We start from the raw sequence: 144179 nt of genomic DNA on the forward strand, positions 1-144179 counted from the left end.
TAGGTAGCTAGGTAGCTAGGTAGCAGTAAGTATGCAAGTAGGTATGTATGTTGGCTGTATGTATGTAAGTAGGTATGTAGGTATGTATGTATGTATGTACGTATGTATAATTAAACTTTACATTTTTTTATTCAAAATTGCAGAAGACGTTTGATTAATATAAACGAAAGATAGAGAAAATCAAATTGCAATTATTATTATTTTTAAAGTGAAAAGTGAAATAGCGCGCGCGCCTGTAATGTTCTAGTATTTTGAAAAAAAGGAATCTTAAACTTTTAATTCTTATTTCTTATTAATTATCATTCTTAATAATTATTATTTTTTATTAATTATTATTTTCATTAAGTATTATTTGCGTTTTAATTATTTTGACATTTTGTGTATTTTAATAGAAGAAAAGGAATGAGATTAGAGAAAAAGAATTGAGATCCAGAGAGTTTAAAAGGAAATCCAGAAAGTGAAAGTGTTGAAATTTGATTGAAAATTATCAGGTAACAATACATGTAATATTATAAATTTTAATTTATTAAAAAATTTAATTTTAATGATGTATTATTAAGACATAAGATTAAAAAAATTTAATTTTAAAGTTGTTGAATGCTTATTATTAGAAGTTGTTGAAATGGTCAGAGAGAGACAGTGAGTTTTGTCGAAAGAGATTAGAAAAGGAAAGAGATTAGATAAAAGGAAATTGTTATTGAGAGAAATTAAACAAGAAAGCCAGAAAGTGAAAGTTTTGAAAATTGATTGAAAATTAACAGGTAACATTACATATAATATATTATAATTTTTAATTTATTTAAAGGGGATTAAGTATGGAGATAAAGTATGTAAGAGTGATATTAAGAAACATGAAAATATAATATGATTACTAATTTGTGTTTAAAGAGAGAGAGAGGGGGGGAGGGGGGAGAGTGGGAGAGCGTAAGAGATAAAAGAGGATTAAATAAGAAAGTAAAGTATAAGAGTAATATTGAACAATATGAAAATAATATAATTAATATCATTAATAATATAATTAATAATTTAGAGAGGGGGAGAAGGAGCGTGAGATAGAAAAGGGCATTAAATATGATAAAGTGTGTGAGAGTAATATTACAGAAGAAAAAAAAGTGCAATATGTTCAATATAAAAATGCTAAGTGGCGCGCGCGAAGCGCGCGCAATGTTGTGTTCTAGTTTATTAAAAATACTGATATGTATGTATAAACAAGTTAATTTTGCGCTTGTATTAAACGATGAATTAATTTACATTTAAAATGTGTGTGTGTATGTGTGTAAAAACATTGTTTATTAATTTCATACATACGTTTTATGCTAGAGAAGTAGCACTTTCTCAGATTACATCAGTTTTTTCCTTGATTTGACGACTACGTAATGTTCAGAAGCGAAAGGTGTTACACGACATACACCTGATCCGTTCGATCTCGATTACACACCGTCCTACACGATCCGGGTGTGATTTATCGTTTTGTCATGGCGCAGTTTGATACCGCGCGATCGAAATCTGGACTGGGGATATCCTCGCTCCTTGCCTATATCCACCTTTAGGCATTCACGAACGAGGTATAAATCTTGGCTGTGAGTTATAGCACGTCGCGTAAGTACGTGTGCGCGCATAAACGTACTCGATGCACGCGTGCACCGAGTGTTTATGTTGCGCGCGGTTATTATTTCATGGTCCCCGCGTGTACATTCATTATGCTCCTTTTAACATCGAGCCGCGTCATGTTTAGTGCCCAATTTAGCGTCGCCTGTGTGTATCCTTAACCGTCTATTTCTTCTTACATAGACGGTTCTATCCGCGTTGCGACATTTTAATCCGCGGAACGAGCTCATTTGGGATAAACGTTTAAATGAAACTCCAACCCACGAATGAGCGTCTCGAGTCTTTATCTAATGTACTATACTAAAACATACGAAACATTGTTTTAAGAAGAAATCAATGAAAAATGACTTTTTATCATTACACTTCGGTATAATTTATTTTATGAAACGTGCTAAGTAAAAGTAAAATAAAAAGTTAACTTTATAAACTTGAGAGGCTTTGTTTTCAAATTACGACATTAAAGTGCAAAACAACTTTGTTAACAATTTACATATTGCATATATTTAAATGTTATATTGTATAACATAAATCTCAAATATGAAATATTTGTAAATGCAACTAACAAATTAAAGAAGAATCTGAACGGTTATAGATGGATCTTAGTGCTAATATTTCTTATGTGATTGTATTATATATATTTAAATTAAAATTTGTTTACATAATTATTTATTTTAAACATATCTTATCCTAAGAATTATCCTACGAAATAGAATAATAAAAATTATCAGTAAATGTATAGTACATATCTAATAAGTTTGCGATTATTTTCTGACTTGAGATTGTCGCGCGTCCGTTTCGAGAACCTTTTCAGGTTGTCACTGTCTCAAATCGTCGAGCTCTCCTTACAACATTCCTACAGCATGGTCGACATCAATCTCATCATTAGTCTTCCCATTCCTCCAATCCACCCTGCTATGGACTGTCTTGCTAGACTCACGGTAAAGTTATTGATAATTTGTCATACAGTCTCCGACCGCTAGCGAGTCATCCTTCATCCATTTTGTCCACGAGCAAACCGTTATACGCAATCGGTGTCATCGCATACAGTCTGGCGTATTTTTTAGTTGCTCGTTGAGCAGATCAATCGATTATTCATTTTATGTTCGTTTTTTTACTAATTTGTATCATTAAGATATGTAAAATCATTTATGTAAAAAGGGAGTGAATTGTTATATGCATTGTATATGATGCCATAAAATATTTATAGTAAACTCAAAAGTATATATACATCGATGTTTTTTTAATAATATTAACTATATACTTTTCTAAAATACTAATTTCTCCAATAATACAGAGAAAGAAAGATTTCTTTAAATTTAATAAACACAGTTTTTGTTCAACTATTTCAAAGTATATCTTTCTTTGTTTTTAATAAATTTTATACACATTTCTTTAGATTTAATAAAATTTATTGAAATAAAAAATCTATTAAAAGCGAAGAAATATATGCTTTGGAATAGTCGAACAAAACTGTTTATTGAATTAAAAAAAAATCTTTCTCTCTATGTATGCTGCACATCTTATTGAATCCTCCTATTGTAATTTTATAAACAATGCCTTTCATTTGCCGCCTGTCAATTAGCGATATTCTTTAAACATTTTTCGGAGAAAAGCTGGATCGAAGATATGAGAGAAAACAGAGAAGAGGAACAGCAGGCGAACGAATGAACGCGAGAAGATCTCGGAAACGCCCTCTCCGCCCTGAGACGCCTCCTGTCCGTCAAGTCGTCATCTTCTTTCTTCTCATTCTATTTCCCGCCACAATCCCCAACGACTTTTGTTTCGCTTCCCTTTTTGCTTCACAATGCAACCACCTACCTGCACATAATTATAATCGACGAAATACCTTGATGCGATTTTTTGATCGACGCTGTTCTCTGTATCGTGTATCTAAATACAATTGAATTGTACATAATTACGGGGATCAAAAAAGCAGACCAAGTCTCTGGAATAATTATATAAACTATTGAGATGAGATTTGTGAATTTGGCTTTAAAAGGTGGTTTTTTAACAAAGTGCAAAGTGCAATATCTTGAATAACTATCTACTTAGGTCGCGGTCCGATTCACACTAAAAACACTATTGGCATCATTCCATCTTTATCGTTCTAGCTTAGTAAACAAAAATAGAATAATCCCGATAGCGCTTTGAACGTGAATCGGATCTTCGGGCTAGAGAATAATTATGTTGTAATTAGTTACATTTATTTTTTAATAAATAACAAAAGGACTTAAAAATTATCTACTAAAGAATTATATGTATGTGTGAATAATAAATAGAATTGCATGGAAGTATTAAAATCAATTATTAAACAACGCGTAACAAAACCTGAAAAATTCTCTATTAATAATTGTTACCGATTCTCACCTTCTTCTAGAACTATCACGGTCTTTGCCAGCGGAAAATTTGTTCTGTCACGTGAACTTCCATTATCGCGATTAAACTCTCAAAAAACGTTTGTGGCTGATAGTAAGCTGCAATTTTGTGGCGCACAGCTGGGATCTGTTCACCAACCGAGTGCTCGTGCCAGTATCAGCTTTCTCTTTCTACCGTTTTGCTTTTTCTCTCGTTCTAACTCTTAATACCTAGGTGTGGAAATGACTTGTGGGATCGAGAGTGGTAGCGAGGAATGGTAGAAAAGTGGTACTTTCAAACCGATACCCTAAATCACGAAATCGAAGGAGGGTTTGCGGGTTGCATTCGACCTGTCAGTTCAGTTTTCTTTCTTTCTTTTTTTCGAGCATTCGTCCATCTGTTCCGGGTTAAGAACTATAAAGAAAGATTCACAATCAAATATAATTTTTTAGATACATATACATTTATTGTAATTATTAAAATACAGAATTTATACTTCTGCGAAGGAAATATTTGAAAACCAATATTAATTGTGAGAAAACAATCACATGTATTTTAGTAATGGCTAATTTTATCAAGAATATAAAATATCACAAATCGAGACTCAAAAACGATGTAAAACATTCATTGACACATCCTGAAACAATTTCTTTATTACAGTATTATCTTTATTGTATGTATAGCGTTATCAAAAACCAAAGCATTCTTTTTTTCTAGATCTTTGAGCAACATATAAAAAAGCGGTGTTGATGTTATGAATTCGAATAAAACTAAAAATGATTTTTGATAAACGTGTAACGTAATTATAGGATTAAATTATATGTGCGCATATAAACATTGCATGTGTTATCAATGACGTTATAGTTAAATTGTCTATAAATAGATGTATCGAGAAGACAGTCCGAATATTAATGTAATAATACCCGCACATTCAGCACATCGAAACGTCGGAATTTGGATGATCCAAATAAAATTATTGCGCTGCAAAATTATACTTTGATACACCAAGCAGATGGGATGTGATTGATTATAAACAGATGGATACGGTTCGCGTGACATGACATTTCCGTCGTCGATTGTCGATACGCTTACAAGCATTTGCTTGTAGGTATAAGATAGTTTTATTTAAAGATGTGACGAGACTGAATATTTGCGTAATACTCTGTTTATATACATAAATTTAATATTTTAAGCAAAATTTGCAAAAAGCAATAGTAAATATTAAATGCATTACAAATAAAATTGCACCATTTCGTCGTTCTTCCTATCTTTGAAATCTATATTATAATCAATTACAAATTATCACATTTCAAATCTAATTCAAATCTAATTTAAAAATTTTTTCAAAAAAAATTAAATTTTAATAAGTACTTGTAAATAAATTTAAAGTAAAACTTGTTTGTGAATAATACCTACTATACGTATAATATTTATTATATTAATTGAATAATTATCTTATGTTTAAAATGGTATTTTATACATGTATATATAAAGTCATAATTTTTCTAAAATATTAAATTAAATCAATACTTCAATAACAATTGATGTACACAAACGTGACTAAACAACACAACTTCAGAAAATCTATGATTGTGATGCGGCAATTAACGATCTTGTGCGTATAATCGCATTGCCTCCGCGAAGAACGAAAAAAATAAAGAAACGCGGAGAAGGATCAGTTTCTTTTCGATGCAAGGTAGCATATGATCAGGTCGCTCGATTGTCGGCGGAGTGATCAAAGATCTTGTGCTGGGTCCTTATAAACTAGAAAAAAAGCAAAACTGCAAGGAAAAAAGAAAAAATATAAATAAGGTTCTTACTTATACACACTGATACACACGCGCTCTCTCTCTCTCTCTCTCTCTCTCTCTCTCTCTCTCTCTCTCTCTCTCTCTCTCTCTCTCTCTCTCTCTCTCTCTCTCTCTCTCTCTCTCTCTCTCTCTCTCTCTCTCTCTCCCCCCCCCCTAGTTTAATAAGAGAGTAACAAAGAAAAGATCAAGAGAGAACGAGAGAAAAGAAAAAAAAAAGAAGGTGATCGAGTCGGAGGATGAGGCGACAACCCGTGACCAATCTAACATTAAATCAACCGACATGTGCTTGACTGCACGGACGCACACGTATGCATACGAGCGCTCGCGCGCACTCTCGATTTAAGTTACTCATCTGTAATAGGTAAAACATTATATACTGCTTTTTCCTCTCGGATATTTTTGCTGGCGAAATCTACATACATGGACCTGCTATAAATTAGGTCTCATTCAACAGATAAGATTCGTCTATCGTCAAAAAGACAGATAGATAGGGGAGAGAGAGAGAGAGAAAGAGAATAAAAGAGAATGAAAGAAAAAACAGAATCTTCTATGAAAAATTGCGACCGAGAAATTTCTTGATTAATTACTCTAGTGTAATTGCGTAACAATAAAATTAAAAAATGACTAAAATTGTAAAACGTGTAATTCATATAAAATCCGCTTCATAGTTTTTAGCCTTAAGTTGCATATGTCTGCTTAATAATTTTTTTTATGTTTTAAATATGCTAGATAAAATCGTGATTCGAGTATGCTACTAATAAAGCAGTATGATATACACAAATATTGCGAGTCTCTAACAATATAAGCAGCAAAACGTGCCTGTTTTATTATTTATCTCGCGATTACATGCTCGTGATGTGCGTGGAATATAGTATTATATGAAACTTATGCTTCAATGAGCATTTGCTAAGATTTTTTCAATTAACAATCTGTTACATTTATTATTGATAATCTATTTTAAAAAGACTGACAATTTCGGATAAAAATCGACACATATTTCAAAATAATATGTTTAATATTTAAGATTACAAGAGTTGTTGAGCTTACATGTCTAACAATAAGTTATGTGACTAGTAGCATAATATTTACTATTGTTATTCGTATATATAAATTTAAATTAAATTTTACATGTTAAATTATTCATTTTGTTTTACAAAAGTTTTACATAAAAACGCACTATATTTCTTAACACGCGCACGATTTTTTAACAAATAAATACTCAATCTCTCTTTAATCTCTCGGCAGGTTTCGTCTGCATCTTTGCAGTGGCAACTTTATTTATAAATTTTGTAACATGATAAACAACGTTGGAAATGACAGTGCATCCTGTCTATTTTTTCTCTTTGGAACTTGAGTTTCGGAAGCGTTGCGTCTCATAAAGATTCCTCTTTATTATCTTCTTTCTCGTTTTCAGTTTCACGCTTTTATAATTTCTTTTTTGAAAAATCTAGCGTGTATGTTTTGTGAGTATGTGTATTAGTTATACTACACCGTGCCTTCTTTGCTCTTCTTCTCCTTTCTGAACTCCTCTTTTCCATTTTTCACTTTCTTCATTTCTCGCTCCCTCGATCCGCATCGCCATTCGCTGCTCCGGCGTGCAAAGGATGAGAGGTAAAAAGAAATAGTTATTATGCCTCCTCATTCGGATTCGGTATTCCATTGAGAAATCCCTCGAATGAGAAGGCAACAATGTTGCATGTATATTAAGGAATCGCGATTCCTGAGCGTTATATATAGATGTTGTTGGGACTCTGATCCAAATTTACCGCGAGTAATATACAGTGCTGCGTATCGGTCCACGCAGACTACGTTAAAAGCGAAGAAAATAACAAAATAATAATAATCCGCGTGTGACTATTTGCAGTTTTGTCGTTAATCCAGATCTACCGTGACTTATAATCATACGCGCCGATTTTGCTGATTTTGCCGATTTCAAATACTTGTCTTCTTGTGCTCGCAAGATCAAGTTAACGAGCAAGGATTAACAATTTTGAGATAAATCTTGCTCGACCTTTAATTCGAACGCTTCCGCTTGGGTTTTCCCTTGAGAAACCTTATCGAGTATGAGTCTCCGGACGCCTCTTCTGTCACGTCTTACCTCCACGCTATACTGGCTGGATCGTTGATCCAATTCGCAATTGCGATACTACATGCCGCGTGTCTAAATCTGCATAGTCATCGGCGATGTGAATTCACTCACATTATACATTAACTATGCAAATGCCAATCAACCGTAACAAGCAAGGAACCGCGCGGTGTATCCTGACACACTTTCCGCCACTAGGTACCTTATCTGCAATATTCGCTCGCTCCATCTATAGATGCTCGGAAATAAACCAGCTTTTGCAATTTTCTCGACAATCATACATCACGACAATTCCGATGAGACTACTAGAGGACGAAGAATTTTTAATTTTGAGAAACTTATCGTGCGGATAACGGCAGCGATGAAAGAATTCATTGGTGTGGGATATTGCCAGGTGTCTCCTTCCAGAGAGATGAGAGCGAAGCCTTTTGACCAGTTGGTCTCAATTCCTAGCCCACAATCTTCTTTCATGAAATTGTCGAAAGAAGAATTTTTTAATTGGCAGCCGGAATTGAATGCTGAAGAAGGCAAAATGCCACAGGCAGAGAATTCAAAGAGAGGGATGGAGACACCGAAACTGATCATCTTCGCCGTGGTACCGATGAAATCGACGATCCGTGAATCCGGACTTCGATATTTCATATTTACGACGACGCGGCAAACATAACTTCTCTTCGGGACTAGCGGCGCGGGACGCGATACCGGCAGACGAGAGGACGAGTTTCTCAAGAGCTTTAATAACCTCGCTTCATCGTTCTCGGACTCGTATCCAGGGGATTATATTCTGTGGATTAACATATATTGACGCGGTCTTTGTGAGACCCGGGCTAGGCCAGTCGAGAGAAAAAAGGAAACAAGTTAAGAGAACCGAGTTACTAAATCACTTGCCGCCCAACGTAGCCGTTCCCGAAAACAAAATTATTATTACTGATAATCCTCTTCCTCCTCTGTTCAAAATAATTGACAGCCTTCTATCGCGGTATCTTGTAAACTGCCTCGTGGAATTTTCGGAAGCATCGATCTCGTTAAACCCAAAGTCATCTCTACAACTTGACACAGAATGATTACGAAACTTACGGTACTCATTGCCGTTGGACATTTTCATATATCACATGAATGTTTTAATTTGCAACCATTTTATATTTGGCCGAAGACTACTTTTAGTAAGACTTTATTAAGTCTTCAGAAAAGTTTGTTTTTAAAGAATTAAAAATAAATTCTTATTGCTGCAAATTGTTTGGAAGAAAATAACAACATAATAGTATAATGATTGAGAAACTCTTACGATTCACATGTTGTACATATATACTGTATAATAAAATTTGTCGATAAACTGAAACTACACTTGGAACTTGTTTCATATCGATGAAGCAACGGCGTGTGTACGGTCGTGAGCAAGACGAGAAATGTGCGTGAAGCATCGTGATAAATGATGATAGGACGTACCAGATCGGCCCTAGATCCGAAGATTCAGAGACCTACTCGCTACACCATCGCAAAAGAACGGATAAAGGACCACGTTGCCTTGTCTCGGCGCATATTAATGGACAAACATAATCGCCGCATCTCAGCAGGAGCCGCCAGCTGAAATATCCGCTCGTCGTTGCCCGTTGCTGCCTCTTCTACCGTGGCTTCGGCTCGCCGCCGCAGTTCTCCGCACGATGCCAGGAAGTGACGTTCCTCGACGCGGACGTACGTTGAAGAGAGCATTCTTCTTGCTAAAATCTTGGAAAACGGAAGGACCAACATATTTTCACGTGCACGGGAGTGTGCAAATAAGTGTGCAAATTTCTTCAAAGTAGTGGAAGGTGTTGTGGAAGAAACAACTTTACATATTAATTTTATTGATTTAGTTGCAAACAAATAGTGTGTGTCGTCGCAAGTAAAAGTTTAGGAAGATGTTGTATAAAACCTAAAGAAATATAATAATTGCACTCTGTAAGTGACAGTAAATACATCTCTCATCATACTATTAAAAACAATGATAAAATAATGTAGCAATTTTTATGAAAAACTTTATGTGCATAAAAAATATTAAAATTTAATGTTATAGGAGAAAATATGCAAATAATAACAGAAACACATAACATTTATATTAGCTTGAGAATATAAGAAAGACTAATAGGAAAATTATCAGCATTTAAAAATATCTACAACATTTTATATCCTTCCAAAAATGCAGTTTTTTTTTTGTCATTTACAATACAAAGCAAGTACTCGACTTCTGGAAATTGCCTACTAATTAAAAGTATTTTATAAAATATTCCACTTAAATACAAATGTTTATTACGTAACATATTTGAAACAACTATTAAGCGTCATCGTCCGTCTTAGATGTATTTTATTTTTTTATCCTGCAAACCATTCGATACGATTATTACTTTCTTGTACAAGTAATATAATTTTGAGTAAAGTTTAATATAAAGTCTGTTTATCATTAATTGTAAGAATACAGAAGGCTGTCTTAAGCTTAGGGAAAATTGCAGGTATTTTTGCCTCTGATTGAGATCAGATCTGCCCGGAGAAAACTTGGCTAAATAATTCCTTTGCTTAGCTGTCGGAATTGCACGCTGATTTCCCGGTCTCTTCCGTGATCTCTGCGCGCTTGTGCGTCACGATAACGCACGACATGACGGCAAGTGCCGTTTGATTACGCCGTCCGCTATCAGCCGCTATAAAGTCGATGGAAGGCGGGCGTTAAAGCCGCCTCTCGGGCCCGCCTCTACCTCCCGTGCAGGCTCCCCACCGTCTGGTTTCACCGTCTCTCACCGGGAAACGCTACCAGACCTGCCGCAGGCCATGAGGCTGGTGGCCGAGCCGAACCGTCTAGCGAACGTACGCAAACCACGGCACCGAAGTAGGCAGAACGATGCGCCATACTAGCATCGTGTCTAGCAGACACGAGCCTGCATATTTCTTTTTCCGTCTTTCTTCACTTTCTCTTAGATTATCCGCTATTTCTCTTTTCGCTTTCACATCTCACAGTGCATCGAATCAGCTCGTCTTTATCCTTCTACTACGAAATAGCTTTTAAATGCGCGCACGCGTATCACATGATTATTACGCACACGCGTGCAGGGTTGCGCGAACGAGTGCATGCGTGCGTGAGTACGTGTACGTGTACGTTTGGGGGTTTAATGGGCCCAGCTAATGACTATTGGCCAGCAGATCTGGGCGGGACCAAGAGAGCTCGCACGATGCACAATCTTATATGTGTCGTGTATATGAAAGCCATAATCCCTTTGCATTAGTTGTTCCTTCGCGTTCCCTTCGAACCGATGGTCAAGATATTTTGAGCTTTGTTTTCGGTATTAATAAAAGAAATTGAAGACGAATCAAGAAGAGAAAAATATCACACATAAAGATAATTTTATTTTGCCAAAGAGCATACACTGAGGAGAAAAAATAGTTGTGATAACCATAATATCATTATAATTTATAGTCATTTTTGGATTCAATCCTATATTATTCAACAATATAAATTATTGTTTGTTTAAACTATATTAATGTTCTCATAATCATAATATTGGTCTGTGCAACTTATAATATGGATTGCCATAAAACTGCCAAAATGGAGATTTTAATATGTAGTAAGTTGTACCATAAAACAATTATTATCAGCATTTGCTATAGACGTATAATTATTATTACCAATATTATAGTAATAATTACTGTAAAAGTGATATTGCTTACTATAATTATTTTACTATGCAATTATAATTACAAATACATTTTTCTGTTAATGTATGTTTCATCTACTCGATATCATTTAACTAGAAATGTTGAGAATAAAATTTCTTTTAAGTTTGAAACCGTGAACTTTCCAATTTCAAGTTAAAATAGTCATTTTTAAACGCTTCCAAAGAAGATAAGAGGTGGTATTATCTAAAATTAGTCATGTCACACAGATTCAATTACAAACTTTTACAAGTATCGCTTTATACAGCAAGATGATTAAATCCGGATATATAACTCTAATTATAATTTGATAATTATGTTCAATGCATAATGAATTAAAATCTAATTCAGACACGAGTATATATAAAACATATATATAAAATCCGTACGATATATTGGAACACAAGACGCCTGTCTAGAATGTTTAACTCTCGACTGTCAGGATAGTCGTACGAATAGCCGTCTTAACGTCATTGACGAACATGGTCCTGTTGCGGTGAGGATGGCAGGGTTCTTAAGGAAGCGCCGTGCACCGTCTTTCGCGGTGTGTCGGATCCTTTACTACGCGATTTACATAGAATGGTTGTCCCGTCGGCGCATATGTATATCGGCAGCGCTTAGCGAGACAGCCTGAAGAAGGAAGAGAGAGACGACGTGTCTATACTCGCGAGCTCGTAAGTCAGTAATGCGGAGCAGACGCGGAGCAGACGCTGAAAACATCCATCACGCTCGCGGGGCCTTATCGCATCCCGTAGATCTCCGCTTCATAATTACATTCTCGCCAGCTCCAAGAGACCGGAGACCAGAATACTACCGCACGGTATCTTGAGATGCGTTCAGCTATCCTTCCGAGTTCCCAATGGTATGTACGCGCCAGGCAATTAAACGGAAAAATGCGATGTACGTGCGAGCGTATTTCTCTGATGATGTACGCCGAACTCGAGAATGTCAAGCGTCGCGTTGTGTTTTCTTGCAAAGACCTACTTATAAATCATTATTAATAATATTATAAACACATGTGTATCTGAGAATATATATGAATATATATATATATATATATATATAATTTTGTACAAAAATATAAAACACGCAAAAGTATAAAATGAAGTAATTAGTTAAAAGAATGGAGTAGACGTGCAGTCGCTTATTTTCTTCGTAAAATGCATCTACGACGGAGGCTAAAAATTTCCAAGTACATAGAAAAGGAAAAGTGTGTACGCTCAATATGTGTGTGTGTGTGTGTGTGTGAAGGGAGGGGGTGTTGAGAAATGCAATATGCTGTACCTGTTAATTAAATTGTTTATATTAGACTTTAATTAGTTTCTGCAAGAGACGAAATACTCTATACTCATTTTATCATAAAGAAACTAATAAAATGTAAAATTTTGCCTGTTACACAAGTTTCGATTTACATTGTTTAGGTTTACAGCGTATTTTATTAAGATTTTAATAACTGGAAAAAGCTGAAAAAACTTGTTCGAAATTATATGTATATCTCGTCTATTTTACATCAAAAGAGAAAATATAATAAAAGAAAAGAAATAATATCTTTAGAATTATTAATTTTAACAATGTTCTGCTACATTTACAAACATGCAATACAAATTAACTAGTTTCATAAACGATATCTTAGTTTTAATCATAATTTATCTTTTCTTTTAAGATTAAAAGAAGAAAAGAATAAACGAACAGTTAAATTATGGTCAAAGATACTTAACGTCAAAGTGACTGCCTATAAACGCGGTATGAAACTCGCCTGAACTAACACAAAGAAGCACGTTCACAACTAGTGACAAGTTGTATTAAGCGGCACGGTGTCTCCCTAATTTCTGCTCGTATAAAATAATCAGCGGCACTGTCGCACTTTTTTTCTGATAACACCAGAGCGCAGCAGCAGCTGCTTCCAAGACAAAAAGGTCAATGCGAGGTGGTCGGGCGAAGAAGTCAATTAAACTTTCAGGGGTATGTGACAATGGCTAGAGAACGAGGGCGGCAGGTGCCTCACTCATCTAATATTAACATCACCGATCGATAGTACCCGAGAGAGAATGAGAAAATCGAGCTCTGTGGGTGGAGACAATAATCGGCCGGATAACTCGTTTGTCTTCTCGCGCTCAGTTGTTCGTTAGGGACTGTCTATCGCAAATATCGTGCGAGCACGAACGTATTTACTGACGTCTCCCAGCGAAATGGAATCGTGAGTTTGAATCCGCCGCAACTAAATGGGAAAGCAGGTAATGACGACCGCGGACGGGTGGCGGCAAAACGATGAAGGAATTCTTTATTTATCCTGTTCTCACGTCGAAAGAAGTCGATTGACGTTGCGATCTGCAAATCGTGACGTCTGGATTCTGGCAATGGTCGATTTATATTTTTGACAAAAAGGATTAAACATTTTATTTATTATATTAAACGAGATTAACAACCCCCTTTCCCATTATTATTAATTACCCCTAGTTTACCAAACGAGGATATATTACAGTACATCACATCGATAAAAGTGCAAACAAATTTTTTTCATGAGATAAAACTAGGTAAAATACAAAAGAAAAAGTTTTATAACATAGGAGTTTATAGCGTAGAAGAAGAGAACGTTTGAAAGATTCCAGGGAGATAAAGAAATCCAGACGAACCGTATAATCATATGTCAATAAGCAATTCTATTAAGTGGCTTAAATTTGCTATAAAACGTACAATAAAATTCCTCATCGCATATTTTCTAGGTTGTCATCTCGATTTAAGTATTGATACTTCATTTATGTAATTCTCAAAAGGATATTGTATAAAAGATTTGTCTAAATGTAATTATTACATCTATTACATTATATGAGCAGCAAACTAATCCGATATTAAAGATCCGAAATTTTCATTAGTTGTGTTTAGTTTCTGGCGAATATTTCAATATTTCGAGCGGATATTTTTGCGTCATGTGCAATTCGTAACGAATGTCGTAACTGTGTATTTCTTCTCTCATTTTCTTTCAACATTCGCGAGTGATTTCCTATAGCGTGAGCAGTGGCCATCGTCCGCACCATGGTACCTGGCCGAGAGTTGCAATTTTTGTATTTGCAGGAATATTTATAGCGGCAACGGGAATTACCATAAACAACGCGGCGAAGAAACTCAGGGATTACTGTATTTAAAGTGCTAGGGGGAATAATTACCGTGAACTGCGGCTACTAGCAAAGCTATCGAGGTCGACAGCAAAAGAGGGGCGTGTTGAACGTCATAGAGCAATACTGGCAGCTCGTTCGTCAGACAAAGAAAAAAAAAGGTAGAAAAGAAAATAGGATATGAGACCACATTTTTCTTTTCGTTGCACATTCGTTACAATATAGCATAATGTTCGACGCGAACAAGATATTTCGATTCGACAAGTTGTAATAATTTTTGCTCTCCTTATAAACGCAATAAAGTAGCAAGAACATAAGCAAACGCAACGAGAAGCGAGGGAAGCACTTACATGTAAATCTTAAGAAAATAATTATTATTTATTTTCACATTTATTCTAATTTGGAGAAACTTGGCGTGCACACATGAACATGATAATGTTAACAATAAAAATAAATATAAATAAATAAAAATCTATAATGAATAACTTTTTCAGCTAACAAATATACTAATAACGTTCTATATATAGTTGTTCTTAGGAATCATGGAGTGAACATAAGAGACTTTTAGACGTAAAGGTCATTGAATCGTGCGGCTAACGAGCGGTAGCTGTAAAGGGTATAAATTCTCTTTACGTTCGGGTCGAATCACGCAGCACTCTTTGCGTCTTGATGATGATGAACTTCTCGGCTACCACTTTGCGTTGCAAGCTCGCTCGTAAAGTCGAATTTAATCAAAAAGAAGCAAAAACGACAATGATACGGAGTTATATTGCAAAGATATATCCGCGCCAAAAACTCACATAACAGAAATATCGTACTCGCGCTTAAACAATCGTGATAAAATTTATTTTATACTTAGATTTATATGTGCCACTATTTATCATAATTGTTACGTTAGAATTTATTTACAAATTTTGATTTTATCTTCACCAATTAACTTTTTGAGTAATGTTTTACATTTTTCAAATACGTGAAAACTCTATATACTAAAACGAACTTACCGTCTTATTTGTGATCAAACGTATAAATTGTTGCAATCCAAATTTGGATACTATGAAGTTTTAAGAACTTATTTCGAGGACAATACAATAGAATTATTTAGCGCAATACGTGGTATGATGACGTACGTACGATGTAATCCTTGGAGGGAACAGCGTTAAATTTATCTATACTTTTGTATTTCGTTGCGATTACGTTTATTACTCGCGTTGAATTTGTGTAATTTTTTTTCCATTTTGCAAGTCTCTCGGAATACCTTGACTTATTGATAAGACACAGTGCGTCTATCTGCCTGTCGCAGTATTTGTTAATACGTTACAACGGAGCTGCCACTTAGTTACCACATTCCAAGTTCTTTAGATTACTCTCACCGTATCAAGAAAATGAACGGCGGCAGGAACTTTACAGTTATTTTTATCGTTGTAACTTAACGTCGCTCTTATCGCGCTGGGTGCTATTATAGTACAATACATACGCATATACGCGCGCACACACACACACACACACACACACACACACACACACACATCACTGCCCCCTCCATTCATCACTCATCTTCGCCTTTGCTTCGGTCATTAGCGTGATCGACAGTGCTATTATTTCCCTTTGTGTTTTCTCCTACCACACGCACATAATTAGTATTGCGTAAATCGTACGGGCACAAACGAGATTTTTTTCTTATATTTTATTTTATCGCTGTTTGATGTTGTGTTGTTCGGGCTTATATTAGAAATAAAAGAAACATGGCTAAAAAGCTGACGTGATGAAAGCACTGGAGAATTCTTTGGATAGTAGCAGTATGATCGTGACTGAGAATCGACAAATAAAACAGAAATAAAAATTCGCGTTGTCAAACTGTGTATGTTTTCAGGAAACAGAGTTGCGCGCCAACATATAACAATCGCATTGATGCAAGTACAATTTTTTTTGCTGTTGGAGCGATATTCTCGATTAAAAACCACTGCGCTTCTCTCGCTCTTGTGTCAGCCAACTAATCATGAGTAGCGACGATTCTCTATCGCGAGGATGGATATTCGATGGCTGGTACCTGGCATTGTACAGCAAATTGATCATAACGAGGTTTAATTAAAAAAGACAACGCTGGTTATTGAGCGCGATTACTCACGAGCGTTCGTTTCGTTTTTCCACGCCATAAAAGCAGCTGCTGCCGCTCGCCATCGGCGATGACCCGAAATCAGTAATCGATTACAAACACACACACACACACACACATGCGCGCGCGCACGCGCGCCAAGCTTCAAAATGTGGCATTGGAATATTCGAGATATTTTTTAGGTATTGAGTAAAATGCAATTTACACATAAATGAAAGCCAGATAGATACTAACAGAGAAATAGTAGTAATAATTTGTCAGCTTGTTGAATTATAATTTCATTGTTTTAAAAATTTTATGTAAATAATACGATCAACTGTGAATTGTTTCAAAATTAAGAACAATTCGCAATCACTATCATGAGTTGAGCAAATGCAAGCAGATAAATTATTCTGTACTCCATATTCCGATTTTGTGTATAATACAAAACGGAAATGTACAAATGATCATAACATCGTTGTGATGTCGATAGATGATCTCGATAGTTTACAGTCGCGCGTATTGTCACAATCTTTTATCAATGACCTGTTTTGCGTTGCAATTGCCGTTGTCATGAAAGCTTTTGAAAATTTGACGTCTGAATCCTGCCAGAAATGTCGGATTTTATCGCGCTCGAAACATTTCCGTCACATTATCCGTGTGCTAACTAAAATTATCTTTGTACGCTGGTACGTTTAATCTGTTAGCGTGAAATAGAAACAATCCTGATCAACTGCCAAATTAAGTAGAAGAAAATTGACGAACGACATGTCGGTTTTAGTTGTGCGGGAATAACAAGACGCCACGCAGCGCGCATAATCGTGGAGCACGATTGCTGCGACAACGGCGTTACAATTTCCGCTCAAATGACAAGACTTTTGTACGTCAGGAAGATGTTCTAAAACTATCCAGGACACGCCGGAAGGCTCCTGAAATAAGGTACCGTCGGTGCGGCGGAGTGGCGGAGTGGCGGAGTGGCGAGGGTGAAGGCGAAGGCAAGGGCGAGGGCGAGGGCGAGCGACGGTAACGGGACTTCCGAAACGTGCCGGTGGCGCGGGTGCGAGAGAGGGAGCGGGTGAGCCAGGAATGTAATCACAGGATTCCCTCGCGATCCTTCGGGACGCTGGTAGCCATCTTGGATTCTTAGCAGGGTTTCCCTGGCTTATATATATCGTTCATTAGGCGTTGACAGTGACAGCGGCTTCTATGTATCTCTAGGCTCGCTCTCACGCGGTTGCGACGCCGCCGACGCGACGTCGACGTCTAGCTCGTCACGCGCCGCCTCATCCGCTCGATCTGGCCGTACCACGCTCTCGAAAATCGCCCATTGCGCGGACTATGCTGCATATGGAAATATGGCCACCAGTTTGAAATAAGTGTGGCAAGGTGACGAGGTTAAGGTAAGTTTCCTGTTACATGCGCGCGGTAGCGACCCAGCGCGCAGCGATATACGAGCCAACGTTGCACGTCTCCGCGGCGTAAACTCGCATCGTGTTCAGGTTGCGCCTGACGTACACGACGTTTGAACGTTCGACCCCTCGCTTGCTGCAAATCGTATAGAATCAAGCGTTTATGTATAAGCAGCGAAATCAGCTCTCTTGCCGTAGATCCAAACCTCTGTCACATTTTATGCCTTGTTTCTCTGCAAAACTTTCTATACGTGACCTGTACACTAATCGAGTTAAAATAAAATTTAAAAAATTGTCGTCAACGATTAATTCTCTGTGTTGATTGCGGGGAAATTTTATCCACTCTTATTTTCTCATTTGTCATTTGTCTATCCGAACCTTCAAATACGTAAAATCTATTTCAAGTTTAAACAAACTTTATTCCGACAAATGCACTTTTGCAATCTTTATTTATCTGTAACAATTGGCGTCATGTATATTAACAGACGGTAGACCAAATTTGTAAAACATGTTCGGACATAAGAATAAAATTAATCGTTATTCGTTAAATCAAGGGTTATTAGAGCCGCGACAAGATGGATCGACCGGCATTAGCTCTCGCAAGGAGAATGCGTTTCGAGGTATTTCTTAACGAACGCTACCAGATAGCAAGTATGCGGCACGACCGTTTACATCGTTTTTAATCAATTCCCGGCGGGAACACGCCGCGCGCGGTTTAACGTTTTAATAAGCGACACCTTGATAAGATCGTTAATTTTAATAGAGTTCATTTAAGGGGACTCGCATGCCCCGTAATATTTTCGAAACGAGTAATTTTCAGCAAATCAACGTTTTTATTAATTAAACGACACACGACTCGCGACAAATTGCCTCGATTAAAAAGCCGTTTGCCGACGTAACGATCGCGAGGCGATCGCGTCGTGCAAAGAATAATCGCTCGAGCGGTAGCGGAAGATTTGTTTATCAGCTTATCGGCCGTCTGTTTCTCTCGCCGTAACTTATATTGCAAACCGAAACCGGTTCGGAATGACCGGCCCGGAGAATGCCCGTTGGGCGATCCGGATGAAGTTGCATTCTCGAGTTCATTGGTGCATAACGCTGAGTGAGGCTCGATCATCGTTACGTCGGTGCGACGTTGCATAAATATCGAAAGCGCGTGATGGAGCGAGCCGCCGCGCACCGCGGAAAAAGAAACATCTACCATCGTTGAACGAACATCGAAAAATCGAGAATTCGTAATTCATGATTTGATGGCATCTGCAATTAAACACGTGCTGCACACCGGCTGTCTACATCGTCCGTCAGTAATATTATAATTGAAACGGAATAAATTTAATTATCGCCGACGCGATATAGATTAATGTTCCCGCGTGCACCATATGCATCAGCGACCAATAAGTCAATTCTGTGCGTAAAATGCTTTCTTTTGTATGACGCTTAGTTTTCGATTAAGGGTGCGCCACCCTTGATCCTCGAAAACGGGATGCTACCTCTTGCCAACCGCATATTCTCGCTGAATATCCAGAAAGACGATGACGACGACAGGAGAAAAAAGATGTTCCTCGTAAAGAAACGCGCAGATATGCATGGGAATTGCATACGGGGAAGAAAGGGAGCGACTCAAGAGCGGGAAGTGAGGGTGCAGATACGAGCGCGGGAGAGAGGATAAAGCTTGGATAGTCAAGGCGGGAGAAGGAGGAAGGGAGAGAGAGAGAGAGAGAGAGAGAAAGAGGGGGAAGAAATAGCCTTCGCGCCTCTCTGCTACTTTTCTATGGAAGACGAAACGACCTGCATGCTTGCACGGTAAAACGGTGTGCTCGGCCCCATAACTCGAGGATTTTTGTCGTCGGCTTTAGTCGCAGTTTTATGCGGCAACCTTAAAATTTCCTCGCTTAACGAAGAACCCTGAAGGGATGATCTGTGGCGAATACCTGGCTCTCGACACATGGCGCAAAGCGCTACAATTTTATTCCATTCGGATATTACTTACGGAAGGTGCGATGAGTTCTCGCGAGGCGAAAGAGCGCATTATGTTAGAAAGCACAAACGCAAAAATAATGCCCTTTATATACATACGCATTACATATTTCTCTGTTATGGTGGTACACAGCACGGACGTTGCTACATGGTATCAGCGAAACATCGCCCTATATCGAATACTTGAGCTGCGATAAATTATTTGCGCAATAATTGTGCGTTAAAAAATAGTTCTTTTCTTACGTAACAAAGCTATGCGAAAAACATGTCTCGCGCATATCTTTTATTATGTCTCCACACAATAAGCGTCATGTGCAAATTCACTTTACACTATGACACGATAATTACAATATTGCCGACAAAAAGTAATGACAATACTAACGCGAGCCCTTTTCTAATCTATACGATATATATAGCGATGCGCAACAATATCATTTCCGTCATTTATGAAGATTCATTACAGAAATTACTTTACACTTTAATGCAAAGATATAGTATCCTGCTTATATTATCGCGAATAAATATACAAATTATTAATTTTTATTGCAGCCATAAATTGACATGTTTTTTCTCATACTAATCAAGTACTGAAATACAGTTTAAACGCTCAGCAACAGCTCAAGGTGTGCAAAAAAGTATATGTAAAATGATAAAATCGCATAACTATATCTTGTTTGTGATAATCTTGACAACATAAAAGTCATTAGTCGATTAAATAACTTTTCCCTTTCTATACATATTTTCAAAAAAAATATTTGCACTTGTTATTGTTATACACAATTATAAAGACACTATCTTCGAATGTTTGTATTATCTTTATATAAATTTTTATTACAATCTTCTAATCCTAGAAGATTTTCTAATCTTTATAATTTAAAATAAAACAAATTACTCAAATCTTCAAAGGTGTTTATCTGTACAAAAATTAAAATTCTGTTTGTTTTATCAGAAGTTTTATCAGATGTTTCTTTAATTATAATCGGATTATTCTAGTAATTATAAAACACTTCTGTATTTTCCATACCATATAAATGATATAATTAGATGTATCGATTGAGACATCGTATATTGAAAATGTATGGATAAATAAATGTTTGAAGTTTCACCATGCGAATAAAATTAACTCAGACGGTGCACCTAAGTAGCAGCATTATTCTGAGCCCGGCGATTCATAACCATAACGAGATTAGTCTGGCTCAACTCTTTGCGAGACTTATTGTTTACACTTATCTCTTTATTTTGCGCTTGCAAGATTTCTCTGCTACCATATTTCCGATACTTTGGCTCACTACTCTTCGACTATCCCATTTCGCATATTCCTGTAGAATAGAAGGCCTAATTGTAATTCATTGAACGTTCTTTCTTTTGTTATATAGCATTAAAAAATTAAATCTAAACTGTACATTATAAATGTAACTATAAAATAAATTTTTTTCCAGACTTGGGAGAATTTTTTATAATAATACTTCTTATTATATTACAGCAGACGTAATAATGATCTTGATCTAACAAATGCAATTTTTATGCAAAGTATTAAAGAGAGAAATAATTTTTAACATATTATATTACAAAAAGATGAATAATTTTTCTTCACTAATGATTGCACAGTGACTGCGAGAGTAAAATCAGAGAGAGAAAAAAAAAGAAACAGCAGATGCGAAAAAAATTTGCGGCTGTGGTAAGTTAAGAATGAATTCACGAAGAGAAGAGGAACCGTTCTCGAGCCTAGCGTTAATTAGTTTCGCCTGAGTTAATGACTTTTTCCCTCCTAATCAGGTAATTCCGTATCTCTTTAAAATAATCTCACCGCCCGTCTGCTAATGAAATTCTGAACTCGTTACTTACACTCACGGCACTCCACTCACCTCCCTTTTACCGACCTTTACACGTTCTTTCCCTTTCTTTCTTTCTCTATGAGAACGAAGAGGACATAAAAGGCGAAAAAGATCGCAGCATCTGCTTCAAGTTTATCCTGCCTTTTCTCATAAAAGATGTATTATGAATTTGGAAACGAGGGAATTATATATGCACGCACTAAAATTTTAATGAAGATACATAAAAGTAATGTAGAAGTATACCTTTCATAAAGAGAGAGCTCAAAATATCTTATAGACGCACAAGATAAAAATATTAGGACAATGTTGCAAAACCCAACTCGTAAGAAGTTAAATAAATAGAAGAGAAATTATTTTTGCAACGTAATGGCTCTCCGAAATAGTGTTATTCTAAGTAATATTATAGGTATAACTTCACAAATCATATGGGACACGGTGTTTATGATTGATACATAAAAAAAGCAATATATTTACCATTCCAATAAAATAACATGTCGACGACATGTTCACGAAGAGAAGATCGTGTTAGGCACAAGACGCGGCGGCGCGGCGGCTCAAGTTTTCCGACGATGAAGATTCACCGTGCGAAGACGAAGCCCGAAGGAGGCTCGTCGGAACGTCAATGTGAAACATCACCGTGGCGCCCCACAAATAGAACCGACGGGATTTCGTTGCCGCGTGCTCGAAATACGCATGTCACCCGCGTCGACATTTACAGTCCTCCTCTTTCTGGCAGCGACGTCTTAGTTGCTCTTTCCTTTTCTCAATAATGTTTTCGAATTTATGAAAGAGAATGCGGAACAGAGGTTTACGCGCGAGACCTTGACAGGTAATCGTTAGAAATCGTCATCAGCGTTGCTGATAGACAATCACAGTTATCTTCTATTATTAAATTTCATACTCATTCCTATGCAATTTGAAAGAATTTTGGATAAGCAGAGCATTTCACAGCCGGCACAATAATACAATGATGAGAAGTCAACGACTCATAGTTTAGAAAAAGGAAAATGAATGATGGACGCGGGCGCAGCCGTCAAAGGCTCGAAAGAAGAGGCGCGGAACTCAGCAACGAATTCCGAAATTCTTTGGCGTCTTTGGCGTCACGGGACAAAAGCGCATACAGACCGCACATGCACGTACGAACGTACGAGGACGCGTCCCGAATAACCGTTTACCGTTGAGCTTAGGAATGTTACGAACCGCCACGGGCTTGCAAATTGTTCCCACGTTGCGCGGCCCGCACAGCCGTTGTCAAGAAATTTCCCAAGGGTTCTTCCCCGTCGCGCGCACCGGCATACCGAACAAGCAGATTCGCGGGTTTGCGTATCCAGAATTCACGTAGCACGCTCGCTAGCGATTCGATTCGTTCGTACTATGAATCTCTAGAATTAGTGGCTCGCGAATCAGTCAAGTGTCAATTGAATGCTCTTTCCTTCCTGTTACGAAGTCGCATTCAAGAATATCGTTCTACAACGAATCTTCTCTGATTAATAGTTCCCCGCCATTCCTAATCAACACGTTATAACTTATCGTATAATAGGCATTTGCTCTCTATCAAATTCTTTCTTTTGAAAAAACAATTATAATTTATCGAGATTCAAACTCCCTGCATCTCGTGATAAACGCAAAATCATACGTAGCTGCGAGTAAGTAACAAATAGTCGTACGCGATATAATTGATATTAAGCGCTGGATGTCTATCCTGCGCTTCTAGCATTTCGTTTCAAGACAGAGATCGCTCCTTGGCATGAGTGAACATTATAACGGATCGTTTGGTCACCGAGAAGTTTGTGGCTGCTGTCCAAACGGTTGAAGAGCTTATATAGGCACTCCGGATTGCCATTCGGTCGTCCACTAATCGGGCAAAAGGGCGGGAGGGTGAGGGAGGGAGAGGTGGAATTAGATGAATATCTTACCTGGAAATCGAGAACGGGAGTCCGACTCTTAACGGAGAGGAGGAAGGTAACGCAGACAAGAAGGAGACGGAAACGATGAAAGAGAAATGGCTGAAGGAGGAGAGGAGTCTTCGCCCGGTAATATAGTGGCCGAGCCGATCGCAATAACTTACTTTGAATAAATGAAACGCCGCCCCGGTGGTTCCGAACGCGAGTCAGGTTCGCCATAGAGCGGCAGCGGTCCTTCAATGGAACAATGCCTATAAGCACTCGCTCGAGTAAGCGACAACGACCAAGACAACGTCGACGGGGCGCGGCGTTGACGACAACGACGCTACGAACGACGTCGTCGGATTCTGGCGGCTTTACCTGTCAGCTTCGCTCTAATCTAGTCCCAGTCCAGTATTTCTCTTAATCCTGGAAACGTCTCACGTTACGACTATCTAGTGTTTCTCGCGTTGTCGTAAAATTTTATTACGATTCAAGAACTTAATTCGTACATATTCGAATGTCACACACATATTTAAAATTCAAAGGTCGTTTCAAACAATTTTTTTTCATATATAAAGAAATAAGTAAAAACTTGCAAAGTTGAAAAAAATTGATAATTATAGGAATGTCTTTTGCTCCTCGAGTATACGACGAAAGTATACTACGTCTAAGTGGCATTGTTGAGGTTACGTAACGCGTTAAATAAAGTCGAAAGTAGAAACGCGGGCTCCGCGTAATCGATTACAGTCTTCCGCCGGGCTCTCAGTCGAAATGTAATAGCGTCGGGGTTTTGTGCAGTGCTGACTGCGAACGTGTAAGGGCAGTGCAGAGCCTGCCAAAGTAGTAACAGACTACGCGAGTCCTCGCCTTGTCGAAATTTACGAGACAGTCGGGCCATCTTTTATGGGAATCAATGCGCGCGAGAAGGATTTTTAGCCATTGGATTGATCGAAATTTTCTCTTTGATAAGACTCGGACTTGAGATGAATTAACAAGAATTAAAAAAAGAAAAACAAAATTTAAAAGCAAATTTTGGGCTCCCTCATACACTCGTTTTATTTCGACACTCTCCGAGAGAAGAGCTTCCCGCAGTTTTGCCATTTCAATTTCTTAATGTCTTGAAATCGAACTCCGCCAGGGACTATTTGTGACATTGACTATCATTAACCTTTTGTACCTCTTCAGACAGTTACATTACAGTGCAAGTTTTTTTTTAATCGATTATGGAACCTTCGAAAATCCATTAAATCGGGATAATAATTAAAACAAGTGCCTTTCTCATGTGTTTATGTCGGATTTAATCCCGACGCTCTCGCGTCAGAAAAGTCCAGTTGGGAAATTAAACGATGCCGCGGGCTATTGTGTACGTTGTGTTGTGTACGATTGTTTCCGGAGTTTCCGTCGGACGGCGATTCTCTTTATTTTTGTGCTGGCCGTGAGCAACGCGAGAGACGTTGCCTGAATCGTTATTAAATCAAGCCCGTCGTAAATAACGTTTTGCTATAAAAGATTAAAGTTCGATAAAGCACAAAAAGTAATTGAAGTAGACGCCCCACTAGCCGTTGCTACATTGAATTTAATCGGTACGCCATTATCTGGATTGCGATTCCGCGATCCACAATATTTAATATAGCAATTAAACAAACTGCACATTGCAAAAACACGTCGTATATTTCAATGTTTCTTTTTTCGCACTGATCGCACAAAAGGTTACTTTTACATTTATTAAATTCATCATAAATAACGCTCTTCTCATAAACAGATAAAATTTGAACAAAGCAATATAAAATGATTAAAGCATCTGCTTTTTGTATGTCGCGATACGCTCGCAAAAATTAAAATGTCATTAAAACTTCAAATGCTTAATAGGGTTGTGAGAAAGAGAGAAAGAAAGAGAGAGAGAGAGAGAGAGAGAGAGAGAGAGAGAGAGAGAGAGAGAGAGAGAGAGAGAGAGAGAGAGAGAGAGCTTTGAAGTGTAAAGAAACTAGTCATATTTTAGCAACTCGAGTTACTTTAAATCCATGTTACAACCTTCTGAGTTGTTTCAAATTTTTACGTCAGCAGATTCACGTTCGATTGCAGCCACGAGCCATCCATGATAGACGTTATTAAATCAAGTCCATCGTAAATAACGCATCCTCGCGTTTCGCCGTTTTGTTCCCATCGCCCATCGTCCATCGCTCGCATCTCTCTCTCTCTCTCTCTCTCTCTCTCTCTCTCTCTCTCTCTCTCTCTCTTGCGCGCGCGCGCCCTTTATCTGTATCAATAATCGTGTACTAAACTTGCTCTCGTTCGTTTCGTCGCTAATTATTTTAATTGGCCGGCGTACATTCAAAAGAGGTACTCAGAAGGAAGGTGGAAGGTAGAATCGCCTAGCGGCAACTCTTCGCCGACGACGATTGCTTCGATTACTGATCGCGTCTGCCGTTCTCTCTTTGTCCTTTCTTTTCTGCCTCTAGGCATTTCGCTCGATTTCACTACCTTAGTTTTTATTTTGTTCGCGCTGCAACATGAAATCGCTCGTTAGCATATTGATTGGCGGTGACGGACCCTGCTTGAGAAAATTAAAAGGAATCGCGGATTAATATTGCCATCGATATTACGAGCATACCATTCATTTAGCATAATCAACAATGGAACCACTGATTTTGTAGCCAGCTTTACAAACTGCACAGAGATAGTAGACAGAAATTTTACGGTTAATGTATAAAACACAGCATATTTTATTCGTGAGAGAAATGGTTTACTTTTGCATCAAGGATTTGCATCAAGGACTATGAAAATTAAGGAACCCATAAAAGCCAGCCAGTTTAGAAAGTCATCCTAACTACGAGACACGATCAGATCATCGTTGTTAACATATTCAATTTGACAGTTTCATCGTTGCTATATTATCGAATGGTTTTAGTATACTCAAGATTAAATCAAAGACAATGTGTTATTTCATAAAGCTAATTGTATGAATATTGTTAACATAATACTCGCTGGAGATAGTTTATAAATATACATCGCGTTTTTTTGTATACCTATCTTTCTACATCTTTTTCAGTAGACATTCATCGAAATATAAATAAGATGAGAAGAAACAAGTTATCATTAAGTTTGTATAAAGTTTTTACAATATAATTATTTGCATCACATTAAATTCAATGTGCATGATGATCTTTTGAAAATTAAAACTAACAGTTTACATTTTATGAGATTTTAAAAAAAATTAAAAAACATTTTGTTATAATTTACCGTAACCTTAGCAAAAGAAATGCGCATGATTAATCGACACGAATGAGTTGGTGCGTGATGTCGACTCATTATAGACACGCGTGATGTCTACAAACCTGACAGCAAGAGACTAAAATATTTCAAAGTGATATCTGCTAGAGATCACGTCCTGTGCACACTGGCACGGTAACCCTGTTCAGTATCACATTCAATCTCTTCGCACAAACGTCTCAACTGGTGGCACGCATAAATCTTAGTTTGCCACAAGTGTGCGATATCGCGACGAAGAGAATAGAAAGAAAACCAGGTATGGCGGATATAGGAAAAGGAACCGCAACGAAAAAGGAAGAACCGATCGTATTGCAACGAGAAGGAAACGAAGAGAGCGCCGGAGTCGAGACGGGAAACAATCGGCCGATCACGTGGGTGACGGGAGCCGATCGGTCGCGAGAGTCGGGAACAGAAGTCTATGCGATGGCAGCCAATGCGACGAGGGCGGCGAAACCGATTCACAAAGCCAGGAGCTCCGCCTACGTGGACACGTCGGCTCATCCTTCATTCTCATTCTCCTTCTCGTCGCGGTCCTTCTCGTTGTCGTTTCTGTTGCTGCCGTTGTTGCAGCTCGACGATGCGGCGGCGCGACGGCACGATCGGATGAACTGGGATGCCACCACTCGTTTCAATTCTCGTTCCCATCTCGAGCACTCCCACTTGTGTGCCGCGGGGTCTACATGTCCCCCTGTAACGTGTGCACCTTCCTCGTTCCGGTAGACGAGAGATCGCTCGCTCTTTCTTTCCCTACCTTCATTCGTGTCAATTAATGTCTCACCGAGTACAACGTTGCGCGCGGCTATCTTTTCTGTATAGTCTCTCTTTTGCTTGCCTCCCCCTCCGCCTTCCTTCGTTTTATACCATCCTCTGTGTTTACCAAGGTGGATTGATCGATGGCACGAGCTGTCGCGATGAATTGGGCCTCGTCGCCGCTGTATTTTTTGGTCGACTATGCTCTCCTTCCATTCTCTTCGAGGGCTTAAATTCAATTCGTAGATTGCCACTGTCACTACCAGTAACGACTGCATTATTTCTTCGAAATTATCTGATGTGCATCATAAGATATAAACTCAAGATATAACAATATCTGCGATAACGCGTGTCTTGGTAGCGTGATTGTATAGAAGCTACGTTTCGTATTTGTAATTTGTACATACATTCTAGATTAGTTTAGATACGTTATCCACAAAACGTTTTTTAGAACAAAGTAAACTTTCTGTGCTTCTTCAACGGCACACACAAACAACACATACAAAGATATTAAAGTACTAGTTTCTTTATGTCGTATAAATTCTTTTCTTCCGGTTAAAAGTCTCAATTTCAAATCTGCAATACAATATCACAATTCTAAATTAATAGGAAATTCAGTAAAAGTAAAAATATCATTACACTAAGTTTGTGAGTTGTTAGACCGTTTAGTGTGAAAAAAATACGGGTTTAAGAAAGATCGAAAGACTAAGAGATAATGTGACGGCTATTTGGCAGATAGCTCTTAAAATGGATTCCAGCACTTGCATTTTTTGCGGATAAACTGAGCTAATGAGGCAGTTTGGCTGCGTCATGAAGCGCCGGTTACATTTCTCTGCTGTATCAAACACTTGTCCATCTATCGATCCGTCCATTCATCTCTTTCGATTCTTCATGGTCAATCGGCACAGGTATCCGGAGCCATGCCGATACTTAGGACAGAGATATAGAGAGAGAGAGAGGGGGGGGGGCATCTTGGCAGAACGTAGCGAGGAGATTGACGTGGCATGCTGTTCTGCTTGACAAGAATGTGACAAGAACCAAACTGACTTCACTCTCTCACCCGTTCCACTCGGCTCATCGACGTAGGCGGCTTCGACGCCGAAATCCGATTTTGTTTCTCTTATTACTTTAGCTCCCTCACAGCGCAGAAAAAGGAGATCGACGATTGCGCGTGCCGTCCGCAGAACGTTACGCTAGATCATTTATTAGTTTACTCACGGCAGTCGTAATTGCACCCTTTGCAAGTGATTCATGGTTATTGAATGAAATCAAATAAAACGATTAATATCTCTACTCGTGCAATCTGCTGACATAAATTAGTAACAAAGTCGATTCCATCATTCAAAAATTGATCGCATCTCGCACTGGAAATTTATATTTTTGATATTGGATGCAAAAAACCTGAGAAATTTCGAGGAGGAGAAGGTGCAAGGAAGAATAAACCATGAAGAAAAACTACATCGTCCAGGTGTAATGCTCACTGTTGACCACCCGCAGTGTCGCGGTGGACGAATCGTTTTGCCGGTTTTTCTCGGTTATTAAGAAACCATCAATCTTACTCGGCGATTCGATCGGACAACGTCGCACCGCAGGATACTTGTGCTCGCACGATAGTTCGTTGCCCTTTCTTTTATTACGATCGATCTCAGCTTTTCCGCTTATCAACACCGACCAATTACATTCTTTCTTACACAAACATAATTTATCGATATGTTATTCAATTACACTTCCTTACTTGTCCAAGTGGCTTAAAGCTCTCATTAACGAAACTCATCATTATCGAGCCAGCATACATAGATGGTGTGCAATTTTTGTCGAATATAAAGTGGCTGTCATTTGAATATTTTATTTCATTGACTAGGAACGCAACTACACGATTTGTTTTAAATATATTTTTTTAAATAGGATTTCTTAAGTAATATTTCAAAAACAAACATTTGATAATATATCTGCAAAAAACGAAGACAGAACAATCTCGTTATTGACAATTTCTTCTATTCTATGTGTACATAAGATTTCCTCTCGTACGCATATAACGTGCAGAGGAAAAAATTTTAGAGAGAAAAACAATCACGTCGATAATGATAATTCATTAACAAAATGTATTCGTAACGAACGCATGTCGAAAATAGCATGTTAATACTCCAAGATATCATGATAAATTCGGCCAATGAGACGAGTGACGATAATTCATTATTCCCAACGCAAGAAACTTGCACCTGAACCCTTAACCGACAGAGATGAGGTCCATAATCTATTCGGTGTCAGTTTCTCGACGATTCCTGTTCTACATGTAGCGGCTGTCACTTCTAGTTATGTTATGTGTCAAGTGACTTTTACTTCGACTTAGCACCGCCCTTATTTGTTTTCTCGTCACTTTTCAATATTACCTCCTTTAATATTACAGCCTATTTTGATTTTAAATGATTTCAGTACTACGGAGTTATTCCAATCTCTTCTGTTTTAATTGCACATCTCTCGAATTAATTGATTAAATTTGATTAATGTGTATAACTTTAAACTATTGTACAATAAAATTAATAAAAATATTTACATACGCGCGTGCGTGCGTGTGTATGTGTGTATGATGCTTGTATGTATATATTCTCCCTTTTCCATAATAAATAAAATATTTTAAAATAAAGACTAGAAAAATATTATACCCGTTTTTTAATTAATATAAAATTTATAAAATGTCATAATTAAGAAAAATATTTTTTTAGTAAATATTATCTATACAGCACATCTTTCAAAAAGCTTTCTGAAAGATGTGTACTGTATAGTGTCAATATTTTTAGTATAAATATCGTGCTTAATTAAAAAATAAAAAGACTGCAGTTTTAGAAGAATAAAAATCATGATACAGTCTATGATATAAGCTGATAATTGCTTCAGCGTTCATTAAGACATCGTGATTCTTAATTGCAAAAATTACCGATCTCCGTCATCGCACAGACGATTGGAGACATTCGAGACAAAGCAATCATAAATCATTTCAAGCCAATCGGATGTGGTGAAGGCAGAGTTAGGGCCTTACTATCGGCGGCATTGGGCAAAAGGTTCGGTCCACGCTGGCGTGTCCAATCCCTCGCGCAGTGCCCTCCGAGCGATTACCTTCGCAGCCTTTACTCGATCGTTCATGCTAATTTCATAACAACTACCCTTGCGCCAATGGGCGAGCACCGACTTAGAGAGCCAGAACGATAAGCGGTCCTCAGATGGAAGGGGAGAAATGAAACTAAAGGGGTCTGGATGGGCCCACCTCTCGAGCGCAAAGCGGCTATTTTGCACTAAGACGCATGTTCGAATCCTATAGGCGGGTCGTAAAATGGAGAGCTCATCCAAGACTTTTAACTGATGGGGATAGGAGAATAGCGTGGCAAGGGCTGTTGCAAGAGTCTTCTGTATTGAGGGATAAATTCTGCACAGGTAACTATATGTGTTGTCATCGCGGTTGGAAGTCGTAACTGTTTAAAATTAATTCGTGTACCGAGGTTTTATCAGCCCAATTAATATACGACAATGTGTATACTTATGCGAACTTATATCAGATTAAATGTAAAAACATTACATAAAAGAAAGATATCGACATTGTATTAATTGTTACTGACGTTAAAAGATAAATTATTGTTGTCATCAAAGCATTTTATTTTGAAGAACATATTTGGTAATAAAGACAATATTAGATAAAAAGAATGTTTTTCAAAAATGAAAATTTCGAATATTTTGTGTAAAAGTTATCGCTTTTTATCATATTTTTCAATTCTCATGTTTGTATTTAGTAGAGAAATATTAAAATTAACAAAACAAAAAAAATATTATCGCACAATCTCTACAACTAGAATATTTTTTATAAATGCAAAGCTTAACGAAAGTGTGAATTATGACTAACTTTAGGAAGATTAAACATAATATTAAAGACGTAATACTAAATAGTTTTTAACAAGGTAGAATTACCCTAACAATCTTGTTCAATGAATCGCACAATCTTGCTGTCGTATATTAATAGCAATTGCAACCTCGCGTTTAAGTGAATTTTCATAGTGTAACTTTATTGCTTCTTCGTATTTTATTTTTGCATTTTATAAAATTTATTTAATAAATCTCTTTGAATTTGAAATTAATTACAAAAATATTAAATACAATCAAATGATTATTTCATGTTTTCAAATATTTTGGCATGACTGTGATGAATTTATTGGTTAAACATTGTGCTCTGTATCATGTGTGTAAGTTATTAGAGATAGCTTCAAAATTATGATGTGTAATAAGGTATAATTATGGCATGCATGTACATTCGGACACAGTGCTGGGCCAATAAGCTCAAGTTGAAATTATTATCAATGTAAGAGGTTGAAAGATAAGAGGAGGCAATACGTCGCAATAATATTTCGCATTTCGCAATTTTTTGCCCATCCAAAGGTACCCTCTCTGAACTGATCGCAGAGTCGCCGCGACTCGCCGGTGGCTCTCCCAGTTCAGCTGTGGGTATTAATTTCACGAGAGAAAGAGAGAAACGAGGGGAGAAAGGCGGGAAAGAAGAGAAGCTGTTGGACGAGCAACAGAGGAGGCAGAACAAAACGACACTGAAGACCATCTATGAGATGAGAAAATAATAATAAAGTGGAAATGAGCGAGCCGGTCCATAAATTGCTCCGCTCCTTGTTAATGGTCTGAGGGCCCGAGGCGACCTCAACTAAACGCGGCCCAGTCTGACCCGGCTTCGATTGTGTCTTTCTCTTTCATTCTTTCATACTTTCTCACTTCTTTCATCTTACTCCGTACTTCAGGTCTCTCTCGGTCTTGGGCCTGGTCGGAGAGGATCTGGTCCGACCCGTTCGTGGCGCTCTTTCTCTCTCCTACGTTTGGAAGGCTCATTTCTGTACTTAATGGACGTCCAGAGGTGCTCCCCCCCTCCATACTAAATCTTTGGATTCTTGAGAGCCAGAAAGAAGGACTAAAAGGGTTCGGAGGACACAAAGAATACACGCCGATGGTAGGTACAGCCTGTGATTGGCGACCAGGCGTGGCCCTACCGACAGATATCCGCTCCTCTTTAAACGCGGTAGAACGCACTCTAAATACAAGTTGTATTTTCATTATATTCACTTTCGAGATTATAAACTTCTTAATAATAAAGAATCAAACGATTCTTTATTATTTTTATTATTTGTTTTAACAGTTAAATATCTTCTTCTTCCTCGTGTAATAGGCTTAAAAGCCTGTTTTTTTCTCTTACATATGTATATATGATGCGCATATGGATAGACATACAGGACTTACAGTTAAATGCCAGTTCCAAACGGCTAAGATAGAGAGAGCTATGAACATAGAATACTTTTGATGGTTTGTTTAAATTGTTTGCCACTTGATGGTCTGCTAGTTAAATATATACAATTGTTATAGTAAAATCCCCATCATAATATTATAATAAACTTTAATTATTATTTAACGTTTGCTTGTAACATATGTCATTTATGGTATTCTGAATTTAATACGTTTCAGTTTTTGTTGTTGTAATGTTAATTTCATAATTATGAGTTAATATATCTTAATCTTTCTTGATAAAATTCTAAAATTGATTCTATTAACACACCACACACACACACACACATATATAACATATATAATTCTAAAATAATTAATTTTTGTTGTTATAATTTAAATTATTTGATAAAATGTAAGGCTTAATATTATAAATGTGAATTTAGATTTATGATATGCAAGAAGGCTACTATATATTTTAATAATTTTTAAATGTAAAACAATAAGAATGTATTATAGAATATATCAGAACGGGGGCAGCAGGAATCAGAACGCATATTGCATCCTCTTTTGGTAACAATTAGAAACTGAAATGCAGATACTTGATCGATAAAAACTAAATATTTTGCTTTTTAATTAACAGTAATAAATGATAAGTTTAAATATACTTTTATAATTAAATTTACACAATAAAAACATAAAATTTAAGCATCAATGTGTGACGCAAAATATATATAATATTATAATCTTATGTACAGTTGATAAAGGAATTATCTTTTCATTTTTATAATAATATACATACCGTTAACTAACAGTTTATATACATGTGTATATTATATAATATGTTGAATTTAATAAATGGAAATTGGATTGTTTTCAAAAACAATGCCCATGATTTTAGTTCAACTTTTACAAATAGGTTTCTTTTAGACAAAAAAAAACATATATATGTAAGAAGGATTTTTAGTGACTGAAAGATTTTTTTATATGTCGCGATATTATCAATAGATCAAATCTTGTAAACTAAAAAATAATTAATATTAAAGTATTAATATTATCAACTGTCGATATTCAATTTTTTAAATTGATACCCAGATAACATAATGTCCAAAATCTGGACATAAGACGTCTTAAAAATGTCTTTTAAACATTTTAAAAAATATGACTAAAAAACATCTTAAAGACGTCTTATGTCCCGATTTTGGACATTATGTTGTCTGGGTAAAAATAAAAATTACCTACAATTAATAGCAAAGAAAATCTTGAGAGCGGTCACTACTACGTACGATTTAACAGTGAATTTACTCTATAACGCCTCTATGTCCATAAAACGTGAATATTGAATGACGAAGCCAATGTCTATGAACTTCGTAAGTAATGTTCACAATTTTGTAGTTATTCTCCATGTTATAACCTACGAGCAAAGTTATGCTGTGTGTATATACGTTTTAATATTAAATCTACATAAATTTACATATTGTTTAGTTTAAATTTGTAAAACTCTTTTTCATGTAAACACTAGGCAATTATTGTAAATTGGATAACACCTCTGATGGAATAAATATTACTGAAAATCTTTTAATTGTTCCCTTTTCATTAAAACTCATCAAGATTCGTTGAAATGCATTAAAATTCATTAAAATTCGTTAAGGTTTTTTAAGATTCATTAAAATTAATAAAATTTATATTTTTGTTAAATAATAATAAAATAAATTTAATAAATTTCAAAAAGTTTAATGAGTTTTAATGACTAACAAATTTCAATAAAATGGATCAATTGAGAGAAATTTTCAATAAAATATTTCCATCAAGGACAATACAGAAAAAAAGGACTAAGTTATAAAGTTGGTTATACATATATATATATATATCTGACAGACATCTTCTATAATGTTACTCTTGGACAACTTATGGGAATTGCCTATGGGACTTATAGACATTAATTATACCTATATTTTATGTAGAGGTACTTGAAAATAAAGTCACAGCTAAATCACAACCGTAGTCACATTCAGACTTTTCTCCGTTAATAATCTTTGATAGTTAATTAATATGTTGTTAATGTATATGCTGACGATTTAATTAATTCAGAAGATAAAAAAAAGTTTATTTGAGAACACAATATTATAATATTATATTATATTTGCATACTTTTTTGTTACTTCCCTATAATAATCAAAAACATATTTACTGACTTGTCTGCACTTATCCATAGAAGCCAAAAACTCACTTTGAGAGAATTGGCCAACGCTATGACAGCATATAATATCATTGTTAATACTGTCAAATGCATATGTAAATTCCGCTTTTGCATTCTGTAAATAATTATAAAAAATATTATCTCTTAAAAGCATATGTTTTATGTATTATTTATTATTATTTATAAATACTTTTAATTGTGAGTTATCAGGATCCATTATTAGTTCTCCTGTTTCTTTTTGTATCATGCAACTTACAGCTGCAATAGTGAATTTCATAGAAAGTCCTGAATTAATTAATGCCAAACATGATGCATTAATAGCACAGGCTAGTAACTAAAATTTAATTTTTTTTATATTCATATATTATTCAATTTTTACTTGAAAGATTTGTTACTAATTACATATAATACAAAGTGAAATCTTACCCCACCAGAATCTTGCATCTCTTGCAGATTAATACACACCATGGTATTAGGATGAAATGAAATTAATACAGCAGATTCACAAGTCTCTTTTATATATGTTTCAATTAATCTATCGTCCACCTCTGAAAAATAATTGATAGATAATTGTATAGCTAAAAATTAATGCAAAAACATCAATTCATATTAATTTTGACAAACTTACTTGCTGGGCCTTTAAGAGGTGTATACGTAACTTCAATAGAAACTCTGTCATATGCCATTTTTTGGCTTTTTGTTTCCAAAGGCCCATTTACACCTGCAATAATTGTGGTATCACCTACATATAAGAGAATTCATAATTAAAATAATGTTCATAAAATATTATAATAATATTCCTCTCATTTGTTTTATATATATATATATATATATATACCTTGCATAAACATTGTAGAGCCATCAGATCTTGATAGTAAACTAATTTCACAGTTCATAGGTCGTAGTATGCAATCGACTTCAGTAGCGTTTTCGGTCATTTCGTCTAGATTATACAGATTTTTTATTCAGATAATCGTTGAAGAAACAACTTTTTTCAGTTTAATGTGCCTTATCTGCAAACAGATATCAGATATAAATGTCTGTATTCTCTGTACAAAATTCGGTCTTCAATTTATTTATTTCTATTCATTTATCGAATTAATCCTTCACTTTAATGAATCTTATTACTCTATTCCTCGTTTTAACCTCTAAAACACGCGTGTGAACACCGGGCACCACTGAGCAATAGTGAGCATCACCGACCACACCGACTAACCATCATGTCAATACTGGCAGCTCGCAGTGCACTAAGAACCAAGAGGTTAGAAGTATTAGAAGTACAAACCGAACACAAATAGTATGTACATACATATAGTAAGGGTCTGTCTACACAACTTGCATAGTTGTATATGCGTAAAGAAAATTATCTAATCATAATTTACGCGAATCCCCATAATAGAAATGTAATTATTTTCATTATGCAGGTTATGCAGGTTGTTTGGATAGACCCTAACCAACGCAAGATAATTAATTCTCAATATTAGAGATTTCTCTCTGGGTTCGAATCTCCGCTAAATAAGTTCGAGTCTCAACTAAGTAAGATTTGATTCGAGTCTTCACTAAATAAAGTTTGAATCTTGGCTAAAAGTCTATTAATTTGGGTTTGAAATCTACTAAATGAGATTCAAATCTCCGAAATGTGGTACAAATTTCTGTTAAGTGGGGTTTAAATCTTTGTTAAGTGGAGTTCGAGTCTTAACTAGGTGAGACTACTTTCAACTACTTTTGAAAAATAAAATCAGGTAATACGTGTATGCACGTGTATATATATATGTTTTTATTTGTATTCTTTCTCTTTGTAGTATTTATTTAAAAAGTCTTTCTTTCCAATCCAAGTGATATTTTAATAGATTATAAAATTTAATCACAAAGAATTAAAAAAGTAACAATAGAAATTTAAAAAATTTAAATGAAATTAAAAATTTTTATGTAAAAAAACTTGAGGAATTAAATCTACAACTATAATAATTAAAGTAATAATATTCAGATTAAAGTTTTATTATTTATAAATTGTTTTTATTATCGTTTTCTTTATTTGGTTTTAACAGTGTCGAGTTTCTTATATATAAATCATTTTTTATTTTAATTTGGTACAATAGTTTTTTTATTAAGAAACACATATACTCGGTGCTTTTTTATCTTCTTAAAAAGATTATTTTGTGTTTAAATACTTTACAATTATATTTTAAATCTTCAATTTTGATTTAATAATATTTGTAAACGCTCAATCCTGATTTTATTTTTATTATAAATACATGTATATGTACATATATAATATTATTACATTTTATTATTATTTAAACACACACACTCATATACATATGGATTTTATAGTATGTATACGTATGTATATACATATATTTACACATTTAATACGAGTACATAATAATAATTTGAAATACGTTTTGAAAAGGTAAAATTATATTATTATTATTATTATTATTATTATTATTAGTACATTAAATTACATGATTCTGGCTTATACTTGGAGAAATATTTATGTAATATGTAAGACAGAAATTTAGAAATGTAATAAATGTATTATATGTGATAATATGCAAGAAATGTTATTCATCATCTTCCTCCTCATCATCATCATCTATTTCTTCTTCTTCTTCCTTTTTTCCCTCGTCCTCTTCATCTAATATTTCTTCTTTTATAGGAAAAAATTATTTTGAAAAGAGTAAAAAATTTAATGCGGAAGAGAGAAAATATTGCTTTATTATTATATTTTATAATTATTTTAAAAAGATATATTTTTTAAGAATTACCCTTTAGTACTGTTGGTGGTAAATGGGTTAATTGATATGCTTCTTCTTCTTGGACAGTAGGATCACGAATTTCCATAATTTCTGATCCCATTTTATATTGATCTTGAACAGGTGGTACATTAGAAGGACTATAATTATATGCATTGTATTTGTGGCCCCAACCAATATACATAGTAGCGAAACGTCTATAATAACACCATTAAAACATTTTAGTGCAATTTTATATGCATTAATCTCCTTACAATGTAACTCAGCATTTCTTTTTTTAATGTCCTTTTTTATATTATATAACCCGTAAACGATTATTTGCAATACAATAGGATGGAATGCGCAATGAGTTCTACATGTGTGGTATGAAATAAATTTCAAATTGTTTTGCTTTTTACTATTTCTTTGTTGCAAAAATTTATGTAAAATTATTTTGTATTTTAATATTAATACTAATAATTAATTTTTCAATTAATTTTAAACATTAATACTCAAAAAAGTTAAGTTGATATTTACGTACTTTTCTGCTGCGAATGCGAATGCTCCAGGCCAGATATTTGACCTAACTAAAGCTACCGCAATGTCTGGTTGTATGTATGATGATTGTTTAGCAGTCCATGGTAACACGGAGTCAACAATAGCATCCTCAGATAAAGGAGTTAAAAGAGGAGGTCCGATTTCTTTCTCCATCATCTTTACATCATCTTCCTCCACGATTTCTTCCTCTTCTTCTTCGAATACTTTCTATACATAAATTATTTGATAAATTTTGTAAATTTTTATAAAATGACGTCACCATTTATTTGTCGATGTGACGCCTGGAAAATTAAATTTGAGGGAAGGGGGGATTTGAAGAGTTTACTAGATGTGTTATTTTACAAAAATTTACCAAACTTATCAAATGACACGTATAATTAAAGCTCCTTATCAAACACTCGATAAAGATTTTCGCAAGTAATTAAATCATTTTTATAACGAGAATTAAAATGCGCGCGTGTGTATATGTGTGTGTATGTGTGTGTGTGTGTGTGTGTGTAATCAACTAACATTGACATTATCTTCCTCCTCAAGATTCCACCATACAGTTCTTCCTTGTTTAAGAATATACGGACTAAAATGACACCAATTTGACATGGAAGAATCTACGAGATCCTTGATTGGCAGTGGATCGTAATTAATATTTTCTGATAACTCTTCTTCTGTGTAAACTTTTAAAAAATTTTACTATTTTTAAATAGTCTCTAGGTTAATGTACAACTAGATAATGTACTTATATTAATAATAATAATTGCTATTTGCATTGTTGCCTTCTTGAGAAATTATTCTATAGAATTACAATTAGTTATGTATTACTTTCTTTTCTTTCTTCTTTTATTAATTCATCTTCGTCTTCTCCACCGAATGTGAAGAAACCAATCGGCGAAACGTGAGTAGTCGCACTGATCCTTGCAATTTGTGCACGAAGATAATTCTTTTCGGTACCAGGAAATGGCGGAAAACTGTAAATCTATTTTGGAATTTAAAAACAATATATCGACAACTTAAAGAAATAAGAACTGAAAGAAAAGAATAAATTAATCAAAATTAATTTTATTATAATTTATTTGTTTATTAAAATGTGTTTGTTACTTGATTTTTAATAATTTCTTTTCTTTAATATACGTATGTATGTATGTGTATATGCATGTATATTGCCAAAAAGGTATTACGCTATGTAGTTACTATACGTAACACTAGTACATGAATTTCTAATTATAATTCGCTCTTTTCATTTTTATTAATTTATGTTATTATATTATATATTGTTTCGTGAAATTTTGATTACGCATATTACCAGATATTATAGACATTAAAGTAATATGCGAGTTAACGTTATAGATGCTGATGTTGTGGATGTGTTCACAAATAACATTGCTCTAACCTGGGATCTCCTTCATTAAAAGGCATCACGTACCGGTGTCTCCAAGTTTCCCGTACAGTATCGAACAATCTGTCGTGCAATTACTATCTGTTGCGGTGTAACCGTTGGAAGTTCGATCCACTCGTCTAATCCAGGCGCGTTGCACACAAAATACACCTAAATATCGTTACCATGAGATAACTAAAGATGAAAGAAATGTGCGATGTGACGCTAGTCAAATATTAATTTATTATACGATTATCTCAAATATTACTGTTTTGATATTCTGATAATCGAGAATTTGCGTAAAAGCGCACTTTTTTATTAAGACCGCTTCCGATTCTCTCTATTGGTATTTCCGGCAATGATCTCCATGAAGTAACAGGTAATGGTGGAAAGATAAGTTGCAAAGGCTTTCCTTCTAACATATCTTCGCGCGGACTTTCCAGTGTTTCAACAGTTCTTTCCAGATCGTTCTTCTCAATTTTTATCGCTTCTTCTTTCGCAAATTTTGCAGCTGTTTCGACTTCGTTTTCCTCGTTTCCTTTTCTAGATTGTATTTCATGTTCCTTTTGCTATTTTTCAAGAAAATATTATAATAATTTTAGAAAGTCTTAAAATCTTACACAATAAACTGCATATTAAACATTTATTTATTATTATTATAAACTCACATAAAGCTATTATTATTATTAACTCACATAAAGCTATTTTAATACTAAGGCAAGAATATTCTGTAATTTATACGTTTAAGCTTGATAGAATAGTAATGATTAAAACTAAAAAAATAATAAATACGAATAGTAGCATAATTAATTGTCTCAGCGTCACTCATAATGCCAAATATTTTATAAAATACTACGTTTATTTAAAGAATAGATTGAACTGTTATGCGATTCTGTGTTTCAGTACTGTGCAAGAATTGTGCCAATCAGTAAAATTAATTTAATTAACATTTTACTTCTAATCTTCGAGCAAGTTCATCCGCTTGAAGTTCAGCTTCCAGTATATAATAATTTTTAGATTTTCCAAGTATTTTACCCCAAAATCTAAAATACCGATTAATAATAAAAAGTGCATTTTTATTAAATAAATACGCAATGGTACAATCAAGTTTCGAGAATATAATATAAGTCATGTAACTCGAATACCTAATATTTTTAAGTGGCATTGTTGAGGCGAGTTTCCGAATCGATAAATTAAGTAATATTATTTCGTGTCGCGGCAATCCTACACCCGTCTGTTCAAAGTAGAATAATATATCCAACATGTTAAAATGCTTCTTTTTCATATCGCCCTCCTCATTCCCTATCATCTCCTGCTCACCTTCGTCAATCCGCTTTACTTCCTACCGTGATTGTAAGAAGATTGAAAGGTAAAGTAAAATGAAAATTATAATTTGCTTTATTTGCGCCATTTGTATGTTCTTTATCTAAAATCTAAAGAAAACTTGAAATACATGATTTCATTATCTATTACATGTCAGATCGCACCTGGAAAAGCTTAATAAGCTCCTTAGCATCATCGTACTGCACAGGTGGTATGAATAAATCTCGAAGATAATTTGTCTTAATCTTCAATCTCTCTTCCTTCAATTTTCTGCTATATTCTTCAAAAATATCAATAGCGTTTTGTGGCTGTTCGGCCAATATTTTTGCCAAAAGTTCGATTAAATGGTCATATCTAAGAATAATTGTTAGAAATTACTTAATACTAACCTTTTAATTTATTCAGAGTATTATTTACTTTTTAAAAATAGGTTTTTGTTTTTTTTTATTTTATTTATTTTGTAAAGTTTTTATATAATGTGTTTAACAATATATTGTTATATAATAGTGAAAAAATATTATTACTGAATTAATGTAATACGATTGTTTGTAATATAGATTCGCACTACTGAATTTTTTTCTGTAAAGAAGTATGTAGTAAATATATGAAATATATTGAAAACAAAAGTACACAAAAGAAATACAATTATATAGCTTTTATCTCGCAAAAATTTCAGTGGTACGCGTACAAACTGTCACCCGATCCCGTGCTGTGTTTCTGAAGAAATATCTTGGCGCGTCGGATATCGTGCTTCACGCTGGGAACGTCGTCGGAAGGTGCTTCTCCTACGATATAAGAATATGCCATTCTTATTATGTTATTTTCCACGTCTCACTGCATGCAGTTAGCTCGCAAAATTGCATGAGATGTCACATCGCCGGATACTCTGTAATATTATCGCAGTAATGTAACCACTACGCAAGCTTTGTCATCGTTTGGTAACTTATATCAGCGCCAACTGATTTTTTTTAATCGACGCTATTCATCCGTTTCTTCCGTCCATAGCCATCCTGTGGCGCGAAATCACTGTGATTGCTGTTACAAAAATATAAAATCTTATCTAATGACCTAATTATTTCAACACATCACACTTTGGTAAAAATGCTAATCAGCTTCGTCGAAAGTAAATAGAATGACAATTAAGATAAACGTTTTTACGTTTCCTACATATTTATATCAAACAATTTATTTTCGAGTGAAAATGTGAAAACGCAAACAGTTATACAAAAAGATTGAAAATATTTAATAGTTTAATGTATAACAGAAGGTTCTATTTAAAGTATAAACTATACGCATAAAATTATTGATTTTTGTGTACACGTAAATATAGATATTATCAGTATATACATATACATGTACAATTTTTTGAACATTAGTTTAAAATATCTTTATAAATTTGCATGTTTTATTATATATTTTTCCTTTATTTGTATTCTTTATTCTATTAGTCTATTATATACAATACAATAATACAGTCATTCTCTAAAGAGATGAATTAAAAGAAAAATATGAATGAACAATATGACTCAATTAAGATGAATCGCACGCTCACAGTTTCTATCAGCTTGCATCCTGAAACATAGTTATCATCTATCGGGTGTACTAAATATGACGGACATTTCTCGAGGTCACTGGATGTTTCCTTTGACGCCCACTTTTCTTTTAAAGCGTAAAACATATGCCCCATTTTTAAAACACTACCGCAATAATAAATATCTAAAAGATCAAAATAAAAAGTCTCCCTCTCTCTCTATATATATATATATATACACATATATATAGAGGGAGATATAAATCGTTTTTAATATAGTTATAGAAATGATAATAAAAATGTTTTTATCTGTGTTTATAAATTTACCTACATGATTATTAAATTGCAAAATAAAAAAAATATATTTTTTACGCATTTTCTTCCATTAGTTTATATTATTTACTTACCATTAGTATGATTATATAGAAATATTATAGGTCTACAATTTTTAACGTTAGATAAATTTCTAACAAAGAATTCTATTATAGTTTGTTAATATTTGTTAAGGCAATATGTAAGTAATCATTAACCATAAATATAGAATTGTTATTAACAAAATTATGAATACTTTAAGGAGTGAAAATGAGAGATCAGTAGTGACGATAATACATTCTTGTTTCTCCATAAAATTACAAAATACTTTATTTACAAACTCTCATATATAAATTTTTTTATCAATTATTACAGCCCTAATATATAATCACAATCGCGTACAATACGTGCAGCTTTAATTACAATTTGTTGCTACACCGTCAATAAGCTGAACTGTTACGACTGTGCCGTACCACCCATGAGATATTTGGTTGAACACGTGGTAAGCTTCAAACATTGCATATAGTCCAGGATTTCGTAATTTCAAGAGTTATAACAGGTGGTGTTGGGCGAACGTATCACACATTATCCCACGAGTTTGGTATTCAGCATGATTTTCGACGGGCTAGTGGCGTCACTCGGCATTCCGCTCGGCACTTCGCCGCCGTATAATGCCACGTAATTAACAAAATGGTATGTCGATTAATAAAACGTGAGCGCGTGATTGCCCGAGCTGGCATGTATCGGACGGACGGATTCGGAGCAGAACAGATTACCCGATTCGCCGAAATTCAATAGCCACTGCCGTTTGACGCGCATTGTTCTGACCGACGGCCAGATGCGTTAATTAACAAAAGGCCGTTAATGTATGAGCGTCTATCGCAGATGCGATTTTCAACCGATAACGATGATAAACGAGTTCGAATAATCTAGTTTTCGCTTGTGCACGGAATAGCATAATAGTCCGATAGACGACACGGTATTTTCTTCGATCATTCTATTTTCCGCGAATGTCGTAACAGTCAAGTGTATGTGATAAATATTATAAATAAAACTGAAAATAAAAATAAAAATGTTTTAATTAATCAAAAATATGACAATACGCGATAACTTTTTTAACGTGTTAACAATACTTTCTTTTTTGCTCTATTGCAGAAATTACTTTATCGAGATGACATGTTAAATTTTATTGTTTTTATTTTTTTAAATTAAATTAGTTTAGATTTTCCGCATTTCCGTAAATGTATTTATTATTTGATATAATTTAGAAATTACAATTTAATTTAATTTAATTGCTAATTACATTTCAATAATTATTTCTAAAAAATTTTCCAAATCTTTATTTGCCTATAAATTAGAGATTATTATACTCTAATACTTCTAAAAAATTTATCCTATTAAGGATAAATCTATCTAAAATATATTCAAAATTTTATAAAAAAGTTTCGTAAATCATTCAGACGTTTTTATATTAAATTTTAGTTTTCTTTTATAAATCCTAATATATTAAAAGAAGAGAATGTGACCAGAAATATATAATTTTCAGAATTTTTCTCCAAGTTCTTTTATGATTCACTGGCGATGCTCTTAGAAAAAGAGCGAAGAACGATAAATTTGTTAATCAAGCGGCATTGAACGCATTTCGAATGTAGACGGCGAGTGCCGGAGTTGGTCCTCGTAATTTGCGGGGGCGTTGGAGTATGAATGAGTCCCCACCATTGTCTTTCTCTTTAAGCCATCTCATTTTCTCGCTAGTCGATCATCTCGTCGTCTTTTACTAGCCCTACTCATCCCCTCCATGTTCTCTTTTTCTTCTTCTCTTTTCTCTCTCTCTCTCTCTCTCTCCTCTTCGTGTCATCACTCTGCTCTGGTTTCTCTTCCTCATACCCACATCGGCCAAAAGCATATCGGGGGTCGGTTCTCTTCAAGTTCCATACTTCTTTCGGCCAGTTTCTCCCGTGAGTTATACGCGCGCGTTCTTTCGTGAGGACCGGCTTCCGTATCGTATTGTCTTTAAGCTCCACAGTCACGAGAAATAGAACTTGTGTTGAAACTAGAACCATTCCTTTTGACATCTTGTGGATACTCATAAAACGAGAGAACTGCACGGTTCATCATGCGCCATCGACTTTTAAGGTACATTATATATATATAATAAATAATGTTTTTTTTACTAGAGTGATGAGTTAAATTAAATGACTGTAAATTATCTTCATTAAATTATTAATCTTTTTGTTGCTCTATGTTAAACTGAAACTAGAATATCTACAAAATAAAAGCAACTTATAAATTTATTTTGTTTATTTTTAATATTAGTAACAAACTTTTATTATATATATATATATTATATATAATATTATATATAGTATTATATGCAGTATTAGTAATTATACGTTTTATATCATGTAATATGATAAAATTTTGTGTACAAAGTAACTAAGCTAAAAAGTAGATTTCTGTAGAATAATATGCGATTTGAAGTTTTTTCATTCAAAATAGGAAAAATTGGTCTATTTTCGAACAGTTATTCTTGCAGTAAACGTTATTAAAACAATTTAGCAGAGTACGCAAGTTTACGTCTACTGGATCTTGTTATTAAAAGTTTTACTTCTACCGTCTTGAAATCGTTCAAACTCCAGTAATATTAGCCTATCTTGAAAATACAGTCTAATTGTAAGTTATTTGATGATAATTGCACAGAACTATAAGAAAGAGAAAAAGAAAGAGAGAGAGAGAGAGAGAGAAAGAGAGAGAGAGAGAGAGAAAGAGAGAGAGAGAAAGAGAACAACAAATGGAATAACTAATGTAAAATTACACATAATTATGTATTAAAATATTGTTTAATATTTCACAGTTTTTAACTTTTTAATTTTTCTAGTATACAGTATTATTATACAATATGTACTTTATATTCCTTGTACTTTAGATATATTAAACTGCATATTATGTTTGTTTTATGTCCTAGAAATGATGCATATATACATTTGAACGAATCATTAAAAAAATTAAAAAATATGATTATCACTCTTTCCATTGGTGTGAAACAGATATTTTATAGTATTACACGCGTATTTATGTATTAAAATATTACATGTAAGTTTATATACTTTATGTAAATTTTTTTGTGATAATAGGACTTGTTATGACTTAAGCATAAAAACAATTATATTTGTTGGGAGATCTAGATTCAAATCCTTGTTGAAGTATTACTTTTCATAATAAATTATTATTTGAATTTTTTTCGGGAAAGGGGGGGGAGACTCTTAAAGATGCTTCTGAGCATCAATATTTAACTAGTAACTGTGTTTCAAGACTGACAAGATTGTCGGCGCACAGTTTATATGTAAATAAGAATATTAAATTAATAAAAAATATTGTATTCAGCACTAGGATCCGCTGCAAACCGAAATAGGCAACCTTAACTTTATGTTTAAAAAATTTATCGATCGAATAACTAACTTATTATTATTGAATTTTATTTGTTATTTATTATAATTTATTACATTTCTTAATTGTTACAAATTATAAATTTATTAGGTTCTTAATAAAAATTTAATAATTACAATAACTATACATCTTAACTTTATTTGAAGGATAGAGATTTTAGTATGTTGTGCGGATTTATTAGTTAATAATTTGACGAGATATAAAGCTGTGCAATAGGATAAGGAGATAAAAGCGAAATTTGCGGCGTCTCAGTATCGGAAGGCTGCAGGCCTGTGGTCCATGACCAGTCGACGCAGCCTCCTCCCGGTTCCCGTGTTCCCGAGAGAGAATCGAAGTCACGTTCAGTCAGTGGCCGACTCCCGTCCGTGGAGGTGGTGCGCGTTACCGCTCCTTCGGCTCTTTTCTTAATAATACACGAAAAGGAGTTTTTTGACTTCTGCATACGTCCAAGGCATAATCTCATCGGGCATGACGAACATCAAGAGCACGTGGTTAGTCAAAGAATTCTTTTTGCTCATTATGATTTATATTAATAATCTTTAAATGTGCTTTTTAGTTCTTATGCGTAAGGAACATTGAATGCCCATCTCAGTTTTTTCTAGATTTAGATCTCAATTTTCTCTCTCTCTCTCCCTCTCCCTCTCTCTCTCTCTCTCTCTCTCTCTCTCTCTCTCTCTTTCTCTCTCTCAGACTGGGAATCGATTTTCGTTTAGCCCGTTTTTATGAAGCGCACGGAAGTACCAAATTACAAAACCATTTAAAGAGAGTTTTAATTAAAAACTGGTTTTTGGTTATTTTCTATCATGTTGCTCTTGCTTGAAAATATCACGCGTAATTAATAATTATGTTATATACACAGAACATTTATTTGCATAAAGACGTTTATTTTAATAAATGATTCTTTTAATGAAGAACTTATTGACATAATTTATATCCTTTTTGGCTCCTTCTCTACTTTTTCCTTATTTCTCGTAGCAAAATTAAAATCACGTAAAGATGTGACAATGTAATCAAAACTTAATATTGACATTGCAATTGATATTTATATTTTAATAAATGAAAAAATAATGCTTATTGAGTTATTAATTCTATCAATAATGGCAAATAATTTTAAAATTCTTAATTTGTACACTCGTACACACGCGCGCGCGCGCGCGCACACACGCATACACATCCGTGTTTGCATTCATAGAATGCTTATAAAATTCTCGTCACAATTTAAATGCATAGTTTTTCAAATGGCTTGATCGTTACATACATGAAAATTCCGTTTCAGAAGTTTTCACCTCTGCTCGCGTAGCAGACGTTTACGTTTCTTTCACATGCACAATTTGCACATGTTGAGAAACAGGAGATGATCTCGTGAGTTCTTTGAGGCGCAAAGAGCGGATTGGTCAACATGTGTGTTCTCCGACTGACTCATTTGTCAAAGTGACTTGAGCGTTTCCAGTTAGCTTACTTTATATTATACTGCATATTATTTAATTTATATTTTGCAGTAGATGAAAATTATGTTAATTTTAAAATAAGTAATTGCACAATTGTTGTGGCGTATCAATTATTTTTTTTTTCTATTTACGTAACATTTGTCATATTTATACAATATATATTGTATTTTCTTACTTTTATTTTTGTTATATTTAAATCCGGGAGTTACATTTATTTATTAATTTTTATATATTCTGTACTGAGCTACCAAACATTGTCTTTCTAAGATATTTTAACAGTAATTTTTGAGCATTATGAACACTTTCAATTAAATTATGTTATATGAATTATTACATATTTACGCGAGTTACGAAAATGTAATGTCTTTGCCTTCGATTTACGATTATAACTGTACTTTACTTGCGGTAGTTATAAAGGGTCATTGTAATGAGCTTTCAGCATCTTCCTGACTAGTTTGGCAGGACAATGGTTTATGCTAATTCTTACTGATTTTATGTAGACGTGTTTCCGATTCTGTATATGAAATACACATGTTCAAAATTTAACTGGCGTTACATCTACAAATAATGCAAGACTTAATATTGTGAATTATTTCGTCCAATAAAATTATATATATAATTCGTATTTTTTGAAAATATGAGAAATCAGTTCTACGCTTCGCTTATTTACTGATTTATTTATTTCATTCATTTATGCAAGTTTATGTAATGGTAAATTAATGTTTATCATTTTACCTACGTAATTATTTTGTCATTTATCGTATAATCCATTTATATCACTTCATCTTTAATTGATTAAGAATCTTGATATATGTAAATGTTTTCTTTAAATATATTAATTGTGCCAAACTGTCTACTACTGTTGCATTTTAGAAAATGCACACCTTTAAAAAGTATCTCCCACGTTGATGTAGTAATATTACAAACTTTGTCATTTTTGCGATTCTAACACGTATAGAAAATAAAGTAATTTATCACTGACGATTATAACGATATAATCTTTTTCAAATTTCAAATCTAAGAAGCATGCTTCGTGGTAAATATGTAATAATTCATATAACATAATTTAATTGAAAGTGTCCATAATGCTCAAAAGTCACTGTTAAAATATCTTAGGGAGACAATGTTTGGTATCTCAGAATATATAAAAATAAATAAATAATATAACTCCCGGATTTAAATATGACAAAGGGTTGTAGACTTATACCTAAACATATAAATAAATAATTTGATGTCGGTCGAATAAATACATGTTCCAGTAGTCTTGCGTTGTATATTCACTCGTAGAAATTTCCAACGCGAAAAGCACTCTGTCAGGTATATCCGGCCACATATGTTGCAGACAATCCTGCATTTCGTGGCTTATTTTAGTTTCTCTGGAAGAGGGGAAAGGGAGAGAAAACTGTTATTTCTGCTCCATAAGTTAATACTTCAGGGCAGCCCTCATGTTTGGTTAAATACTAGGCGCCGTTTCAAAACACTCGAAAGTATTACAGTTTTGTTTATTGTCAGATGTTTTGTTTGCATAAATGAGATTATTACACGAGAGAATCGCTTGTTGTGGAAAGTAACTTTAATCACAACTCTAACGCGGATTCTTTGCTCACGCTTTTGATCACAAAAGATACACTGTTTAATAATTGATTTAAATAGGTATTTGCAAATATTCTGCTTTTTACTTGTTATAAGAATAATTAAAGAAATATTCGTATCTTAATAAAAACTTTACGTTTATTATAATAATTTTATGCTAGAGTTTATAATAATAAATACGAATATATTGTGTGATAAATTCTTGTCCTTTCAATGCCAACAGAATTTCTCTCAAATATCGGCAGTAATGATTAGCAATAAAACAACCGATTAAAGTCGACTCAATTGGCAAATCTTTATTCAAATTCAAATTAACATAAGAATTCAAACAATTACATTTTGGCCTTCTCTTTGGGCTCTTTTCAATTAATACAAATTGATCATGACCAAAACACTATAAATCTATGAGTTGTGCAATTTATGATTAAAAATAATTTTAAACAGAAATCATACCTTTATTAAATTAATTAATTAATGACACACACAATATATTATATTTGAATTAATTCAACAATGTGTTTGTTGAGGATTAAACTTATATTTTGCACAAATCGTTTTCATAACGCGCAAATATTCTCCGAATAGTAATTACTCACTCGTGAATTTAATAATGGCAGAAAAGACTTGAGTTCTAATTAATCGGCAACAATGTTAAAGATCTAATTATATCCGGAGAACGCCCCATGTAAAGTTTTAATAATTAATCTCTTATTTGAAGTCACACATAGCAAATTGTTCTTTTGCATAAAATATTACGCATATGTAAATTATTCTTCTATCAGGCTATTGCAATTAATCCGACAACCTGTAGTCTATATGCGTCAACAGGTGAAATGTTTCATTCTATCTATCTCTCGAAGATATTACAAATGTCGTTTTTTTAATTTAACGACAACAAATACAATAATCCATTAGCACTCTTAACTATGTGAGCATCAATACTACTGAAACACAGTGATATATACGATTGTTTGTAGCATTATTTGTTTATGGTAATTACAAGATCCATGAACCCCCGTACTTCGGCAATAAGGAGGTGTAAATAAAGAAGAGGCCAAGTAAATGAGGGAGAAAGGCCAAGAAAAGTGTGCACATATATACGTGGTATCTTTCTCTCTTTATTCATTCTTATGTAAAAAAGGGCTTCAGAACGAAGAGAAAAAAATTCCTGTTATATCATATCCTCGTTTATCTCCATCGTAAAAGAACGACTGTAGTTGATAAAATATCACGATAGGGATAGCAACTCTTCTACACTTTTCTGTGCATCACGCAAAGAAAAAAAAACAAGGAAAGATACGACACAAAAAGAAGCCGCACATATTCTCATGTAACGGACAAGTATACACGGCGTACATAAAAAAAAACTCTGAAATGGAAACACCGGGAAACAATTGAATTTTTTTACGTTGAAACAACTATTGCTTTTTTTATTGCAATTTTATGTAAAAATGTTTAATGACAAATTTTTTGACACGTACGAGTCATCTCTGGAAATAATCTGTCATCGACTCAAGAGACACGTTCATATAATCGGTGACGGTTTATCTCCACCTCGCTCTGGTATTTACAACCAATCATTAATACAAGATATTTGTGTTCTCGGGAAAATATGACACGCGCGTTGGGATCCTTCCCGTTGATGGACATAATAACTTGCAATCAACGAGGATCATTCATCAGATTAAGTAGAATTGTGACAGACAAAATCAAATAGAACGTAACTAACGTTTGAAGAAGAAATCACGAGAAACATGATATATTGTAATATAACTTAAGAGGATAAAAACGTGGTATTTGACTCGTATGTATCTCTTTATCGATGATTCGTTTGTCGAGAAGGTATTTAATTACAACTATTAACTGATTGAATTACAGAAGTGGATTGTAAAAAATATAAACTGTAGGTTTTAAAGCCATTCTTTATAAAATACAGAACGCGGGCTGGTATTCTAGAAGAAAGAGAGAGATAATTACAAAATTAATTTATAACAAGTGAAAAACAATTTCTATTTTGTCACGTATATTTTTCATATATTGATTTGACAACACAATGAACAAATAAAATAAGGAATTATTTATCTTTCTCCTTGTTTTACCTTTATCTTTTTGGGGTCATCTCACATTCCACGGCCACAATTTTAACTCGTCGTTTTATTTCATTTTCGTGTATCGTGGCATCACTGTTGAGTCACTTTTGTCCGGATCGCATCCCTAAAGAATAAGCACTAGGGCAACCTGTTGCATCCAAATGCTGCTCTCTGTCGTTGCTCACGTCCGTGACCGTGTCAGTGAGCTTATCGCCTCTCTCTCTCTCTCTCTCTCTCTCTCTCTCTCTCTCTCTCTCTCTCTCTCTCTCTCTCTCTCTCTCTCTCTCTCTCTCTCTCTCTCTCTCTCTCTCTCTCTCCCTCCCCCCTCCCTCCCCCTCCCTCTCGCCTTACTCTCCGTCCCACTTTTCTCAGGTCACTATCTCTTTCCGATGCTTTCATTCTTTCCTCGTCGTCTTTTCTCGTCTCTTTTTCCCCACTTGCCAAGAGCGATAGAATGCCCTTCGTCTGCGACGTGTCTACGGTACATGTTCTCCTGGTGGCACGAAGGCCTGAAACGTCGTACTCTGTTGCTCCATTCTGACGCGGCATCTTTGTTGCGCTAATGTTGGACGCCACCGTGTTCTCGCCTCCTCGTAATAATACTCGCCGAGGCTTCTCTTCCTGTCTATCGAGCGCGCCGGCTCTCTTGCGCTTTTCCACGCTCGTTCTTCCCTCTTCACTCATCCGGTCGTTCCTTCCATCTCGCTCGTTCATCTCCCTACCATTTCAATGCCGTCGTTTTCTCGATACTCTCTACCGCCTCCTCTACCATCTACTGATACCTTGATCCACGTGAGCGAAAGCGTCCTCCTGTTCTAGAAAAGAATAGTCTCTCTCATGAATGTCTAAAAATATGAGAAAACCCGCTACTAATTAGTATCTACTATAAGTAATGAATAAAGCTTCATGCTTTAATGTTGCAGATTCAAAAAAAAAACTTTTATATGTATTTATAATTGTAATAATGAACTAAATTTTCTCTCTTTCTTTTTCTCTCATTATAATTTTTGTTAGCCTTATTTTCTACGTATCACATAATTTTTTTATATAATGCAAAAATGTCTTTGCTTCCTTTAACCTAATATATATATATATATATATATATATATATATATATATATATATATGAAATCAATTTTTCCTAAATAAATATTTATTATTTTTTTCAATGTTCTCAATTTTGATTGCTGATTAAATATAAAATTTAATTTTTATTATAAAATTAAATTAAATTGTTTTAAAAATTGTATATAATAAATTTAAGCCATTTTAAATTATATAAATTAAAATTTTTTTATAAAAGTTTTCTGTAATAAAAAAAAAGCACATAGGTATTTTGTTGCGCGATGATACAAATTGCGAATCTAAGATATCGTTATTTAAGATTCGGCACTGACAATTAGCGATATTGAAGAATTATTGTCATCACTGGGTACTCTATTTTTCGCAAGTAATAACACGCTAAAAATTATTATTGCTAAGGTCTCTAATCGAAGGTGATTTAAATATTTTGTCATATTTATATGACAAGTAATAAATCCAAAGCATAAGTTTAGAGGCACTTCTTGGCGACTATTTCCATTTTTTTCCAATTTGCCTGGGTATGATAGACGGAAGTGTTAGGAGTGTAACTAATAACGGAGAACACCGCGAAACGATTTTGCGGCATGGCAGTTCTTCGTTCATTCTGTGATTCAAAAACCACAAGATGCTCAGACAACTGAAAATGTCGATGAGAAGTAGAGTCACTAAATGTTTCTCTATACAAAATTGTCTTTTGTTCGGCGTTCTAACTACTTATCACAATATCATGGAGAAGTTTACATAAAATGTAGTGCATTATTAATCACCGAGATCTAGCGAGATATCGTAATTTTTTTTTCCTACTAGAAAAAAAAATATTAGCCGACTATCGCTGGTGCAAACTAGATTATTTGCATGTGAATATTATGCGTCATAAATCGAAATAAAAAGTGCATTATCCCATATGTGTTATTGCAAGCAGAGAAAGATTATGAAACACATAACTACATAATTTTTTTATAGTTACTCTTATAATCTATCCATAAATTGTGTGTGTGTACTAAATTTCTATCTAATCTAGACTCTTGATCAAATATTTTACTTTAATACTTGTTTTATTTCCATACCGATAAAGGTATATATATATATATATATATATATATATATATATATATATATATAATTAGAAAAAGCATTATTGAATATCCAAAACATAGTTGATATATTTTTTAATAAAATTAATGCAAATTATGTAAATAAGTCATTATGCAGATGAAAACGTAAATAAAATATTTTTCTATTATTATATATATAAATATATATTCTCCTTCAAACATTTAAGATTTAGACAAATCTCTTATTCAAATTTGAATTGATTCCTTTTCATAAGTTGCAGACAGAATGACGTCTCTTGTGTATAAATCATAGAAAGACTACAGAATAATAGGACAGTAAAATTTGTTAGCTAAAGAATTTTTTAAATCTTATTATAATACACATAATTCTTTATGTGTACATCTTCGTAAGTCGAAATGTCATAGTGATCATCAATACAGTGTTATATATGGATGTCTGCGCTTCAATAGATGAATGAATCATCTATTAAAGACAACTTTTTTTAGTTATCATGTTGTGTAGCTTGTGGAGTGCGTATGGTCTGGTTCCTCAGGTCCCTACATCGTTTGTATCCATTTCGGACAAAGCTGAAGATCTGTTCGGCATTCCTCGAATATCTCTATACGGCGCATTCCCTTGACTCTCTTTATAAACCGCAGATCTTTGTTAAAGATTCTACATTTCTAGTATATTTGGCATGATTTAACGAAAATTAAACAGTACTCGTATAATTGTTAGTCGAGGACACTGAGTGTATTATCATACATTCTCTATATCAACTTATGTAAAATATCGATCTTAATTCTTCGCAGCAACACGATTTCTCGTTGCAGCATGCGACATTAAGCATAATGGAGAATAAAGTTTTTTAATCATATGCTCGTCAAGAATGTCACGTACATCGGACTTATAGATTATTCTCTTGTTTGCTGTTTTTATTCTTTTCGCATGCATTTTCAATTTCAATCTATATAAATAAAAATATAAAATGTTTTTACTCATCTAAGATCTCCGTAAGTTATTCACCGATTGCTTTGAAATTTTGACACAACGTTGCATTCGTAACCGGGAGTGTTCTTATGGGGTCTGATTATGGAAATACCGTGTGTTTAAAAAATGATGGCCATAATTTAATTTTAAACAATATTTTTTTAATGATATTTTTTTGTAATTTTGACACAACGTTGTATTCAATTTAGTTAGAAGTACGTGAATAAATGAATATTATTAGATTTATTACTGGTCGTTTCATAAATGCAGGCCTTTAATTTGAGAATGTTTCTTTTAGCGTGTATATGACAATTTAGAATCAATGGCAGGATTTGAAATTTTGACACAATAGAAACATTCTTCGCCTCTCCCGATCTCTCCCGTCTCTCCCCGTCTCTTCTGGTCTCTCCCCGTCTCTCCCGGTCTCTCCCGGTCTCTCCCCGTCTCTCCCGGTCTCTCCCCGTTTCTCTCCGTCTCTCCCGGTCTCTCCCCGTCTCTCCCCGTCTCTCCCCGTCTCTCCCCATCTCTACTCGTCTCTCCCCGTCTTTACAATAAAAATATTTTACAAATTTGCGACACCCGCGAAAGATCAATATATCTTTAAAATTAACTTAAGAAGAAGTCGCGTGGGAATATCGGGTGAGTTTGAACAATGTGGCAACCAAGTTCCTTTTCCTTCATACACACACACACACACACACACACACACACACACACACACACACACACACACACACACACACACAAAATATTTTATAAGACATTCTGGGTCGATTTTGGATCAAGTTTAAATAAGAAATAGAAGGATACAATGAAGAACTTTTATGAATCTCTCTGCTGTAATCCTTTTTTCATATCCATATGAGAAGTTATATTTGCTTAACTATAGAATATTATTAAAACATATGCTTTTGTTTAATTATTAACTTAGAAGAAACCTTTCTAATCCTTCTAATTGATTATTATATTGTTTATTTAATGCATTATAACATTAAAATGAAAGAAATGATGCAAGGATTATGCAAGGTAAAATATCAACTCTCAAGTATTATAGATTTTTATTTTGTTACAAAGTTGAGATAATAAAGTTACCGGTAACTATTAACGTGATTATTTCCTGTAACAAGTGTTGTAATTTTTAGAAAATTTATTGTTCGAAAATTAAGTTATCGAATCAGCCTGCCGGCCTTTTCGATCAATGTCAGAAGATACCAAGATGGATGTTGCAAGATTGCAGGGTTGTTGTACTCAACAATGATGCCCTTACCAGAGAATCCGGATAATAGGGTTTGCAATTTTTGCCAGTCTTTACCGCGCGCGCATCACGGAAATCACGATGTAACGCCGATCTCGTGCACGGTAACGATCGTCGAATCGCACACGATTGCAGATAGGTATCATTCGCAGATTTCCTAATCTGTAATAGAATCAGCTCACACTCACCATACTCGACGCGGTGAATCGAATATAGGGATCGTCCGTGAATGTCACATTGTCATTCTGCTCGATTATTTGCAGAATATTCGACGTTAATTTAAATTCCTAAATTTCATCACTGATGCATGAACTTATGCTTTTTGAAACTATTCGATATGATATCGGATGAAATAATTGATCTCGTAGCGAAAACCAGAAATTAACAATCTAAAATAAATAATAAAAAGTAAGTATACGAAGTTTAAAACACCAAAACATTTAAATTATATTTTATAAATTATATTTTATAAAAATAATTTTTTCACGAAAGCAAATAGATTTAACTATATGGCTTTGGCTATATTCTTCTCAATGACTAATGTTCTTCAAATTAATTCGTCAACGAATTGTCAACTCATCTTAAACACGTTTAAAAATTTGTTAACCTATTTTAAATTTTAACTAATTTTAGATAAGTTTGAGAATTGCCCTAGCATCGTATTCATCTTTACGCAATATAATTAAAAGCTAAATGCATTTATTATAAAAATGTGCTTTAAATGTATATAAAATTATGATGCATAAAAAGGATATCTAATCCACCCACTTACAAATATCTGATACATCCTACATAGCCAGTGCCAATTTTTGATTAATTAAATAAAATAAAAAATAACAACGATATAAATAAGTAAGAGAATATATTGATGTTTCAATACCTTGCTAAGAAAAAATTAATCTTGAGTTAACTGAAAAAAAATTTGTAAAAATTTATTAAATAAAATTGCCTGCTATATGTCTTTATGTATAAATTATTGATTATAATAATTTTAATTTTTTAATAAAGCACGTGTAAATGTAATAGCTGTAAACTAAAATGTTAGGTTATACATTTATAATGTTTGTGACACTTGCGCGGTCGCAGTGGGCATGAAGAAAACTTTATCTCGTAACTAACGGATGTTAGGTTCTTGTATGCTCAGTACATTAGCGAAGACTCTTCCGCCTGTTACCTGTTTACTACAGTACAGTAGCTATACTGTTCTCCTAGACATTCGCGTATTGCACCTGCGCCGCAATTTCTATCTACGGTGATATTGTGACGAAATCGCTCGCATTCTTTATCCACGAAAATATTTTTAATATTTTTCTTATGCCACGTGAAACTGATTAACGTTAATAAAAAACAATTTTGATAGAGCACCTATTGGAATCTATAATATCATTAAGCTAAATTTAAATTAATTTTCAATCTCTTATCTCATCATAAATGTCTAACTTTTACCCAGTTCACAGTTTTGAAAAAAATTGTCGGATGAAATCATTAATGATGCAATTTTTAATGCTATTATTGTATTGATATTATTTAATAGGGCTACAAATCTCGAATTTTGTGCGTGTGTGTGGGTGGGGAGGGCGCGTACGTGTGCAGTTAAAGATATTTGCAATTTGTGTGACAAAAATTTAAAGAAAATTTAAAGAAATTGTGAAATCGTGATGGATATTCAGTAAAATATTCGATTTTACTTTTTAGAGAAAAAAAGACATTACCCATTAAGTATTGTACAAACAAATTTGCTGCTGGCTATTGATTTAGGTTGTGTGAGTGATTTAAACATACTATATGTAGTCAACGTTTTGCATCTCATTGTGTATCCTAATCACGTTATGACTGTTTTAAACATCACCGAATTCAAATCGTCAAATTACGTATAAGAAAAAAATTTGTAGTTACTTTTGATATATAGAAAACAATTTTTTTACAATGAAATACTTTGATCGTGTCTTCAAAAAAATAATTTTTTTTTAAATTAAATGTTAATTTTATTTTAATATGTTTCCAATAATGTGTGTGTGTTTATAACTTGTGTTGTTTCATAAAATATTACAAAAACCATTTTTATTATATGCTTAATCTTAATATACGAGCAATCTTGTATTAGCAATTATATATAAATATTTAAAATATGGCATAATTTCCAAGTAACAAATAGAAATGTACAAATGTGAGCATATATCTAATCTAAAACAACCAGCAACTTGTATATTCTAAAAATTTTCTGGTTTTACAATAATATATTATATGTATAAAAGACAAATGTACTAGTACACTCTTGTAGTAAAATTTTCTATTACCATAGATATTCTTGTCTAAGCAACTTGATGTTTACTCGGCAGAGTGTTCAAAGAAAATAATTGCTCGGTAATGATTCATTATCGGGTTTGCCGGATACGCACGCTAGACTTACAAAAAATTTAGACGCATGTGCATTTTAAATAATAATGACACGAGTGATTAATCTAATTGACATAGTGGTGTTTCATACATCGTGCAGCATCAGATAATGTCAACGTACTCACAGGTCAACGCGTTCACAGGTGTTGCTGACGCGCGTATACATAACTCTTCGTTGAATGTCGCGTTACTAGTATTTTTGTTAATTAGTGTTTTGCCATCTAATGTCATGTACATACAAACAGACTTTTGCTTTGCGCTTTATATTGCATGCTTGACTGACAATCGATTTTAAAGAAAACATCAATATAACGTTATAGAATACATTGTTAAAATTAGTACTATGTTATTGCAGTTTGCTTGTTATAATTTTCTTTAAGATATATAAATTTCTTTTAATGAGAATTAATAATAACCTTGATTCCTCAGGGACATTTTATTTGGGGAATATCCGTTTACAATGCATAAATGATTATCAGTAATAAGTTTGCCATTAACTCTTATTATTATATTTAGGTGTATTAACAAGAACAGTTTTATTTGTTAATTAGGGCGTTTAATTAGACCGTGCACGATAACGCGCATCTAAATAAATGCACCTCTAGTGATCAATTTCGTTCACTCAACAAGATGGCACAAATTGCGCACAAATCGCTTGTTAATGGATGAACTTTAAATTACTGACTGTTCTTTTTATCGTATTTGCTTCAAGTTTTGGAAAATGCAGTTGTAGTACCTTCTTTGCATTTCATCACAGCAAAGAAAAGCTCTAAAGAGATTTCTTTCTTTGGTTATTTTATATTTTATTAAATAGAAAAAATCTATTATTAAAATCTATTTTAATAATAGATTTTTTCCGATAATAAGAGAACAGCTTTTGCATTCCACAGTTAATAAAAATTTATTCTTAAGTATAAAATTTTGAATATTAAAGCTATTGAGAATTTTTTATATCTTTTTCTTAATTATATAGCGATCATCAATAAAATTTTTTATATAAACAAAATACATGTGTGAATGTGTGTGTATATGTGTAAAAATATATAAATTTTGTTTATCGGGTTTCTTTACTCCACAGAAATTTATTTTAAGTTTAAAAAGTTACGTTTCTTTTTCATTTTCATATAAAGAATTATAAATATCAGTTCTGTCTTCTTAATGAGTTGATTCATAAAATATCGAGTTATCTAAGCTCTTATCAAAAACAGTTTTTACGTTACTCCTTATCAATTCATGGAGCCTACTTCTCGTGATTAATCAAATCTAGACAAAAATCTTATTGTACAAAACGTAAGAAAAAATGTTCTTATGCATATAATTTTATAATATTAAAATATAAAATGTTAATATTTGTATGAAATTACTTAATAAGTGATAAATTTAGGATTAAAATTGCATAATTTTAATACTGAATGGGATACGTGAATTATTATATAAAACCTGAAATAATATATTGATTTAAAATTCCTAGTTGCATGTCATTATAAAATTATTGCAACGCTTTAAAGCATGTTACATTAGTAAACAATTATTTTCAATTCCACGATGATTTACGATTATACATACTAGTATGAGTTTTGTTTATGCCATTAAAAAAGATATAAGCAATTTCACAAGTATTTATTTATATTTTTATTTGTTTTCAGCCAAATGCCATCGTAAGCAATTTTTTTAAGTAGACAATGTCGCAACTAACAAATTTAATAAATTATTAATTAATTAATACATTTATTAATTTTCTTTGGGTCAATAAATATAATCCATAATTATGAAAATAAAATAAGAGACGTTAAGTAATTCTAATAATAAAAAAACAATTATATATATATTCAAGATATGTAGCTTTGTAATATTTTTGTACATCATTCTATATTTATAAATATTTGATGTGTAAATAATTAAAGTGTTATAAAATTAATTAATATTATAAACAATTCGATTATTTTGAAGTTTGGAGCTAGTTTAAATCAATTAAGTCATAATTAAATTACTTGACATAAATATAATTAAATAATAGCTAAAATTCCAATTAACAAATTTTCAAAGTTAATCGATGCAGATGTCTGTTGAGTAGTATTGTTGAATAATTGTTCTTGAAAATTTAATATATAATAATTTTAGGTTTAATAAAAAATTTTATATTATTATATTTGCTTTTTTGTTAGTAGGTATAATACGACTTTAATGTATTACTTAAAAAAATTTATTTTCGCGTAACACACGATAATTTCACAATGATAATCACTCGATTATGTTTAAAGACAAAAAGTCGGCACTTAAAGCGTAGTCTGTTGTCCAGAGACATTTTGTATTAAGAAATAATAGGTTGTCCATTATGAAAGTTTCAAAGATTACGGAATGTTTAATTTTTAGTTTGACTTAAACAATGCATTGCACGTCTTGACATTTTTTGAGAATCCTATTTTTTATTTCATTATTATTATTATTATTATTATTTATTATTATCTTCTAATTTTTCTTTTCATTGTTGTTCCATTCAATTTTTAATAAGCTCCAAATTACAATTTTTTGTTACCAATTTTCAACGTAAGCGCAAAATTAATAATAAAAATTTATATTGTTAAAATATTATAAGATGAATACTATAACCTGAAGTTTAATATATATTCAATCATTATTGCTAATTGTACTAGGTTTGAAAAAAAAAGCAATGTTATCTGCGATATTTAACAACAATAGAAAATATTTGTAGGTAAAATGTCATTCTCCAGCATTAAATTTTTTAGCTACAAGAATTCTAAAATATAAATTCTTATAAATACTAATAAAATTGTATTTTTTACAAATGTAGAACCTACTATATTTTATATGCATAATTATATTAAATTAGATATTAGATATATTAGTGCATTCGTAATTTTTGATTCAGACTTTTGTTAAAGTATCTTATCAAATTCTTTAGCTTTCATTATTTTTTCTATGAGATTATTTCTACAATTATAAAATATTTATGAGAAAATATGAGGAAATAAAAATATTTGAATAAAAAGTAATAGTGATGTGCGAGTTTACTAATTAAGCGACGGCGTACATCAAAGTATTCATCCGTTGTACTCGAGGTAGCGTTAATGGAAACGTCAAACATTCTCAAAGAAAGGCACCGGTCCTTGTGACGCAGCAAAGAAGGATTAAACTTCTTCATGTGTTCTAGAAAAGAAACTTCTAAGAGAGGTCTTCCGCGAAGTTGCGATGACGCGCGGCGTTGTCCATCTGGTGTAGTTATCGGAAGCGCTTACCATGGCAGGAAATCGATACTATTTCACGTGCAGTTTATGGCTTAGGTAAATTAAATACGATGCATTAATGTACAAATCGATTGATATATCATGTCATTTTATAATAGTGCACAAATATTGTTTAACAAAAACAAAGCTTTGTGTAAAGTTTTGTCTTGCATAAAATCCGAGAAGCATGTTTTTTTTTCTTTAATTATGCAGTAAAATTTATCAATAAAAAAGGAATAAAGCATTTATATAATTTAGACAGTATATAAATTTAAAAAATTTAACTTGTAATTTATAAATACATGGAGCATAAACGGAGTATAAATCATTGTAAATCAATTGACCATATTCACACGGTGCTGATCTTATATCTTGACTGAGATGCTGTTTCTGACATTTCTTGTTCGCTATATGCCGTAAGACAGTGAACATACGGTGGTCCATTTATCACTGACCGATCCAGAAGGAACCACCTTGGAAATACAAAGCCGTGAATGGCGAGTCTTCTTGCGCGCACGCGTGTGTGTATGTGTGTATGTGTGTGTGTGTGTGTGTAGAAAGATAACTTAATAATTGTTCGAATTTCATTGCATCAATACTCATCTGCATGCAAAAAATGTTATAGTTATTTGTATAACGTTTTTACAGTCTAACATTTGTTTAATTACTTCCATTTTTTTAACAGCGTTTTATTAATTAGGACAAGTCGTACAATTATAAACTATGTATTTCTTATTATATAAGACTTATTATATAAGTCTAAGACTTTCTTATTATATGCATATTATGTAAAAATATTTTTCAATATCGGAATATCAATAAATATTTGACACAATCTTGTAAAATATATTATTTATATTCAGAATTATTTTTAATCTTGTATAAAAGAAAACATGTAACGTCTTTGTAAAAGTATCTAAAATTAAAATTTGGTAAAGTTAAATTTACTGATGTGAGCCACCCGATTCGTTTGTTTCTTTTTCATTTAGGCAAAACATCGGAAGATTTTCGTATATACTGTCGTTGAAACGAAACACGTTGCTTCTGATGTAATGAGGAAGTCCTATGCGCGCATACGAAAGTCTCTATCCTTTTTCAGATTATTTTTGAAGCGTATTCACGGAAGGCGATTTTGAATGATCTTGCTCAATAATTTAGTTATTAAATTTAAATACATATTTTATTATTACATACACGTTAAATATTAAATAATAGATAATAAAAAAGTATTTATAGAGCATTTTGCATTTTAAAAGAATTAGAAAAGTTATTTAGCTAAACTATTTAATGAACATAAGATTTAATGTTGTAAACATTCTAATCATAGACCGTTGCTTTGGTTAATATATCACACACATTGATTTAAAAAATGTATTGTATTTGTGATTATAATTGCATAGTAAATTAATCATAGTCTATAATACTATAAAAATATCATTTTGCAATAATTATTACTATGATATTAGTGATAATAACCATTTGCTATATTTTAAAACTGTATAATATATACTATATAATATAAATTTTCATAGTCTGCATCATTATAAGTATACAGATATATTATTACTAATATTATTGTAATAGTTAATATAAAAATAATACTTCTAACTATAAATATTTTACTATGCTATTATAGTTTATATTTTACTATACTATGCTACAGTCGCAAGTATTACATATTTTTCTATAAATGCAGTTGGTGATACTGCATGAAACTATAACTCGCACGTAATTTAATCATCGAGGTTGCGGGCAGAGATTCACTGATTAAAATATAAATTGTGTCTTCTACAAAATCAGATTAAATCGTTCAGCGTTACAACTCACTACAATTTATAATAATCTAGATTTTAGTAGCAATGTTGGAATTAAAATCAACGTATTATAAACTACATTGTAAGTTTATTAGGAATTTAGAGAGGAGGAAAAGATTAGGAAGTTAGCTGCGCGCACCTGTGCACAAAGACTGCATTTTCAAGATGATCTTATAAGTTTAAATTCACTTATTTACATAAAAATATTAATTATAGTGTTAAAATGCTAGGATAAGTATAAAAGCTAGTACGCTAGTAAGTCCGTACTAGCAAACAGTACGGAACTTTTTGGAGGTATGACCATGAAGGGTTAAGTACGACGATGTTTTGTAATCCATCATAAATATACTATTGAAACTCAGAAAATGTTTTACTCGAACGTCTGAATTCTAATGCGTGGAAATAAATCAATTATTCTGGACGAAAAGCTCTTTTTGTATCAGTATATCAAAATATTAAAATATTCAAAGTTTTCAACATATCTCTCCTCGGAGATAAAAGTTTATGTGTAAAAAAGAACAAAAAGGAAGAACAAAAAAATGTAGCTCCAAAAGTGTTAGTAAATACCTGTTCTATGAAATTGAAATTATCTTTATCTATTTCGTCGAGACGTCGTATTTCCGAGCGTCGCATCGAGGCAATACGTGTGACAGCAATACGATCTACCATCTACATACGTGCCGCTATCACACGATAGATGTTCTGGCGTGTTCTCGGCGGAGAGCATTCGTGTCTTTGATACCTTATGGAGCTTTTTACGCAGCATAGTAGTTTCCCCCGATTCTACAAATGACTACTCGCACTCGAACGTTACATTCCTATAAAACTCTAGTATACATATACATATTTATATAGATGTGTCTATAAGATACACGAATAAATTCATTGCTTTGAGTATAAGTACATTGTTTTCTACCGAATAGAATCACCGTTAATAAGACCGACTTTATGACGAACTCTGGTTATCATACGCGATGCAGACTCCAGACTCGTCTGCCAGTGACGGCAGCAAACGCGGTGAATGTAATATTCAGCAGCACCGGCTCTGCTCTTTATTGCTTGATTTTTCTGTCTCCTCCGATATGCAGCCGTTCTCGCGGTGAGGGAAAAAGAAGGCCCCTTTCTCTCTTTTTAACTTTCTGACCTCTCTCTCTCTCTCTCTCTCTCTCTCTCTCTCTCTCTCTCTCTCTCTCTCTCTCTCTCTCTCTCTCTCTCTCTCTTTCTTTTTCCCTCTCTCTTGCTCGATATACTTGTGTCTAGAAACCCTCTAATCAGAGTCGTAAAATAACATCTTTAATTTGGTGACATCATTTTTCAACAAATTACTAACAAATAATTAATAAAGATATATACTGTGTACCCAATGAAATATATTTCCATAATTAGTAAACAGACATGTTGAACATGACACGTTAATCTAGAGACACATGTATATCTGAATTGTCAAATATGATTGTCAAAAAATTGCTGAAAGAAATGACGTTGCCGACCTAACTTTAATGTTAATTCATGACTCCGATTAGAGGGTGTCTTCATCAGTGTTTTTCGTCGCGCGCTTTCAGCTTCTCTTCCATCAGCTTCTCTGAATCCTCGTCACTTTCCATGCATCTTTCTCGTTCCTTCCCTTGTCTCGCTATACTATTTTTCGTCTTCATCGTTTTGATGGCTGCCGCACGGAGACCGTTTACCGTTTACGAGGCTCCCTGTAGTACGTGTACGGCGTTGCAAATATTGTAAATTGCCACTGTAGCATAAAAGAGGGTAAGCATTCCCCCTCTCATAAATTTCGTACGGCGAATACGGACTCACGATCGAATTTTTATTCGCGATAAATGCGCCACCGAGGAAGAGAGTAACACCGATCGATCGATTAACCAACCAAGCGATCGGTGCAAACGTAATCGCGTGGAAAGAACTTTCAGCGCGCTTTAACGTCCCAATTCAATGTTTGGCTGACTGAGTTTGCATACGGCCGGCGGATTATAAAGAATCATAAGTTATATCAAAAACTTGGCAATTATTTATCGGTAGTTATTTATAAGAATATAAATTGGATACTTTCTATTATTTCCTATATTGTCTATATCGTTGAATGTATATGTTTTATGTATATATGAACGTAATCTATTTTTAGAGTAAAAAGGGGCTTGCACATTTTATAAGTTAACACAAATTCGTTATCAATTGATTTAAAAATTTCAAGTGTATTTATAATAATTTAAAAGTTATGTTATTATATTTATTATAAATCAGATATTTTTATTTTATAAAAAATTAAATGTACTTTGCTATAACAAAATATTCATTCATATTATTTAAAATTATAAACAACAACAAATATTAATTTGTTAACATAAGTTTAAAAAAAATGTTACAAGCAGCGTGACTTTCATGACATAAATCATAATGCAAGCATATACTTTCTGAATAAGAAAAGTGATGAAATTATAATTTAATTATTAACATTGGTTTTAAATGATACGCCGCTCTAATAGTTGCTAAACTAAGTATTAGATCAAAAGGCTCACATGAGATGCGCGTTAATGCATATGTGATAAGAAATTTAAAAAAGAGAGAAAATAAGAAAATCTTTTAAGAGGATAAGAGCTATCGTTCTAAATAATCTAGCTAATTTCCTAAGCTCTTTACAATTGATTGTAGATCGGCGGAAAGAAAACACGTCATAATGAATGCTCGTAAGAATCCGAAAGATAATCCTTCGAGCCACTCGAGATACTATCGTTGCCTCTCCAGTCTCTTCTGTCATAAATAATAACCCTTTGTCTTTCCTGACAGAATGCAGGATATGATGGAATTGTTGTCACATAAAAATTCAGGGTCTTATAAGTTGTATAATGTTCTCATGCAATACCAAATTTGTGAGATTACTTAGCTGTTTTATACGTGTAAATGTAATGTAATTAAGATGGTCACTTTTTGATACAGATTAAATTAACACAGATATTTCACGTAGGTATTTCTCATCAATTTAATGCAACAAATCAACTTTAATGAATAAAGATAACAGTATTGATAATATCTACAATTTTTTTTTACTTAAAAGCAAAGAGGGTAACAACAATCTAACAAAAATAGCATTGTATCATACTTGTGTTGGAATTTAATGGGAATGATCTATAGTGTAATAGAAATTGTACACACATTCGGAATTAGTCCAGAAAAGTTTACAGGTACACACGAAAGAAAATAATAGATATATATCACTGTAAAAAGATATCTCGAGATGATTATTGTCAAACATTTCATTGGCTAAGATATTTCGACTAGGCCGCTATAAATCTATTTCCTTTCAGATTTACGCACTTCTTTGCTTCTCATCAACCTTCTTCATCTTCTTCAAGATTCTACCATACTATCAAGTTACGATGCACTCGTGAATGGAAATTTAACGTACTTTACTCTTCAACAAACTTGATTCAATTACTAACAATGTATCTACATTATGTATGTACACTATGTATGTACACCATGTTTCTTTAGTAATACAATATGTGCATATTTACATTTTTTGAATTCATAAATGTATATTTTATATTCGCAACGCTTTATAATCTTGAACAGCCAAAACATATTAAATTATTAAATTATAAATTATAAAATTTTTAAATAAATTTTAATATTTTATCATTAAAGTTATAAAACTAACGCTTTATTTACTAGAAAAGTAAAACTTTCGATGTTACACTTGTTTACATGTGTCGCGAGAAAGGAATATTTTATTAATTGTAAGTTGTATCTGAGATCAATCCTTCAATGATTCTTACATCTAATAAATTTACGTAGTCGTACATAGATCGTACGTTAAATTGTGTTCATTAAGGTTTATGCAATTCTCATCTGCTCAAGAACGCTGTCGAATTGAATTTCCGCCCCGACGGAATAGTAGTAACTTTGACCGCTCTTTAATTGCAAACGCAACGGGAACTCGCGACTCGTATAACGTTCATAAACGAGACATGTCCGTTTTGTTGTATACTCATAAATAGAGTATACTCAAAGGTTGTAGTGCACAAATGAACATTAATATTAATATACGTTTAGAACTAAAAATTTACGCTTCATTGTGGACACAACTATTGAGTTAACTGCAATAGGTCTCAAATGCAATTGTAAGCTTTACAGCTTTATAAGCGTGAATTGTCGTTTAAAGTAGGAAAATGTGGATTAAATTACAGTTGTTACAGTTATTACACTTATAACTGTCGATTGTAAAAATAGAAAATAATAACCATCATTATCATCATTTTATTATTATTACTTAAAAGTAGTAAGAATGCATTACAGAATATTGTATTATCGATTAAAAAGAATTATTTTTTATAATTATTTTTTAATATCTTCTTAGTTTTAGTTATTTTGGATAATAAACATTATAATCTATATAAATAAAAATGTAAATGTTTGTTTCTCATCTAAGATCTCCGTAAGTTTTTCACCGATTGCTTTGAAATTTTGACACAACGTTGCATTCGAAAACGGGAGTGTTCTTATGGGGTTTGATTTTGGATATACCGGTGTTTCAAAAATGATGGCCATAATTTAAGTGTAAAAAATAGTTTTTCATTAATATTATTGAAATTTTGACACATTGAGACGGGGAAAGACCGGGAAAGACAGAGAGAGACGGGGAGAAACGGGTAGAGACCGGGAGAGACGGGGAGAAACCAGGAAAGACGGGGAGAGACGGGAGAGACCGGGAGAGGCGAAGAATGTTTCTATTGTGTTTAAATTAAGGTAATAAGAAAAATAAAAATGGCTTTTATTTTATTGAAAAAAAGGAACTTATTTAAAACAGTCTGTTGAATGGATTTCTAAATCCATGGCAGCTTTTAGAAAAAAAAGTTAGAAGTACGTGAATAAATGAATATTAGATTTATTAAAGATAGATAAATGCTTATTCAAAAATAAAATAAAAAGAGTAAAGCAACAGTAAAGCAAGACTCTTGAAAGTTAAACAACAAAAGCAAAGAAAATTTGAAAAAAACGTAGCATAAGAATAGAGAGCCACAGCAACGCGTGACAGGGCATAGCTAATATATTTATAAAACTATAATATTATTGATAAAAATTATAGTATTAATAATACAGAGAATAACTTAATCATTTCAGGTAATATATTATAATACTTGATTATATTTTGACAAAAATTTGAACACGGAAACACGTAACTATTTTTTATAGAAATAACACATGCGTGGATGTACAAAAAAATTCTTATATATTTTTTTCTCAAGTCATAAAGAAACCGTACTTTCGAAGTCTGTTTGCCAAACGTTCGTGTAGGCATTCAAAGAGCAGAATACATATTTGTCCCTATTACAGTTATAACACGCGGGCGTCTCTAGATTTTGTCGCGAGTAAGCTGTTCTTAAAATATACTTTGTATGCATTTGCATATAGTAATCTTAATTCTCGGGATTCCATCTAACAATGTGCACTTACAGATTCTTTGTTCCTAACATGATGCCAGATTGCTTTTGTGAAAGCAACCTAGTACTTTTCATCTGCTCTCTCTCTCTCTCTCTCTCTCTCTCTCTTTTAAGGTTGTAAAAAGCAAGATTAAGAGAGCGTCACTCTCCCATTAAATGGGCTACAAACTGACGTGAGAGCATTATATCATATTTGATATTATAAATTCTTTCCGGTTGTTCCCAAATGACGTTAAGCTGAATTTATCATAACAGAATTTATGTATAATCATGTTTTTACGCTTAACTTTTTTATCTTTATTATTAAAAATGATTTTTAAAAAAATAAGCAAATAAAAAAAGTATTTGTAAAAATTTTTAATGCATTTTACACCTAATTTTATCTATGTAAATTAAAATATTATCTATATAGAATTTTTTTCAATCAATGCTAATCTACTGTTTCTTGTTTCTGTATCTTTTCTTTGAGAAAATTAGTTTAACACATAATTATATAGAATTTAACGATCTGTGTTAAAATATTTTCTTATAATTATTAATGCTTTTTATAATAATTTATTTCTTGCAATGTTGCAATAAAAAGCAAGTTTTCTCCAACTTTTGAGAGTATAGGAAAACTTGTAGGAAGAGTGAAATTTCTTTCTTAAAAATGTCATAGTTTAGAATTGTCCTGAAAGAGAACTCTGCGATTAAGTGAGACCTGCTAATTTTTAATAAAAAATTTACAATGTCTATAAAACCTTGAGGTGATTTCTAGTTCATATTCTAGTTCATAGAATTTTAGTTCATAAAATAATCCCCGGATTAATTACTGCTAGCTGTCGTTGTTTCTTTTGCCATCATTAATGCACTTACGCAAGAGTTAAATTTCCAGATCACATCGTGATGAAAAAGCTACTTTAGAAATGTATTTTGTATGAAAAAAATGTAATAAAAATAATTTTTGTCTGCTGCTTATGGATTTCAGTTAAAGCGTATAATGCAAATAATAAGTGTTGATGAAAGCTTAATGTGATATTTGAATTCAAATATTTTGTTATTCGATTGTGCGAATAATTCAATTACTACCGTGAAATAAGAATGTCATCGTATAAATACTTTGCGTGATGTAAGACCTGATATTACCGACGTTACTAACGTGAATCGGAAAACGAAAGCTGCGGAGAGAAACTGCGCGTCCATTTCTATGATTTCGGAAATTGTTTGGTCGACTGAGATGTGATAATCATCATTATCGACGATGTACGTTTATAGAGGTTGGAATTCCTGTTGATGAATTAATCGCCAGCTCGGATTGCTGTTTCATATCGACAATTGCCACCGCGATTTCGATGTACTAGGCATTAACGACGATGCGGATGTAATCGCGAATCCTAATTTATCGACAAATTAGCCTGAAAACTCATTACGCGTCGAGTGCACGCATAAAGAACATGTCGTGACATATGCTTGAATGGCTATTGTATACATTGCCGTCAAAATGATCAAATTGTTTGAAAACATTATTTTAAAGTACATGCTCTACGTTAATCTATGACCGATATGTGAATTGAATCTATCTTTTTATTTGCTGCACATGTCATTGCTCTCATTGAATGGTAACCGAGAGGAAAAAATAAATAAATTAGATGCCTACACAATTGCTTTCAACAAGAGCTAGCAGAGCATTACTCCATCAGCATACAATTAGAGTATCAAAGCCCGATGATCTACTTTATCTGATAGCTATCTAGAGCGAAGTCGGTTTATATTATAATATTGTTAAGTGTTTATCGGATGTACTAAAAGAAGTCACGAAAAATGTAAAAAAAGAGATATGCAAATGCTCAGCAGAATAATGTTTCGCTCTTGTAGAAATGTCACAGCACGCAAAACATTTTTCTATCGTTTTCTCGTACTTTCGGCAAACCACCGTTAATCACATGTCGTAAAAAAAAAACTGACACGAGTGATTTACCGCCATGCCGGGGAGGTTGAACAAACTTCAAGCTACGAAATTTAATAGGAATTCAGATTACGCAGAAGTCATGGAGACTCTCACCCTCCTCTCTCTCTCTCTCTCTCTCTCTCTCTCTTTTTCTCTCTCAGTGTGTTTTCTCTTCATATAGCAATCACAACACTCGGTCAGCTCTCATAATCGGTTCTTTATTTTTGGGAGGAAAATTCTTTCAGACAATCTTTTCTTTCTTTTGATTTTACATTATTGCAAAAATTATTTGTTTCTAGTCAAAAAACATTAATTACGTTTGTTAGTAGCTTTTGGCAAAATTTTTTCTTTCCTGCGTTTTACACGGTTAGTTAGTGATGATAAATTCGCTACGGCGGAAGTTATGTGTCTCGGCCACTTGGCTTTGCTAATGCCAATCATTTGATTGAATCATGCATTATATTTAATCTCGCGTATCTAATTTTAAAAGTATATGCAATTTTTACTTTTGAAATTCAAGCTTCCAAAAATGTGCAGAATATATCAAAAATATCTATAATAAATTAAGTAGCAACGTTTTAATAAGCATATCATTGTTCAAAAGCATCGTAAAATAAGTTTATTCCATAAAACTTTATGTAATCTGCTTTTAGTCTCTTTCTCTTTGCTTTATATTGCAAAAATGATATTTGCATTAGCCTCTAAAAAAAATTTCGTATCTCTTAATCGACGTTTGATTATATCATTACTAATGTTTTTAAATATACTCATGACTTATCAATTTTATAATCAATTTTAAAAATTATGTTAATAGTTTTACATAAAACTAAACGTTTGAATCTCTATCTCTCTCTTTCTCTTTAGTGAGAATATAAGTATTACATTATAATAATAAAAATTTTATGTAATTTTATTTACACTAGACTTTTATATAATCACACAGATATATTTGAAATATTATTATATGTATAGTTATCAATTAGAGTCTAACTGATAGCCAATTCTTCCAATATCAAAAAATTTAACCAGGCATGAATATTCGACAAAATTTAACCGCGTAAAATGTGGCCGACGATGACATCAGTTAAGTCGTCTACATACATTGCCGTGACATAACAAGCTATGGGTGTGCAACATAGCAATCACACTCGCCGTATGTATACGTGTGTGTGGCAGACGTAATCAATAATTCATTCTCTCTCAGTTGAGTTCTAAGTCACGTTCGAGTAAAAATATATGCTCAATCAAATTTTGATTTAACTGTTGTTAAATCAATACACTCGATTCATTATAAACTATACAATTCTCCATCAAAAGTGATCTTTTCATAAATTTCAAAATATTGTATTTTACATTATTTTTTAGATTGATGATTTAGGCCTAAAATAAGATTTTAAATACAATTAAGAAACAAGCACAGTTAAATTGTCTGTGAAATGTTAATTTGATGGAAAATTTAATTAATAGGTTTTGTCACATTTAATAACACGAATATTGTCTACAAGCTCTTCTCAGCGCTTTGATAGCCTCTTATCATGGTATTCGCGAAATAATAATCATTTTAATAAAATTGGCGATTCATTGAGTAATTATTTGCCTGACATTGCACGCGTGGGCATATGATACCAACTTCTGTCCGTTTAGATAAGTATTAACATCCCGGATGTTAGAATGATAATATCTCTTCCCCCGCATTTCCTTGTACTTATTACGCGTTCTTCTCCAAAACTGATGAAATTGCGCGTCCTTTGCATTGTAGTTGACACTCCATGGAATTTCTTTTCCAAAACAAAAATTAATTTTTTTTATGTTGACCATTGACTTTACCATTCACACTTTGTGTATTAATTTTACAATTTATATGTATTCGTTTGCATATGTACACACATTATTATAACAATTATTATTTTATGCAATAAGCTTTATTCTTCTTTCTATCTGAATATTAAATGTGCTACTGTTTTACGTAACAACGGTATTATTATGTTTATTTCCAAATTGTGTTCATATTTACGATTTAAATAAAAAATATTTCTTGGTGTCTTTTACGGAAGAAGTTAAAACATTCTAAATTTGTCACGAAAAATGTGCTTCTCTTTTACATCTTATAGTTACATATGTAAAATTATATATTCTAGTTATACAAAAAATAGGCCAATTTTATTTATAAAGTATCTAAAATAAAAAATTTTCATAATAAATTTTATACTTAATGTAACAAGAGATAATTCAATAATTTTCAATAATTATAAATAGTTATGCATGAATATTGTACATGCAATTCAGTACACAAATATTAATTTAACTTTTTAATACGCGTCTATGGCTTACTCGATAAAAGGAATTACAACAAATGTCTGCGCGGATCCGCCGCGAGAACGAAAGAATTCAAAAAAGGCGAGAGCGAAGAAATGGCTAATGCAAAAGCATCAGACTATACATTTAGAAGGGTGGAAATAAACGGCAGGCTTGGCCGATTCGAATGCGAATTCGCAGTATACTATCCACCACCACTAGTTCGAATTCCAGTCAATTAGCCTATAGTAGAGACAAAGGGACTGCCGACTGTTTTACTAGTCGCATTTAGATCTCCTTCTTGTTCCAATCCTCATCTGGTTCAGGAACAGTGGTCATTTGACATAATGAAAAATTAATCACAAAGCCTGTCGCGATATCTTTATAAATCTTGTATATCTATTATAATTTAAATCTTGTAATTTTATGTCATTTAATAATAAACAATTTTTAATTAAAATACAAGTATCAAAATATGATTAATATATTAACATATTATTTCTTACGATTATTTTGTTAGTGAAACAAAAAGTTAGTTAATACCAAACACTCATAGATTCAAACAACAACAATAAAAGTTTACAACAATTTTCAAGTGTCTATTGATATAATTTTGCACTTACTTTATATTTATCACTTTGTTAACACATCTTTCAACTACATGAAATTTTATTTTTAAAGTGACAACGTATTTGCGCTCGCAGATTGCAACTTTTTTCACAGCAAGCATAAAGTAATTGCGACACTAATTAGCATTAGAAGTAATAGTAGCATCGTTTCATCATGTCATTTATAAGATCAGATCTTTTCTTGAGCGTCTTGAGATATGTCGCATAATGGATGAAAAATATTGGGTCGTAAGACTCTCTTCGCGAAACGCGAAACGGTGAAGCTGGTTCAATATATATGACGGAATTTAGTCGCGTGGTTTGCTACGAGGAGGCTATTCGATGCAGGTCACCTGAAGCTGGTAGTTCTGGAGCAATTTGTTTTTCTTCTCCATCCAGACTTCCATGAACCGTGACCAAAGAGCTCGTTTTTCTCGTATTCGTGCTAGCGTGAAACTGGCCATTTCTTTAAAGACAGTGAACAATGTTATCCGCAATTCTATACAGTTGCTTTCTTTACGCCTTGCACAAGGTCATCTTAATAAGAAAAGTAATAAAAAAACTCCTTTAAACAAGTTCTTAAAACATTTAGTCTTTTATTTTTAAATTTATGATTAGGATATTATGATCTTTAGACACATTTAAACAATTAATAATTTCTATTTTTAAGGTTTTTTAATTGTAGAAAATTAAACATTATATGACAGAGTGTTAATTTTATTTTGATTATCGCGAAATAATTATTAAAAGAAAAAAGAAATATGCAATAGAATTTTATTTTCAATTAATTGCTTAACACATGTATTTTTCGGCGCGCGGCAATTAAGCTTTCACTATCTTTTATTCAATTGTTCTTCGCGCATTTGTCATATTTAATCGCATATAGCAACGAAATGTTGTAGCAGGTTACTATGTCGGTATTCTGATCGATCACGATTGCATTCAGAGATCGATACACTTGAGACATAATTCTATTTCGACACTGACCTCGATTACGGGAGGTGATCCAGGGAGACGATCTTGTAGGATTCCTAATGCGATCATATCACGAAAGGATTAAGCTTGCATCAAGTGGTTATCTCAAACACAAACACCACCTATATTGTGCCCAAAGGATCTACTACCAATAGAACACCCAAATAGCAATTATAATATTATGATTCTAATTGTTCACGCAAATGTAATGCACAAATCGAACATAAGAAGATAAATTAGTTGCAAATTAATCTTTAGTGTAATTACATTTCAGATAATTATTAGATTAAAATTCTAAAATCAAATTATTTTTTTTGAAAAAATATCAACATAACTGTCAGTTAAAAGTGACGTTCTAAAAATCTTATGCCAATGAACAATTTATACTGATTAGTATTTGATAATAAAAAATACTAAATTTATCTTTATTATATACATATTATTATATCAACACACACACACACACACGCGCGCGCGCGCGCGCGTGCGCGCATATATACATGCATTAATTATATTATCAAACAGGCGAAAATAGATTTGCATCATGAACTTTCAAACTTAACTCTTACGTGTGCATTACTACGGCGACCTTGGAATAAATTGAAAATTGAATAATTATTGCTCGCGTAACAGCATTAGCCACGAAATTACTTGGTTTTTTATATGGTCGCGACGCACAAAAGATTCTTAACTTTACAAGGCGTTGTACCTTTGGTCATCGGTAACCAACATTAACACGTTTTTAAGACTCAATCTCGAGCTAGGTACTCAGTTAGGTAACCAACTGATAATACTTGAAATTTTTACGCTTTTTCATCGAATGAATAATGAGTGAAATAATAATCTTTGTAACAAATTTGTCCATGTTATCGCAATATTTTTGCATACCATGTTACTGATTAATAGTTAAACTATAAAAGTTAAATTGCGAGAACTGCTAACTGAGAGAAGACATTAAAGTTGTATATAACAAAAAGCATTAAATACATTTATAGTACAAATTACAAATATACTATTTAAAGAAATTGTCATGCACATATTGAAACGATAACTGAAAATCACTATATTTTTCGTACAAGAGAATTATTATATTATATTTTATATTCATTTATATAGTTTCTTGATGCAATATTAATATTTATTTTTAAATAAATTATTTTATAAAAAATAACAAAAAAATATTAATTTAACGAGTGTTCACACTTAACTTATTTTATTAATATTTTATTAATAAAAAATTTATGAATAATTATACTGCCGTTTGTGATTTTACATATATATGTAAGCATATATAAGACTTGTTAAGTATTTATAAAAGATCTAATTTATTGGTTCTTCAATTAATACGCCACGAGTTCTGAGATTAGTTCAACTCATTTATATTCTCCGCTAACGAAATTCGAGTGTGTATTTAAAAAAATCGACGGCGAAGCTTTTATATTATTACATCACGGCGGCATGACGGCACGCTAAATTAACCGCGACAGGTTAAACGTTGCCCGAGGCCTTAATCTGAATCCATGAAAATTTTTCTTGGCGCTTGTAAATTGCAAATAATAAGATGGCTGTAATACCAAATCTTTTTTGCATCATAACTGATATTGTAGATGTCACTACTCTGTTTCGCTGTTGCTGTTGCAAAATTGAAAAATATAAATAAAAATTGAATACTGTTTTACACATACCCCAATTACACACTAAGGTATTTATCATATATGATAATACATTTTTAATTTGCTATCAAGCGCAAAGCGCTTTACAGCTTTGTATACGAAATAGCAAAAATATGAATCGCATATCTTAATACGTATCTTATTTTATTTGTAAAATATATTAATAATGATTAATATTAATAATAATATTATTAATTGTCAGTAATAATATTATTAATAATTAAAAATGTATTAACATTAATTCACACAATTCTTAAATATATTTATTCCAACTTTAATTTTATTTTTTTCTGAATACCTATTCTTAAATAAGTTTCATCGTTTCGTTGTGAGATCGAATTTTACGTTAGTGATATATTTGTGAAGAATGTGAAACGATACAATCGACAGAAAACGTTTTGCGAGAATGATTATGGTCCATCCGTGTGCACTGTAATGTGTCCACAGTAATCACGCTCAATTGCAAGGTGCCGACAAATCGGTCGAAAAAAAAGATCGATTTCTCACGTATATTTGCGAAAATTATATGGTCCGTAATCCATGTGCAAATTACTCTTATTACATGACGCACGTATGTAAGATGAGATACGATAATAAAGTAGTTTTATTTTTACACAACGAGTGTTGTGCAAACTGAGTGTGAACTACATTATAAAGTTTTTCACAATTTATATTATAATATCATTTAAACAATTAATTATGTTAATATTATTAACATAATTAATTGTTTATATGATAATTAAACGCATAATATTGGTACACTGATGTTATTTTGATTGATGCTATTGAACATTTTATCAAAATTTCTCATGAATTCAATAACAATAAATTCGTAAATTTATAGTTTAAAATTAATTAAACATTTGATATTTCATACAAGTCCAAATTGTATAGAATGACGATTATTATATGTTGGAGTGCATATATTGCATCTCAGATCGATGCTCCACCCTGACGATAAACCGCGAACGGCCGTACCATTATTAATAACTTTTAATAACCAATTACAATATTATCGGATTGCCGTTATCTGCAAGCCGGCTGTATAAAATACGGTCTATGGTATGCCAGTTTCCTAGCCACTATATGATATGAAAGGTATTCTTGTGTAAGGCCTGAGGTATTCTTGTGTATGTAGGCATGCTAATGGTTTTTTGCATCTTTCAACAACATTGCAAATATCTCACGATACTAATTAGTTCAATGTCTGATCGGAAAATGTGTTTTAGGTTTCAATTTCACAGATATGTCTTAAATTCCTCATATAAGCATATAGCTTTTTATCCTTCATATTCTTTAGCTCAAGATTAATTTCTTTATAATAATAGTAAATTAATTCTCGTAATAAATGTTTTTGTGTAATAAAAAAATATTCTACTCATTAACACAAATATTCACACAAGAAATAATAAGCATTAGTTCTATGAGTGACCCGTTAAAATTTTGATATAATAACAGCAATTTTAATGTTCCCTATATTTATATTTTTTATACATTTCAAGATGATCTTATATATCCCAAAATAATGTTAAATTTCATCTTTGTTGGAATAACTTGTACTCGGATACTATATGTACTTACATATCGACTCTCGAACATTCGAAAGTTGCAAAGAGGCATAAAAGATAATCAATTAATTTTAAAAAATGACAATTGATTAAATTTTTATTGATTTATAAATTTACATTTAAAATTATTCCTGCTTTTATATTGTTTGTATATTTCTATAAATCGAATATTCTTGAAACCAAATTTTATTGACAATTTCAAAAGTTTATGGGAGAATTTTATAGAAATTTTACAAAATGTACACTGCAATGTGCAACTTTATACCAACAAAGCCATCTTCATAATATTGAATGGAAGAAGTTATTTTCACAAATGCAAAGACACTTTCTAAGTTTCGAACTTGAATAGCTTGATTATCGAGCTTTATATAGTAATTATATTAGCGTCACGCTATTGGCTTGCGATTAAATCAGTACGCTCGATTAAATTGTTTCATCAAAATGATAATTCAAAAATTATCAATTAAAAAAATAAAAGTTGCAGAATTTTAAACATGACGATTAGATATCAAAATCAACAGATAATTTTCATAAACAATTAAAGAACATTGTTTGGGTTGTTCTCATATAGTAAAGCTATTATACGTCGGCTTTAAACACGATGCGATGCAAATGTTTATAATTATCGTCGCATAAAATCAATACCGATAAAATCGATAAATCACTTCCCATGAGAATATTAGACCCACCAGTCGATAACAGAACCCTGTATATCGGAACTCGCCCATTCCGGATACCGAGTCACCGCCAGTCCCGGGCATCGTTCCAAACCTGAATGACGACCACTCAAAGAACTTACGCAATGACGCGTGCCAACGCACTGCAAAAACACGTTCATTCAAGATTTTCATCACCGCTGCTGTTGACAAAGGCATTGCACTTGCTGCCAATTGATGTCGCTAACATTCTTTTCTATTTTTTGCACTAGTTTTGATGTCTTTGTTGATCATTTTAATTTAGATTCTTTTTTAATACATAAAAACAAAATTATGATCAATTTTTTAATTATTATAAATTTTGGTTTTTATTGTAAATTACAATAAAATTAGTTTATATCGTTAGGTCAGTAATTAAAAGTTATTTACTTGTAGTTAAAGAAAAATATTGCTTGGAAAATTTTGTACATGCATGTAAAAGTACTGCATATAAATATCAAACAAATTATACGTTATTCTATTATTTTGATTCCCGTGATCGAATTATGCATGTTTGATTTACGTAAATGCCAGTCTACAATTAAGATTTAAGTTTTAAGCCGTAAGAAGTTAACTAACCACAGTTGGTCTTTATAAGAATACTCAACTGTGATTGGTTAATTTCTGACGACTTAAAGCTCAAATCTTTATTGTAGACCGAATACGTACAGATATCAGATTCATTGATGTAAACGAAAATCGCGGAATAAATATAGTAAAACTTATAAGTCAAGTCTGTCCTAACAATTTTGCATATATGACATAACATGTATGTATATATATGTTTATTTAAAGGTTTCCGTAGAAGCTTTAAATTTTTATTTTGCGTTATAATTTTATTTTTCCATCTGCTCATACACACGCATGCAAGTACGTATGGATCCATACATACTCCAACATGTGTGATTGATATATTATGTGTGTGTATGTATGCATGTATATCTTATTAATATTTTTACTTAACAAAATATAAAGTACCATTAAACGGTATATTTTTCTTTTCAGGTCGCTGGGACTTATATTATTTATTATATCAGCACAAGTGCATGATTCTCTCGCAAAACATGTAAGTTTATTTATATATAAAACAAGTAATGCTTACATATATTATACAAATAATGTTAAAAATATTATTGGAGACATCTTAAAGCTTAGAATAAAACCACGACAAGGGTCTCAACATATCTTGACAGAATTCCCTCACGTTTTATTACCCTTCCTTTGATGATGGTTCGGGTTTCAAGGTCTCCCGGTCTCTCGCGTGGAGATTATCTTGGTACATTTTGTTCCTAGGAAACCCAAGACAATAGGGAACATGAAGATTCCGTAAACCATTACGACGTAACCAATAATTATGGATAGCCTTCAAGCCTGACCGCAACCCATATTCGTCTTTCTAAACTTATTTATTAACTCGGTATTTTATATTATGCTAATTTATCTTCAGTCTCTCTCTCTCTCTCTCTCTCTCTCTCTCTCTCTCTCTCTCTCTCTTTTTCTCTCTCTATTTTAGCATTTGAAGAGTTGTCTCAAAGCGCATAATAAAGCGATTTATCTGTCCTTATCTCCCTATTTCTCTATATAAAATACTTGATCGGAATAATTAGCATTAAAAATAAGGTTCACTTTGAAATTTAAAATACGCCTCATGCTTAGAGTATATAAATATGTTTATGTATATATTTAAAAAATATATTATAAGAAGTACATAAAGAGAGGATGAGAAATTGAAACTAGCAGCAACGTTTGTTTAATACAATTTGTGATAAAATGGGTGTATAAATCATTTTTTATAAAAATTGATACAAAATTTGTTAAGTATATTATATATATAGAGTAAATATATTTTGTATTGTTATAACATATTATAACATGTTCATATATTACTTAACGTTATAAATATTATAGAAAAAAGAAAACATAGGAAGAGAAAGAAAAGAAACGAGACAACAATATTTTTTTTACTTTAATATAAATCTGCAGATGCAATATACTTTATGTAATTTTTAAATAAAATCAAACAAATTGATTAGAATATCGATAAATATACATTATACAATTACAACTACAAAAATTATTGTTTGCGCCTGTTGCAAATTATTGCATTCTTTAATAGATCTAAAATTTGAAAAAGAAGACAATTTACAATAATAAATTTATATGTATTTTTAAATAAATGAGCGCATAAATAATACAATATTAAAATATGCTTTCGAGATATTGGCGTGCGAGAGAAAAAAAGTGATAGAGACAGACAGAGAGAGAGAGAGAGAGAGAAAGAGAAAGAGAGGCACGGCAATAAAATTATTAGACGCGGCATGAAGAGAAGGAGAAAACTCTGTGACTCATAGCGGCTTTTTACCATCATCAATACAATCCCGGCCAGACTGCGTGGCTAATCTAAGTTAAGTGGTTGTAGAGACGCAAAGGAATCTTGAGAACAAATCCGTCAATTTTGGTGACATGACAATAATACATCATAAAATGTTCTATTAAAATTTATTATTAAAATAAGTTTTCTGTTTATTGAAAATTTTGTCATACATAATTTGTGTCAACGTAATTAATTTCTTTTGACACATTTATATACAACTATATTTCTTATAAGAAGTTACATAAACGTTACATTATTATCCTACCAGTATGTCAATTACAAGAAAAAACATTTTGTAACAAAAGCTTTTATTTTTTATTTATTTCAATTTTGTATTTAATTATCATTGTTAAATAATAATTAATGCACTTTACAAAATTTAATAAAGCATTTACAAAAATAAAATTTGATTTTATTATATAAATATAAAGAATAAAAAAATAAATCAATAAAAATCTATGATGTAATAACAAAGTGTACAAAAGCGAGAACAAATCTATATGATCATAATATTCACTTATTGCTTTTCTCTTATCTCTCTGTACGCTCTTTGTATTAATTTATTTAAAAAATAACGATGATAAACATATAAATCATTAGTTTTTGTATTTATATTATTGAATTACTATCAACGATCTCACAAGATCAGACAGTGACGATATGTTCGACAATTATTAAAAAGTGTGTTGAGTCCGGCATTCATGGTTCATCGACTGACCTCTCGCATCGGGAGAGAAAGCCTTATTTCTCTGAACCATTTAATTAAGTCTTTACAATCTCATGGAACATTCTACAATTGTCATATTTCATGTACAACTGTTATGCCTCGGTAACAATGAATTCTGAATCAGATAATCCGCGACCGACATATATTAAATTATTTAAACACAGCAATTAATTAATGTGATAATTTATATTACAAACTAATCTAAAATAAACTTCATCATAGCATCAGTAGTATATAGATAAATGGGAAATGTGCGTGTAAATAATTATTATTTTAATTAATTAATTTTTGTTTTTTATCACTATCAACTTTATTTCGTGCACTTTAGCATCTCACATTAAAATTAACATAATTAGCTAATTTGTTTTAGTAGATCCAAATAGAAAGATTAAATCCAAATATAATAAAGTTTAGTAATTTGCTTAAAAATATAGCATATTATTTCTTGATAAAATAAATAGATTTATGAAACAATATTCTTTAATATGTTACATATTGTAAATTAAAAAATGTATAAAATTATATTTAAATTATGTATATTTAATTATGCTATTTATTTATACCTGATAAAATAGAAATTTGTGATCAATAATGGTTATTATATAAATAATAATCATCTTACTAGAACAAGTTTACTCGTATTGCAGAGTCGACTCTAATAAAAAAAACATTCATTGTTTTCTACTGTTATCGTAGATAATAATAATTAAAGTATATAAAGAAAAATTAAATTCATGTAGCGTATAATTATTAAGTTTTATTACATGTCTTTGTAATTTTTAATTTTGATAAATTCCTAAAAATTTAAATGAATAAAAGTTAAATGATCTAACATTTTCTCTTTATCAAATGTTAATCAAAGATATACAATAAAAATTTACAATGATGATTAAAAACTATTAATAGTATAATCAATTAATAGTGTAAAAACGAAATAAATAAAATAATTTGTTTTATCAGTCAATTTTGTAATTTTAGCGTTTTGGTGTTTTAAAGTCAATAGATTTTTATACAAATATATAAATTTTGCAAATGGGTCATTAGAAATTAATAATCAAATATAAACTGCTCAGTAAACATGCTTGTAGCAACGATTATACTCGCGAGCGCGTTCGCTCGGGAAACTATCGTTTACCAGTGAAAGCATCATTAAACGAAAGACCGTAAGTATCCGGCAAAGGATACTCAAAGGCAAGCAGCTGATAATTTTATTAGAAATGCTCATGCACGTACACCTTTCAACAGTTTCAACTGACGAATACAAATTGGGCCCTCGCCAAAAAAATCTAGCCATTGAAATGTTATATAACCACTCTTTATCTTTTCTTTGGAATAATAGCTAGCAAAATATTACATATTTGTGCACTTATTTATTAAAAAATTAATTTTAAAATCTTTCTCTCTTTAGAGACTCCAAAAATTTTTATTCGCCATGATATAAATGCTTAATATTATTACAATATACGTTGTACATGAAGTACATGAAGTAAGGTTTCTTCTCGTTTGACAAACATGCAGGAAGTATCTGTAGAGTTCACTTGTGCATAAGTTTTACACAATTAATTATTAATAATTGTTTAATAAAAATTATTAAATTTAGAAAATAATAAAGAATTTGGATATTAAGAGTAATAAAAATTAAATAATAAAATATACAGTTATATTTTTTTCCATAAAAAAAGAATTAACAATCTCTGTTAATAAATTAATGGATTAAAAATGCATTCTTTAAATATATTTTGCAATGTATGAGTTATTTTCATTTTAAGAGAATACAGTTCAAAATATTATTGTTACTCATATAACTTAACTGTACGTCGCGCAAATGATTGTTCGGAGGTAGAGACTGCAGGTGAATAAGGGGCACTTAACACGAAATGTTTCCCTTGCACTTACGTTCTCACGGCTGGCCACATCTTTTTCGCGACCCCGGCTATGACCTCGTGATACTTATAGACTCTCTCTGCACAATGCGGTATGAAACAAAAAGACGCAGGCATAACATAATAAATGTATTTCTTTTAATCCTGTTGCAGCATCATATAAAATTAAGGCACGGAAGGCATCGTCGACAACACGGCGATAGTTATCTGCCCAACAGTTTCGTATTAGACACGGATGAGCCCGAGAGAGGCAACTGGGGACCATGGTCGACACCCAGTACCTGCTCGCGCTCCTGCGGTGGCGGAGTTGCCTATCAAACCAGACAATGTCTCGACATAGAGTGAGTTGCTTTGTGAACTTTTACATTTATCGTCTATTTGCTACCATTCCATTCATATTAAAATGCCGCACACTATAGTTCTGACACACATCTATAATATTTAATGTAATGTCAAATGAGATGTGACAGAAAAATAAGCGCGGCATTTACAAACACCAAAAAATGTTTTGTTGATGTAGACAGATTTCTTGACAACCAAAATGTATTGTTAATACTCGTATCTGCTAGAATTTTGACTATCACATACAGAATGTGTAAATTCTGCTTCTATCAGTTAGATTGATTAATATGTAATACATATATATGTCACAGTATTTGCTAATAATTTATCTACTTTAAGTTCATTTTTACACACATACAATTTTTGCTGTAGTTGCAAGGTTATTTTTTTAAGTGAAAAAGATCAGACATGTTAATATCCCTCCTCTCCCGTGAAATTATAAAAATATAAATGATAGCGCTGGATATTACAAACGGTTAATTTTTTTTAATTCTTGTGACATTTTTTTGACGAAAAATCCTTCACGCGATATTTCATAAAAAATTTTAATCAAGTATACAAATGTTTTTTTCGCAATTTGGTTTCCCAAAATACAATCAGTAAAAAATCTGTGAAATCAGTAAAAATGCACTAATTTTTAGTGATATATTTATAACTTCGCAATTAGTGAAATAAATATAATGATGTTTCAGTGATTATATACTAATTGAAGTAAAAATCACTAAAACACAGTGAATACTCACTAATTATTACAGCTGTAAGTACTACAATTTATAGAGTAACTATATGCAGTACGAGTAATGTATAAAAATTATTATTATTGATAAATATTGTGTATTATTTTCGTAAATGCAGTCACTCAAATTTGTCAACCATATAAAAAAAAATTTACAAGGCTACTTTAAAGTTTAGTCTTCGTTGAATTTATCCAAACGAAACCATTTTGCCTCGTTGAGTTTCTCGCTAAAAATCTTTTTAAAATTTGCTACAATAGTATGCTCAATTGAATATAGATTAAATTAAAAGCGGACACAAACTTGTAAAGAATCAAATTTCAATCTACAACAGATATTCGATGTAATATCATGTAAAAGGCAAATTGAAGAAATTTTATATCAAAAAATTGATAAATGTTGCAAACTGTTTTATATAATTTATGGAGAAATTTTAATAGCTACGTAAGTACACACACACACACACACACACACACACACACACACACACACGCGCGCGCGCGCGCGCGCGTATGTATGTATGTATAAAACATACAAAATTATTAATATATATTATACTTGATTATAATGGAAGAAAGTTTTTATTGGGAAAAGTTAAGTTAAGCAAAAAAATAAAAATTATATTTAAAGAAACACTAAAATTCAGATAAAAATCAAACATAAATATGCACGAAAACGTCAACGAAATCTTATTACAAGTGTGTCAGTCGCGATTAAATTTGGAATAAATCAACAAAACTTTTCTCCTAACACACGCCAACGTAACAGATCCACCGTAAATTCATCTTATCTCGAAACTAAGGAAAGATTAATCGTACTCACTTACACGTCTCCCAACATTACGCTATCCCGGGAAAATTCTCACAATTTTCCATCACACAGAGGAAGCGCAATTAAAGTTGGTTTTAACGCGCCGTGATTACGTAAAATAGAAAATCGGCAGAATGACCGATCGATGATTCATATTGTGCCAGTGATAGGTTGATATGAACGCATCGTTAATGATATAGTATAGATCTTAGAAAGCGAGACGTAACATAAAAGCATATAATGCATCAAATTCTTCATGTCTAATGTATCGTGTTACAAGTCTATAGGTTACGATTTAATTTCTAAGGGAACGCATTATTTTTCTCAATAATTCTAGTATGTTATACTTTCCATCTCCATAATTAACCCTAATCCCTCCAGCGTTTTTTTCGTTTAACTTTTTTTCTCCAATTAGATATTTCATGTCCATTACAGTTTTTACTGTGTTAACAGCTTCCAAAAAATTCACAAAAATGTTTATGATCTCTTTATATCTTCGACTAAGAATCAATGTAAAAAAAATTATTTGTTTAAATATTTTTTTATAATTATTTTATATCAAATATTTCTTCGGAGCTAACGACTGTCAGATATGGGGAAACATAAATGATTCTGATTGGAAGGAATAGGATTAATACTTTTGATTGAATTAAAATTTACGCATTAATTATAAATTAATGAATTAAACGTTAGAATTATATAATGTGTATTTTCTTCTAAATTCACATTAAAAGTGATTTGCTTTTGCTTAAAAGAAGTACTTTCGTGAGTTTGTAACTTTAAATGGATCAAGAATAAAAATGATAAAATTCTCAAAATATAACACAATATGACCTATTAATAAAGCATTATACGCGTGCGCGTAATATGTATACGCGCGCGCGTGTGTGTGTGTGTGTGTGTGTGTGTGTGTGTGTGTGTGTGTGTGTGTTGTGTGTGATCTACATTGCAACTACATAAATTTTGGAATCTTGTTCTAAAAGTTATATTAAACAAAAAAATATTTAACTCTTAGAAAGATAAATTTTTTAATGTCAAATTTTTTTGTGCGAAATTAAAGTAAGCAATCCTTAAAATACTATGTAAGAAACTTTACACTCGCGTATATTACAAGCCATTATAGAACATTTTACTTTTTTTTCATATTTTTTACTTTCTTCCAGATTTCATAATTTAAATACTTTTTGACTGAAAAAAATAAAAAATCTGTCTATATCTCATTTTACTTTTTTTTTTACAAAGAAACTATTTGACCAAGAGATCATTCTTAATTCAGCAGAGAACTATTACATAATTTATTTTTATTAAATTTGACAAGAATGGAAATTTAAAGCATATAATCGAAATCAAAAATACATTAGGAAAAATATTATAATATGGAGAATAATTATGAAAAATGTATTAATAATATCGATTTCTACAATGTTGTAACGTGATCAATGTAAATGAACATATTATATTTGAACAATGTATAATAGAAAGAAAAACTTGATTAAATTTAATCAATTATTATCAAATTAAATTTTTAAGAAAATTTGCTTTTAGGAATATATATTAATTGAATATACAAAAGTATAAAAGCAAAAGTTTAAGCTTATAACACTATTTAATTTTAGACTCTATCGTTTATCATAAAATAATATTATAAAATATATAGTTATTCTATAACGTGTGCTGCAGTGATAGCGGTCATGACAAATGTATTGGTGCATCCAGAAGATTCTTTTCTTGCAACATTCAAGTAAGTATAAAAAATTAATCATAATAATTTATAATTACTTTGTTCTCTGGAAACTCACTGGATGCAAATGATTGTATATCGTCTTCCGCGAGATGTAATAATATCGGCAAAATATTGTAAAAAGATTCTGTTATGCAGATGCTGCGATGTAAATCTATTACAATCAGGAATTTGATTAATTGCCTTGTAACATGAGAGATTTATGTAATGTGCTTTAATACATCGCTTGGTTTAACAGTCTATCAAGAAACTTTGGGCAGATGTATAATGCGCGTTTCAATTAATTTCATCTGCAAACTAAAATTACTGATTCGTAATTTTTATTCTCATTTCTTTCTTTTATGTGTACAATTCTTACAATAATTCAATTATTATTTAAAACTTTTGCTCTCTCTCTCTCTCTCTCTCTCTCTCTCTCTCTCTCTCTCTCTCTCTCTCTCTCTCTCTCTCTCTCTCTCTCTCTCTCTCTCTGTTTTCTCTCTGTTTTTTACTATTTCAAGTTACTCTATTGTCTTACTTTATTTTTATTAGCCTTTTAATCCATTCGCAAGAAATCTTCCACCATAAATTCTATGCTGTATCTTCGTGCGTAGTATCGATTCCGTTAGAATATCTTTTTTTCGTTTTTGCTAAGGTCCCACTTAATTTATCGACATTACCTGTCCCACAAATCACTTTCATGAAACGTCCACTTCTGGGTTCTCTTCTGGGTCATTTCACTTTTGAAGATCGTTCATGAAATACATTACGCGCTTATTTATTTTAAATAAGGATAAAATTTTTAAGTCTATCAGTATTATCACTTAAACTGCCAAAACATTAACAATTAATTTACATATTATATAAATATCAGTTAAGAATAAATTTGTAAACAATTTTTAATCGGCAAAGACGTATTTAATATGTGAAAATAAAGACTGAATGTTATGTCATGTACTATTTACATTTACAACGTGTGTGTGCGTGTGTGTGTTGTACTAAGTTTGATAAATAAATTTATTACATTTTTTACGTTTTTATTAATGTGTAATATAAATAAAATAATTTATTTTATGAGATCAGATGTTCAACAAGCTAAACTAACCTAACAAAAAGAATACTGTTAATTAGAAAATGAAAACATACTGATTCTTAAAAATTTGACAGAAAACGTTATAATTACTAGCAAATTTCACTTATTGTTGCTTGTTTAATATTATGAATTGTCATTATTTTAAATCAAAATATACACAAATAATATGTCGTTGAGTTAACAAATTTTTAATTTTATCTTTCTAGGAATGTCCCGGTGAATCAAAAGATTTTCGTGCAGAGCAGTGCGCGGAATTTAACAACGTACCTTTCGAAGGAATTTATTATGAGTGGGTATTTCGCTTACGTTTTCTCTCTCTCTCTTTCTCTCTGTCCTCTTTACATAAACGTATGATTATCAATACATGAGTAAAAATTCCAATAGTTCATAAAACAAAATTTACTGTTTTCGCAAATTACAATGAAGCTCCAAACTAAGATAGATATGCTATGATCAAGCTAATCGGTGAAATGTCCGTTAATGTATATAATGTAAATAATTACCAAAGTTTCTATTAAAAATATAGCTTTACAATATTTATAACCATAAAACAAGATGATAAATCTTTAATTTGTCGTAGTAAATACCGATACAAAACATTTGGTAAATATAAAAAATTAAATATTATAAAGTAATAGATAATGATCATGCCTAATTGACAAAATGGACATTATAGTGATCAACATTTAATGTGCGTTATTATTTATTTTCTACAGTTGGATTCCGTACACCGGAAGTCCGAATAAATGTGAACTAAATTGCATGCCAAGAGGCGAGCGATTTTTCTACAGGCATAAAGTCGCTGTGATCGATGGCACTCCTTGTGAATCCGAAAAGAACGATGTTTGCGTTAAAGGCAAATGCATGGTAAATTATATTTAAAATTATTAATTCTCACAGGTTCATATAAAAAAGCAATTAGACAATTTTATATAAAATAATATATTTCATCGCATATTATTAGTAAATAATATAGACTAATATAGACTACGTTAAATAATGAATTTTTGTCATTAAGAGTTGTGAATAAATGGAATAAAAAAGCTTAGTGTGTTGTAAATAAATTCATACATATTTACACACAATTTATATATATACTAGTTATGCCCTGCCACGCGTTACTGTGGCTCTCTATTCATATGCTACGTTTTTTTCCAATTTTCTTTGCTTTCGTTGTTTAACTTTCAAGAGCCTTGCTTTACTATTGCTTTTTTTTATTTTATTTTTAAATAAGCATTTATCTATCTTTAATAAATCTAATTATATTCATTTATTCACGTACTTCTAACTTTTTTTCTAAAAGCTGCCATGGATTTAGAAATCCATTCAAAAAACTGTTTTAAATAAGTTCCTTTTTTTCAATAAATAACAGCCATCTTTATTTTTCTTATCACTTTAATTTAAACACAATAGAAACATTCTTCGCCTCTCCCGATCTCTCCCGTCTCTCCCCGTCTTTCCCGGTCTCTCCCCGTCTCTCCCGGTCTCTTCCCGTCTCTCCCCGTCTCTCCTGGTCTCTCCCGGTCTCTACCCGTCTCTCCCCGTCTCTCCCGGTCTCAATGTGTCAAAATTTCAATAATATTAATAAAAAACTATTTTTTACACTTAAATTATGGCCATCATTTTTAAAACACGGGTATATCCTAAATCAAACCCCATAAGAACTCCCGATTACGAATGCAACGTTGTGTCAAAATTTCAAAGCACTCGGTGAAAAACTTACGGAGATCTTAGATGAGGAACAAACATTTACATTTTTATTTATATAGATTAAAATTTATTGTAAACATAAAATATTTTATTATGTTTTGGATAGCACGTCGGATGTGATATGATGCTCGGTAGCGAGGCCAAAGAAGATGCGTGCAGAGAATGCGGTGGCGATGGCTCAGATTGTAATACTATTACCGGTTTATTTGATACAGACGATCTTCAAGTTGGTGAGTTATTTTTGTTGTAATTAATGTTAACAAATAAAATTAATAACAAGTTTTATATAACTTTTCAGATTAAAATCAATTTCTGTATCAATTTTATATTCTAATTAATGTTTTATTACAAGATATTTGTAATTCTATTTTAAATAATTATTTTCATTAGTAATAAAGAAATATTATTTCTCCAGGTTATATTGATATTTTACTTATTCCCGAGGGCGCAACAAATATTATTATAAAAGAAAAGTATCCATCCAACAATTATTTAGGTGAGTATAAATAAACTGATAATGATATAAAAATGATATAAATATCAAAAAGAAAAATAACGCAAAAATATATACATATATAATAATATAGATATTAATATATATACTGTATATAACGTTATAGATCTTATAATATAATAAATATAATTTAATGTGAGGATAATATCAATAAGTTGTTCATATTTTAAATATTTTTAAAACCGTCTGTTAATTAGCCATACGCAACACAACTGGCCATTATTATTTAAATGGTAATTGGAGAATAGATTTTCCACGCAGTTTGCGCTTTTCCGGTACAATTTTTCATTATGCTAGAGATCCTCAAGGGTTTGCAGCACCTGATACTATCACGGCTTTGGGACCTACAAATGAACCGATTTATGTTGTGGTTGGTATACATTGGTATCGATTTTTTTTTGCTAATAAAATGTTCAGAATAAAGAATGTTTTTTCTTCGCAGTTGCTGTACCAAGATCGCAACGTCGGAGTGCATTATGAGTACAGCATACCCAAAAAGTTCTCAGCGCATACCGACCCGGATAGTTACACTTGGGTAACTGATGAATTTTCAAGTTGCAGCGTCAGTTGTGGTGGAGGTATCTATTATAAAATTATTATCTAATATATACACGCGTTATATTAAAATTTTAAGTTTTCAAGTTTATGGTTTTTTAATACAAAAATGTTTTTCATCCGTTATGTACAGATACATAGAAAATTTGTTAATCTATTGATAATACTTAAAAATTGTTTAAATACTGTTTAATAAATTACTTTCATTTTTATTAAAATAATAACACTATTAGATTAAAATAATATAATTAATTATATGACTGTCATGAAAACAAATGGCAGCAAAGTAATAAATATTGCTGATATATTTTAATCACGTATTAGGCATTAAAATTTATTATTCATATTGCTTTATGAAAAAAATCAGTCTTTTTTACCGTTATAATTAAAGTAACAGTTACACTTGAACTGAGACTTAGAAACTTACAAATAAGAGACATGTAAATTACAGTCGTTTACAAGAATATAGCGGCGTCTATGACGGCCTCCTAAATTAGTTTTACTAAATTTATTTTTACCACATATTTACTATTTGCCAGTGGAAGTAAAATAAGATTAGTTCCACTATATTCTTGCAAAGTTACTTATTAATCAGTTTCCATATAACGACCGGTTTGCGTGTCTCTTACTTGAGGGTGTCTAACTTGAACGAAGATAAGTTTGCGTTTTTTAATTTGTCTAATTTTTAAGGCTATCAATCAAGACGGGTAGCTTGTGTACGAAGGCGCGATAATCAGCCAGTGGATGAGAGTTTATGCGATCCACAGTTGGAACCGGCTGACACTCAAAGCTGTAATGAAGAATCTTGTCCGCCTCTTTGGGTAGAAGGCCCATGGTCATCTTGCACCAAACATTGCGGCGAAGGGGGTGAACAGACCAGGGAGATTAAATGCGAGCAGATTATTTCGGGTGGAATTGCTTCTGTTGTGGATGATTCTCAATGTCTGGAAAAAGTAGGGCCGAAAGGACTTACTAAGCAAGAATGCAATAAAGATGTGGATTGTCCACAATGGCATGAAGGGCCCTGGAAACCTGTAAGTTATCGTATAATCACATATAGTGATATTAAATTACAATTATTTGATTATGAATAAATTTTTTATTATAAATAAATTTTAATGAATAAATAAATGTTTTTCTAGTGCGATTACATATGCGGACCTGGTAAGCAAATTAGAACAGTTACGTGCTATAAGAAAGTGAATGGTAAGATCCAAGTGCTGGAAGATGAGGCATGCGATACAGAAATGCCCGAACGTGAAAAGGCTTGCGAGCTGAGACCTTGCGCTGGTCTTGATTGGGTTACCTCGGAATGGAGTGGAGTGAGTTCTTTAAATGCACACAAATACCTTTTTTTATTTTTTAACAAAATTACTAAATTTATGTCTACGTTTCTCTCTCTAACTTTTAAACAAACAGATATAATTTGAGATTCTTTTCTCGACAGTGTGAAGAAAAGTGTGATCTCATTAAAGAAACTAGAACAACCCATTGCGCTACTCAAGATGGCACAGTTTATCTAGATGATTTGTGTGATGCAGACAAAAAACCAGAATTAGAAAGAGATTGTGAGAAAGCTAAGAATTGCGATTTTCAGTGGTTCACTTCGCAATGGAGCGAAGTAAGTGAATGATTATTTTCTTTATTGTTTACTTTAAACTAAAAATATTTTATAACACAAATATATAAATTAATTAATAAAACATTAGTCACAAAAGCTTTGATTTAAATATTCAACTTTTAAATTAAAAACTTACATCAACAATATTATTCTATTTGTTTCTCGTTTTTTGATATCTCCATAGTGTTCAGCAAAATGCGGATCTGGCGTTCAAACGCGCAAAGTATTCTGTGGCACTTTTAGCGACGATATTGTGAAGAAAGTTTCGGACGAAAACTGCGATCCTGAAAAGAAATTTGAAAATACTAAAAATTGTACTGCTGAAGAACCGTGCAAAGGCGAATGGTTCGCAGGGCCTTGGAGCAAGGTTTTTATTTTTGCCTTTATTTTTATAAATTTATTTCTGAAAATTAAAATTCTTATTTTTAAATATGCAATTAATTGATATTGTTTTGTTTAAAGTTCCCCTACTGTGGTTTTATAGAGCTTGATTGTACTACAATTTATGTTTATTACTTTTTGTGTAAAATGTAAAGATATACTACGCGTTTACTTGATACGAGACTCTACCGTGTCTCTTGACAATTAAAATCAATGTCGTATATCAATTACGCCGTAATATGTTGCAGTGTTCGAAGCCGTGTGACGGTGGCGATATGACTCGTAAAGTGATTTGTATGAAGGACAATAAGACTGTACCTGTGAGTCAATGTAATGCTGATGATATCATATTCTCGACCGAAAAATGCAATGACCAACCTTGTGAAGAAGGTAAAAATTTAATAAGCTTAGACCCATGTAAATAAAATAGAGTACACACATAGAAGTGTTTAACTTAACAAGAAAATTCTTTACATATTTTTAATGTATATATCTTTAAAAAAACTTTTGTTAGAAATTTAAATTATAATTTATGTAAATATGTTATTTTGTTGCAGGCGTGACACCGATCGACGAGGACGCAGATAAGAAAATGATAGACTCAGATGAAGAAGACTGCGAAGAAGAGGAGGAAGAAGGTGCAGCTGAATTTAGTATTCCTGACAGAGTAAGTGAAACTGGATCATCTCGCACTTAATCAAATATTAAATACGACTGATTTACTTCGTTACTTGGATAACTTTGTTTCTTATTGTCCTACCTGTTTCAAAGAGTTCTCTCAAATTCGCGAATTAAATCAACCTTTTCTTATGCGCGGAACAATATAGTAAAGCAATTCTGCTTCAATTTTCCGTTTCGCCTAGGCTTAGGTGGTTGCAACATTGAAATATTTTTTCTTGTTTCAGAAAGTGACAGTTGACAAATTAATCGAACAAACAGAAGCAACATCTCAGAGTTCGTCATTTACTGGAAGTGACGCTTATGACACTATGTTCAGCGATTCTACGCGAGGCGATATATCACCTTCCGAATTGGGTAGTGGCGAAGGTAGCGGTGACGATGAATTTACCATGTTTGATACTGATTTCTTCACCGATAGTACTGTCGATACCGATTCTACCGTTGCCGAAGAAAGCGAAAGTCCGGTTAACGGAACGATGGAAGACAAAATCGGCACAACCGAGTTTGGGACAGAGGTAACTGAACAATCAGGTATCACTGAAGAAACTGACGAGACCCTTGAAGGATCCGGTATCAGCTCTGAAGAAGGATCCGGTGCAAGCACATTTACAGATGAATTTACTCGAGAAACTCAAACCTCAACATTGGAATCCGACGGTATGTTGTAAATATACTTATTATAGTTTCCAAGAAAGACATTATCCCAAATAATATTGTATTTAAATTTGTCATTAATAAAATTAGTATTGCTATGTATATTATATTAATTCTTCTGATATTGAATCAGGAATGACGGAACAACCGACGGATTATTCCACATCCGTTTCTAGAGAATTGACTAGCAACGTAGATATCGACACAACCGCTAACAAAAATTCAATAACTACAATGGAACCAAGTAGTATGACGACTGATTCAAATGATGTAACGAGCAATACAAATGAATCAACTGATACCGATGGCACTATTAGTTCAGCGGAAACCGCGATTTCTTTCACAACTGGATCGACAGAATCCACCGAAACACAGACGACAGATACTGAAACGACCGACTCTACAGAGACTGAAATAACACCAACTACCGAATCTACAGATACGACTGAATCTACGCAGTCTCCAAATACATTGTCTTCAGAAACGGAGACTACAATTACAGGAGAAACAGCAACGGCTGAAAGCGAAATTACCACATCGTCCGGTAAGTATAAAATTGTGGAATTGTTTATAATATAGATTGAAAACATTGTAATTTTGTTTATTCAAATTTAAATGGACATGGCATAGATATGACAATTTTTTAGATGTACTTTACAGAATTTTCAATACCTTTATATAACATAAAAATATTTATTTTTATATTTGTTATATTGTTGTAACATAAGTATAAATTAAAATTATTTTAATTATTGACAACTCAAAAATATAAATTCTAAAGTATAATATATCTCGCAGAAACAGCGACTGAAATGACATCAACGATTTCTCAGCTGACAACTGAATTAAAAGTACAAGGCGAATACGATTTTGATTCGGAAGAACAAAGTACTGATGCTACAACTACGCTATCGAGTCAAACAGACGAGAGCTACACTACAGTTGACAGTACGAAAGACACTACTGTTTCTGAGCTAAGTCCATCAGGAGGGACTGAAACTAGCAGTAGCGAGATAACGGAGGTAACCGAATCGGGACAAACTACGGACTCGGGAGAGACAACTGAGTCCGAAATTAGTACGGAATCAATTGATGTAACAGGACTTACAACTGAATCTAGTGATATTGTGACCTTAAGCACAATAGAATCCAGTGAGACTACTGTCTTGGGTTCTACGGAGACTACCGAGTCGGCTATGACGACCGGATCGAGCGAGACAACTTTGTCAGGCGAAACGAGTGAATCGTCGTCTTTCGAAATCACAACAATATCCGGTGAAACAACTGTGACGGAAATTACGTCCTCCACGTTTAGTGAAGAAACCGATCTTACCGAAAAGACTCATAGTAAGTAATTTTAAATATAATAAAATAAATGTTTCTTTTTATATTAATGTCAACTTGTAACTTTAGTCACAGAAATATGGACAACCAGTTTCCCAGAAATAACGACGCATAAACGGCAATGTAAACCAAGGAAGAGCTGCAAGAAAACGCCGTTTGGATGTTGCTACGACAATATTACTATTGCTCAGGGACCATTTGGTCAAGGTTGTCCGACGCCGCGCACATGCAACGAGACACGATACGGTTGTTGCTCTGATGGCGTGTCACCAGCTACTGGTCTCAAGAACAAGGGTTGCCCCGATTCCCATTGTAACGAATCACTCTTTGGCTGTTGTCCCGACGGTGTTACTACAGCACAAGGCAATGATTACGAAGGATGCAAGGAACCATGTGAAAAAACAGAGTTAGTTTCTAGAAATATTTTCATTAAATAAACGCTTGAAATGTATATTAATTTAATAATCTTTTAATTTAATCTCATAATTTAATTGCGTACGTTTAATTGCATAGATTTGGATGTTGTCCAGACAATGAGACTGCAGCTAGTGGAAAGGCTTATCTGGGATGTTGTAATATCACTGAATTTGGTTGCTGTCCAGGTGATATTAAAGCCGCTTCTGGTCCTAATGGCGAAGGTGTGTATTTCGTTTCTATATCGTATAAATTATCATACATCTGTGTAAGAATATACAACATATTTGCACGTTTGTTTGCCATATTCCTTCATTTGTACTTTTTTTTTAAAAAATCAAATCAAAAGTCACATGTATTGTACGTTTCTATTATATGTATTCATATTAAACATTTTCGGATATATTTTAAGTTTAAGTAATAATATATGTTGTGATAAGGTTGCGAGGAAGAAGTCACCTCTAAAACGGAGATATATGAAAAAACAACGCAACCTATTTCATCTGAAGATTGTGCCAATACCACTTATGGTTGTTGTCCTGATGGTATCGCTATTGCAAATGGCGCCAACTTTGAGGGATGCGGTGTCATTAATGCTGAAAACTGCAGCGCGTCCTACTTTGGATGCTGTTCAGACGGAGTTTCCCCTGGTTGGTGTTACATAATAATAAATTAATTAGTACGCCATTAACCTTGAAAGTGTGTTATAAAAAAAAATAAATCTGTTTATATCAATTTTATATCTATTATTAAAAAATATCGAAACAAACAAACTTTGGTAATTGAAGCTGATTAAAAAATGTTATTTCTGAAATACAATATGTCTATTATATACGCTTCTACTATTTGTTATTGTTGTACTACTTCCATAGCTCTCGGACCAGACAACTATGGCTGTCGAATGCCATGCCACGATAGTGCTTATGGATGTTGTGAGGACGAAATAACCCCAGCACATGGACCGAACAATGAGGGTTGTTGCTTATCGACTCCGTATAAATGCTGTCCAGATAACATTTTACCAGCTCGTGGACCAAACTTCTACGGTTGTGGTTGTCAATACACCAGATTCGGCTGTTGCCCAGATAATACGACAGCAGCACGTGGATCAAACAACGAGGGTTGTGGCTGTCAATACACACCTCACGGTTGCTGTCCAAATCGGTTTACTCCCGCCAGTGGACCCAATTTCGAGGGGTGTCCGTGTTATACTTATCAGTTTGGATGCTGTCCTGACGGCATTACTATCGCCAAGGGTTCCCATGGCCAAGGTAACACGCTCGACATATAATCGTACATACACATATATAAAATTCACAAACGTTGAGAATAACTTGCGCTTAAGTAAAAAAAGAATAGAAATTATTTATTGGATATTTGTATAATGTTTGTTTACAGGTTGCGGATGCGAGAACACGATATATAAATGTTGTTCTGATGGCAGAACGCCTGCTAAAGGATCAAATTTTGCGGGATGCACATGTGATGCATCGCAATATGGATGCTGTCCGGATGGAATCGAGGAAGCTCAAGGAGAGAACTTTGAAGGTTGCCTCACTGTACCTTCGATGCCTGGTGCTGCATGCGGTTTGAAGAAAGACAGAGGCTCTTGCCGAGATTTTACAGTCAAGTGGTTCTATGATACCGACTACGGTGGTTGTTCAAGGTTTTGGTATGGCGGCTGCGAGGGTAACGAAAATCGATTCAAAACACAGGAGGAGTGCAAAGAAGTTTGTGTTCAACCGAAAGGGAAAGGTAAATATGCTTAAATATTTTGCACAATAATTAATAGTTACACATATTGCATTTTTCTGAAACAAAATTAAAATTAAAACTGGAGAATGTTAATTATCTTATAGTTCTCTTTATTTAAATTTAAATCAATTCCTTAAACGAATCAATTATAACCATTAAAACATCAAAATGCAACATTAAAACATTCAAAAAAATAATAAATGTTTATATATAAAATTTTAATAATATATAATAAATTTTGGTTTATTGTATTTGTTTGTAGCGGCTTGCTTTTTACCAAAAATTGCTGGTCCTTGCGAAGGATATCATCCAACGTGGTATTATGATGCCGGTAGAAAACAATGTGGTCAATTCGTCTACGGTGGTTGTCTCGGCAATGCAAACAAGTTTAAAACAAGAGAAGAGTGCGAAGAACTTTGTGTCACACCAGATGATATCGGTAAGCAAAATTATTATAATGATGATATTCTGTAAATATAATATACATTCTCATTTACATTATCTTGTTCTCCTGTAAGTGCGTATTTATAAATAAACTCTATATTTTTATACTTATATCCTTATACATATACCTTGACAAAAGTATCACAAGTTATATCACGGCGAAGTCATGATAACATATGAATGATTCGCTTTGTCACAGAATGATATCGTTATATTATGTTACTGAGACTTTTTACTAAGTATGTGGAGGATTCAATTTAATCTGTAAAAAAAATACTAGATAGAATGTAACATATCTAAAAAAATTTATAAATTATTTAAAAATTAAACAAGTAACGGTTGTAAGTTTGTCATTAAAATTTTTATATACTTATAGATCCTTGTAATCAGCCAAAAGAAGTAGGCCCTTGCGCAGGCAATTTCACAAAATGGTATTTCAACCGAGAAACGCAGGTTTGCGAGCAATTTATATACGGTGGTTGCAAAGCGAACGATAACAACTTCCCGACAGAAATAGCTTGCCATCAACAATGCTTACAGCCAGGTCGAAGAAAAGGTATGTTTTCTATTCATTGTTTCTATTTCTATTATTGTTTTCTAATGTTTTTTTGTATTTGCATTAAAACTTTATGTATTTTACATGTAAAAAATTATGAGTTTATCTGTACAATACTCATGTTAAAATATAATTTAAGATAACTTTAATAATTTCAATTAGTATTAGTACCTATATTATTTGATATATCTTTGCTATTAACACGACACGTGCAATTTAACAAAATTGATTTTAAATTTGATAATTACTTTAATAACAATTGTTTTATATATTGAGTGCTAGAATTTACATTTATCAATTTACTATTTCTGGCAATGACGATTAACTTTAACAAATTTTATCTAATACAGTTTAAATAACGCATTTACCTTTTGCATAGAATTTCTACGCTATCTGTGAGATAAAATCTAAATAAGATTTAATATAATAGGACAGGGTTTTTCAAATACACGATCTCATTATCTTCACTCAAAAATATTTTTTGCTTTCACTCAAAAATATATTGCAAATTTTTGTATCTGCTAGAATTTTGGCTGTCAGATATAGAATTTGAAAATTCTACTTCTATCAACTAGATTGGTTAGGTGCAATACATATACATATCACAGTATTTGATAATTATTTATCTATCTCAACTAATTTTTAAACAAATATAATTTTTGTTGAAGTTGCAACATTATTTTTTTGAGTGTTGTTATAAAAGATCTATAGTTTGTAATAGTATTTTTTTTTAAGTCAAATGTCATTGGAGGACGACAAAAAGCTTAGACCATCGTGAACAAACACGAAAAAATTCAACAATTTGTTTGTACTGATTATTGGTTTATGATTATTGGATTATGGCTTTACTAATAGAAGACATAAGTCTTCTGAAACATTCCAAGAGTGTCAGGAAGTGATTCGCGAATTTTACGTTGACTCTTTGCTCTATTTTCAAATCATAGCGAGACACTAATATTATGTTACGAGGTTGCGTGTAGCAAATGTCTTAATATGCATAAACTAGACTCTACATGACTGCCTGAGGTTCTTAGATCTAATGTATTAATTTCCAGTAGCACTTGACTATACATGTTGTATTATCATCGAACTATGGATATAATCAGGTTTCTTCTTGATTGTTGTGTATATGCATACATTACAATAAATAAAAGTTTATTATAAAAACAGCATATAAATGAATCATAAGTCTATCAAAAATAAAAGCATTCTTATAAGTACATTAAATTCATTTAAAAATTGTTAATGTTAAACTTGCTTGCTATCAATTTCTAAATTATTTCTAAATGTTTCTTTAGTCGTTTCTCAATAATTTGATCGCACAGTGATAAATGAACTTTTGCAGTAAAACTGTCTGACGTATGTGCTATGAAGAAAGATCCCGGACCCTGTCCGGGCTCAGTATTGCGTTGGTATTACGATGCCGAGCGTAGCACTTGTAGCCAATTTGTTTATGGTGGTTGTAAAGGCAATGCCAATAGATTCCGTATTCTTGCTGCCTGCCAGCAGCGTTGTCCTTCACAAGGTATAGACCATAATGAAGAAAAAAAAGCTTAATTGCTTCATAGTGACATCACGCGCAATCTGACAAGAAAATTTAATACCTTTGTTCGGTTTCAAAAAAGCAATAAATTTTGTTTTTTCCTCTTTTTTTAGTTCATAGGTGATGGTAATCGAAAATAGTACGTTTTATTCAATGCTGAGTCGTTATATATCGATAGCAATATGACAATGGAATAACATAATCACAGAATTACGCACGTTAACTTTGACTTTTACACGATTTTTATTCTGTATGCATGCTTTTACTTGCACAATTTCATTTAACACAATATAAAATTATGAATTTATTAATTTCTTTTGTGATAGGATGTTTTTTTATATAAAATATTATATTACATTTTACATTTATCCCTAAAAAAATTACTTTTTTTGCAATTAAATTAAACCTGATAAATCTGATTGTAATCAATGAAGAATTGATAGCATTATTATGAATTATTTATGTAATATTATAATTTTTTAAATAATTCTTTCTCCTTTTCTCTCTCTCTCTCTCTCTCTCTCTCTCTCTCTCTCTCTCTCTCTCTCTTTTCTCTCTCTCGTTTTCTTTCTTTCATTATGATATGTATATATAACTCCGTAACGTAAATATATATGGTAATGGAAGAGCAAAATAAGTTTTTAATATAATAATTTACTTTAATTAAGTATGCACATTGATAGCTGTTAAATGGCAATTGGACAATTTGCTTAACAGAAATAAGTATTTTTTTAACTAACGGTATAGTAAATTAATTAGAATTGGAATTGATGTAGGATTGATTAATGGCTCATCTAACTTTGCATGGTAATTAATACAATTAACAGATATTTGCACGTTACCGCGGGCGGAAGGTACATGCATGGAGAAACAATCTCGATGGTACTTTGATCAATCAGAGAATCGCTGCATGCCATTCTATTATACTGGCTGTAATGGAAATAAAAATAACTTTGAATCTAGAAACGCATGTGAATCTGATTGTCCTCCTAAAATTGGTAAGATTTCTTTCATTGTTACTTTACGTCTTTGTTTAAAAAAATAATACATTTTCTTAAATTTTAAACATATTTTTAACAGTAATAATTTTTTCGCATTTTTGCAATCATTAACAATATAAACTGTTGTTTTTAATACTTTGTACAATAAATAAAAAAGTTTACTTCATTTAGTTAAATTGTAAATTAATTGAAAAAAATGATTTACACATTTAATTGCACACATATGATGTGTATCACAATTTATATGATCTCTATCAATTAATAAAATTCTTCAATAATAACATATAATACAAGTACAATTCTAAATTTATGAATACAGAACAAGACATTTGCCTCCTGCCTGCTCTCTTGGGAGAGTGTCACAACTACACTCAACGATGGTACTACGATTCCTATGAACAACACTGTCGACAATTCTATTATGGTGGATGTGGCGGGAATGAGAATAATTTCATGACCGAACATGACTGCGTCAACAGGTGTGAAGCGGCCGTGACAACTTTGCCTCCGCCAGGACAAATTGAGTTCCGGATAGGTAACGTTTCTAATTAAAAATTATTTGTGATACCATCATTCATTTATTATATTCATTTATTACAGAATTCTGCTTTCTGCCTGATGAGCATGGTCCTTGTTCTGAAAATCAAATTAAATGGTTCTACGATAGTCGTGACGGTGTTTGTAAGCAATTCCGATATGGCGGCTGTCAAAGTAATGGCAATAATTTTAATACGCGAGAAGAGTGCGAATATCGCTGTGGTGAAGTCCAAGGTACATAAGCTATAAACATAAAAAAATGGCAACATAAAATTATATACATACATTAAAAAAATTAAAATATCAAAGTTATACTTATCATCAAAAGATCTAATAATATCCATTACAGAAATTTGGAAGGATATAAAACAAAGTTTATCTAACTATAGAAAAAAATTAATACCTTTAATTTATTACACAGATTATATATTAGAAAAGACCTAGAAAGTATTGCAAATATAGAAAGAATGAAAATTTTTCAGATCCTTGCATCCTACCAGAGGTGATTGGTCCTTGTAATGGTTTTGTGAAACAATTTTATTATAACAAACGCACTGATTCTTGCTACGAGTTCGAATATAGTGGTTGTCAAGGCAATAAGAATCGCTTCCAGGATAAAGAATCTTGTGAGAGAAAGTGTAAGCGACAGATGACCGCCGTTTCATCACTGGAAGTTACTCGACCACCAGCCGTAATAACTCCGCCGACTGGAGAACCGAAAAGTATAATTTGTTTGGCACCAGTCGATTCTGGTGATTGTGATGACAGCATCACTGCTTATTACTATGATGCTCAACATCAGATGTGTCAAGCATTTATTTACACCGGATGTGGTGGAAATGCCAACAGATTTCAGACTGAAGAACAATGCGAACGACTCTGTGGAAGATTTCACGGACAAGGTAAATTGCAACGATATAATTTAATATAATTTGTATCATTTTCTTACTACACTTTGTAATAAAACATTTTCATCAAGTTTGCGCGCGCGCGCGCGCATGTGTGTGTGTGTGTGTGTGTGTGTGTGTGTGTGTGTGTGTGTATCTTTTCACAAAATAACTTTTCGAAAAAATGAATTAATAAAATTAACGGTCGTTTTTTAGATATGTGTAATCTCGCTGTGGACTCCGGCCCATGCAGAGGCGTTTTCCGTAAATATTATTATGAATCGAATGTCCGTGTCTGCCGTGAATTCATTTACGGTGGTTGCGACGGCAATGCTAATAGGTTCAGTACAATTTCTGAGTGCGAATCTATTTGCGTACATCACGAGGAGCCAGTACCTCCTGGAAATGATACCAGTATTTCAAATTTATGTACGTATATTTATTTCACGTTATCTCTTTAACATTTTCTCCTAAACAGTAATTTCTTTAATCCGATAAATTTTTGTAGTCCTGATATACATTAAATTTAATGTAAAATAGACAGACCTGTATAATAGTCTTTATGATGATACAGCAATTTGTAAAGAACCGGTTGATAGCGGATCTTGCACATCCGGTGCCACAAAACGATTCTACTTTGATGAGGAACTTCAAACGTGCCGGGCATTTATTTATACCGGATGTGGTGGCAATCGCAACAGATTCAAAACTTTCGAATCTTGCATTAATACTTGTCTTAGGAGTAAGTTCAGGATGCAAAATCACTAGCAAGTTTCTTATTCTCTTTTTATTATTGTGGCTATCGCCACTCAGCTTTGTTACAGTTTTTACAGCAATTTCTATTTTTGTCACAAATTTCTATTTTATCTCATGTTTATATGTTTGTATATTTTATTTCATTTTTATATATTTAAAGGCTTTTCTTGCTTTACTGGCAATTTCTCTTTATTGTGTTTCTATCTCTCGATTTTTTTATATACATATAATCAATATGAATTTGTATATTACTTTATCATAATTAAATTTAAAATTTACTTTCTTTTGTATGTAATATTAAAGTTAAATTTGTAATTAAATGTAAATGTAAAGATAAAAGTTGTATATAATATGTAAATTAAATATAAATTTGTCTTTTACAAAATACAATTGTAAAATTAAAAATATAAAAAAAGATACACGAAAATTTTGAATATTGCATCGTTTATATTTCTTTCTTGACTGAATGCTAATGTGCTAGCGTATGTTTGTGTAGTAATATAAATGTGTTAATAGTTTTCCTTTTTTCTATAAGAGTTACTTTTGACGCTTGTAGAAAAAATAAAAATTTTCAATTTTTTATAACTTATGATTGCAGCGAGTAATGAAATAGACGTGGACTCAAACGATACGAAAGATCAGTGCGCTGAGGCCAAGGACGAATGTAATATCATTCGTTGCCCATACGGTAAGGAGCAATACGTGGATTCACAGGACTGCGAACGCTGCCGTTGTGTCGATCCTTGTAGGACGAAGATCTGCCCTGAGAGTACTCGATGTGCCATTACACTAGTCGCTACGCAAGATGGCACGGAATACAAAGGCGTTTGTCAATCAAGTAAGCATTATTTGTTCATAAATTTTGATTTATTTCTAAATTTTTTTGTCAAATTTATTTTTAATTTTTTGCGTGATTGTAATGGGCAGTCGTAATATTTATATTTGTTTGTTAAAAAATATATTTACGTAAAGTGGTGTATGGATAGCAATGTGTCAGATAACTTTCTTTTAAAAAAGTTCTTAAAACTAATGAGAGAGAGAGAGAGAGAGAGAGAGAGAGAGAGAGAGAGAGAATAAGAAAACGTAAATAAAAGATTGTTAAACTATCGTTATCACTATTGTTGTACAGAAAAATATACTTGTAAAAATAGTTTTGTATTAAACTATTATTTATTGGCTAGAAATTTGTTCACAATATACACACACACACACACATATATATATATATATATATATAATGTATATATAATTATATTTAATATAAAATTGCAGTCGCTAAACCTGGTCAATGTCCGAGAGTATCCAACAGTACAAGATGCGAACAAGAATGTGTCACAGATGCGGATTGTACCGGAGAACGGAAATGTTGTAACAGTGGTTGTGGTACATCTTGTCTAGAGCCCGCGCCGGAAGAACTGACGACATCACGGCCCACAGTTACCCCGCCACAATACGGTGGTGAACCCGCGATGATTCAACAACCCGAAGAACCTCATGTCAGCGCGCAAGAAGGTGGCTATGTTACATTAAAATGCATTGCGCTAGGAACTCCCAAACCAATCATTACATGGAGAAAAGATACTACATTGGTAAATTATGTTACTATATTTTGAATAGACTAAAAATAAGTGCTTTATATTGGAGAAAAATTGATAAATACATAATAATAATACTGAAGTATGTAATTATTTTCCATAGTTTCTCTCTGAATTATTAAAAGTATTTTGTGGATATTTTTAGATTGGTCCTTCGGAGAAAAGACGACGTATACTACTCGATGGATCTCTTCAGATCATTAATTTATATACTTACGATAGAGGAATTTATGTGTGTACTGCTGATAACGGTTTAGGGCCACCAGTGAGGGCAGAATATCAATTGGACATTACAGGTATATAAAAATCTATTTAACTTACAGAAAGCATTAATATATCTCTGTTTGATATAACTTTAGATAACGTAGCACTGATTAATCATGGGGTTGATAACAATTTTGTTATAAATGTTCTGTTAGTGAATGTTTTGTGAGATGCATTTGAATATTGGACTAATATAGATTTTTCTATTTTTCAATGCATTTAATCCTAATGTGTTAACTAAGATATTGATTGTGAGTTTTAATCAAATTTATTTGGCATGAAGTGAACTTAATATATAGTAGTGTTAGCTATAAATTGGATATGAATTAATTTGTGATTATCGTGGTGATGGTGCAATTAACACCTGTCTTTCTAAGCATCGCGCATGCCTCTTTTCTTGCACTATTTAGAACCAAGCGAACTTCCCGTTGCCATCATTGGAGAACCCGATACTCGCATAACAGTGACGATGAACTCGCCGATAGCTCTGCATTGTTACGCCATGGGATGGCCAAGACCATTCGTCACTTGGTGGCGTGGTGATCAAATGTTGCCACTGTTTTCGGACAATTACGAACAAGACACCGACTATACCCTTTTAATACGCTCTGTAACTCTAACCAGCCTCGGGATTTATACTTGCCAAGCATTTAATGGCATTGGGACACCGGCCTCTTGGTCGGCGACTTTGCAAGCAATCGGGCCTGTCTACAATGTTAAACCCGAACACGAAGAGTACACCAAATATCTTGTCCAACCACCGAAAAGACCCACTACCGAAAAACCACAGTATCCCTATAGGCCTACTAGAACGCAATCTCCCGAACATCAGACCTATGTCCCCGTTTATTCTTCGAAACCACCACACGTTCCTTACGTTATCCCTCTTGAAACTACCACTGCCGAGCCCGGTAGCGCCAAGTTTAAAGGTGAGCTTATGTGATGGCTGATACTTGTGTTACCATTTAGATTACACTGATTATTGTGACAAGTTAATTCATTGCTTCAGACTTGTCTTCATTTTTTTACATTGAAAGATTTGTCTTTTACCATATACATGTATACTTTTCAAACCGTGCACTCCTCAAATAATGTTTTTTTTTTTTTTTTAATGTTCTACTTTGCACTACTTGTCACAATAACAATGTAGTTAAATTTATCTTGATTATTTCTTTTTTCTGCATGCACGCCTAATACGAATTTATTGTATTGCGTTGAATTGTCAGGCTGAGAATGTATTATGATAACTTGCTCATTGGCTATTTCAAGTATATTTTAAAAATTTATTATTATTAACAATGTATTTATAACATTAAAGAAAAACAAAACTGATGCGTAAGTATATAAACTTTTTACTTTCTACTAAAAGAAAAATTTCTTAATATTTATTAAGCAAAGAAAAGTTGTACACTTTGTGAATATTAATAAATCTTATTTCTTAATTGCACACATAGTACCGGTTAAAGTCAACGTGTCGGCAGGACAATCGCAATTCCCTGAAGGCAGTGATATAAGTATCGCTTGCATCGTTGATGGTTATCCGATTCCACGTGTACTCTGGTTTAAGGACGATCAACTTATCCAAACGAGCAATCGAATAAAGATTTCTGGTAAAGTCATAAGTAATAATGCAATTTATGCAAAAGTCTCCTATTTGCAAATAATGTAGATTAACTTTTTGTAATGTTAATAAAATGAAAATAATAATAATAACATAAATAATACTTTTTTATTTTTAGAACTCAATCGACTTATCATTAGCGATGCAAATCAAGAAGATTCTGGCCGATATCGATGCGAAGCCACTAATGAATTCTCCTCAAATTCTGATAGCGTTGATATACGCGTAGCTGGTGAGTGGGCTCTAATTGCCATTAATGTGTGTGTGTGTGTGTGTGTGTGTGTACTTATTTTTTTTATATAAACAATTTAAATATACGTTTTATTAATATGATCGATTTCAGGTATCTTCATTCATCCCCATTGCCAGGATAACACATTCTTCGCCAACTGCGAACTTATCGTGGCGGCCAAGTATTGCACGCACAAGTACTACGCCAAGTTTTGCTGCCGGTCGTGCACAGAGGCTGGCCAGTTGCCGGCGAGAGGACCTCATATCGACAACTCGAGAAGAAGAAGGAGATCTGTTTCGCGAATGCTCATATAAAATGCCAAATCGACTTTTCGATATTTCCGACACACGAGATAGCACATATCAATTCTGGATCGTGGCCGGAATGGCGCGGTGGAAATGGCGGGATTCGTAATAGAAAGAAATAGAAAGTGAAGAGAAAGTAATTGCGCGTATACCTGCCTCTATCGGACGTGCCGTATAATCGACTTGTTAAATCACTGCCAAAGCCTTAGAGCGTTTATACATAGGTTAATACGTTATATGTATACTCCTACATCTAAAGCGTGCTGGAGCGATATTGCGCTAGAGCGGAGCGCAATCTCGTTCTCGAACGTTTTTATCCATGTATATACGATCTGACGCTGAATCCTAGTCCGTTGGAGCCATATTAGGCGGGATAATTAAGAGACCAGTGGAAACGTCGTGACCGCACATATTTTTTAGATGATGTCCCACGGTTACCCAAGTAACTGATGTCGACTGAGCACGATTTAATTTTACGCGGATTAATTTTGCATTATTGAATATGCGGCAAGTATTGTTTCTAACTGGTGTTCTTTTAAGTGTATATTTTATGTGTCGCCATAATAACTGTACTTGAACTTAACCGTAGTATAATTATGACAACTCACAGCAGCGTACCCACAATAATGCGCGATTCTTGTAAATTTCTTTGTGAAGTCTTGTATAATCTTGGGAATACGGTCTAAAAAATTTTGATCGATGTGAGATTACGATACAGCGCAACCATTTCTTTTTCCACTCAGCATAGAGTGTTAGTGTGTACGATACGACGATATGAGAATGAAACGCAATGCACGAAATAAAGTTTTCCCACATAAAACATTATCTAACGATAAGTTGAATAATGTCCTTCATCACACTAGACACAGTGATTAAAAAAAAAACTTATACTTATTTGCTATTAAACATATGGACACTTTACGCACAATTAAAAATTTACGTACAATATAAATAGTTTATTATGCAATATGCCATTTCTATTCTATAATAGTATTATTATTTGTTTTATTCACACTCGGACCGTGTATTATCATAATACGTATTGACTCAAAGATAAACTTGTATCTGTAATTGGATGCATTTTTGAAAATAAGGACTTACGTATGCATTATTATATTTCTTTAGAAAAAGAATATTTGATGTCTTAAAAGGAAACGTCGGTAGTGGAAAATAGTATCTAATGTGTATGAAATAAAGATAATAGAAGAAATAAAATCTTAAAATTTTTGATTTAGACAAAAATTGATATTTAAAATTTTCTTTTCTCCAAAGATAACAAGATTTTGAAGTAAACATATAGCTTTGATTTCATATTGACATTTAAGAGTTTTATTCTTTTTGTGAGCAATTTGGATTAAAAAAAGATACCAAAATGCATTAATATGCACACAACATAGGTGTAAACCATAAGTTAAGATCGTTACCGATCAGAATCGACGTGTCGTAAACTTTTAGGACAATTTTTGATTGTTCCATACTTGCATCAATTTAGTCACAGTAAAACGCAGTGCCTTATTAGATGACCTTTAAAGGAATTGAAAAAAGAGTGCTGAATATACACGACCTCTTGTTAGTGTGAATAGCTGTCACATCACAATGTATTTCTTTCGCGATGATGCCATTGATAATCGTAGTATATAAAACAAAATATAGTTTAGATTGAACTAAAGAACATATTCATCCACGAATAAGAACAGTATCAACATAAGATATTAAGTACTCTCTTGTCCTGTATGCGCTCTCTTTTTTATGTATGACCAAGAGATACGTAAAGTACCATGTAGCATAGTAATCCATTCAATTTTATAAAGCGATTTATTAATTTATAGGCAGGCAGTTATTTTCACAGATTCGGAATTTATAATAGAAGAGAAAAAACAAATGGAACACAAAGAATTACGAGAAAAGGTAATTGCATTAAAATCGCAAGGTACGCCTTATTCTAGGCACATATATCACCGGTACTAATTCGTTCTATTGTAAATAATTATTTACATTGTACAATTTGAGACGTTGCAGTCTCGAAACATGCCTCATTATTTTACAGTATAATTTTCAAACACACTATTAATTTTACGTTATTAACCACGCATCATAAAAGGGTGACATATCCCGTATAGTGTCGTGGTACCGATGTCCGTAGATTGCGTCTAGCATTACGATTGCATAAAAAATTCAAATTAATTAATTAGGACCACGATTTTCATAAATTCGTTGAAACTTACCTCGCGCATAATGACGGCTATTGATAATGATCCGCAGTCTTCCTCGTTATATCAACAAAGTGTCGCGCTCATTTCCTATCTTGACATTACAATATCGGCGATATTTCATCACGATCAATATGTGTATGTACGTGTGTGCGTGTGCGTGTGTTCGTATGCGTATGCGTATGCGTGAGTACGTGCGTGCGTGCATGTGTGTGTGTGTACATTTTAAGAATTTTACAAACTTGATCTATATAAAGAAGATTAAAAAGAAAAAAATCACCATTTATAACCTTTATGCATTATATCAATAAAAATATACAGCTCATCACAACAGTGATATCGTAAAGTCTTAGCAAATGTAATTATAATTGTAGGTATCGTAGATAATGATTAACATGTGTGCGCACGCGTACATACACACACATACATGAATAAAATTTTAATAAAAATAGATATATATGTACGAAAAAATGCCATTATCTGCGATTATTGTATACGGACAATAATAATATATAAGATCCTTAAATATATATGATTACATTATCAAAAAATGATTTCTATTATTTTATGATGAAAAAATTAATCAACGAGATTATTTATAAAATCAATTTTTTTTTAATTCCTAGCTTATAATGATACTGTAACAATAAAACGTTTTACCATAATTCTACATAATAACAATGTAATAACATACTCTCTAAATTGCAATCAATATATTATCAGTAATTGCATAGTATACTTATATCTGTGACAATTAGTATTCATTATCTTTTAGTGATTTTCACTTCGGAATTAATGTATATTCACTGAAAGATCAATGCATTTATTTCACTGATTAACAAGTTATAAATATGCCACTGAAAATCTGTGTATTATCATCGATTTCACTGATTGTAATTTAAACATTAGAGAAATATTGAATAAATCCTCGGAGATGAAAAAATTGACATAAAATGTAAACAATAAAATGAAACAATAATTAAAATATAATATATAAGGTCAAATGTTCGTTGCTCTGTTACGTAAATTCGGTACGCGACTAGGACGCATTAAAAACCGCTTGTGTTGTTCCTCAGCTCTGATAGTTCTTTCTATGCGTTCCGTAGCAATGCGTTCAATCTCTGCGAATAATTCGCTATGTACATCTATACACTGACGAAAATCTTTACGATCCAATCGATACACCTCACAAACTTGAATCGCCACAATACTAGCTATTCTTCTCTGATCTGCCACTAAAAGTGCGACTTCGCCGAAATGAGCACCATCATTCAAATGACACATCTTAAAATTAAAAAGAGTACATGTCTTTTTCGCAATATAATTGAACACAATATTGAATATATGTAAAACCAACTTCCTTTCCAGTTGGTGTCAAAACCGCAACAGTCCCAGAAGACAAAAAGAACATACAGTCACCCTGAGTACCGGCTTTAATAATTACGTCATTTGGCAAATATAATTCAAATTTTAAGTTTTTGACTATTAATTGTAAAACATTTTTTGGCAAATTCTTAAAGATTGCTACGTTTTCAATCAATCGTCGACAAGATTGAAGCGCAATTTCTTCACGTAGCGGTTCTGTGGACAATTCAAATTTTAATAATTATTATTTTGGTAAAAAAATTACATTCTTTTATATCTCACTCTTCTCTTCTTCCTATAATATTTTATTGACCTGTCAAATCTAATAAAATCCGTTTACCGCGAAAGTAAGTATTTTTGAAACGATAACGATAATAAGCTAGGAGACGTTTCTTCATGTGTGGCAATAATTGCTTTTGTCTCGTGTATGCTTTTACTTGATCTATTAATCCTTGAAATTTTGATTCAGATGATTTTCTTTCAACTTTAATACGAAGCAACATAACTGAAAAATACAGCATCATACTTGACAAATATCCCCCTGAAAACATCTAATAATTTTTGAGACAAAGAAATAGATATTATTTAATATCTTACTCAACATATAGCAGACAATAAACCTGCCGATAATCATAAGAATGCTATTGAAAATAAGGGGCTTATCTGTCTCCGGCACGAACGGGCCGTAGCCACTTGCTAATATATTTTCCAGTACAATAAACGCGGCGTTTTTTAATCTGAATTTGAGACTGCTATCTTCCTCCAATTTTATCATCCAACAATCCTCGCATTCCTTTTTATATGTTAAAAATACATTTTAATAATTATATCTTTAAAAATAAAAAATATGGAAATGTGTTTGCGTAAATCAATATTATAGCTTACCGCTGGTGGAATATTGACAAAGTACATCAGTAAAATTGGCATCAAGTAACACAAGCAAGAAAACCAGAAGATTAAGTATAATCCTAGCAATAGAGTGGTACATAATTCAAAATAAAAATGTTTTATTTCAAAATGCTAAAAAGGGTATTTGATATAATGTCGTATGTATATTTTCATAGAAAATATCTATACAAAGAAATATTACCATAAACAGATAATAAATATTTGAGTTGAAAGTATAATAGCGTGTCAATTTTATAAGGGGCATGATATTAATTAAAATAACAACATAATAAGGATTATTTCCTGGTAATCTTCGCCATCGCAGTGTTATATGATCATACGGAAAAGATGACAGCATATCTGGCACAAGAAATCTTTTCAAATAGAGCCTACAAAAAATATTTAACATTGAGAATAAATTAATTTTAAAAAACAATTAAATAAACAGAAAGAGTTCATGAAATACTAAATATGACGTCTCACATAAGTATCTTGATAGGTTTCAACTCAATAGAAGTAGTTTTTTCGTCATAATATCCCGTGATAAAGTTAAATATTATATCTAACCAGCAGATCGCATAAATTGGAATATTTACTATATCCAGACGAATTATTTCGTAATCCATTATAACAAAACAAACCATAAAAGGGATTGTAAAAAAAGCAAGCAAATATATTGCCACCATCAAGGTATCCCATATTAATCTGTAAATTGTCTTATTCATAGAGAGTAAAAATATATTGTTTACAAACTCTTTTAAATAATAAAAGTCATTTTATGTTATAAACTACCTAGCGTAACTAAATGGATGTATTATCCACCAATATTTAGATCCAGCATGCCTCATTTTTTCAGCGGTCATTGCAGCCATGCTGTCCATGTAAAGATCAAATTTTGGAGTGTATTTGTTAATACCGCACCAGGTTGTCCATATGTTTTTGAAAGTCGATGACTCTGCAACTATAAAAGAAAACTTTGTTTCTCTTTTTGAGAACAATTTACATATATGCTCGATCATCGTTTAATAGCAAGGGTAAAGCAACTTTTTTTCGTTATTAATTAAGTATTCGTAGCACGTAAGGTTAAATGTAAGTGATATTTGAGTAATATTTCAATTGTTATATCGAAAGAGAACTTCTATTGTCTATCAAAAATTCTCGATAGTAGCATTTTATTTTGTAATCTTCGTAGATGTAAAGATAAGATTTATAGTGAATTTGATTAGACATACCCTAATATCTAACTTAAATATAAAAATAATACATATATTATATTTTTATGTTATCATGTGAACGAATAATTAAGTTTGCTATATTACTTTAACGTATTTTTAAAGATGAAATAAATCAAAATGTTATGATACATATCATAATTAACAAATCGACTATTGTTTCATACTAGTATTCTCATTTCCGTTACTTTTAGATACCACAAATATAAGTACATAAAATTTAAAAAAAATAAATACTATGGCATATATTACGTTATTATTAAAAGTATGTATTTATGTTAAAAAATATAACTACACATGTATAAGCTATATACTTTATAATAATATATTACAATGAATACAATAATTGTGTCTATTATTTAAAGTAACTTGTCTATTTTAAGTATAAATTACGTACTTTTAAATACTACACACACACACACACACGCGCGCGCGCACGCATACACATACACAACACAAAAATGCGTTCCGGAAAGAAGTTTAGATTTATCAATGTCACTGATAGATTTCAGCTTAAATTTTTCTCAAGAAACAAAGCTCAAACTTTTAATGCAATTGTGCGTATATAGGGATCATAACAATCTAATAATCATAATCATAATTCTTCAAATTAATGAACCAGCATAATAAATTGCACACATTGACATATATTGAAGCAAATATTGCACTCAAATTTGCAAGGCTATATTCTATGAATACAATTATCAATACATGTTTGATCTCCTAGTTTTAAAAATTTAAAGAGTTCTGAAAAATAAAATATAAGTAGAAACAATGTTAAAATTTTAAATTATTAATAAAAGAATAAATATTTTTAAACAATTAAATTACTTTTCATTGCTGTTTGACTTTTTATCATATCATTTTATTTTAAACATGATATTAAAAAATACTTGATAAATTGTTTTAAAATTATTGACGCAGCTAAATAATAAAGACTCAAAAATATTTATTATGTATGGAAACAAGCAGCAATTATGCTGGATGTAACTTAAGCTATCAGTCTTTCCGGGTATTTTTAGCATTCTTTATTTTATTCTGTAAATGTTTTAAAAAATAGTCATGATACATTTATGCTTATCTACTTCTGATCTGGTTACGCAAGTGACCACGTCAAATTTCACCGTGAGGCAAAATTTTTACAAATATAAATATGGAAATATGTATATAATATTACGCTGGTAATATCTATACTATTGTTCTATCGTACTTATATTCATATCTGTGTATAACTTTTGCGACATAATACGAGCCCTGTTAGACTAGAGGTTCTCAAATGTTTAACAGCAAAACACAATATATTTCACTTTGAATGAGTTCAAATTTATATTCTGTGTACTTAAAAATATTTTCTAATTGGCAAACACAAATCTATATAAAATAACTCCGAATACTATATTGTCTCAGATAAATAATAAATACAAAAATAAAATAATAATTGTAACAAAAATAAGAAAAACTTTTACATAATGAAAATAATGACAGCGATAACGCTAATCCAACCCTGTTAAATGTGAAAACCTCTAGCTTACTAAAGCAATCTATACTTCAACTTCACTTTGCATATATGCACATATTTTATATGCTAATGCTAATGCAACATTGATAATAATTGGCAATGATATATAAATGCGCCATTATCTTCTTCTTCTGGATAATTCGTGATTCAATAACTTGTTGTTCTTTTTGAGGTTTAATTAAATACACCATTTTTTAAATATTATTTAGGTATTCAAGTAATCGGCACTTTATATTTCTGTTTACCGATTGACACGATTATTATGATATCACTTGTCATATTCACTTGACAAATCGAGCGTAACACGTTATATGTACAACATCCATGTAACATCCAACATTCAATCAATACAGATAAGCATGGGCAAACCTAGAATTCTTTTTTGAGGGAGGTTTTTGTCAATTTTGTTAACATATACATCAGTAATTTTTGTGTGTTAATGCATTGCTTTTTTGAATTAATAAAGAGAAAATAATATTTTACATAATGCGAAAAACTGTGCTCATAATTAAAAGTAAAATTGTATTTTATAATTAAAAATAAAAAATATAAAATAAATTTCGAAAGGGGCTTAAACTCTCTAAATCCTCCTCCCCCTTTTGGATATTTCCATTGTCCATAAAGTCAAGCAACATTAATTATCAAAATGCATCAACTTGTCCAGGAATACGTGTCAATGTAATGTTAGGAAATGCAGCAAAAATGCATTATTCAAATATCTCTTATCCCTCTTCAGGCTTTAGCCAGAATTCGTAGAACAATCAACAATCAGAGTTCTGACACGTATCACACGTATCAAACATCAAATACTTTTTTAAATTGCAGTTCTTTAAGTTTTACTTTCCACACAAAGTGTGAAAATCTTTACCAAACGTTATAAATTGTTTTTCGTGGATGTATCACAGTGCGCGGTATTCTCTTATGAGGAGTTTTGTGCGGGGAATCAGCAATTTTAAACATCGATGTCGAGCAATTCTCGGCTGTCGGCCTTAAAAAATCGGCGACGTAAACTACGACGACGAAACTCTCTCCATCAGACGGACGCGCGTTTCACCCGGAAACTGGCTGAAGTCGGGGGTGGTCGGTAACCCTGATACCCGGAAGGATCTAGCAGCTCAGAATTAGCTAGACCTAAACAAGTGCAGGAGCATACGCTCACACAATCGTCCGTGTCATGCATAATAGGCACATGGCCAGCCAGAAGCTTTCCATTTACCGCTACAACCTCGCCATCTAATGTCAAAACATGATGCGAAGCAGATTGCAGCTCGGTGTCATCCCGATGCGCCTCACCGGAATCCCTAAAGTGATATTTTGCATGTCAATAATTTCTTTTCATATATCCATAAAACAGTTTGTTATAAAGAAAATTCATTGTCAAAAATGTATTTACGTTGTCATGAAGCGCAATACGAGTAAATTAATACTGGCAGCGACTATAGCCAAACCAAACAGGATGAAGACTAAACTCAAAATCACATATCCAGGTTTATTGGAAAGAGCTTTATCATTCTGCAAAGTAATTTATCTGTAAACTTTACTGCACCTCTTGATGCATTCAATCAGTTATTTACCTGGAGAGCGACATAATCACCAAAACCTATAGTCGTGAGCGTTACAAAACAATAATAAAAACTATCAAAGTAACTCCAGCCCTCGTATCTGGAAAACACAGCAGCACCTGTCGTAATAATTATACTTGAAAGTAAACCGGTCGCTAACATGAGATTCATCTCTGTAGCCTCGGTTCTTTGACACCTGAGATATGTCTTTGCTCGTCTAATCACGACTGATGCAAATTTATTCAATCGCTCGCCTATGCTTTGGAACATTACCAATCCTAAAGGAATTCCCACCATTGCGTATATCATACAAAACGCCTTCCCAGATTTGGTCACAGGAGTGGAATGCCCGTAACCTTACAGAAAAAAAATTTTATATATGTAACATGTACTTATATACGTATATATATTTTTTAGATTTTATTAGAATCTCTCTCTCTCTCTCTCTCTTCCTCTCTCTCCTCTCTCTCTCTCTCTCTCTCTCTCTTTCAATTTTTGAGAGATTCTATTTCAACATCAATTATAAATATAATTTTTGTGTCTAATATGGAACATAATTAAATTCAATTCAATTTAAATTTATGTCTATCTTTTATATAGTTAAAATTTTTTTTAATTTGATTTGCTAAAAAAAGTGCAATTACAGTTAACTCACCAATCATGGCTAATACTAAAGTGGCAAAATAGAAGGCACCCGCGAATTTCCACTGCGGCCCCGCTTTATGTGGTTTGTTCTCCATTATAACAATTTCGACCATTTTGTAGTCCTCTGGCGTAATATTGTACTTTTTTATAAAATTATTGCGTATCTCTGCACAACAGCATTTTGCGTTGCAAGTCAGTGTCGGAAATAATTAAATTATCAGTTATTAATTTACTTAAAAATATATTATCGACTCAAACAGAAAGGGACTCACCCGAGAGAAATTCCCAGCGTTTTCTCTCAGTGTCCGATTCAAGGGCATCAAATACCGCGGCGCCAACAAGTAGATATGTAAATGTGCATACTACCAACGACAGAGTTCTGACATTTTGTCTCTTCATCTTTGCCGTCCTTGTAAAAATATTGCGCACCTAGGCGCGCTGCAAGATGAAAAATTCAGCGATCACACTGTCAACGAGTTTCCCAATATTTCCCCTGACAATAACGTTCCTCGCAAGACGCAGCATTTATACAGGGCAGTATTTTATACACAGCATATAAATAAATATGGATTTTGCAACGGAAAAATGAATATACATGCAGAAAAGATATATTGTATATCAGATGGAACACTCTGAGCGTCAGAGAACTGAAGACGCCACAAAAGTATGCACAGTACTCGCGAGACAACATTCGTTGCACGCTGTTCGTCCCAAGTATTGATCGCAAACCATTGAAGGAAGTTTCGTGGGGATACGCTGCTGCTGACTACTCGAAAGTACACGTAGTGGTGATTGTGAACCCCGATGGTAACTACGTTGATGTTTCAGTCGAGTGATAACTATAAAATCAAGGGGTAACAACCCCGATGTGTCGCGCGTTTATTGTGCGACAACAGAGAGAGAGAGAGAGAGAGAGAGAGAAAGAGAGAGAGAGAGAGAGAGAGAGAGAAATAAAAGAGTTACGTCGATCATGTATGTACAAACCACCAATTCATGCAACCAAGCTTCACCAACTTTATATCGCAAATCTACCGTTGATAACTCAACAACCATGAGTATCAAATTATCTACAAAGTTATTAAAGGGTAAAAACAGACAATATAGAGGATAAGCTACAAATACAAAATAAAAACTTATCTTATAAACAGAATTGCATTTGTACAGTAATAATTGCTGGAAGTTGTTGTAATTATTGCAAAATATATCCTTTCGAAAAAAGGGCATGACATCAATACTCGCATTTCTCAAAGTATTGTTGTCGCTTTTCCGCGATGCCGATTACGTGTGTGAAGTTAGCATCTCAAAGTTTAGCATCTCATAAAAATACTGCAGAATTACTTGCATCCAGCATAGTTTTACAGTTCTTGATAAGTTTCAACAATAGATCCGTTGAATTACTTATTTTAATTAAATTTTTAGAAATGAGATGCTAACATCCAAAATCACATAATGGCATCACAACGTATTTCGAATATACGATCACAATATGTTTAAAAGACGTTTTAATTAATTATATGACCGTAACTTTATAAAAAATTATGTACGCGTCCGAAACTATATGAGAACGGCGGTAAAATAGAACTGTCGATATTTGGACAGCATCTCACGTTTAGTCTTCAAAATTTACGTTTTCCGGGCAAAATAATTGTTTAAAAAAACTGTTTTAATTAATTATATACACCTGAAATTTATAGAAACATATTGTACGCGTCCCGAACTATATGAGAATTACATTAAAATAAATAGATCTGTCGATATTCGATTAGCATTTAACCTCAAGCCCTAAAAATTCAAATTTTCCGGGCAAAATAATTGTTTAAACAATGTTTTAATTAATTATATCACCGAAACCCTTTAGGAAATTATTGTACGCGACCGGAACTATACGAAAATTGGGTTAAAATAAATAAAACTGTCGATATTTGATTAGCATCTCACCTCAAGCCCTAAAAATTCAAGTTTTCCGGGCAAAATAATCGTTTAAACAATGTTTTATTTAATTATATCACGGAAACTCTTTAGAAAATTATTGTACGCGTCCGGAACAATATGAAAATTGCGTTAAAGTAAATAAATCTGTCGATATTCGAAGAGCACTTCACGTTTAGCCTTCAAAATTCAAGTTTTTTGGACATAATAATTGTTTAAACAATGTTTTAATTAATTATATCACCGAAGCTCTTTGAAAAATTATTGTACGCGTCCGCAACTACATGAAAATTGCGTTAAAGTAAATAAATCTGTCGATATTCGAAGAGCACTTCACGTATAGCCTTCAAAATTCAAGTTTTTTGGGCATAATAATTGTTTAAACAATGTTTTAATTAATTATATCACCGAAACTTTTCAGAAAATTATTGTACGCGTTCGGAACTATATGAGAATTACATTAAAATAAATAGATCTGTCGATATTCGATTAGCACTTGACGTGTAGCCTTAGAAATTCAAGTTTTTTGGGCAAAATAATTGTTTAAAAAATGTTTTAATTAATTATATCACCTGAACTCTATAGAAACATATTGTACGCGTCCCGAACTATATGAGAATTACATTAAAATAAATAGATCTGTCGATATTCGTTTAGCACTTGACGTGTAGCCTTAGAAATTCAAGTTTTTTGGGCAAAATAATTGTTTAAAAAATGTTTTAATTAATTATAACACCTTATCTCTATAGAAAATTATTGTACGCGTCCGGAACTATATGAAAACTGCGTTAAATTAAATTAATCTGTCGATATTTGATTAGCACTACACGTCTAGCCCTCAAAATTCAAGTTTTTTGGGCATAATAATTGTTTAAAAAATGTTTTAATTAATTATATCACCAAAACTTTTCAGAAAATTATTGTACGCGTTCGGAACTATATGAAAATTGCGTTAAAGTAAATAAATCTGTCGATATTCGAAGAGCACTTCACGTCTAGCCTTCAAAATTCAAGTTTTCCGGGCAAAATAATTGTTTAAAAAATGTTATAATTAATTATAACACCTTATCTCTATAGAAAATTATTGTACGCGTCCGGAACTATATGAAAACTGCGTTAAATTAAATTAATCTGTCGATATTCGATTAGCACTTGACGTCTAGCCTCAGAAATTCAAGTTTTTGGGGCAAAATAATTGTTTAAAAAATGTTTTAATTAATTATATCACCTGAAATTTATAGAAACATATTGTACGCGTCCCGAACTATATGAGAATTACATTAAAATCAATAGATCTGTCGATATTCGATTAGCATGACGTGTAGCCTTAAAAATTCAAGTTTTTTGGGCAAAATAATTGTTTAAAAAATGTTTTAATTAATTATATCACCTGAACTTTATAGAAACATATTGTACGCGTCCCGAACTATATGAAAATTGCGTTAAAATAAATAGATCAGTCGATATTCGATTAGCACTTGACGTGTAGCCTTAGAAATTCAAGTTTTTTGGGCAAAATAATTGTTTAAAAAATGTTTTAATTAATTATAACACCTTATCTCTATAGAAAATTATTGTACGCGTCCGGAACTATATGAAAACTGCGTTAAATTAAATTAATCTGTCGATATTTGATTAGCACTACACGTCTAGCCCTCAAAATTCAAGTTTTTTGGGCATAATAATTGTTTAAACAATGTTTTAATTAATTATATCACCGAACTTTTAGAAAATTATTGTACGCGTCCGGAACTATATGAAAATTGCGTTAAAGTAAATAAATCTGTCGATATTCGAAGAGCACTTCACGTCTAGCCTTCAAAATTCAAGTTTTTGGGCAAAATAATTGTTTAAAAAATGTTTTAATTAATTATAACACCTTATCTCTATAGAAAATTATTGTACGCGTCCGGAACTATATGAAAACTGCGTTAAATTAAATTAATCTGTCGATATTCGATTAGCACTACACGTCTAGCCCTCAAAATTCAAGTTTTTTGGGCAAAATAATTGTTTAAACAATGTTTTAATTAATTATATCACCTGAACTTTATAGAAACATATTGTACGCGTCCCGAACTATATGAGAATTACATTAAAATAAATAGATCTGTCGATATTCGATTAGCACTTGACGTGTAGCCTTAGAAATTCAAGTTTTTTGGGCAAAATAATTGTTTAAAAAATGTTTTAATTAATTATATCACCTGACCTCTATAGAAACATATTGTACGCGTCCCGAACTATATGAGAATTACGTTAAAATAAATAGATCTGTCGATATTCGATTAGCACTTGACGTGAAGCCTTAGAAATTCAAGTTTTTTGGGCAAAATAATTGTTTTAAAAATGTTTTAATTAATTATATCACCTTATCTTTATAGAAAATTATTGTACGCGTCCGGAACTATATGAAAACTGCGTTAAAATAAATTAATCTGTCGATATTTGATTAGCACTACACGTCTAGCCCTCAAAATTCAAGTTTTTTGGGCATAATAATTGTTTAAACAATGTTTTAATTAATTATATCACCTGAACTTTATAGAAACATATTGTACGCGTCCCGAACTATATGAGAATTACATTAAAATAAATAGATCTGTCGATATTCGATTAGCACTTGACGTGTAGCCTTAGAAATTCAAGTTTTTTGGGCAAAATAATTGTTTAAAAAATGTTTTAATTAATTATATCACCTGAACTCTATAGAAACATATTGTACGCGTTCCCGAACTATATGAGAACTACGTTAAAATAAATAGATCTGTCGATATCGATTAGCACTTGACGTGTAGCCTTAGAATTCAAGTTTTTTGGGCAAAATAATTGTTTAAAAAATGTTTTAATTAATTCTAACACTTAATCCTCTATAGAAAATTATGTACGGCGTCGGAACTATATGAAAACTGCGTTAAATTAAATTAATCTGTCGATATTTTGATTAGCACTACACGTCTAGCCCTCAAAATTCAAGTTTTTTGGGCATAATAATTGTTTAACAATGTTTTAAATTAATTATATCACCGAAACTTTTTCAGAAACTTATTGTACGCGTTCGGAACTATATGAAATTGCGTTAAAGTAAATAAATCTGTCGATATTCGAAGAGCACTTTCACGTCTAGCCTTCAAAATTCAAGTTTTCGGGCAAAATAATTGTTTAAAAATGTTTAAAATTAATTATAACACCTTATCTCTATAGAAAATTATTGTACGCGTCCGGAACTATATGAAAACTGCGTTAAATTAAATTAATCTGTCGATATTTGATTAGCACTACACGTCTAGCCCTCAAAATTCAAGTTTTTTGGGCATAATAATTGTTTAAACAATGTTTTAATTAATTATATCACCTGAACTTTATAGAAACATATTGTACGCGTCCCGAACTATATGAGAATTACATTAAAATAAATAGATCTGTCGATATTCGATTAGCACTTGACGTGTAGCCTTAGAAATTCAAGTTTTTTGGGCAAAATAATTGTTTAAAAAATGTTTTAATTAATTATATCACCTGAACTCTATAGAAACATATTGTACGCGTCCCGAACTATATGAGATCTACGTTAAAATAAATAGATCTGTCGATATTCGATTAGCACTTGACGTGTAGCCTTAGAAATTCAAGTTTTTGGGCAAAATAATTGTTTAAAAAATGTTTTAATTAATTATAACACCTTATCTCTATAGAAAATTATTGTACGCGTCCGGAACTATATGAAAACTGCGTTAAATTAAATTAATCTGTCGATATTTGATTAGCACTACACGTCTAGCCCTCAAAATTCAAGTTTTTTGGGCATAATAATTGTTTAAACAATGTTTAATTAATTATATCACCGAAACTTTTCAGAAAATTATTGTACGCGTTCGGAACTATATGAAAATTGCGTTTAAAGTAAATAAATCTGTCGATATTCGAAGAGCACTTCACTCTAGCCTTCAAAATTCAAGTTTTCCGGGCAAAATAATTGTTTAAAAAATGTTATAATTAATTATAACACCTTATCTCTATAGAAAATTATTGTACGCGTCCGGAACTATATGAAAACTGCGTTAATTAAATTAATCTGCCGATATTTGATTAGCACTACACGTCAGCCCTCAAAATTCAAGTTTTTTGGGCATAATAATTGTTTAAACAATGTTTTAATTAATTATATTACCGAAACTTTTCAGAAAATTATTGTACGCGTCCGGAACTATATAAAAACTGCGTTAAATTAAATTAATCTGTCGATATTTGATTAGCACTACACGTCTAGCCCTCAAAATTCAAGTTTTTCGGGCAAAATAATTGTTAAAAATGTTTAATTAATTATATCACCTGAAATTTATAGAAACATTTTGTACGCGTCCCGAAATAGATGAGAATTACATTAAAATAAATAGATCTGTCGATATTCGATTAGCACATGACGAGTAGCCTTAAAAATTCAAGTTTTTTGGGCAAAATAATTGTTTAAAAAATGTTCTAATTAATTATATCACCTGAACTTTATAGAAACATATTGTACGCGTCCCAAACTATATGAGAATTGCGTTAAAATAAATAGATCAGTCGATATTCGATTAGCACTTGACGTGAAGCCTTAGAAATTCAAGTTTTTTGGGCAAAATAATTGTTTAAAAAATGTTTTAATTAATTATAACACCTTATCTCTATAGAAAATTATTGTACGCGTCCGGAACTATATGAAAACTGCGTTAAATTAAATTAATCTGTCGATATTTGATTAGCACTACACGTCTAGCCCTCAAATTCAAGTTTTTTGGGCATAATAATTGTTTAAACAATGTTTTAATTAATTATATCACCTGAACTTTATAGAAACATATTGTACGCGTCCCGAACTATATGAGAATTACATTAAAATAAATAGATCTGTCGATATTCGATAGCACTTGACGTGTAGCCTTAGAAATTCAAGTTTTTTGGGCAAAATAATTGTTTAAAAAATGTTTTAATTAATTATATCACCTGACCTCTATAGAAACATATTGTACGCGTCCCGAACTATATGAGAACTACGTTAAAATAAATAGATCATGTCGATATTCGATTAGCACTTGACGTGTAAGCCTTAGAAATTCAAGTTTTTTTGGGCAAAATAATTGTTTTAAAAATGTTTTAATTAATTATATCACCTTATCTCTATAGAAAATTATTGTACGCGTCCGGAACTATATGAAAACTGCGTTAAATTAAATTAATCTGTCGATATTTGATTAGCACTACACGTCTAGCCCTCAAAATTCAAGTTTTTTGGGCATAATAATTGTTTAAACAATGTTTTAATTAATTATATCACCTGAACTTTATAGAAACATATTGTACGCGTCCCGAACTATATGAGAATTACATTAAAATAAATAGATCTGTCGATATTCGATTAGCACTTGACGTGTAGCCTTAGAAATTCAAGTTTTTTGGGCAAAATAATTGTTTAAAAAATGTTTTAATTAATTATATCACCTGAACTCTATAGAAACATATTGTACGCGTCCCGAACTATATGAGAACTACGTTAAAATAAATAGATCTGTCGATATTCGATTAGCACTTGACGTGTAGCCTTAGAAATTCAAGTTTTTTGGGCAAAATAATTGTTTAAAAAATGTTTTAATTAATTATAACACCTTATCTCTATAGAAAATTATTGTACGCGTCCGGAACTATATGAAAACTGCGTTAAATTAAATTAATCTGTCGATATTTGATTAGCACTACACGTCTAGCCCTCAAAATTCAAGTTTTTTGGGCATAATAATTGTTTAAACAATGTTTTAATTAATTATAACACCTTATCTCTATAGAAAATTATTGTACGCGTCCGGAACTATATGAAAACTGCGTTAAATTAAATTAATCTGTCGATATTTGATTAGCACTACACGTCTAGCCCTCAAAATTCAAGTTTTTTGGGCATAATAATTGTTTAAACAATGTTTTAATTAATTATATCACCTGAACTTTATAGAAACATATTGTACGCGTCCCGAACTATATGAGAATTACATTAAAATAAATAGATCTGTCGACATTCGATTAGCACTTGACGTGTAGCCTTAGAAATTCAAGTTTTTTGGGCAAAATAATTGTTTAAAAAATGTTTTAATTAATTATATCACCTGAACTCTATAGAAACATATTGTACGCGTCCCGAACTATATGAGAACTACGTTAAAATAAATAGATCTGTCGATATTCGATTAGCACTTGACGTGTAGCCTTAGAAATTCAAGTTTTTTGGGCAAAATAATTGTTTAAAAAATGTTATAATTAATTATAACACCTTATCTCTATAGAAAAATTATTGTACGCGTCCGGAACTATATGAAAACTGCGTTAAATTAAATTAATCTGTCGATATTTGATTAGCACTACACGTCTAGCCCTCAAAATTCAAGTTTTTTGGGCATAATAATTGTTTAAACAATGTTTTAATTAATTATATCACCGAAACTTTTCAGAAAATTATTGTACGCGTCCGGAACTATATAAAAACTGCGTTAAATTAAATTAATCTGCCGATATTTGATTAGCACTACACGTCTAGCCCTCAAAATTCAAGTTTTTGGGCATAATAATTGTTTAAACAATGTTTTAATTAATTATATCACCTGAACTTTATAGAAACATATTGTACGCGTCCCGAACTATATGAGAATTACATTAAAATAAATAGATCTGTCGATATTCGTTTAGCACTTGACGTGTAGCCTTAGAAATTCAAGTTTTTGGGGCAAAATAATTGTTTAAAAATTGTTTTAATTAATTATATCACCTGAAATTTACAAAAACATATTGTACGCGTCCCGAACTATATGAGAATTACATTAAAATCAATAGATCTGTCGATATTCGATTAGCACATGACGAGTAGCCTTAAAAATTCAAGTTTTTTGGGCAAAATAATTGTTTAAAAAATGTTCTAATTAATTATATCACCTGAACTTTATAGAAACATATTGTACGCGTCCCGAACTATATGAAAATTGCGTTAAAATAAATAGATCAGTCGATATTCGATTAGCACTTGACGTGTAGCCTTAGAAATTCAAGTTTTTTGGGCAAAGTAATTGTTTAAAAAATGTTTTAATTAATTATAACACCTTATCTCTATAGAAAATTATTGTACGCGTCCGGAACTATATGAAAACTGCGTTAAATTAAATTAATCTGTCGATATTTGATTAGCACTACACGTCTAGCCCTCAAAATTCAAGTTTTTTGGGCATAATAATTGTTTAAACAATGTTTTAATTAATTATATCACCTGAACTTTATAGAAACATATTGTACGCGTCCCGAACTATATGAGAATTACATTAAAATAAATAGATCTGTCGATATTCGATTAGCACTTGACGTGTAGCCTTAGAAATTCAAGTTTTTTGGGCAAAATAATTGTTTTAAAAAATGTTTTAATTAATTATATCACCTGAACTCTATAGAAACATATTGTACGCGTCCCGAACTATATGAGAACTACGTTAAAATAAATAGATCTGTCGATATTCGATTAGCACTTGACGTGTAGCCTTAGAAATTCAAGTTTTTTGGGCAAAATAATTGTTTAAAAAATGTTATAATTAATTATAACACCTTATCTCTATAGAAAATTATTGTACGCGTCCGGAACTATATGAAAATTGCGTTAAATTAAATTAATCTGTCGATATTTGATTAGCACTACACGTCTAGCCCTCAAAATTCAAGTTTTTTGGGCATAATAATTGTTTAAACAATGTTTTAATTAATTATATCACCTGAACTTTATAGAAACATATTGTACGCGTCCCGAACTATATGAGAATTACATTAAAATAAATAGATCTGTCGATATTCGTTTAGCACTTGACGTGTAGCCTTAGAAATTCAAGTTTTTGGGGCAAAATAATTGTTTAAAAATTGTTTTAATTAATTATATCACCTGAAATTTACAGAAACATATTGTACGCGTCCCGAACTATATGAGAATTACATTAAAATCAATAGATCTGTCGATATTCGATTAGCACATGACGAGTAGCCTTAAAAATTCAAGTTTTTTGGGCAAAATAATTGTTTAAAAAATGTTCTAATTAATTATATCACCTGAACTTTATAGAAACATATTGTACGCGTCCCGAACTATATGAAAATTGCGTTAAAATAAATAGATCAGTCGATATTCGATTAGCACTTGACGTGTAGCCTTAGAAATTCAAGTTTTTTGGGCAAAGTAATTGTTTAAAAAATGTTTTAATTAATTATAACACCTTATCTCTATAGAAAATTATTGTACGCGTCCGGAACTATATGAAAACTGCGTTAAATTAAATTAATCTGTCGATATTTGATTAGCACTACACGTCTAGCCCTCAAAATTCAAGTTTTTTGGGCATAATAATTGTTTAAACAATGTTTTAATTAATTATATCACCGAAACTTTTCAGAAAATTATTGTACGCGTTCGGAACTATATGAAAATTGCGTTAAAGTAAATAAATCTGTCGATATTCGAAGAGCACTTCACGTCTAGCCTTCAAAATTCAAGTTTTCCGGGCAAAATAATTGTTTAAAAAATGTTATAATTAATTATAACACCTTATCTCTATAGAAAAATTATTGTACGCGTCCGGAACTATATGAAAACTGCGTTAAATTAAATTAATCTGTCGATATTTGATTAGCACTACACGTCTAGCCCTCAAAATTCAAGTTTTTGGGCATAATAATTGTTTAAACAATGTTTTAATTAATTATATCACCTGAACTTTATAGAAACATATTGTACGCGTCCCGAACTATATGAGAATTACATTAAAATAAATAGATCTGTCGATATTCGATTAGCACTTGACGTGTAGCCTTAGAAATTCAAGTTTTTTGGGCAAAATAATTGTTTAAAAAATGTTTTAATTAATTATATCACCTGACCTCTATAGAAACATATTGTACGCGTCCCGAACTATATGAGAATTACGTTAAAATAAATAGATCAGTCGATATTCGATTAGCACTTGACGTGAAGCCTTAGAAATTCAAGTTTTTTGGGCAAAATAATTGTTTTAAAAATGTTTTAATTAATTATATCACCTTATCTCTATAGAAAATTATTGTACGCGTCCGGAACTATATGAAAACTGCGTTAAATTAAATTAATCTGTCGATATTTGATTAGCACTACACGTCTAGCCCTCAAAATTCAAGTTTTTTGGGCATAATAATTGTTTAAACAATGTTTTAATTAATTATATCACCTGAACTTTATAGAAACATATTGTACGCGTCCCGAACTATATGAGAATTACATTAAAATAAATAGATCTGTCGATATTCGATTAGCACTTGACGTGTAGCCTTAGAAATTCAAGTTTTTTGGGCAAAATAATTGTTTAAAAAATGTTTTAATTAATTATATCACCTGAACTCTATAGAAACATATTGTACGCGTCCCGAACTATATGAGAACTACGTTAAAATAAATAGATCTGTCGATATTCGATTAGCACTTGACGTGTAGCCTTAGAAATTCAAGTTTTTTGGGCAAAATAATTGTTTAAAAAATGTTTTAATTAATTATAACACCTTATCTCTATAGAAAATTATTGTACGCGTCCGGAACTATATGAAAACTGCGTTAAATTAAATTAATCTGTCGATATTTGATTAGCACTACACGTCTAGCCCTCAAAATTCAAGTTTTTTGGGCATAATAATTGTTTAAACAATGTTTTAATTAATTATATCACCGAAACTTTTCAGAAAATTATTGTACGCGTTCGGAACTATATGAAAATTGCGTTAAAGTAAATAAATCTGTCGATATTCGAAGAGCACTTCACGTCTAGCCTTCAAAATTCAAGTTTTCCGGGCAAAATAATTGTTTAAAAATGTTATAATTAATTATAACACCTTATCTCTATAGAAAATTATTGTACGCGTCCGGAACTATATGAAAACTGCGTTAAATTAAATTAATCTGTCGATATTTGATTAGCACTACACGTCTAGCCCTCAAAATTCAAGTTTTTTGGGCATAATAATTGTTTTAAACAATGTTTTAATTAATTATATCACCTGAACTTTATAGAAACATATTGTACGCGTCCCGAACTATATGAGAATTACATTAAAATAAATAGATCTGTCGATATTCGATTAGCACTTGACGTGTAGCCTTAGAAATTCAAGTTTTTTGGGCAAAATAATTGTTTAAAAAATGTTTTAATTAATTATATCACCTGAACTTATAGAAACATATTGTACGCGTCCCGAACTATATGAGAATTACGTTAAAATAAATAGATCAGTCGATATTCGATTAGCACTTGACGTGAAGCCTTAGAAATTCAAGTTTTTTGGGCAAAATAATTGTTTAAAAAATGTTTTAATTAATTATAACACCTTATCTCTATAGAAAATTATTGTACGCGTCCGGAACTATATGAAAACTGCGTTAAATTAAATTAATCTGTCGATATTTGATTAGCACTACACGTCTAGCCCTCAAAATTCAAGTTTTTTGGGCATAATAATTGTTTTAAACAATGTTTTAATTAATTATATCACCTGAAACTTTATAGAAAATTATTGTACGCGTTCCGGAACTATATGAAATTACATTAAAATAAATAATCTGTCGATATTCGATTAGCACTTCACGTGTAGCCTTAGAAATTCAAGTTTTTGGGCAAAATAATTGTTTAAAAAATGTTTTAATTAATTATATCACCTGGACCTCTATAGAAACATATTGTACGCGTCCCGAACTATATGAGAATTACGTAAAATAAATATATCAGTCGATATTCGATTAGCACTTGACGGAAGCCTTAAAATTCAAGTTTTTTGGGCAAAATAATTGTTTAAAAATGTTTTAATTAATTATATCACCTTATCTCTATAGAAAATTATTGTACGCGTCCGGAAACTATAGAAAACTGCGTTAAATTAAATTAATCTGTCGATATTTGATTAGCACTACACGTCTAGCCCTCAAAATTCAAGTTTTTTGGGCATAATAATTGTTTAAACAATGTTTTAATTAATTATATCACCTGAACTTATAGAAACATATTGTAAGCGTCCCGAAATCGATGAGAATTACATTAAAATAAATAGATCTGTCGATATTCGATTAGCACTTGACGTGTAGCCTTAGAAATTCAAGTTTTTTGGGCAAAATAATTGTTTAAAAAATGTTCTAATTAATTATATCACCTGAACTTTATAGAAACATATTGTACGCGTCCCAAACTATATGAGAATTGCGTTAAAATAAATAGATCAGTCGATATTCGATTAGCACTTGACGTGTAAGCCTTAGAAATTCAAGTTTTTTGGGCAAAATAATTGTTTAAAAAATGTTTTAATTAATTATAACACCTTATCTCTATAGAAAATTATTGTACGCGTCCGGAACTATATGAAAACTGCGTTAAATTAAATTAATCTGTCGATATTTGATTAGCACTACACGTCTAGCCCTCAAAATTCAAGTTTTTTGGGCATAATAATTGTTTAAACAATGTTTTAATTAATTATATCACCTGAACTTTATAGAAACATATTGTACGCGTCCCGAACTATATGAGAATTACATTAAAATAAATAGATCTGTCGATATTCGATTAGCACTTGACGTGTAGCCTTAGAAATTCAAGTTTTTTGGGCAAAATAATTGTTTAAAAAATGTTTTAATTAATTATATCACCTGACCTCTATAGAAACATATTGTACGCGTCCCGAACTATATGAGAATTACGTTAAAATAAATAGATCAGTCGATATTCGATTAGCACTTGACGTGAAGCCTTAGAAATTCAAGTTTTTTGGGCAAAATAATTGTTTTAAAAATGTTTTAATTAATTATATCACCTTATCTCTATAGAAAATTATTGTACGCGTCCGGAACTATATGAAAACTGCGTTAAATTAAATTAATCTGTCGATATTTGATTAGCACTACACGTCTAGCCCTCAAAATTCAAGTTTTTTGGGCATAATAATTGTTTAAACAATGTTTTAATTAATTATATCACCTGAACTTTATAGAAACATATTGTACGCGTCCCGAACTATATGAGAATTACATTAAAATAAATAGATCTGTCGATATTCGATTAGCACTTGACGTGTAGCCTTAGAAATTCAAGTTTTTTGGGCAAAATAATTGTTTAAAAAATGTTTTAATTAATTATATCACCTGAACTCTATAGAAACATATTGTACGCGTCCCGAACTATATGAGAACTACGTTAAAATAAATAGATCTGTCGATATTCGATTAGCACTTGACGTGTAGCCTTAGAAATTCAAGTTTTTTGGGCAAAATAATTGTTTAAAAAATGTTTTAATTAATTATAACACCTTATCTCTATAGAAAATTATTGTACGCGTCCGGAACTATATGAAAACTGCGTTAAATTAAATTAATCTGTCGATATTTGATTAGCACTACACGTCTAGCCCTCAAAATTCAAGTTTTTTGGGCATAATAATTGTTTAAACAATGTTTTAATTAATTATATCACCGAAACTTTTCAGAAAATTATTGTACGCGTTCGGAACTATATGAAAATTGCGTTAAAGTAAATAAATCTGTCGATATTCGAAGAGCACTTCACGTCTAGCCTTCAAAATTCAAGTTTTCCGGGCAAAATAATTGTTTAAAAAATGTTATAATTAATTATAACACCTTATCTCTATAGAAAATTATTGTACGCGTCCGGAACTATATGAAAACTGCGTTAAATTAAATTAATCTGCCGATATTTGATTAGCACTACACGTCTAGCCCTCAAAATTCAAGTTTTTTGGGCATAATAATTGTTTTAAACAATGTTTTAATTAATTATATCACCGAAACTTTTCAGAAAATTATTGTACGCGTCCGGAACTATATAAAAACTGCGTTAAATTAAATTAATCTGTCGATATTTGATTAGCACTACACGTCTAGCCCTCAAAATTCAAGTTTTTCGGGCAAAATAATTGTTTAAAAAATGTTTTAATTAATTATATCACCTGAAATTTATAGAAACATTTTGTACGCGTCCCGAAATAGATGAGAATTACATTAAAATAAATAGATCTGTCGATATTCGATTAGCACATGACGAGTAGCCTTAAAAATTCAAGTTTTTTGGGCAAAATAATTGTTTAAAAAATGTTCTAATTAATTATATCACCTGAACTTTATAGAAACATATTGTACGCGTCCCAAACTATATGAGAATTGCGTTAAAATAAATAGATCAGTCGATATTCGATTAGCACTTGACGTGAAGCCTTAGAAATTCAAGTTTTTTGGGCAAAATAATTGTTTAAAAAATGTTTTAATTAATTATAACACCTTATCTCTATAGAAAATTATTGTACGCGTCCGGAACTATATGAAAACTGCGTTAAATTAAATTAATCTGTCGATATTTGATTAGCACTACACGTCTAGCCCTCAAAATTCAAGTTTTTTGGGCATAATAATTGTTTAAACAATGTTTTAATTAATTATATCACCTGAACTTTATAGAAACATATTGTACGCGTCCCGAACTATATGAGAATTACATTAAAATAAATAGATCTGTCGACATTCGATTAGCACTTGACGTGTAGCCTTAGAAATTCAAGTTTTTTGGGCAAAATAATTGTTTAAAAAATGTTTTAATTAATTATATCACCTGAACTCTATAGAAACATATTGTACGCGTCCCGAACTATATGAGAACTACGTTAAAATAAATAGATCTGTCGATATTCGATTAGCACTTGACGTGTAGCCTTAGAAATTCAAGTTTTTGGGCAAAATAATTGTTTAAAAAATGTTATAATTAATTATAACACCTTATCTCTATAGAAAATTATTGTACGCGTCCGGAACTATATGAAAACTGCGTTAAATTAAATTAATCTGTCGATATTTGATTAGCACTACACGTCTAGCCCTCAAAATTCAAGTTTTTTGGGCATAATAATTGTTTAAACAATGTTTTAATTAATTATATCACCGAAACTTTTCAGAAAATTATTGTACGCGTCCGGAACTATATAAAAACTGCGTTAAATTAAATTAATCTGTCGATATTTGATTAGCACTACACGTCTAGCCCTCAAAATTCAAGTTTTTTGGGCATAATAATTGTTTTAAACAATGTTTTAATTAATTATATCACCGAAACTTTTCAGAAAATTATTGTACGCGTTTGGAACTATATGAAAATTGCGTTAAAGTAAATAAATCTGTCGATATTCCAAGAGCACTTCACGTCTAGCCTTCAAAATTCAAGTTTTCCGGGCAAAATAATTGTTTAAAAAATGTTATAATTAATTATAACACCTTATCTCTATAGAAAATTATTGTACGCGTCCGGAACTATATGAAAACTGCGTTAAATTAAATTAATCTGTCGATATTTGATTAGCACTACACGTCTAGCCCTCAAAATTCAAGTTTTTTGGGCATAATAATTGTTTAAACAATGTTTTAATTAATTATATCACCTGAACTTTATAGAAACATATTGTACGCGTCCCGAACTATATGAGAATTACATTAAAATAAATAGATCTGTCGATATTCGATTAGCACTTGACGTGTAGCCTTAGAAATTCAAGTTTTTTGGGCAAAATAATTGTTTAAAAAATGTTTTAATTAATTATATCACCTGAACTCTATAGAAACATATTGTACGCGTCCCGAACTATATGAGAACTACGTTAAAATAAATAGATCTGTCGATATTCGATTAGCACTTGACGTGTAGCCTTAGAAATTCAAGTTTTTTGGGCAAAATAATTGTTTAAAAAATGTTATAATTAATTATAACACCTTATCTCTATAGAAAATTATTGTACGCGTCCGGAACTATATGAAAATTGCGTTAAATTAAATTAATCTGTCGATATTTGATTAGCACTACACGTCTAGCCCTCAAAATTCAAGTTTTTTGGGCATAATAATTGTTTAAACAATGTTTTAATTAATTATATCACCGAAACTTTTCAGAAAATTATTGTACGCGTCCGGAACTATATAAAAACTGCGTTAAATTAAATTAATCTGTCGATATTTGATTAGCACTACACGTCTAGCCCTCAAAATTCAAGTTTTTCGGGCAAAATAATTGTTTAAAAAATGTTTTAATTAATTATATCACCTGAAATTTATAGAAACATTTTGTACGCGTCCCGAAATAGATGAGAATTACATTAAAATAAATAGATCTGTCGATATTCGATTAGCACATGACGAGTAGCCTTAAAAATTCAAGTTTTTTGGGCAAAATAATTGTTTAAAAAATGTTCTAATTAATTATATCACCTGAACTTTATAGAAACATATTGTACGCGTCCCAAACTATATGAGAATTGCGTTAAAATAAATAGATCAGTCGATATTCGATTAGCACTTGACGTGAAGCCTTAGAAATTCAAGTTTTTTGGGCAAAATAATTGTTTAAAAAATGTTTTAATTAATTATAACACCTTATCTCTATAGAAAATTATTGTACGCGTCCGGAACTATATGAAAACTGCGTTAAATTAAATTAATCTGTCGATATTTGATTAGCACTACACGTCTAGCCCTCAAAATTCAAGTTTTTTGGGCATAATAATTGTTTAAACAATGTTTTAATTAATTATATCACCTGAACTTTATAGAAACATATTGTACGCGTCCCGAACTATATGAGAATTACATTAAAATAAATAGATCTGTCGACATTCGATTAGCACTTGACGTGTAGCCTTAGAAATTCAAGTTTTTTGGGCAAAATAATTGTTTAAAAAATGTTTTAATTAATTATATCACCTGAACTCTATAGAAACATATTGTACGCGTCCCGAACTATATGAGAACTACGTTAAAATAAATAGATCTGTCGATATTCGATTAGCACTTGACGTGTAGCCTTAGAAATTCAAGTTTTTTGGGCAAAATAATTGTTTAAAAAATGTTATAATTAATTATAACACCTTATCTCTATAGAAAATTATTGTACGCGTCCGGAACTATATGAAAACTGCGTTAAATTAAATTAATCTGTCGATATTTGATTAGCACTACACGTCTAGCCCTCAAAATTCAAGTTTTTTGGGCATAATAATTGTTTAAACAATGTTTTAATTAATTATATCACCGAAACTTTTCAGAAAATTATTGTACGCGTCCGGAACTATATAAAAACTGCGTTAAATTAAATTAATCTGTCGATATTTGATTAGCACTACACGTCTAGCCCTCAAAATTCAAGTTTTTTGGGCATAATAATTGTTTAAACAATGTTTTAATTAATTATATCACCGAAACTTTTCAGAAAATTATTGTACGCGTTTGGAACTATATGAAAATTGCGTTAAAGTAAATAAATCTGTCGATATTCCAAGAGCACTTCACGTCTAGCCTTCAAAATTCAAGTTTTCCGGGCAAAATAATTGTTTAAAAAATGTTATAATTAATTATAACACCTTATCTCTATAGAAAATTATTGTACGCGTCCGGAACTATATGAAAACTGCGTTAAATTAAATTAATCTGTCGATATTTGATTAGCACTACACGTCTAGCCCTCAAAATTCAAGTTTTTTGGGCATAATAATTGTTTAAACAATGTTTTAATTAATTATATCACCTGAACTTTATAGAAACATATTGTACGCGTCCCGAACTATATGAGAATTACATTAAAATAAATAGATCTGTCGATATTCGATTAGCACTTGACGTGTAGCCTTAGAAATTCAAGTTTTTTGGGCAAAATAATTGTTTAAAAAATGTTTTAATTAATTATATCACCTGAACTCTATAGAAACATATTGTACGCGTCCCGAACTATATGAGAACTACGTTAAAATAAATAGATCTGTCGATATTCGATTAGCACTTGACGTGTAGCCTTAGAAATTCAAGTTTTTTGGGCAAAATAATTGTTTAAAAAATGTTATAATTAATTATAACACCTTATCTCTATAGAAAATTATTGTACGCGTCCGGAACTATATGAAAATTGCGTTAAATTAAATTAATCTGTCGATATTTGATTAGCACTACACGTCTAGCCCTCAAAATTCAAGTTTTTTGGGCATAATAATTGTTTAAACAATGTTTTAATTAATTATATCACCTGAACTTTATAGAAACATATTGTACGCGTCCCGAACTATATGAGAATTACATTAAAATAAATAGATCTGTCGATATTCGTTTAGCACTTGACGTGTAGCCTTAGAAATTCAAGTTTTTGGGGCAAAATAATTGTTTAAAAATTGTTTTAATTAATTATATCACCTGAAATTTACAGAAACATATTGTACGCGTCCCGAACTATATGAGAATTACATTAAAATCAATAGATCTGTCGATATTCGATTAGCACATGACAAGTAGCCTTAAAAATTCAAGTTTTTTGGGCAAAATAATTGTTTAAAAAATGTTCTAATTAATTATATCACCTGAACTTTATAGAAACATATTGTACGCGTCCCGAACTATATGAGAATTACATTAAAATAAATAGATCTGTCGATATTCGATTAGCACTTGACGTGTAGCCTTAGAAATTCAAGTTTTTTGGGCAAAGTAATTGTTTAAAAAATGTTTTAATTAATTATAACACCTTATCTCTATAGAAAATTATTGTACGCGTCCGGAACTATATGAAAACTGCGTTAAATTAAATTAATCTGTCGATATTTGATTAGCACTACACGTCTAGCCCTCAAAATTCAAGTTTTTTGGGCATAATAATTGTTTAAACAATGTTTTAATTAATTATATCACCGAAACTTTTCAGAAAATTATTGTACACGTTCGGAACTATATGAAAATTGCGTTAAAGTAAATAAATCTGTCGATATTCGAAGAGCACTTCACGTCTAGCCTTCAAAATTCAAGTTTTCCGGGCAAAATAATTGTTTAAAAAATGTTATAATTAATTATAACACCTTATCTCTATAGAAAATTATTGTACGCGTCCGGAACTATATGAAAACTGCGTTAAATTAAATTAATCTGTCGATATTTGATTAGCTCTACACGTCTAGCCCTCAAAATTCAAGTTTTTTGGGCATAATAATTGTTTAAACAATGTTTTAATTAATTATATCACCGAAACTTTTCAGAAAATTATTGTACGCGTTCGGAACTATATGAAAATTGCGTTAAAGTAAATAAATCTGTCGATATTCGAAGAGCACTTCACGTCTAGCCTTCAAAATTCAAGTTTTCCGGGCAAAATAATTGTTTAAAAAATGTTTTAATTAATTATATCACCTGAACTCTATAGAAACATATTGTACGCGTCCCGAACTATATGAGAATTACGTTAAAATAAATAGATCTGTCGATATTCGATTAGCACTTGACGTGTAGCCTTAGAAATTCAAGTTTTTTGGGCAAAATAATTGTTTAAAAAATGTTCTAATTAATTATATCACCTGAACTTTATAGAAACATATTGTACGCGTCCCGAACTATATGAAAATGACATTAAAATAAATAGATCTGTCGATATTCGATTACCACTTGACGTGTAGCCTTAGAAATTCAAGTTTTTGGGGCAAAATAATTGTTTAAAAAATGTTTTGATTAATTATATCACCGAAACTCTTTTGGAAATTTTTGTACGCAACCGGAACTATATTAAAATTGCGTTAAAATTAATAGAACTGTCGATATTCGATTAGCATCTCACGTCTAGCCCTCAAAATTCAAATTTTCCGGGCAAAATAATTGTTTAAACAATGTTTTAATTAATTATATCACCGGAATTTTTTAAGAAATTATTGTTCGCGACCGGAACTATATAAAAATTGCGTAAAATAAATAGAACTGTCGATATTCGATTAGCATCTCATGTTTAGCTCTTAAAATTCAAGTTTTCTGGACAAAATAATTGTTTAAACAATGTTTTGATTAATTATATCACCAAAACTTTTTAGGAAATTATTGTACGCGACCGGAGTTATACGAAAGTTGCGTTAAAATTAATAGAACTGTCGATATTCGATTAGCATCTCACGTCTAGCCCTCAAAATCCAAATTTTCTGGGCAAAATAATTGTTTAAACAATGTTTTCATTAATTATATCACCGAAACTCTTTAGGAAATTATTGTACGCAACCGGAACTATATGAAAATTGCGTTAAAATAAATAGAACTGACGATATTCGATTGGCATTTCACGTCTAGCCGTCAAAATTCAAATTTTCTGGGCAAAATAATTGTTTAAACAATGTTTTTATTAATTATATCACCGAAACTCTTTAAGAAATTATTTTACGCGACCGGAACTATATGAAAACTGCGTTAAAATAAATAGAACTGTTTATATTCAATTAGCATGTCATGTCTAGCTCTTAAAATTCAAGATTTCTGGACAAAATAATTGTTTAAACAATGTTTTAATTAATTATATCACCGAAACTTTTTAGGAAATTATTGTACGCGACCGGAACTATATGAAAACTGCGTTAAAATTAATAGAACTGTCGATATTCGATTAGCATCTCACGTCTAGCCCTCAAAATTCAAATTTTTTGGGCAGAATAATTGTTTAAACAATGTTTTAATTAATTATATCACCGAAACTTTTTAGGAAATTATTGTACTCGACCGGAACTATATGAAAACTGCGTTAAAATTAATAGAACTGTTGATATTCGATTAGCATCTCACGTCTAGCTCTTAAAATTCAAATTTTCTGGGCAAAATAATTGTTTAAAAAATGTTACGAAGAGAGACGGGATGAGGCCGGGAGTGACGGGGAGAGACGGGGAGAGACCGGCTGAGACCGCGAGAGACGTCGAGGAACCGAGAGAGACGGGGTGAGTGAGAGAGTGAGAGGGGGGGAGAAAAGTGCGTGCATCCGTGCGTGTGTAAACTGTGAAGTATTTTACTCAAACGAAAAATTTTCAAAAGTTAGTTTTCTGTATTAATTTTTGCAAAAGATGTTGATCTCATTTTATATGGAAAGGTACACATATAATGTCAAAGTATTTAATAATTTAGTAACAATTGTTATTTTGTGTTTCAAACTATATCGTCAATCTTTAATACTAATGAAAGAAAGAAAAACAAGAAGAAAAAGATGAGTCTGAGCTTACAACATTTCGTTACATTTCAGTGTCAATATCATATTACTTTAAAGGAGATTTATGTATGTTGTGTATATTGTATTTCTTTTTTCCTTTTTTTTTATGTGTATAATATTTTTAAAAAAGAAAGAAAATTAGATAATAAATTAATGTATGTAAGTATGTTTTCTCTCTCTCTCTCTCTCTCTCTCTCTCTCTCTCTCTCTCTCTCTCTTTTTATTTCTTTTTCCTTTATTTTTGTATAAAATTATTTATTTATATAATTATTATTGCAATTGTTATTTTTAAAAAGTAAAAAACTAAATAGCGCGCGCGTAGCGCGCGCCTGTGTTGTTCTAGTTATAGTAAACAACAAACTTTATGCAACAGTCGCTTTCTTCTAAAATTATTATCGTCCAGTAATAAGTAGAAATATCTCGTGCAAATAACAAAAAAATTATGGATAATAGTAAATAAATAATTATTGAAAATACATAAATACACTTTTGTTAAAAAATCTATAATCAGGTTCTTTGAAAAACTTCAACTCTAGAAACCGCACATTTTTATGTAAATAATTGATTACAATATTAAAATAACTGATTATATGTGATCTTTCGTGTGTGTTTATATTCCACATCCACATTATACATGTATATAAACCTACTTATATTGGAAATGCTGAAGTCGGGGACTAATTTCATTAGTTACTTTTCTATAAAAATAGAACAATGAAAGAGCATCATTCAATTTTTCTCTTATGTCGATGCCAACTATGCGACCGCGTGCTTTTGCGCCGCAAGCTCGCAGCGAAAGTAGAAGAGAAATATTATTATCAAATAATGGCGTCGTCAAAGAGAAAAACAAGGGATCGACCATCGAAGAAGCGGACAACAGAAAGAATATCACATTCTAATATTCGTTCCCGAGTTAAATTGGAATGCCGCAAACGCGCAAACACTCCATTTCGACGACAGCCATACGGTTCCATCAGTATACCTCAATTGGTCTATCAACTCCTCACCATAGATAAATATAATCATGGTAATACAATTGAGATATAATTACACTTTAATATTAATAAGCAATAAATTAAGACACAAAATTGAATTATTTTGGCCTAGCCCTAAGCATAATGCAACTTAAAGTTTTCAACTAAAAATCAAATATAGCCTAAATATAACATTTAATATAAATTTATTTTTATTGTATATTCTATATGTAACTGATATTGATCTAGTATTATGCCAACAAGTAGAAATGACCTAAAAATATCGACTTATAATCTAATATCATTGCTTTATATTTATTGTCGCAGAAGCAAAACGTAGAAGCAGATGTTTTTCGTCTCCGGAACGTTTCAGGACACGCTATCGAGAAATGCAGAACTCTCATGAACGGCAAAGACTTTCATACAAAATGGCTAATCATCGCGAAGATTCGGAATCTATACAAATACCTGAATATACAACAGAATCCAGACCCACATCTATTGATAGTTTTATGGAAGCAACGGATACTGCAAATAGCTCGGCGCCGATAAGTTCTGCGAACAGCAGCGTGTCAAATGTCTCAGTGGAACCAATCACCCTTGCAAACTCACTCAACAACGCCAAAGCGCTTTTTAGAAAAAGATCTTTGGTACAACTCATTAACAGTTACATCAAAGCTGGCGTTGAAGAAGGTACATTTTTCAATAGTTTCTTAGCCTATGTAGTAGTAAAAATAAATGTCCAATGTATAATAGCAGGAAAATATTAGATTTTTTTCTTTCGAAGAAACATAAGAAAACTGCTATAATGATATAATTAAATTTTATATGAGACACTTGCATAAATCTTCTCGTCGTCTAAAATGAGCCAACCAATTTATAAAGATTTTGCATACAATTTTGAAAACTATTGGTTTGTATGTGTACACGATTTTTAAGGCCTTTTTTTCTTCTTTTAATAATATAATTTTATACAATAATCGGACGCGTAAGTCGTACGTGTTAAATGTAACGACGATTCCCTTAGAACAGATACATCGAACAAGCACATTTCAAATCGACTGACTCGTTTGGTGTTTCTGCATCGCGTTAATTGTCATTACATTCTACTGTAAAATTACTCTTGGCAAAATAAAAACACAAGTCACAAATAACAACGAGTTACAGTACATTAAAGAACATCCACATTGCAGGAAAGCGACAGGCTAAAAAGTATATTCGCAAAGCACTATCTTTTGGCGTGAGATCGGGTTATTTAATCCCGACTGATCAACAAGGTAACGTGCTTCGTGTGTGTCCGACTCTCGATACACGATCTTGGAATTGGAGACGAGCCGATACTGAATCTCGCCAAAAACGACGCAACGCACGACGAGAAGGAAAAACGCATTTGACAACCATCGCTGATCGAAAAGCAATGCGTCGTGGAATTCTGCAAGATAAGTGCCTTTATAATATGGATGATGTACGGATGATTTCAAAAAGAAGATACATGAAGCAAACAGCTCAAAGTTCTGCTAGAAATTTAATCACGCGGGAGAATAGTCCAAGAAAATTGACTGATAAATCGTTACGCGAGAGAAAGAAAACAAAAGTTTTTACGAGAAAGAACAGGTTAGTTAATCATTTTATTTAAAATGAAACATATATTATAATTTCTCTATTATAAGTCTTTTATATAACTCTATTATATATATTTAAGCAACTCTTATGATTCTTTCACTATTTTAAGTATAAATAATATTAAAATTAATTATACATTAAAATTTGATGCAAAACAATTTTTATCTCATAAAATTATAGTATCGCAAAATTATATAGAAGACTATCTATTGTGAATCCATTTCTAAAAATATTTTTCTTACTCTTTTATATAGACAGCGACTTAATATGTTACAAAAATAGATTTAACAAATTTTGATACAATATGGACATTTTAATGAGCTTAAATGCATTGTGAATAGCTTAGATTTAAATAACCAACCAGAAGAAGCAAGAGAGAATAAAAATCTGTCACAATGATATTAAAATCTTTCTTTTTCATATTCATGAATAGTAGTGTTTACTATTGATATTGCTTTAAGAAATAAATTTTGCTAATTTTATATATCTGTTTAGCAACCAAAACCGATTTGTTTTTATTAATTTGTTTACTTTAGCAAAATTAACAATACGAGCATGAGCAATAAACGAGATCAACAAAAAGGAAACAACGATGAAAACATCAAAAAACCAGTCAAAAGAAGTTGTACGTCCTTTTCCACAAAACGTTCTGAAAATGTTCATGAATTAGTTAAGGAAAATTATAAGGACATTAGCGGAAGAGATCGCAATCAGTTCCAAATTAAGAAAGATGGCTGCTACAAAACTAATAAGGGACGAAGGTCAATATCGAGTCAAGAGGACGAATCCAAGACAGAGAAGCGACAAATTAAAACAAATATAAACAGTGACAGAATAGATTGTAACGAGATAGAAAACAAATACAATGATGATAGAAAATCCAATGAAGACAATGACAAAGAATCTGAAAAAGATAGTGACGAATGTGACTTGATCGGCAAAGCGACTAGAGAAATGGAATCTTAAAGGAATGCCTATCTTGAACGTTACCATTCTTCATTCAAAAACAAATATCTTCGTAAGCTCTTAATCTTTTTATTGTTTGTAAAATTATTTATTACATCAGAGAGAAACCTGAGAGCGGATACCGCGGCCTTTTTCATGCGACCGATATTTGACTAGCATCAACGCCAAACGTGGACATAAAATTATGACCTCATCCGCTTATCGACACTGTCAATGAAGTCTTCTTTTTTGTATGTGTTCGTGCTACATAGGAGTCAACGAGATGATATATTTTTTTGTTACAAATTATTACATGGGACAAATTCTGACATATTTTTTTCTTTTTTCCGGCCAGATTAGTCTTACCTTTTCTATTTCTCTCTCTCTCTCTCTCTCTCTCTCTCTCTCTCTCTCTCTCTCTCTCTCTCTCTCTTCTCTCTTTGTATGACGTACCTGTGTCAGCATAATCTCAAGCACAATAGTACACCAAATTTGGAAATAAAATACAAGTGGAAATTTGAATAATAAAATACAAGTCCAAAATTAAATATTTTTCATAATTTTTTAGAAGTTATTTTAAGATAACAAATTCATGAAGTTTTTCAGTTATTTCAAATATAGTTCTATTAATATTGATGATATATCTAATATACCTGATACATTTGATGATATATAAATTTTTCATAGATTCGTTATCTTTGTAATACAAATTAATATTAATTTAATTAAGTAAAAAGTTAATATCTTTTTTAAATTTATTATTTAATTTTTGACATTCAAATTTTTAACCGTTTTAATTGAATTACTATACCCAATACCATTATTATAATATAATATTAGAATCATTAAATAAAAAATAAAAAAATTAATGTAATTCTAAAATGTAATTCTAAAAATATTTTTTATCAGGGCGACATTTACCTTTTTCGTGGGTTCGAATCGTCGATGTAGTATCAACGCAAAACGTGGATGTGGAACTACGTAGCCTCAATAATTTTATATTTTCTTTTAAGGCTGAGTTGACGCCTTCGTCTATTTCGCCATTTTGATGTCTCTCTTCTCCATTGTCTCTTCTTTAGCCCTTGCAATCTTCACCCGTTACCCTGGGCAGGGATCCTTGGCAGGTGCTAGCTCCCCGGACCAGGGAGCGCCTGGAATCTGCGGTGGGCAGGGGTTGATTCATTTCCCCTGATAGGACTGTCCATACTGAGAAAAAAAAATACTAAATTTAAATAAATATTTCTTTGAATAGTGCTAATAACATATTTTATAGAAAATCAATAATATTTATTTAAAACAAGTAATAGTTTTCTATAATTTAGAAAATATTACTTGATAGAAATAAATATTATTAATTTTCTATAAAATT

The 144179-nt window shown here is 32.0% G+C and overlaps 6 protein-coding genes and 1 long non-coding RNA gene across 15 annotated transcripts in view; 2 read left to right on the top strand and 5 right to left on the bottom strand.

Annotated features, from left to right (window-relative positions):
* Positions 1-7116: 7116 nt before the first annotated feature.
* LOC105830308 lies at positions 7117-30445 on the bottom strand. The gene is made up of 2 exons (XR_004964118.1): positions 22439-30445; positions 7117-22163 (listed from the first exon to the last, which is right to left on the bottom strand). It is a non-coding gene; the product is annotated as an uncharacterized LOC105830308 (long non-coding RNA).
* Positions 30446-33292: 2847 nt separating this feature from the next.
* On the bottom strand, positions 33293-36722 carry LOC105830306 (exosome complex component RRP46). 5 transcript variants are annotated; one of them, XM_028192430.2, is made up of 7 exons: positions 36645-36722; positions 36482-36582; positions 36174-36348; positions 35964-36077; positions 35762-35883; positions 35526-35669; positions 35268-35450 (listed from the first exon to the last, which is right to left on the bottom strand). In XM_028192430.2, the coding sequence occupies exons 3-7, from the start codon at positions 36271-36273 to the stop codon at positions 35268-35270; spliced, it is 663 nt and encodes a 220-aa protein (XP_028048231.1). In that variant the 5' UTR covers positions 36274-36348; positions 36482-36582; positions 36645-36722. The 5 variants fall into 5 exon arrangements, with proteins under 5 accessions (XP_012524999.1, XP_028048231.1, XP_036145680.1 ...); XM_036289787.1 differs by having other exon boundaries at positions 36552-36712; XM_012669549.3 differs by having other exon boundaries at positions 36464-36712.
* A 900-nt stretch (positions 36723-37622) lies between these two features.
* LOC105830305 (radial spoke head protein 6 homolog A) lies at positions 37623-42609 on the bottom strand. Its single transcript, XM_036290039.1, has 11 exons — positions 42012-42609; positions 41488-41677; positions 41146-41342; positions 40956-41043; positions 40312-40569; positions 40049-40171; positions 39448-39601; positions 39142-39293; positions 38615-38838; positions 38107-38291; positions 37623-37985 (listed from the first exon to the last, which is right to left on the bottom strand). The coding sequence occupies exons 1-11, from the start codon at positions 42128-42130 to the stop codon at positions 37903-37905; spliced, it is 1773 nt and encodes a 590-aa protein (XP_036145932.1). The 5' UTR covers positions 42131-42609; the 3' UTR covers positions 37623-37902.
* A 3464-nt stretch (positions 42610-46073) lies between these two features.
* Positions 46074-108782, top strand: LOC105828372 (papilin). Of its 3 annotated transcripts, XM_036289342.1 has the most exons (40): positions 46074-47104; positions 61698-61827; positions 79781-79841; positions 83913-84100; positions 87326-87386; positions 88665-88747; positions 89175-89325; positions 90275-90398; positions 90584-90664; positions 90880-91052; positions 91125-91260; positions 91928-92271; positions 92380-92559; positions 92685-92858; positions 93043-93225; positions 93488-93629; positions 93797-93906; positions 94145-94577; positions 94708-95118; positions 95373-95921; positions 95988-96324; positions 96432-96556; positions 96773-96982; positions 97205-97603; positions 97731-98087; positions 98350-98526; positions 98908-99087; positions 101458-101628; positions 101951-102166; positions 102232-102402; positions 102651-103070; positions 103272-103484; positions 103630-103797; positions 104410-104649; positions 105084-105400; positions 105552-105702; positions 106081-106599; positions 107125-107280; positions 107410-107523; positions 107635-108782. In XM_036289342.1, the coding sequence occupies exons 2-40, from the start codon at positions 61784-61786 to the stop codon at positions 107835-107837; spliced, it is 8472 nt and encodes a 2823-aa protein (XP_036145235.1). In that variant the 5' UTR covers positions 46074-47104; positions 61698-61783; the 3' UTR covers positions 107838-108782. The 3 variants fall into 3 exon arrangements, with proteins under 3 accessions (XP_036145235.1, XP_036145236.1, XP_036145237.1); XM_036289343.1 differs by lacking the exons at positions 61698-61827; positions 101458-101628 and adding an exon at positions 100433-100612; XM_036289344.1 differs by lacking the exon at positions 101458-101628 and having other exon boundaries at positions 46075-47104.
* Positions 108783-109668: 886 nt separating this feature from the next.
* On the bottom strand, positions 109669-113852 carry LOC105828396 (potassium/sodium hyperpolarization-activated cyclic nucleotide-gated channel 1). 2 transcript variants are annotated; one of them, XM_012666707.3, is made up of 8 exons: positions 113084-113852; positions 112775-112996; positions 112494-112680; positions 112289-112423; positions 112001-112196; positions 111717-111908; positions 111396-111619; positions 109669-111322 (listed from the first exon to the last, which is right to left on the bottom strand). In XM_012666707.3, the coding sequence occupies exons 1-8, from the start codon at positions 113308-113310 to the stop codon at positions 111038-111040; spliced, it is 1668 nt and encodes a 555-aa protein (XP_012522161.2). In that variant the 5' UTR covers positions 113311-113852; the 3' UTR covers positions 109669-111037. The 2 variants fall into 2 exon arrangements, 1 of the variants encoding a protein (XP_012522161.2); XR_004964013.1 differs by lacking the exons at positions 109669-111322; positions 111396-111619; positions 111717-111908; positions 112001-112196; positions 112289-112423 and having other exon boundaries at positions 112557-113007.
* A 635-nt stretch (positions 113853-114487) lies between these two features.
* On the bottom strand, positions 114488-117985 carry LOC105828405 (two pore potassium channel protein sup-9). Its single transcript, XM_012666719.3, has 5 exons — positions 117522-117985; positions 117260-117415; positions 116617-116960; positions 116436-116554; positions 114488-116343 (listed from the first exon to the last, which is right to left on the bottom strand). Exons 1-5 carry the CDS (start codon positions 117646-117648, stop codon positions 116076-116078), a joined length of 1014 nt encoding a protein of 337 aa, XP_012522173.1. The 5' UTR covers positions 117649-117985; the 3' UTR covers positions 114488-116075.
* A 21504-nt stretch (positions 117986-139489) lies between these two features.
* LOC105840861 overlaps positions 139490-144179 on the top strand; it is a 6938-nt gene continuing 2248 nt past the window's right edge. The window contains exons 1-4 of one of the 2 annotated variants that reach the window (XR_004964028.1): positions 139490-140295; positions 140570-140935; positions 141436-141856; positions 142402-142883. Coding sequence is in view for 1 of the 2 variants with exons in the window: in XM_036289387.1 (XP_036145280.1) it covers positions 139983-140295; positions 140570-140935; positions 141436-141856; positions 142402-142831 (1530 nt within the window). In the remaining variant the exon portion in view is untranslated. Of the gene's footprint in view, positions 140296-140569; positions 140936-141435; positions 141857-142401; positions 143535-144179 lie in introns of those variants that run through there. The other variant, XM_036289387.1, reaches the window with a different exon arrangement.

Source organism: Monomorium pharaonis, chromosome 7 (assembly GCF_013373865.1).
Source record: "Monomorium pharaonis isolate MP-MQ-018 chromosome 7, ASM1337386v2, whole genome shotgun sequence".
NCBI classification, from domain to species: domain Eukaryota; kingdom Metazoa; phylum Arthropoda; class Insecta; order Hymenoptera; family Formicidae; genus Monomorium; species Monomorium pharaonis.

Excerpts from the sequence above, each read along its gene's own strand:
- LOC105828372 (XM_036289342.1), top strand. The coding sequence starts at position 61,784 with ATGGCAGGAAATCGATACTATTTCACGTGCAGTTTATGGCTTAG. Across the intron at positions 93,630-93,796 it reads TGACCAACCTTGTGAAGAAG|GCGTGACACCGATCGACGAG; the intron begins GTAAAAATTTAA and ends ATTTTGTTGCAG. Across the intron at positions 103,071-103,271 it reads TGGAAGATTTCACGGACAAG|ATATGTGTAATCTCGCTGTG; the intron begins GTAAATTGCAAC and ends GTCGTTTTTTAG.
- LOC105830306 (XM_012669545.3), bottom strand. The coding sequence starts at position 36,273 with ATGACCGAAAACGCTACTGAAGTCGATTGCATACTACGACCTATGAAC. Across the intron at positions 35,884-35,963 it reads ACCTCTTAAAGGCCCAGCAA|AGGTGGACGATAGATTAATT; the intron begins GTAAGTTTGTCA and ends ATTATTTTTCAG. Across the intron at positions 35,451-35,525 it reads CTGATAACTCACAATTAAAA|AATGCAAAAGCGGAATTTAC; the intron begins GTATTTATAAAT and ends AATTATTTACAG.
- LOC105830305 (XM_036290039.1), bottom strand. The coding sequence starts at position 42,130 with ATGGCATATTCTTATATCGTAGGAGAAGCACCTTCCGACGACGTTCCC. Across the intron at positions 41,343-41,487 it reads AGCTTATTAAGCTTTTCCAG|GAAGTAAAGCGGATTGACGA; the intron begins GTGCGATCTGAC and ends CAATCACGGTAG. Across the intron at positions 41,044-41,145 it reads ATGCCACTTAAAAATATTAG|ATTTTGGGGTAAAATACTTG; the intron begins GTATTCGAGTTA and ends TCGGTATTTTAG.
- LOC105828405 (XM_012666719.3), bottom strand. The coding sequence starts at position 117,648 with ATGAAGAGACAAAATGTCAGAACTCTGTCGTTGGTAGTATGCACATTT. Across the intron at positions 117,416-117,521 it reads ACGCTGGGAATTTCTCTCGG|AGATACGCAATAATTTTATA; the intron begins GTGAGTCCCTTT and ends GCTGTTGTGCAG. Across the intron at positions 116,961-117,259 it reads TTTAGTATTAGCCATGATTG|GTTACGGGCATTCCACTCCT; the intron begins GTGAGTTAACTG and ends TTTTTCTGTAAG.
- LOC105828396 (XM_012666707.3), bottom strand. The coding sequence starts at position 113,310 with ATGATCGAGCATATATGTAAATTGTTCTCAAAAAGAGAAACAAAGTTT. Across the intron at positions 112,681-112,774 it reads AAACCTATCAAGATACTTAT|GCTCTATTTGAAAAGATTTC; the intron begins GTGAGACGTCAT and ends TATTTTTTGTAG. Across the intron at positions 112,424-112,493 it reads ATATTTATTATCTGTTTATG|CATTTTGAAATAAAACATTT; the intron begins GTAATATTTCTT and ends TACCCTTTTTAG.